The 130,342-nt window shown below is 35.7% G+C and overlaps 3 protein-coding genes and 3 long non-coding RNA genes across 9 annotated transcripts; 1 reads left to right on the top strand and 5 right to left on the bottom strand.

The window, feature by feature from the left end:
- Positions 1-24,354: 24,354 nt before the first annotated feature.
- On the bottom strand, positions 24,355-40,159 carry Dfd (Deformed). 2 transcript variants are annotated; one of them, XM_069053981.1, is made up of 3 exons: positions 38,953-40,159; positions 35,770-35,802; positions 24,355-27,174 (listed from the first exon to the last, which is right to left on the bottom strand). In XM_069053981.1, the coding sequence occupies exons 1-3, from the start codon at positions 39,668-39,670 to the stop codon at positions 26,552-26,554; spliced, it is 1,374 nt and encodes a 457-aa protein (XP_068910082.1). In that variant the 5' UTR covers positions 39,671-40,159; the 3' UTR covers positions 24,355-26,551. The 2 variants fall into 2 exon arrangements, with proteins under 2 accessions (XP_068910082.1, XP_068910083.1); XM_069053982.1 differs by lacking the exon at positions 35,770-35,802.
- LOC138135282 (uncharacterized) lies at positions 38,208-52,479 on the top strand. Its single transcript, XR_011160914.1, has 3 exons — positions 38,208-38,585; positions 51,818-51,964; positions 52,087-52,479. It is a non-coding gene; the product is annotated as an uncharacterized lncRNA (long non-coding RNA).
- Positions 52,480-57,768: 5,289 nt separating this feature from the next.
- Positions 57,769-71,910, bottom strand: LOC138135179 (uncharacterized). 2 transcript variants are annotated; one of them, XR_011160892.1, is made up of 7 exons: positions 71,777-71,910; positions 71,602-71,717; positions 64,409-64,735; positions 61,558-61,735; positions 58,224-58,301; positions 57,937-58,083; positions 57,769-57,880 (listed from the first exon to the last, which is right to left on the bottom strand). It is a non-coding gene; the product is annotated as an uncharacterized lncRNA (long non-coding RNA). The 2 variants fall into 2 exon arrangements; XR_011160893.1 differs by having other exon boundaries at positions 71,818-71,910.
- Positions 71,911-75,224: 3,314 nt separating this feature from the next.
- On the bottom strand, positions 75,225-106,847 carry LOC138134838 (homeotic protein Sex combs reduced-like). 2 transcript variants are annotated; one of them, XM_069053382.1, is made up of 3 exons: positions 105,845-106,847; positions 76,480-76,692; positions 75,225-76,112 (listed from the first exon to the last, which is right to left on the bottom strand). In XM_069053382.1, exons 1-3 carry the CDS (start codon positions 106,527-106,529, stop codon positions 75,997-75,999), a joined length of 1,014 nt encoding a protein of 337 aa, XP_068909483.1. In that variant the 5' UTR covers positions 106,530-106,847; the 3' UTR covers positions 75,225-75,996. The 2 variants fall into 2 exon arrangements, with proteins under 2 accessions (XP_068909483.1, XP_068909484.1); XM_069053383.1 differs by having other exon boundaries at positions 76,360-76,692; positions 105,845-106,846.
- A 5,385-nt stretch (positions 106,848-112,232) lies between these two features.
- LOC138135683 (uncharacterized) lies at positions 112,233-114,337 on the bottom strand. Its single transcript, XR_011161058.1, has 2 exons — positions 114,212-114,337; positions 112,233-112,609 (listed from the first exon to the last, which is right to left on the bottom strand). It is a non-coding gene; the product is annotated as an uncharacterized lncRNA (long non-coding RNA).
- Positions 114,338-114,584: 247 nt separating this feature from the next.
- On the bottom strand, positions 114,585-115,535 carry LOC138135772 (homeobox protein Hox-A7-like). The gene is made up of 2 exons (XM_069054635.1): positions 115,056-115,535; positions 114,585-115,003 (listed from the first exon to the last, which is right to left on the bottom strand). Exons 1-2 carry the CDS (start codon positions 115,468-115,470, stop codon positions 114,654-114,656), a joined length of 765 nt encoding a protein of 254 aa, XP_068910736.1. The 5' UTR covers positions 115,471-115,535; the 3' UTR covers positions 114,585-114,653.
- Positions 115,536-130,342: the final 14,807 nt, after the last annotated feature.

Here is a 130,342-nt window from a genome sequence, read left to right as displayed (position 1 = left end):
AGGTACGATAGTGGAGGCAGACACCTGCTGTCAAAGCTGAAAGCTCATTTTTCTGTGTCGACGTTCACGTGTTGCCTTTTTACATCGGAATAGGCCGACTGGCCAATTTATAAATGTACAAGAGCTAGTTTTTCGTTGTTTTTTTTCCTCGTCGCTCCTTCTCTTTTTCTTTCGACCGCCTCGAACACAAAGAATTTATAATTGCGCTATTTATTCGGCGTCGGTTGCGTTTATCATCTCCGTGCATACAGTATTCAAGGGTTGTGGTGTCCCCAAACAATTTCGCCCCAAACATGTTGCGCACATTGTGCCGTAGCATGCGCAAAAGTAATGATTAAAATAATGCTTCAAAAAGACTTTAATTAAATTTATACGTCGCAGCGATAAGCTTCTTTGGAATTTTATCGGCAGGATTTGCATCGTGGGATGCGACAAGAAGCCTTGTCTTGCAATTGCATCCCGTGGCATAAATAATTTCTTTGTTCGGTTGAAATTTGGATTTTTGGACCAAAAATAGGCACATCCGTGATCTACCCTGTAGATCCGGGCTTTTGTAGATTTTTTTAAATCAGAAGCTCGTCTCTACAGGTATCTTACGGATGGAAGACCTCTCGGCTGTTCTCAAACAAACCAAAAATCAGACAAAAAAAATACAAAACACTCAAAAATCTGTCTTCCAATTCATGACTTATTTTTGTACATTTTTTGCAATGGGATAAAAGTCTCGGTAAGTTTTTTCTTCTGTTAAATTCTTTCTCTGTTTCGTTATGACGACATTACATTACTTTGGACAACTTCAAAATAAATCTAAAAGTATTGAACCTGATCTCAAGTCTCTGTTTATGTCACATTATTAAGCAAATTTAGTAATTTTATTTTCTTTTTAGGTAAATTTAATGGAAGACTTTTTCACAAACCGGAGAGACCCAAGGGACATCTGGTGGAAATGCTCCAAAATATTTTTCGGCTTCCCTAACAGTAAAACACATCTTTACCTTTCAATTTAGGTAGAGCTGCGATTTACCGACGGATGTGAATTTCTGGGGGAGTGCGGTAGTACGCACGATTAATTTACTCTTTTTACAGTTACTTTAAAATTAAAGTGTTTTTACGTTACTTTAATTTAGTGTAAAAAAACACATTTACATGTATTATTTTTCCGATGAATGTTTTTTTTTTAATTTTTATTGACTAATAAATATGTAATCATAATAGGGAAAATACAATCTGTTGGGTTGGCAGCTCTGTGATCAAAAAGTTTGAGATTTGTTATTTCATAAAAATCTGGAAAAGTGCAAAGTAAAACATTTGTCAGCCGAAAAGTCTAATACAATAATGTTGTACGGTAGGTATTTTACAGCGCTCCAATTAATCAGGCACTCGTGAAACCTTGTTCTCGCGCTGTAAAATACCCCTACCTCTAAATAACTATTATAAATGAGCAAATGAAAAATTTGTCATTGTTAATAATTTTTTGTATAATTTAATAATTATACTCAGTTGGTACCTGAACTAGTTTTATGACCACTTTTCGAACGTGTCAAATGCGATTTAGATGAGGTATTTCATATGGTTACGATCTCGTTGGAATTTAGAATTTTTTTTTTCGAAAGAAAAATTATTTTGAATTAAAATCTTCTAAAAATGATACTGAGAATAATTTTGAGAAGTAAGTGGAGTAAGTATCGATGATCTGTCCCGTAAAATGACACATCAGATCGATTAGATATTTGTTTTTGTTCAATTGTCAAAATATTATTGACTATTTTGCACTGGATAGCAAGAGTGAGTTGATAATAAAAATTAAAAAAAGTGCCTTCTTGATTAATTTCTTTCTGAATTGATTTATTTTTCAAAAGTTATTTTAATTGAAATTAATAGTTATTTATGCAACAAGTGCAGTAACAGTTCAGTCCTGTGCGTCGTGTGTGAAAAATACAATAAACACTCACTTTTTGCACGATCGTAGACAGACTGTTGACAGGTGCGTGCAATAAAGACTTTATTGCACTAGTGCAATTAAGAGGCACTTTTTTCACTAAAAACAATGCAATGAACACTCATTTTTTGGACAATCGTAGAAAAAAGTACTTTTTGTAACTTAAAAAAATATAGGTATTGGGTCTAGATCAGTGTTTTCTGATGGTCACAATATTGTTGAAAAATATTATTTTAAAGTAAACTACTCAGGAAACATTAATTTATTCTTCTTTGTTAATTTAATTATTTTTCAAAATGTAGGAAATTCATTATTACTTGTTTTAGGTTTGTTTTTGAACACTGCTCATTGGGTATTTTTGCAAAATTGAAAATGTTCACATGGTGCAGATCAGGATTTTCTGGTGGCCAGACCGTCGTTACACTCTAACTCCAACAACCTTCACTAAATCTAGATATTTTAAAAAGGACCATTTTTCTTGCCAATTTTTTGTCAGAATTTTTTATTTTTTTATTTGAGGAGTATCCACACCAAGTACAGAGCAAAGAGTGGAAAATTAAATATACATAGGTATGTATCTATAAACCTACACTAGAACCTGATGAATCAAATTTCAAAATTTCATTATTTTGCTGCTTAAAAAATAAAGGTTTTATACGCATAGAACATATTTTTTTCCAAAGAAAGGAGTATTTGGACCAACTCTCCAGAAGGATATTGTTCACAAGTTGACATACCTACTAAGACATATTTTTTCACCATTTTTGTTAAAATATAATAAGAATAATCTTTCAGTGAATTATTTCTACACAAAGATACAATTTTTTCTTATTAAGAGAATGAAACATTTTTTTTGTTCGACAATGTCAGAATTTGAGAATTTTCTCCTATGTGAACGGATTTTGATAAATGTCACAACTTGTCAAAACGAAACGTCAAGCTAATTTTAAAGGTTTTAAGCGATTTGGAGCCTTTAAGGGGCTCGTCGAACAAAAAAACGTTGTATTCAACTCGTTCGTGTGTAAATTGGGCCTTTTTTGGCACTCGTGGGCCTTTAAAACTCTCGTTTCACTCGCGTTTCAAAATGGCCCACTCGTGCCAAAAAAGGTCCAATTTACACACAAACTCGTCAAATAAACTACTATTTTGTTCTGCAAAAAATAATACAATGGTGTTTATCTTGTTTTTTCTTTTTAGTATAATTGTTTCAATGTCAAATTATATAGCGTCTTTTTTTTTGGACTTTGATATACATATTTTGTCATTTATAATTTAAGACAATAAATAAATAATGACTTCGATAGTTTTTTCTTAGATCTACTGGGGCTGCCGAAAATGAATTATTCAATTTGCAACTTCGAATTTTATCACGAAATTGGTAAGTATTAAGTTACGAGTATTTGAAAAAGGAGAAAACTTATATAAAAATTTTCCAGTAGATTTATTTTCCAACTGCAAAAGGACCTGGCCTCCACAATCCTGAAATCGAAATTAGAAGAGAACTGGATGCCTCATTCCAACATTTTTGAATTCATTTTTTAACAAATGAAATATGAAGAAAGCGCCACCACAATGGCAACTTCACCGCAACACAAAATACACCTGCCCACTCTTCGCCAACAATTTCTTCGCTTGTAATTTTTCCACTGTGTCACATTTCAGTCCGATTTTCCTCCCCGACGCACTCGAATAGGAAATAGGCCAACAAATTCCGAAACGTAATCAACGGTCGCTAATGGCCTCCCTAGAAACGCAATCTAGCGGTGCGTGAGTTCATCAGATAAGAGTCGGCATGTCTTTGAAGCACGCCCACATCGCGCCCCCGCTCTTATCAACCATTATCTCGCATCTGATATTTACATACTCGTGCACGAAAAACAGGATTTGCCGCCGACAGACAACAGGACCAATCACAATCCGGACCGTTGCTCAACTGGAAAACGCAAAAACGCGATGGCGGACATTTCCTCACAGTATAATTTATTTCCACGTGACGTCTGTGAAATTAAACATTATTATGTATTGAGTTAATATTTCAACTTTCGAGATAAGGATCTAGATTTTATGTGTAAAGGTAGTTTGTCATGTGGCCACTTGTAAACAGCCGTCTCGATAATTTATCGCCGGGTTTGTTCTACCAACGACTGCTTAATAAATTATACAGAATTTGCAAAACTTGTTATTTAAAAAAAAATCAATTTACTTTCGTCCGTTTTTGTTTGGTTTCTGTTTCCGCTGCAAAATTTTCGAAAATATCTCAGTTTTTCCCAATAATAATAATAAATTAAATGTTTTGTGCAATTTTGATGACAATTGAGCATCAAGAGGTCCTTGAGCGGTGCGACATCTGGTACCTGTGTCTGAAAGCGTTGCAACCACCTGAAAACACTAGATGGCGCTCGATGCTAAAACGCTAAAGCTCCACAAATCGGGTTGTTCAGGTGGACGAATACAAGAGGGCAGTAAGAGATTTCGCAGACCTAGAAAAATGTAAATTCAAAATCGAATTTTATAATCACTGTTTCAATTAGAATTGCTCAACGAAATGACTATAATTTTTGTGATAATATTTTTTTTTTAGCTTTCGGGACATTTCAAGCCCATCAACTTACTGACATGTGTCTCGATGTTAAAGATGTAAATTTCTTGTAACGGTATCGACCTTAAGTACCCCCTCAGTGTCCGAAGTTTACATTTGCAACGGTTAATCTTGTTTGTTGATAATTATCATAAAAAATGTGCCGTTATGATACTGCATGCATGCTAATAACGGTCTTTATTGTGCAGTTGTTTTAAATTCAGATTTTTAATAACGGCGATTTGAAATCAGCCGGATTCTTCATTAGCATCGTAAATTTCTAGAGCAGCAAGCAAGACTACATGAAGAAATAAATTTGACAAAGTTTCTTCTAGTTTTAAAATATGTAAAAAAAAAATTTAATGTCAAAAAACTAATTACAATTTATAAAGGAAATGTATACTTATTGAATAGTTAACAGGAAAAATAGTCCTGAAGAACTACATTATGTTTCTTAGCTTTGGTGATTTGAACGTCGAATCTTGAAACTTCTCGTGAGTGGAGCAAAATAAGAAAAAATGGAAGCATGCATTTTGAAGAAAAAAGAGTTTGAGAAGTTTGTTCAAATCTTCAGAAATAATCGTGCTTTAAACAAACCGATCTAGAAGAGGATCATTTTCAAGCTTTAGAATCATTGAACATTTACTCTGGATCATCACAACATATTTCAATTCATAAATCTCTCAATACTCTGTTTCTTTTGAAGAAAGTAGAATTTAATAAAATTTGGTTTTAACTATAATTCAAATTATATTTTGCTGCAGACACGGTGTTTCTCAAATTACAGTAATTTTAAAAGCTTTACAACATTCTTTTTTCGCTGCAGGGGTTATCACGCAAAGCTTTTAAACAACTTGATTAAAATTTCATGGAGGTTTCATGCTACCTGCTTAAGACAGCTTATGGAAATCATATTGCGATCAGCGATGTGCTGATAACACCAAAAAAATCAGATTAGGACTTGCAAAAAAGCTGAAACGAAATGAAATGAGAACGAAATTAGAAAACCAAAAGAGCTATCGTGTGTTCCAATAAAAACTCACTCGCAGTAAGCCATGACTATAGAGATAGATAGACTGGTCATGTCGATTTTAGGATCATTGGAAGTAGTTCATTTGTTACTTACAAATTTTCATCATATTGTGAATGACAGATAACCTATAAATTTACTTTAGTAGTTCATTTCACATCTGGTACTAAGACATACTTCACTTTTGTCATGGCTTGCTGCGAGTGAGTTTTTTGTGGAACACACGATATAATGGAAATGGAGATTTTAGTTTTCAAGATAGAGAAAAACAGCCTGTGTTGAAGTTTAGAATGTGACTAGCTTGCGAACGAGTATGTGGGGCCATAACGATCATCTTGTGCAAAAAACTGGATTAATTATAATTTTATAAATTCTCGAAAACCATTTAATAATAATCGTTACGTCCTCTTTTCATCTTCTAGGCGCTCTAGAAGAATTTAAACTTGTAATGTTGTAACATCCCGAGGAAAATTGTTATCACATTTGTGTTTTGTAGGGTCGATTAGATTTAAGATTTGAAAATTTAAAAATATCTACAATATCGACCTCTTAAAAGCTTGTTTCTGCTAAGATAAAAAATAAAAAAGTATATTGAGAAGTTCAAATTAACTATGTTGCAATTATCACTGAAAACGATCAGATCGTTGATTAAACAGTAAGTAGGGTATGTCACGTGGTATCACACTCGTGCAGTTGTAAAGTAAAGCGTAGCTCCGCCTGTCCCGTTCTCATCATCTATACGCCGCATGACGATCTATTTCGTTTTTTCGATTTTCCACTGGAATTTTAAAGTTCGATCGTGGTTGATAATCGAGAGGAGAGTCAAGACAGGTCCAAGTAATCGTTGTTGGTCAATCTTTCTCCGATCTAATCCACTCTCTCGAACAGCAAAGAAATTCAATCCCGGTCGAGCGAACCCCACATCTGCGTAGTGTTCGCCTCGTCGTCGATCGGTCCACCTTCAACCTCTTGTGTATCCCATCCCGCCACCGACAGGAGCGCATTTTTACCTGTCTTGAGCTCCGGCTTCACACACATGTCATGGCCCACGCACTTGTCATGCTCCTCGGCATTCTATCTCATATCGACTGTCAGTTAATCACGGTGTGGTCTGCACATAACACGCATTATCAATATTGAAATGAGGCGATCGCAGGTAAGAGTATGTTTGTCGCCTGTCCCGGCAGCTGACACGGCCACCTGGGCGCGAGCTGACACCGCGAGTCGCACCCACGACGGCCTCCTTCTGCTGACTCATGCTTGTTATTAGCACCCGAGGGTTGCAGCGCCGCCGACACAACAATATACTTGTTTATTGGGAGACCTATCGGTGCCGCGTCGTACCCGGGAAAAACGCGGAAATTTATAGCGCACACCGATAATGGATAGCGTCGCCGGAGGGGTTCTTTTCCGACACGCGAAAATTCCCAACCAGAGATGTTTTCTTGTTGCTTTTGTACCGGGATGCTGGAAGCACGCACAAACATGTTTGTGATTACCGGAAGGAGGATGGGTGGGTCCGAAAGGGGCGGTTTATTGTTTATTGTTTAATGGGGTGACTTGATACGGAGGAAGCTGCACGAGTGTTTAAAAGGGAAAAATACTGAAATGTTCAGTCTTGAAGTCCTTTTACTTACTCCAGTTTGGAGAACAGAAGGAGAAAAGTGTCACTAAAATGAGAAAAAAAGAAGGTGGAACAAATGGAATTAAGAAAGAAAAATTACTGTACAAAAGCAACAAATGTTGGTGCTTAAAAGAGGAAAATTTTAGAAAGTGTGAATAGGACATGTTTACATTTGCATTTCTAAAAGGTAAAGAAAAAAGGACAACAAGAAACTGATAAAATGGTTTTGGAGTAGCTATAAAAGAAGAAAAAAAGTAACTATGAAGCTTGCTAAAATATGCTTAAATTTTGGGAATCACAATGATTGAAAGTAGATCAGTTGAAATTTTCTTCAATAAGTTCAATAAAGAAAAAAAAATATATTGAACCGTCGCCGTCGGTAGAATATATTTCGAAATTTTGAAATCCAGAAAAAATAAAAATTCCACTGAAACATTAGGTATAAGAATCTAAATCTATTGAAATCCAAAACAAAGAAGAAGTCGTTATCGAAAGGGATGGAACAGAAGAAGAAAAATGATAATAAAACATGTCAATAAAATTTTCTTAGATTGTGGTGATCAGGTCAGGTCTTGAATTTGAGCTTAGGGAAAAAAAGGAACTTCTTGAAGAAGAAGAACATACGAAATTCAGAAAGAAAATTTAATTTAAGTCATCTGCTTGCAAGTCCAAGAGATGATTCCAAGTTTTCAAATACAAAAAAGAAAAATTTCTCTAAAACATTATAAAAATGTACGTATTCCAATCTTAAAAGAAAGGAATCAGAAGAAAGAAAAGGTTAGCAGTGAGTGAAGGTTTTTCTTTCGTTCACTTCACTTTCGTTCATCGTTTTTCGTTCACTGTCTTTCACTCACTGGTTTTCATTCACTCGTAAATGTTTCCAATTCTTTTTGATAACGTTGTTTTGATTTTTTAGGCGACATTTGGTACGTCGCGGCACTTGGCTCTTCCAGGACATCATCAGGAACATATAACTCTCCATCATCCATTTCCACAATTTCCACAACGTGCACACAACCACTTTATTGACGTTAGCGAACTGTGTTTATTTTGTATTTTATTTTTTCCATAGCATTAGATCCGTCCAAAAATGTGATATATTTTTATTCAAAATTTTGAATACAAAGTTACAGACTCACTTTCTAAGGAGGTATTGAACAAAACCAATACAAAGTACCAAAAAACCGGTGACGTTTTCATGATTTCAATGACAGCAAATTTTTCCAAAATGTTTGAAGGGACTCTTAGTGAAAAAATATGTAAATTAATGTTGCGGTTATTGAATTAAAACGAAATATTTACCTGCTTCATTAAAAAAAATTGAATTTTTTACAGAATCATTCCTGAGTGTTTTGAGAATTTTAGATCGATTAGAAGTAGGTGTTATCGATCGGACGGTAAAACTTGACTCACCCTGTACAGCACTCGAGAGTAAGACCGCTTTCGTTCACTTGAATTACACGCAATTCGCGTGAACGAAAGCTTTGCCTTCCTCACTCTGACTGTAAATAACTATTACACTTCTGGACGGCAAAATCACCAAATTAAGTTTTGCAATCAAAAGAAAGAAAAGGTGTTCTTGAAGAGAACGAACACACGAAATTTAGAAAGAAAATTTTATTTAATTCATTAATGTCTTTGAAAGTCCAAGAAAACAAAAGCAAAATAAGTTCAAGCTTTCAGATAAAAGAAAGAAACATTCTATTGAAATACAATAAAAATCCATTCAAATTAGGAAGTCCAAAACAACAAAGAAGGAACTTAGGAACAACTAAGATTTAAATCCAAAACAAAAATCTGCTTCCTAAATCAGGAGCAAATTTGTTCAAATTTACATGTTGGGAGTGGAAGTGAACAATTGGGATTTAAAAAGAAAAAAATATACCAAAAAGGTTCTGAAGTTTAAACAAAACAAAAAATGACACTTAAGTTTTGAAGTCTAAAACTAAAAATCCTGCTTCTTAAAGGAGAAGAATTTCAAAAGTTGTCAAACAAGAATTTAGCTAATTTAAACACTGCCAAATTATAAAAAAAATCGCTGCAAACAACTTTTAGAATTAAAGGAAAAGAAAAATGGAGATCTTTGTTAAAATTTTGGAGTCCAATTGGAAACGAAGAAGGTTGTAAATAAACGATTTCCTTTTAGATATACATATTTCATTTCTCAAAACATTAATAATGCTTTTCTTATATTCTAATATCTGTTCACGTTGGAATGAACATCAGTGGTGCAAACTGACCTGTTACTATGACAACTCATATGAAAGTTAACGCCAAATGTGTGCGATTTGCACCACTGATGTTCATTCCAACGTGAACAGATATTACACTTCCAAATTCTATAGACTAAAACTTCTAGATGCAGACTTGGAGGCAATCGTTGTATTTCTGGTTGTCTATATTTCACTGTTTATAACAATAATAAGCTGATAAGTATTAAGTACATGTAGATTTTTTTAACATAATTTATAATTGTTGATGTAAATAAAGACGAAACCAATAATATATTGTTGACAATAAAAATTATTAATAGATACAGGGTGATTCACGAGTAATAATGAACCTAACGAAATTTGTGATGCAGCCAACATTACATTTGTACTGATTATACGGATTTAAAAAATATATATTTTAATTTTATACAACATAGTCGACATGCCCGACATTACATTTGTCAAATTTAATAAAAATCCTTATGTGGAATAATCAATAAAATCACAAACAAAAAAATATTGGAGGCATGTATTGTTGGTCACAAATTTTGTTAGGCTCATTAGTCATTAGTCATAGTGTAAAATGTACCTATGTTTAATTATTAGAGTGACGTTTACTTCTTTGTTAACTAAAGACACGAAAATAATGTTAAATGTTTGGGTACGAGACCTGCTTGTGAGCGCTTACCTTAATAGCGAATGCAAAAACGAATCAGTTGCGTACGATACGTGCTAGTGTGCGTCCACCTTAACATCTCATTTCTCAAATGTGCACGTTTCTTGTTCGAGTAACATTTAGAAGAAATATTTTTTGAATTGTGGGTGCGAAAAAACGCCAAGTGTCTTTAATGAAATCTCATTTTCCAATTTTGCTCCCCCGTCTGTAATTGACAGTGCGGCGGCATAAAAATTCGGCGATTAAACCTGGCGAAATGCAGAATATCCAAAGTGCCTAATCATTGAGCTCTTTTAATACCCCCAGTGATCAAGTCTATCTGACAAGTGAAAAGCTGCTGAAGGAGGATGAAAAATGGCAGTAATATTTTATCGAGAGATCAGATGGCGCCCTGCATACGAACTTCGGGATAATGAGACGGGTTGAGTTTGATACCCTTCGTTTCAACGGTATCATGGCACAGCATCGTTACAGGCGGCGACATCGGAGGTCTAACTCGTGAAATTGGAAATTTCAAACGGGAACAATTAGTTTCCGAAGAGCAAACAAGCTTTCGCGGAAAATTCCGGATCGATCGCGGCCATCTGCACTTGCATGAAGATGCACAAAGTCGCCCTCCGAGGGGCGCTAATCCGCCTTGTTTATATGTACCCCTAAATTCCTCCGCAACTATTACGAAACCGTGAACAATTATTTTTAAAGCGAAGCCGGCGCGTTTCGTCAGAGCGTGTAAGAAATTACAAACCATGCGACAAGGCTCGTGGTTTTGTAACAATCACGTATAATTAATTATACTTTAATGATGCTCGTGTTAAACTCAACATGGAAACGAGTAAGACGAATACAGATGACTGAGATAGTCACGGCAAACAACTAATTTATTCTTGCGGTGGCACCATTGATTTTTCCAAAATTCTAATTCTTTACCATTTTATGACCTAGTTACGGACAAACATTCATTCTAATGTCAGAAGACCGCACGACTGCTGTTGCACCTTTTAGCGTCTTGTCAGTAATTTATGATCATCTGCCTAAGAATAGGCTAGGGTTGAGAAATGGTTCTTGTAAAACTCGAAACTATTCGACTTTATAACTGCACTAGTGCAGACCGTTACGGCCAGTTTTTCGCACAATCGCAAAAATGCTTTGTGGCCACCGAGATGAGGACCTCCAGGTAGTCACGACCCAATTTACTACCCCCACGCATTTTTACCAAATTTAAATTTTAATCGACGCTCAAAACAACCAACGCTGCATAACCATCGAGTAAGGTATGTCACGTGGTGTCGCGTGTGTGCATCGGTATAGGCAATCGTGACTCCGCCTATCCACTTCTCATTTTCCACACACTCATCACCCTCTGTTTCTTTTATTTTTGTATTGTTTGTTGTTTTATAAACAACAACCTGGACACGATAATTTGTATCTGTTGGTAAATTGTTAAACTGGCGGAATGCTGTGATGTCAGGGTGGCATTCCCCCGCGCCAATTTAATATCTTTATTTCAGTAATTACAAGGGGTAGCAAAGCATAAATCCCATTAAACGAAGTTCAATAGGTTTGAATTTGAGCGGAAATCAACAGCTAAATTCTGCCTTTCAATTTCCTGTATGTAATGTTCTCAATGTCAATCCGTCTGGCTAGTCACGTCGCCGTCGAAGGTGGCGATGTTATGAAAAACACCCAACTAAAAAATGTATCACCCCTAATTACGCACCCACTCCATTTGTACTTTGTGTCAACAATACTAATTGTGCTCTAATTACCGACAGAGCTGGCGTAGTGTTGTCGATTTTTTTCCACTTTTCAATGAAACATAAAAGTTGATTACTGGCCAAAATACTCCTTGATTAAGTACAAGGAGCGGAACTTGAGAAGGGTGCAGACCGGGAGATTGGCAGGCAATCACCTCAGTAGCTCGAAGGGAGTTAGACCGGACACCCGCTGAATTCTAATTTTCGTCTGGTCGTGCCTCAACTGATATGTCTACGATTGACTGCTCAGATTTGTTCGAGACTGTTCACGTCAAACGGACACATTTGCATAAATAATTTCAGAGGAGTTGGATTGGAGATGGAAGGCGAGCTCATCGCTCGAAGAGCGACACAAAACAATTACAATTGCTTCAACGGGGTCTTGCCCAAGAGAGATATTCACGCCGAAGACAATCGGCGACGCCGGGTTTGAAGTTTGCAGAAGTGGAATCAGTTTTACACCAGTTTTGGTCTTTTCAAAAATGAAACAACCTGATAAGTTGTTAGTGATATTTACTGTTCTCTGATAGATATGAAAAAATATGAAGAATTGGTAAAAACGCGGAGAACTTCGTTCTGTGGAAATGTAAGAAGAAAACATTTTTATTTCTGAATTGAAACCTCAAACGTCTCTATTCCAAAATGTTTTTCAATCGCATCTAGAACAAAATTCCTCACGGTTTTACAACTATCATTTCTAAACAAAAAATTCTTCTTTTATATCTTCTGATTTCTTCTGCTTTGCATTTCTTACACTGTCTTAACAGTATTGTTTTTTTTTAGGTACAAATCGTTCTCTCCAATCTGCAAATTTTTCAAAATATTTATGAGATTGTTACATCCACATTTGAAAAAGTCTCTTTTTCTTTTGCAATTTTTGTATTATCTTTGTAGAGCTCTCCAAGATCAGTCAAAATCTGCGATTTTAATTTTTTTATTCACGTTGAAGATGATCAACAACCCCAGGTTTGAACTTTGCAGCAGTGCAATTATTTTCCCACCAATTCTGCTGTTTTGAGGAATCTCACAAAATAACAATCAGATCTATTGATTTCCATTATTCTCTCGATTTGAAAAAATATGAACTCTTGGTAAAAGCAGGAGAACCTTGTTATGTGCAAATGCAAGATAAAGACATTTTTATTACTGAATTGGAAACGTCAAACTTCTCTATTCCAAAATGTTTTCAAAAATGAATAGATTCTGTTGCATTTAGAGCAAAATTGGGAACTGTTGCTACTAGAAGAAAATTTTGAAATTTATTGATCTGGGACTTGTCTTTCTATGTCTTCTAGAGCATTTCTTACTTCGTATTAAGGAGCAAACTAAATCTACATTTTCCTACATATATCTATTATATTTTTTAATATTGTGATCTCCCGATACCTTTGCCACAAACCCTTCTTTCCTTTTAGCAAATTTTTCAAAGTATTCTTGATGTGTTGGTACCATTTCCACATTTGAAAAAGTCTTCCGAGAAGCTTTCTTTCTCTTGGAACTTTTGCATTACCTATTTGTAGAGCTATTGAAAACGAGAAAGACGTCGTCTAGAGCAAACGTAATATAAAGAAATTTCTATTTCTGAATTGAAGAAAAGCGTCAAATGTCTGTTCCAAAATATTTTCAGTGTTTAACAAATCCTATTGCTTCTAGTTGGTGCCATTTCCACATTTGAAAAAGTGCTCAAAGAAGCTTTCTTCCGATTCCTACTTTTGCATCAGCTACTTACTTGTAGAAGTCTTCAAGATCAGTTAAAAATAATGATAATAATAGTAATAATAAGACTTGTGATTTTTATATTTGAGCGAAGGGAGCATAATTCCCTGTAGCGATTTCTTGCAAGCGGCACGGGTGTCGTCACCCTCCCCCGCGCACCTTCTCACCCCTTACCCTTTCGCTTATCAGCGATTGTGCACCCCCAACGTCCAACTTTTTCGTGTGGCGTTATCAGCAATTACCAGCAGATGTCCGATTCTTTGTTTCTTTTTGGAAAACGGTCCGAAGGACCCTCGCTCCTTTGTCGTGGAGTTCTTTATGCGAAATCCTTCAGGCCCGAAACGGCGATAATCAAAAACACAGTACGTCTTTTATACGAATCTAAATATCGTGTGCAGCGGTGGCACAATACAGGGGCGGCGCAGGGGGGACCTGAAAGGGGCCCAGAGACATGTCTAAAGCTCCACGGTTAGGAGCAGGCTGACATCGGATCATTAATCATGACTCGCAGCCGGCAGTGCTGGCAACAGCATCAACCTAAATACGGATCCGCGGCCCTCGCTTGTCTGCCAGCCTGCCTGTGAGAAAAGTGCACCGTTCCCGATAATCAACAAGGAGTTTTAATTTGTTTGAGTCCGCCGGCCAGATCGATCCCGGAATCCCGGGGGACGCTGTAGGGGCCCCGATCTTCGAAAACGAGCGGAATCGACAAAATTTTGACTCGTTTTTACAAAAATCTCCCAGAAAAAAATTATCTACCAAATTTCTTCCGCACAAATTTTGAAAAATTCTTTGGACATTTTTTTACACTCAGATATACACAGGTATCTCTTAATTAATTGGATTTTCGATCGTTTGTCCTGAGGACAAGAACCACAAAGCGTTTAGTGTCGCTCAAGAATACTTGCAGCAAATTTTTCTTTTACTTTCACAGGTTTGACAAGCAACTTTATATTGCTGCTAGCAACTCGACAAATTCCAGATTTGCAAAAACGGCGATGTCATAAACCACAACTATTTTAATTTTAAAAAATCACAAGAAAGCCTCACTAAACATTTGAAAAATATATTTCTTTCTAAGGTTATGGACATTGTGTTGCCAAAATTTCGAAAATTTTGAGTTTATTAGTGCATCTCCAAATTTAAAAATACAAATTTGATGCAGATGTCGACACTGCAGTTCTGTAAATGTCACATGTTGCAACCACAGAAAATGTTTAGTTCCACCAACTATATAAATATTTTTGGAATATTTTTGAAATGGCTAGTTTATTTTTAATAAAATTTCCTTTATCTATATGTTGATTAATTTTTTCCAAGACACTTCCAAAAATCTTGATTGTCTTTTAAACGAAAATACATATCTAGTTTTATTTGTTGCCTAGTCCAAAAATTTTGCAAAATTTTTTGGAAATTTTTTCCATTGAGATGTTTTAATGGGATTTTGGATCGTTTGTCGTGGGGACATGTTATGCACTTTCGATAACGTTGTGCAAGGTGCACATTATCGGTCGACAATGATTAGAGTTGTTAAGTGGTAAGTGTGGATCATCAGTCGGAGAGTGTTATTAATTATGTTTGGGTATCAGTGTTATCGATGAATGTAGTGATCTGGATGGGTCGAAGGAGTCGAATTTTTTGAGTCGGGGTAAATACGACAGGGTAATCAAGCAAAAGGTTTTTCTATCAATCATTATTAAAACTGTCTGGGTAATCGCGCAATGTTAATTTAATGTAATTACAAGTTAATACACATCTCCATCGTGGCCGCATCTGGCTGGAAAATGGTAATTTAAATTCCGGTCCGAAAATTGCGGAATAAATTCAGCGACATTTACGGACGAGAAATTAATTGAGTTTGATTCGGTCCTGTTTTAGTCGTAATAATCAGTCAATATTAGCGGAGCTGAAGACGTCTTTGACATCCACTATCGGGTTCCGCTACAAATTTTCACTTGTAATGCCGACAGACCATAATCAATCTCTTATATATATTTTTTTGGTGCGGTGACTGTGCACAATTTCGACCTAATAGAATCACTTTCCATTATAATAACTTTGAATAATTGTTTCAATGAAGAGTTGGTCCGGTGATTAATACGGCGAGAGTCGTCTTCGGGGGCCATGCAGATAGATGCGTGTAACGCGAAGCTGTCAGCCATTTTACGGGGCCCGGATTGGATGCCCGGAATCCGAAACCTGACCAAAGAATCCCGCCGACGCGCTCGAATCCTGAAACTGGTCAGGACCAGCGGGGTCTCGCCAAATTGAAAACATGATCTAATCTCTCCCAGATATATCGACCGCATTCATTTGCCGCCGCCGGACGGGTCGCCTCTTTCAAATCGATCCAAGTTTCGAATAAGTGCGGCGGCGGCGATCCGCTCGCTCGACGAACCGCGGGGACGGCTGAACAGATGATGGAGATTTTTCGAACAAAAAAAAATCATATAAAGACATGGCATGGTAACGGAAATTATTTGATAAAGAAAAAAAATTGTCTGCATTATTTAAGAAAAAAAGAAAAAAATACACTTCCTCAATATTTTCCGATAAAAGAACTGATCAGTTTTACAGGAATTATTAAAAATATGAAGGAATTGAAGAAATAAATATTTTTTGTTAATTTTTTGCTTGATTAGTCTTTCTGAAACAAAGTTAAATATGTATTTTAAAAATTTTTGGCAACGTACATCAGTTTAAAAAAATCACAGTTTAAGGAAAATTTTCGAAATACAGTGAAATCGTGTTAATTTTTTTGAAAAAATATGTAAATAAAGCTCCAAGCTTTACAGTTTACGAATAGTTGCTTTAAAGAATTTTTAAAAAATTTTAGATTCAGAAATATGTATTTTACATTTTAAATCAAGCATATAACATAAATAATTTAACGAAGAAAAAATCTTACGCACGTTTTTTAATTGAATTAAATTGAAGAAATAAATAGGTATATTTTATTTAATTAATCATATGTAAAGAACAAAGTTAATATCTTACCACTTTTTGGCACCGGATAACAGTTTAAAGAATTTTTCAATCTTTACGAACAATTTTTGAAATTAATCTAAATTAATCAATCAAATTATTCAATGAAGAAAACATTTGCATACACAATTTCACAATGGATTTCAAACAATACATGATGCTGACAAAAGAAAAGCGTCGTAGGTATACTCAAGAATATTTGGAAAAACATTTCTTTTACTTTCACCGATTTAGCAACTCTAAAGATTCCACATTCCCAAAAACGTCAACGTCGAAGAACACAATATGGCGATTATTTCGATTTAACAAATTTTACAAGAAAGCTTCACTGGACATTAAAAAAATTTACAAGCTTATCGAGGTCGTATTGCCAAAATTTCCAAAATTTTGAGTTCCTTGTTGCAGATGTTGACACTAGAATTGTGCCACATTTTTGTAACCAGACATTTTTTAATATCCTCTAGTTAAATGTTTTCTGAATATTTTTAGGTGAACGTTTTATTCTAATTCCAAAATTATTAATAAAATCTACATTATCTACGCTTTAATTCTTTTTTAAAATTTATTTATATTTGGATTTTTTCAAATTTATTATTTATTTTTACAAAGAAATTACTTTTTTTGTTCGACACTGTCAGAATTTGAGAATTTTCTCCTGTGTGAAAGGATTTTGATAAATTTGACAACTTGTCAAAACGAAACGTCAAGCTAATTTTAAAGATTTTTAGCGATTTGGAGCCTTTAACGGGCTCGTCGAATAAAAAAACGTTGTATTCAACTCGTTCTTGTGTAATTTGGGCTTTTTTTGGCACTCGTGGACCTTTAAAACTCTCGTTTCACTCGAGTTTTAAACTGGTCCACTCATGCCAAAAAAAGCCAAAATTACACACGAACTCGTTAAATAAATAACTATTACTCTCGAATGTAGGAAAAATTAAATTTTATACAATTTTAATAGATCGAAAAAATATGTAAAATTTTCTCTCATGTCACAAATCTTCTTTGCCTTTGTTGTTTCGTAACTGATCGAAATTCCAAAAATGTCCCCACAAAACTCTTAATTTCTTAATTTTTTTTTTTGTGCACTATGTATTAATTATGAATTTCCTCCTGATCCAGTGTGTCGGTTCACATGGCGGTTTCTAATCAATTAAATTTCATGGAAAGGATTCGCTCAGAATTTTTTGTGCGTTGCCTCGTGGAATTCTCGTAATATATTTCTGATCCATCGAACCGGCGTTCGTGCCATGGTCGAATCTATATTCTGTCAGACTCTTTGATATGTCTGCATGCCGACCAATTATGTCTGAGCCGTGTGGGTCGAACCCGCCCGTCTATGCCAGGCTTCACAAAGATGCGCCCGTCACTGGAAAATATTAAATTAACTTTGTTTAATAGGACGAAACTACACCAGGTCTGTGCCGGCGACTCGACCTCGATGAATAAACCGTAATGAGTTGGTCCGCTTGACAAGAATTGGAAAACGTCGAAGAGGAAGATGAGACCTGGAGAATTTTCGTGTTTGGACATGTGAGGTAGAAAGTTGATGGGAAAAAAAAAAGATATTAAAGCGAAGATGGTGTGCTAGAAATAATCGAAATGGTGTTCTTTGTTTGGGGGTTGCGTAGAGCTTTGTGATTTAACGAATTTTTGTCTTATGTAGAACTGGCTGTGGCCACAGAAAAAACAAATATCTAGGAAAAATTCAAGTGAAAAATTTAATTTTTTAATTTACAATAATTATTTCCGCCATCACATTACAGCGTTTAAATAATCGTAAAGCAATCATTACAGCTCTAGATATTATTTTAATTCAATTTAATTACTAGGTTTCGAGTTTTTCATTATACAGTCCTATGTTTCGATTAAATTCAGGAATCGTCAACACTATCTATGATATTTTTTACATTTATTTATAGAAATAATACATACATACTTATTACAATAATATGGTTATAATGTGATACTATTGCGGATTCGGAACCTTGGACGATTTGTCATTCGATTGACATAAAAATGTCATTTAGGTGGAACTAACCTCACTTTCGATTTTTGTAATTTTTATCATACTGACATGCCAAAAATAAACCTTCAAATATCAAATAGTTTCAAACGTCAATCATAATGACAATAAATCGCGGCTTACATTGACATTTTTTGAATTGACATAAATTTGACGTCTAAAATTCCGTGTCCGCAACTGTACATAGCAGGAGAAAAGAAATATTTTGAAGCATTTTAAATAAAAAATATTGTTTTTTTTTATTAAAAAATTAGCATAAATAAGAAAAAGTACAATTTGGAGAAGTTAGTTTTCAAAAAATTGTCGAAAAAAACCATATAAACTCGATTTTATTAAACATGTGTATATGGGAAATGTTGGACAAGAAAATTGCAAGAATATTTTTCAAGGGCATCTGGAGTATGTTGTTTAAAAAAATACCTACCTAAATATCTTTAATTTGAGAATGTTTAACAAGAGATGAAGTTTTTGTAAAGAGACAAACAAATTATGATTTATAAATTAATTAAAAACAAAGCTTTAAAAATATTGTGGTCAAGTTGCCTCGTACTGTCAGATGTCAAACCATAGTTGTCAAATGTCATTTTATCAGTAAAGAAACAATGGTAAGTATGCATTATTTTTTAGCAACAAAGAGTTCATTTCAGAAGTGACCAATGAGAATTTTCGAAGTTTTGTTGGTGTTACATGATGGTTTTTAATTTAAGTTTATATTTTCAGTAAAATCATTATCAAAGTGTGGTTACGAAAGAAATTTGAAAGCATACTAATTAGCTAATTGGCTTTTTTTTGAACGGATGTTAAAATTAAAATAGAGCTAACAAAAGTAGTGAAATCTTGTGGAAAGTGCAATAAACAATAAAATAAAAATTAAACACCTAAGAGATAAGAAATTATTTGGATTTTAATATTTTGTTCCTTATTTGAAATGATGATCAATGTGAGATTATGTATCTAAAAGAAACGTAAAAGCGTAAGAACAAAGAAAAGACATGTGTTTTTAAAAAAGAAAGAAAACACAGCTTACTTCACCACAAATTATTTTGAACCCTTGTACACACTTTTTCAAAGAGAAAGTAGAAAAATATTTGAGAAAATCTGGGAATTATAATAAAAAAGAAAATAAAAATACGGCAGATGTTACGTGTGTTAAGAATGTTTTTAATTTTAGTTTTTATTATATCGGGTGTTCATTTAAATTTCTCCTCAAAATTGGTGTTGAAGAGTGGACGCACTCCTCGTCAGTCTGTACAGTAAAAACATAAAGTGAGGTTAGATTTAAACAGCTGATCTGTGATGCGTTCATAAATTTAATCAACACCCGATAGTTTATTGACACTTTCAATTTGTGAATTAATTACAACAATTCAGAATGATTCTCTTTGAATATGTTGACTAACTGAGCAGACTTAAAAATGTAAACGCGTATAATATACGGTTCAGATCTGGATATCCTGGTGGCCACAATATCCTTGACCTCACAAATCAACCCAAAAACTTCTGTTTAAGTAACCTTTCGGTGCAATTTAATAAAAAAGTTTTAATCGTTTCTATTTTTCTAGCATTTCAGTTTGTTTCATTTCTTTAAGCTCATCACTTGTGCTTAAAAAATCACAGTTTCTTTCTTCTTTCGATTTTATCTGATTTTACCTCCTACTAGATATTCAATTTTATTAATTAAAGAACCATGAACAAAATGATGGCTCATTCTCCCAAATTAAACAAAAAATTCACTCTTCAGTTAGCGAATGTTAGATACATATTTTAAAACAGCGACAGCGCTGTTGCTCTACATTTACATTTAACAATTATCTGCTCCACCATCGACTTTTCTATCAAGAATAAACTATGAAATGGGCTTTTGTCTTGATGATAAATTAGAGTTAGCTATACATTTTTCAGTTATTACTGGTTGCGAGTGCACGAATATTTTATAACTTTAATAGAACCCTCGCCGAGATCTCAATTATTGAAACCTAATCTACTTAGTTTTGTCGTTTTCCTTGCATTAGCCTACCCCGACATTAAACAAATCGAAACCAACCCCAACGTTGAGACTGTTTAATTTGTTGTAAAGTCGCTTCCGTGCCGCCACCGATCCACCTAATGGAATCCAATAAAAATTTGACGAAGTCGTAATGTCTCCAGGAATTTTTGCTAACATTTGAAAATTTAAATGGCGAATCAATCCCCAACTGATGTCTGCCCGACAATGGTAGCCGGCCCTTCCGCTTGCCTGATCTTGGGGTCCCCAGCAGGCCATTTCGGTAGGGCGAACCCTCTTCTCTGCCAATCTAGGGGAACATGCTTCACTGAACTATTTTTACACAACAAGGCTGTAATCTAAAATGGCGGTTCGATGTTCAGAACAAAGACGTTTTTTGTGCGAGCCGATATTTTATTCGAGGCGAAGAAAGAATTCGCCGGGGCGGGACGGGATTAAAAAATTCGGAAGGAGCTGATAAATAACGGATTCGATCTAATTTGGAAAATTTGAAGAGTTGCTGGCACGACGGCTAAACGAAGAATTAAATCTGATTTGAGAATTTTTGAGCGGGCGCAGCGAGAGCCGCAACGGCTCAAAGAAGGATCTCATCGCGATGCAATTGATCATTGAGTGCAATCAGACATTGATATATCGAAAATCTTTCCCTCCGAATAATGAAAGCGGCAGGATCGAGTTCATTACAATTATTTCTGTTGGAGAATTTAAATTTGATAAATTAAGACGTCGGGAATTTATTGTAATTTTTTGCGGGACAAGTAGGTGGAAAGGCGTTGAGTGATGATTTTTTTATTTGTCTCTTTTCGTGTTTTCTTATCGAGACAAATTTTTGACGAGGATCAAACAGACAAATATAAAATTATACCAGGTGAGAAATATTTCGTCCATTTTGGGTTTCGGTCTATGATCGGAGAGTGAATTCTTCCGTCGGATGTTCCACCACACTCATTCTTATACAGCGATAACGATAGAACCAAATTTTGTAACCTTATATTCTTAAATAAATGTTTTACACCTTTTTGGCAACTTACACAATATTGAAGTTTTTCCGAAGTTTAAAACAATTTTTGAAATTAATTTAAATTGTACCTATTTATTAAAAAATATCTTATAAATAACTGCACATTGAGTTTTAAACCATGTACCTATGTATAGGTAAAAGAAAAATTCAAAAAGTAGTAGCGGCATATACAGGGTTGACATAAAAATTTTGATTCGCGATAAAATTATTTTATGAACAATTTTCATTTCCTTTTTTAATTTCACCGGTTTAATAAATGATAATCAACTTCCTTTTGCTACTCGACAAATTACATATGTATTTTCAGAAACGTCGACGTCATAGACCACGCAATACATATTAGGATTATTTTAATTTAAAAAAATACACAAGAAAACTTCAACCAACATTTAAAAAATATAAAAATTTCTTTCCAAGCTAATGGATGTGGTGTTGCCTAAATTTCCAAAATTTTTACTTCGTTGCATTTTCAAATTTAGAAATATCCTGTAGGTAATTTCCACATTTTACAATCACAGAAAATTCCAGTAGCTTTTAGATGAATACTTTATCTAGATCCCAATATTTTTTATAAAAACTCCATTAGCTACATCTTGAATTGTTCTTTAAATTAATGTACATTTGGATTTTTCCAAAATTGTTATTTATTTTTACAATCACTAGATACTATTACTGTAAAAAAATAAAATTCGACACAATTTTAATTTTTTTATTTATCAATTTATAAGAAGATTTAAACAGTAGCAACTAAAACAAAAACAAAACCAAGGAAATATGGAGGGGGGCCAGGAAGAAAATAAGAACAGGGAAGGCAGAACAAGAAGACAAGAAGAGGAAAAGGAGGAGGTATTTGGGACAAGCAAGAAAACAACAAGATCACCTAAAGTAGAGAAGAAGCAGGCAGGGAAATGGAAAAGATACTAGAAAATCTGGAAGAAATCAAAGTTAAAATAAGAGGAAATAAAGGAGCTGCGAAAAGAGAACCAAGCAGTCAAAAGAAAAATAGAACCACTAAGGGACTAAGGGAAGAATTTAAGAATAAAGAAAATAAATCGGAGGAAGATAAAAACATGTCTGAGAGAGTAGCACGGTTGGAAAGGCAAATGGAAAATGAAGAAAGGAGAAGAAGAAACAATAACATAGTTACCTTGCTTTATTTTGCCCTACGGGCTTTTGGATTTTGAAAAAATAACAGTCATAACAGGATGGAGAGGTGAAGAAAAGAGTAGGCAGCAGATCAAAGGGGACAGAAAATGTTATAAAAGAAAACCTAGAGGAAGCTAGAGTGCCTGGATTATTACATTTTAAATTTGAAAATGGATGGAATAAACTGTGAAGTAAAAATTTATTTCCCCCTTTAGTACCTAAATAATCATTCTAGTTTCATCGTATTTCATTTATGTATTCTCATTACTAAGATCATAAGTTGTACTTATATTTCTAGTTTGTTGTTAATTGACCAAATTTGCAAACATATATTTTGTGAAGAAAAAGCACAGAAGACTAGAACAGTTTACATTCTTTTATTTTTTTTTTGGTTCTACGGGTTGGACAATCAACCGCATCTTGCACTTAACAAATTGACAAATTTCATATTTCCAAGACACGGACGTCATAAAACACAATATTATCACAATTGTTGTTAAAAAAATTAACAATGACCAGTAAAAATTTTTATTTCTTGCCAAATCTGACATTTTATTGCCAAATTTCCACAATTATGAGTTTACTACGCATTTCCAAATTGAAAAATACAAATTTGATCCAGATGTGAACACATTTTCGCATCCACACACGATTATTAGTTCCGCTAGCTGTACCGGAAGAGCCGGAGGACCCAGTACCACTCTTAATTTTTTTCCAGAAACGTTACACCATCAACCTCTTGTTAATTTGTGAATTGTGTTTGTTTTTACCATATTAAAAAGGTGATAGCGCCTGCGTCACACACCGTACTTCTCGGTACTGCCCAAAACTAATAACCCTCTTTTTACTTTTCCCGGAATATTAATTTTTATAACGGCAATGTCCCACAAAAAGAACCGGCATCTGTGGTAAATTTGTCGAAGAGAATTTTATGGTTGTCAGGAGAATAACGGCAACACTTGACAAATTTACGCTAAGCGACCGTTCCCTCGGGAATAGTGTGCAAATCCACGAACAATTAGTACTGTGCTCGACCGTGTCTTCGGAATTATCGGGGAGTGACCAGTGACCGCTCGAAAGGGTTGCAACGAAAGCCCAAAGGGGTTGTTAAAGCTGACAGAGAAATTGCGATTTCGTCCAGGTCTGGATTGGGTTTTCTTCAATCACCATTAGAAAATTGATCAGCAAATAGCGGGAGTCACGCACTCGTAATGAAGGAGTTCTCGACTGTTATTCCAGTTAATGAAATTTATTTGAGCGGTTTTTCTGCTCGTCGTGTAATAAATTGTCGGTGAATTATTAAGTGGACAAACAATTTGATGGTTCGGTAATGATTGAGGTCGAGCTCCATCTAGTTTAGTTTGAAGTGGTGTCGATAAATGCGTAGGTACCACCATGTAATATGGTAATTTCAATGACGTTTCAAGGTACGCGCGTAGCGGTATATCATTTGCTCACAGGTGTGTTGAATATTTAAATATGCAAAAATATTGAACCGTGTGACAGACACATAATGAGAAAATAAATTGCATTAACATCTGTGTTAAATAAAAAAATAATTGCCAGCGGAGTGTCTAATCGGGAGTGAGTTATAGTTGTTTGTTGGAATGAGGAAAACACAGATTAATAGAAGTATACATTTTATTTCTAAATAATTATATTTACAACCTATTCTCCTACAGAACTTTATACTTCATAGGATCACACGGGTTTAATAACCTCAAAAATACATGCACAATATGTAAGAACGGAAAGAAAGAAGAATAGCGGGGTACCAACAGATCCACCCTGAGGAACACGTGCTAAAAATAAATGTGCCACAGAATATGTTGTTAAGTCACATGTATTTCAAGTTTATTAAAGGTAAATACGGTAACAACGAAAACAATCCTTAGATTAAATGGCACAAGCCGAGCCTGGAAACGATCGTTTCCAGGTTCGCCGATAGAATTAAGTCTAATTTAATATAAAACCCAAATGTACAATATAATCGTTAAGAGCGAAAGTAAAAAACGTCCAGGTAAATGAGGCATAAAAGTATCAAAGAACTTACAACAATGAGTATTTGGACGCTGACTCGAATCAAATGGAACCCATAAAATCGCAGTCTCGCTATTAACCGGCTGAAGAACATTGTCCAGTCACAGTTCACGTTTACACAGCAAGAAGTGCTTATATTGTCGGCGTTTCGATTCACATTAACATAATTGTACTTCTTATACACGTAGTACAGTCAAGGGGCGGCGGGCCGGGTGGGTGGCTCCCACGAAAATTGCATTTTCTTTGATTCTCGAGTAAAAAAAGAAGCACATTTGGGTGCTTGTTTTAGGCCAAGGAAGAAGACCGAGTCCATTGAAAAGAATCCTTGTGAGGAGACATTTCAAAACTATACAGATTTTCAAAAAAAGTATTTATTGAGTAAAAATTTTTTCGTTGTCTTGGTATTGAGTCTGACAGGCAATGACGGAGAACATTTTTAGGGATTTTATTTAAATCAAAAATAATTTTGAACTGCTCTGTATATTCTTCCGAACTGCACGTAATTTTTCCAATTTTTTTTTAAATGTATTTACAAATTTAAACAAGCAAAAGGTTGTAAATAAAAAGAACTGGTTTGATCAGACATTAGACATATTTTAAAACAGCAAAAAGTTTAAATTTTCAACAAGTGCCAAAATCAAAGAAATTCCTTTTCGAGAGGATTTCCCTTGCCATTCAACGTGGAAACGCTGCAAGCATTCGGGGCACTCTTCCAGATTCCGCAATATTATCAGAAATTTTTGTATTATAAAACAAAAATGTTATGTAATTATGTTATTAATATAAATTTACCTTAACAAGTGCCAAAATTTTGTTTATGTTTCAAAATGTTAAAATATAAGATTATTTATCTTTGTTCACTCTGTACCACCCTCATCTTGTTCCTCCGTCTGACAATAAATGACACAATTACAAAGTTTTGTTTAAATCAAAAATAATTTAGAACTGCTCTGTATATTGTTCCACGAAATGCACGTTATTTTCCCAAAATTAAAAAAAAATATACCTACTTATAAATTCAAACATACGAAACATTCTAAATAAAAAGAACCCTTCTAGTCAGAGATTTTAAAACAGTAACAGTAAAAATTTCAAAGTGAAAAAAATTCGATTTAAAAAATTTTAAATTTGATTATTGATTCTAGAAACAAAAAGAAGTGCTGTGGCTCATACACCGTATATTCTGCAAAGTTTCTTCATCATCGGTTTGCTCTGTAGGATATTATTCCGCAAACTGCACATTATTTTTCCAAAATTTTTGAAAAATATACTGCTTACTAATTCAAATAAACAATGCGTTCTAAATAAAAAGAAAAGGAACTACGAGAAATGCAGTTGCTCACTGTATACATTTTGCAAAATTTCTCCATCATCCTCTTTTTATGCAGTCTAATAATATGGCATAAAAAAAATTCTGGGTTTTGATTAGGTAAATCAAAAATAACTTAGAACTGCTCTGTATACTGTTCTCCAAAATGCCACCTTATATTTTAAGAATTTGTCAAAGATGTACTTTCAAATTTAAACAAACAAAAAGTTCTAGATATTTCCAAACAGAAAAATTCAATTTTTTTTTATAAATTAAAAGTGAAATCAATTTTAGATTATCTCCTGTCACAAGAATTCTTGTCAAGGACGTTAATATTTTTGAAATGATGACAGTGCAAAATATGTATTTTCTTTTACAAATGAAATCGGTTAAAAATTTTGTAGGGAAAACTTGAAAGCGTGGTTTGAAATGAGCTTGAGAATGAGAAAAGAAAAAAAAATGTGTGGAAGCCACCCCTTCACCTGCTGCAAATTACAGGGCCGTGAGTCCGTAGTCCGACTTGATGGCCGTCTGATTGGGGTTCTGGCCCGGCCCGCATCCCGGGGAGGCGGCCAAGGGGGTGAGCGAGGGCCCCATGGCGCCTATGTGCATCGGGTCCGCGTGCATCATCCCGGGGTGGTGAAGAGTGGAGGGCGGCATGGGGTGCGCGTGGGAATGTCCCGCGATTGTCGAAGAAATCTGGTGTCCGGACAGCGACATGTCCAGCATGTTCTCTCCCAAGCCGTCCATTTCCCTCCCCGAGTTGTTGTTTTTCCGTTTGTCATTGTTGTTGGCCGGAGTGCTGTTTTGTGTTTTCCCCCGAACTTTGCCCCCCGACTTGGCCGTGGTCGTCGTCACCCCGGCGGGATTCGTTTTCCTCCTGACGTTCTTCGTGTTGGGCAATTTGTTATCCTTCTTCCACTTCATCCGCCGGTTCTGGAACCAGATTTTGATCTGGCGCTCGGACAGGACCAACGTGTGGGCTATTTCGATTCTTCGGCGACGGGTCAGGTAGCGGTTGTAGTGGAACTCCTTCTCCAGCTCGAGGATCTGGTGGCGGGTGTAGGCGGTCCGCTGCCTCTTCGGTTCCATGCCAGGGGCGAACGTTCCGTTTGCTGAAACCGAATTGATTTATGTATTAGTTATCATTAAAAACGCATTATCGAATGGGAAATGGCGGATGTCGTCTTATACATTTTATATAAGCGCCGGATAAAACATTATGTTACTCCTTCGTGCATGCAACTTTTCAAATATTTACTCTACAATTAATATTCAAATGATGGTGGGTGGACTACGTTCCCACAACATTAACTCGGACAACTTTGCTCACAAATTTTATAAATTACACGCCCAAAACAATCCCACGACTTTATTAAACGTTCTTGACTTCAAAAAATCCCACAGAATAAATAGTCACCAGAAAAAAGACAAAAATCAAAACAAAAGCTTTAATACGAAAACGCTGATATGGTTCTCGAGTGAGAAGAAATTTCCACCAGAAAAAACATCAATCAATGAATCAAACTAACTAAATTGTTAACATGCTAGAGCAGAAATGCAACTGACAAGCTTTCTGTGGAAAATCAACGACTTGGAAAACTTCCACCTAAGCGGGAAAAGTTATGACAACAGACAACAGCCTTCTGGGATTCTGATGCTGAAGTCACTTTCTTATCCTAGCTCTCCGAGATTGTTTATTCCCAAAATTAAAAGTATCTTCGTGGTGGTAATTTTCCACCAGTGATCGAGTTTATTTAGTGACTCGAAGCAAAAGAAAATATTTTTTCTGGGATTATCAAAAGAATGACTGAATCTGTTGGTAACAATGAAATTTGGCAAATTTGAAATTTACCATGAAAGGTTTATTTTTGTAATAGCATAAACGTAAATGACATAACCAAAAATGTTTTCAATGTCGTCTCAAGTTAAAAAATCCTGCCAGTGCCAATTAGGAGACAAAAAACACCAGTACATATTTTCAATTGTTTCATTGCCAACAGACTCAGTCATTGTTGATCACGCCGTATATTTAAAGCTGTACATACTTATTCTGTTTTAAGTCATTATACTGAGAAATAAAATGTTCTTTATAATCTGTTTTTTTTTTTTTAATCAAAGAACCATCAACACCGCAATTTACACCCAAAATAGAGCTGGCAACATTGTGCACTTTTGACCTAGGGTAAAAAAATATCATAATATAAAAACTGAGGTTATGTAGAGATATTAGTAGCACGTTAATAAAGTCAATGACAACAATAACAACACGTTCAAATTTTAAATGCGAGTTTGCGTACTTTCAAGGATATTAAAAATGACAGGCGTTGGGCTGGTATAGCCAATAGTAATTTAGTAAAATTTTATTATAACATTTCTATGGCTTTATATTTTTTCTGTTACCATTTAAATAATTTCACGAAGTAATAAATAAAGTCTTTCAACTATCTCACGTTGTCAAATTTATTTAACAATTCTGAAAGTCTTGGTAGCCTGTGTACACTCTCGAACCCCTTTGGTAAACATTTTTTGATTATTTTCTTGCATTCAAAATTAATTTGTAACTCAAGGGAGGACAAAGGATTTTTTTCTACATCAACATTTTGTACATCAGAGAGAGTAAATAATGATGATAAACAACCCACAACAATAAATGGTGAAATTTACAATTCTTTCATTATCCCACACTACAAGTTATTTTTTATTGCAAGATTGTATCGAGTGTTCATTTAAATTGCTCCTCAAAGTGGTCGTTGAAGAGTTGATTGTGAACGCACCACTCATCGTCAGTCTGCAGAGCAAAAACGCAAACAACCCTTGAAACAACGCAAAAAGTGAGGTTAGATTTAAACAGCTGATCCGAAATCTGTAGTCTGTGGTGCGTTCACAATCGACTCTTCAACGCCTACTTTTACGAAAATTTAAATGAAACTCGATATTTGTATTTATGTTTTTCAATTTACCAAAAAAGAGGTGTAAATAAATACATATCAATAAGCAAATTTCTCTGGCTCGGCATTTTCTCTATTATTAATTTAAATTTCAGTCTTACTATAAGAAATAGAATTTTTTTCCATTACTTAAATATTTTTAAGTTTCTTAATAAGACTTGGTCCTGCTGCAGAAAGAATTTGTTCCCAAAATTCGTAATTACACATTTGGTAAATATTTTTTGAATATTTTTCAAGTGAACATTTTATCTAGGTGTCAAAATTATGTCTTTAAATAAATTTAAAACGAATTATTCATATGTACCTGGAATTTCTCTAATTCATTTTTTTTTTATGCGAAAAACATTTATTAAAATTTAACATAAAATAACATTTTTAATTTACAATGCGAAAATTTCCGATAATAATGAGAAATCTGGAAAAGTGCCCCGAATGCTTGCAGCGTTTCCACGTTGAATTAATTAATTCATTATTATTTTTACCAATAAACTCTGCTTTTGCTGACTAATGTAGGTATTATAATTGTTTATTTTATTAGAAGATTTAAACTTTGTTAAAAAGTGGCAAGTTGAAAAAATAATGTATCCAGAACTTATTTATTTACACTGGAAATTATAAAAATTACTTCCATAACTAAATTTTAAAAGAATTAAACGAATAAAACTTTGAAATTAAAATTATCACCTTATTTCCCCATTTAATAAATAATAATTCCAGTGTCATTATGTTTTTTAATAAACACTCATTACTAAGATGTGTTTGTATTTCCCGTCTGTTGTATTATTTCAATTTAAAAAATTCTTCTCAATCTATGCGGAAGTATGTAATTTACTTTTTAAATTTACGTATCGTTAATTAATGAAGGAATTGGAAAATTATTTTAGTTATTTAATAAATTCAACAATTCTTTTATTGTTTTGTTTCGTTTAAATGACGTTTCATCCTTGAAATTGAAATTAAAAAAAAATCAATAGTGGAAACTATACCTATAGGCCGGTTTTTTTTACAAAAAAATACAGAAAAAGACCAAACTGTATATTAAAAATCATTGACATTTGGTCCAGTTTTATCTCAATTTCACCCTAGATCATTATTGAGGTTATGTTGCATATGTTTATGAGTGCGAGATACGTGTTTAATTTAAATTTAAATTGTCAAATGTGACAATCAGTGACAATTTCAAAAGTCAATGTTTCAAACATGATTTATAAATATAAAATTCACTGTTTCGAATTTTCTGCCAACTTGACGACACTTTGACAATTGATTATAAAAATAACAGACGTAAGTCTAGTCACTTTGTGATACTACTAGTGATCAAATTATTTGGACAAATTTTAAAAGCAAACCATTACCTGATAATATGTATAATATGGCAAAAATTAATTTAAAAAGATCCTTTCAGAAATAGCGAGCAATTAGGTCTTTTTAAGGTTTGAATAAAAACACGCCAACAAAATTGATTAGTTTAGTTTGATGGATGAATGAAAAATATTGTTGGTTGCTGAGTGACATAATGTTAATACACCATTAGTAAAACATTAGAGTTAGCATTACCAGTAAGTTTTTTTTGTCCAATTGTCTATTAGTTTTCGTCTACGGAATTAAAAACTTTGTACCAACAGAAGCTAAAACAACAAAACAAAAGTAGCACGAGATTTGTCTGTTATGTTATTGTTATGTTGATTTTCGAGAATGTTGTTCTAAATGTTGTTGGCACCGAGTGCTGAAAGCTCCATTGTGAAACATAATACCATATAAAAGCAACTGAAGAAATAAATTTGAATGCAACGAGAACACCACAAACGAAATAAAAATCTCTTCTTACTGTAAAACCTTTAGACTCGATGAACTTTGCAAGTGCCACTTTTGTACAAATCTCAAGGAAAGTGTTAAATCTGCAAGTCATGCCTCAACTTGTGCAACACCATTGTAATCCCATTTAAATTTGCCACTTGCAAAGTAAAATCTTCGGGTACGCCTCCCGCACCAACAATAAATTATTGCAAAATTGTGCAACGGAGAGATTAGCGTGTTGTAACGTGATATTCAGTGTTGTCTCAATAATAGAAGAATATTTTTGAAGAGAATGCAACACAACTAAAAAAATAATTCGATTTGGCTAGATAATTGGGATTTTTTTGGCCGACCTCACGTGAAGACATGTTTTTGGAGCGGCAAAAAATCGACTAACAAAGAACCGATCGTGTTTGTTTTGGTGTGGAGTCTTCGAAAGCACTCCGCAGAAGATTTTACCACTTTTGTGGTGTAGAAAGAGCAGGAAAGACCATGGTACAGTTCACCCAGCACCAACCATAAGTTATTCTATTAGCGGCATTGAGCAAAACAAACTGGGCAGATTAATCCGTCGATATTTGTGTCTCTGTAGCATCCACACCCATCGCGTTACAAGAACCGACCCATTCAAATCCCCTGAATGCGTTCCTAATTAGACGGATCCGAAGCAAGACGTTCGAATTTGTAGCGACGATAAACAATTTAATTTTTGGCCGTCGGTAAATCGTACAAAGCGATCCGGCATTCTCATGCCCAAACGATGATTATGCACATTATTGACATAAACAACAATTGCAGCGGCGGTCTGGGCCCCGGCAAGGTCAGGTTCAAGATTTGGTGTGGTCCAGGACGAAAAGAAAGTAATTAAATTCCAGGAAGGAGGTCGTGTTTTGATGGGATGGGATTAATCTGGAACAGATCAGAGGGACAGAGGTCTCGACTAACAGTTTAATAAAGTGTGTGGATTGTCCTTGAAGGAATTGCTTAACTGGCCGAGATTGCCACACAAATCTGACTCGGTTTTTGTGGAGCTTTTTAGACCAGACTCATTTTTTTATCTGGTAATAATTGAATGTCTCAGTTTCACTATCACTGGGTAAGCTGGGTAAGCAATTACCGTTTTTCTAGTGTCCAGTGACTGGCAAGTCTCAAACCGCAACTATTTGAAAAATGCTCGGTAAACATTTTTTGTCCGAAAACTGGTCGAGTACTGTCAGATCGATTCGTTTTTTATTTATCGGAGAAGAATTTGATTTTTACAACTCTGCAGATCAGGAGCTACATAATCTGCAAGCTAAATTATTCTGTCTGGCGCCGATCTCGCTCTACTGAACGATCAATATGGCGCACTGGATAAAATATGCACGAATGAATCTTGAATTCGGTTTTGGTCTTCGCAAACTCGACATTTTATTTCCATCGGTTCCACCCGAATTCGATTGGACTATATCTGGAGCACGAGCTGGCCACACCACGACTGTCTGCTCGTAGGAACGATTGAAAATCCAAAAATACACTGTTTATTGATTCTCTATAGGGGAAAATTTTATGTGATTGTTAAAGCAAAAGCGAATATCATTCTGTGGTAGCGCTAGAATTACAATTATGTTGATGAGCTCCGCTACCTGTTGCTCATGTAAAAAAATGTTATTACAGTAATTGAAGTATTTTTACCATAGATGATCAATCAGTTTGTAGAGGAAAAAATAGCGGTGTGCTTTCAGAAAAATTGTTTGTTTCGCCTTGACAATGACATTTATATAATAATTGCACGATCCGCATTACTAATTTTATTATTACAACGTTTCTTGGAATGAATTTTTTTTTTCTTAACTTAAGTTAATTCGATCCGAAGAAAGAACTTAAGTCATCTTAAATCTGTATTTGTTAGATTGCTAACAACTTAAAAGTGCTCCAAAATTCTATTAAATAAGAATAAAATAATAAATCTTCACGTTGAGTGATCAGTTCTTAGTTTGAATAAGAAGAGAAGGAAAAAGAATTTTTAATTGTCTTGAATCTGGGCGGGACTAGTGAGATCTTTTACAGTTTCAAAAGTGAGATATTTAAAAATAGGAATTAAGCAAACAACGTTCATCTTCGACAATTATTTTTTACGCCAAAAAAATAGTTAAAGAAAGAAATTTTAGCTGTCTTGAATTTTCATTAGATTATCAAGGACAATACACAAAAAAAAGTCTAAAACCTATAAAATAATAAAGGAATGAATTTTCAATTTTCGATGATCGATTTTTATTCAAAATAAAACAGTTAAAGAATCTTTGTCTTAGATTGTTAAAATCTTGAATAGTTTCAGAAATGTTCAGTGTAATAATTAAATTCTTTTTTATTTTTATTTTGAAAACAATATTAAAAAGAGAATTTTACATAGAATTTGCATTAGGCAATTAAGAACTTGTACAGCTCAAAAAGGTCTGAATTTAAAAGTACATTAAGAGCAAAAATGAAGTTTTATGTGCTGAGGCTGCTGAACAAAGTGAGGCAGACAAACCATCCAAAGCACAAAACCATTTTTGCTCCGAATAACATAATATACCATTTTTTTCTTCAAACGTTCATAAGAAGTTACTAAAGAAATGTTAAGAAACCAGGAATTATTTTAAGGTAGAAGATTGGGTAGATTGATAAATTAATATATGTAGCTCGTTTTGGAAAGCCTATGACTAGTATCGTGTGTTCCAATAAAAACTCACTCGCAGTAAGCCATGACTATAGAGATAGATAGACTGGTCATGTCGATTTTAGGATCACTGGAAGTAGTTCATTTGTTACTTACAAATTTTCATCATATTGTGAGTGACAGATAACCTATAAATTTACTTTAGTAGTTCATTTCACATCTGGTACTAAGACATACTTCACTTTTGTCATGGCTTGCTGCGAGTGAGTTTTTTGTGGAACACACGATAGATACAAACAACACTGTGAACAAAATCCGATTTTTTTAAAATAATTAATCGTCTGTCAACCCGTTTTAATTTGGATAGATTTTGTAAGTATGTTGTGCAATTTAGTACAAGAATTTTATAAAATTTGAGTTAGGAATTTCAAATGATTTAGGATTTAGCTATCTATTTTACTTTATCTGCCTCTCGTCAGCGGAGATAATAACTTATATCTGCCGCTCGTCAGATGCCATGGCAATATAGTGACACTTTAGCATTATCAATCCAGCAGTCAGTATGTCATATTTTATTGACGTTTGAAGAAAAAACCATTTTCAAGTAGGAAGTCTTTAATTTAAATGATTTATTTTTTACTTGGAATGTCAATGTTAGAAAAAATTTTACTTACTTTGGATTTACATCAAATTATTCGTATTAAGAACTTTTTCAAGTGTTCAAAAAGTTGTAGATTTTAAAATAAAAATTAATTAATAAATGCTCACTTTTAATAATCACAATTATTCTAAATAAAATCCATAATTAAAAGAGTGATTATCAAGATCTTGGATCTTTAACAGATTTAAAAGTACTCAAAAAGGTCTGAATTCCATACAAAAACAACAAATTAATAAATCTTCGCTTTTGATGATATTTTTTTCTGAATAACTAACATAAAGCGAGAATTTTTACTTATCTTGGGTTTCAATTAATTTATTATGAATTTGTACAGCTCAAAAGTGTGTGGCCGGTCTAGAACATTTTGAAATTCCCAAGTAAATTATGAAAATTTTAGAAAACGTTTGAGGTTATGTCTCGGTGCGTGTGAATCATGAGCAATTTAACCTGGAAAATAATAAATAGAAATACTTTGCGGCGTCTCTGTAAGTACTTTATTGTAATATTTGAATATTTTTAACAACTACCAACGCACTTTTCCATGGGAACTTTCAAAAATCTCTAAATTCAACTTGACGGCTGAAAATTTCCCTAAGATCACCAAGGTAAAAATATAAAAAAAAATTTACTTATTTTGAATCTGCATCAGATTATTAAGAACTTTTTCAAAAGTGTTTAAAAAGCTCTAAAATCTTTAACATAAAAATTAATTAATTAATTTTCACCTTCAATAATCACTTCTAAATAAAATACTTCATTAAAAGCGTGAATTTATACTTTGCTTGGATTTTCGTCGGATTATCAAGATCTTGTACAGTTTTAAAAGAATTCAAATAGGTCTGAATTCCATACAAAAATTATAAATTAATAAATTTTCGTTTGTGGGATTTTTTTTTTTGAATAACGAAAATAAAGCGAGAATTTGTGCTTATTTTGGACTTCCATTCCGTTATTATGAATTTGTACAGTTTCAAAGAGCTCAAAAGATCTAATTTTTTTTTCTTCCATAATCACTTTTTACTTGGAAATAAATCAAAGAGAGAAATCTTATTTGTGCTGGATTTGCATTAGACTATTGTGGAAAACATAAATTTTTCTTCAAAATACTTGTAACGATTAGATAAAAAATCATCTTTTAGGACAAAGACAATTCTATATTGTTTAGAATGCAGTTACAAGAAGGATCGAGACAGGATGAATCAGCAGTTTTAGCTATTTATAGGTATAGAAACCTAGTGGTCTATAGAGTCTACGCCAATATTTATTACAAAACACAAAATAAATTCTTTTTAGTCTCAGGTTTCTCTTAAAGATTTTTACAGTATTATTTTCAGCCTAATTTATTACTCTCATGTCTAGAGACTAGCATCTTGCAATTTTTCTACTTGTCCAAAAAACAGTTTTCGAATTTCGCTAGTGAGCCACGATTTTAAGCAACTTTCCACGCTACAAGTGACTTGCATTAAGGACGACTGTGCAAATAACGTGAGGACATTACTACTAGTTATAGCCAAAACAACACGTTTCCTTACAACTATAATAGGACACCAGTGAATCAATGTCAAAATATTGCACAACTTCTGATCCAGATAGCAATTTGTCTGTTGCGAAATTTTGACATAAACCCACCGGTCACTGGAATGTTGAAAGAAAAACTTACTGCCATTTGCTGATAATTCATTCGTATTCGAAACTGGAAAGATGAAAATAAAGATTATTACACGAGAGCAAAAGAGCAGGATGTAGTATTATAGTGTGATGTAATAAATTTTGACAAAAACTGATCCGATCCCGATTGATAAATGCGTAATAAGGATGTACCAAATGGAGCGGTGGCACGTGCAATGTAGGATGGAAGACTTACAAATTACTTCTTAAGTTGGGGCAATTTAATGTTATGGCTGGCCATAAATTCTAGACGAATGTGTTGCTCCTGTCTGAAATGCGATCCTTGTAAATGTGGACGAGACGACAGCACTTTTATTAAAGGTTTTAACACGTCCACAACGAGACTCATTAAAATTATCTTGATCTGTGCATTTTTATGAACTCATTATAATGCACCGCTGATTGTGCAACGTGGCAACAAGCCGACTGCAACCGCGCATTTTTCCAAACAAACGATAAAAATCATTCGAGGTGTTTCAAAAATGCAATCTAATTTGGACAATGAAGCGATCACTGCTAATTTGTGTATTTTGTGATTGTCCCCGAGCTAAATGTTTTATTTGGACGGGAGGAGCTAAAGCTGATGCATTTAAAATGTTTTGGCCGCTGCAGTTAAAACTGCATTAGAGTTAATATGCAGGTCGGGGTTGTAATTGTGGCGATGTGAATTAGACAAATGATGGGGTGTGTTGCCAGCAATGAAAATAAATTTTATTCAACGAATTACTACGAATTGGAAGAAATTGAATAATTTGGCCGCGACGAAAGAATTTTATTGACGAGATAAAAAAATTAATTGTAGTATTACTAATAACTATAATCAAGTTGTTTGCACGGTGGTATTTTATTTAAACAAAAAGTTAAACAATGCTGTTTATTTATCGCATAATAATTACGATTTTATCCGGCTGGGTAGAATGAAATTGTTTTCGAATGACAAACAAGAAGAATAAACACAAACTCTCGTTTACCAATCGACGGAATGAGACGTTTTATAATGTGAAGAGTAGGTATTCCTTGTGAATTATTAAATTTATTATTGACTAAAAAATTATGTCTGGATTATGCTCTGAGTCACCGTGTTGATCGGCCCTCCCCTAAATGAATAATCAACGGTGCAGGGAATTTTGGGAATTGTACACAATCACTTAACCGTGAAGTTTTATTAATGACTCATATTTGAATAAGTTTGCCATTTTGGATTTTTTACGAGATGCAATAAAATCGTCAATGGACAAATTCCCAGTAAAAAGGCAACAGCAACGGTTTTGCCATTTTTTACAGAACGGTTCTTCAAATTGAATTACAAATGTTTGTGGTATGGTTTTGAGAAATGGCGAATAAGTCAAAACCGATCGTTTTCAAGAAGTTTCTTTGATACTTGACGAACAAATTTGGGGAATTTTGTTAAGCTTCATGTTTTTTAAATTTTAGATGAACGGTTGAACGGTCAAGTTAAAGAAAGAAAAGAAGAAATTTTTGGAAAAAATCGTCAAGGAAGCTGAACGATTTCAACAAATGTTTTTCACACTACATTTACCTACTAAAATTGAACATTTTTCAGCAAATGGTTTTCACGGTATTTTTAGCGACGCACTGCAAGTGTACACCTCTAAACTTCCACGTTTCTTCGTTTCCTGTTTTCTGTATCATTTTCTATTTCCTTTTTAATTGAAATTTCACAGTAATTTAATTTTTTACACACTTTCCCTGCTTTGATTTTACATTTTTAATAACTAATTTAACAAAAGTTTTAATTTATGTCTAAAATGTACTGAATCCTTAAGGGCCGGTTGCACCATCGCCAGTTAAAGTTAACTGTAGGTTAATATGCTTCGTTACTTTGGTTACCTATTGTTTATTTTTTTCGTATATTTTAAACTGTAGTTAAATTTAACTCACGTTGGTGCAACCGGCACTATATAAAATAAATTTGGTAAATAAGATTTGTGTTTTAGAATCTAACTCAGGTAATGATTTTTCAAAGAAATTATTACTGCTGCATCTTATTAAATATTATTCTTATTTTATAATAAAAACAAACAGGACAAGTTAAAGGCTGGAAAGTGTAAACTAGGTATTATTCTCTGCAAAACTAAAGAAAAATATAAATATATAAGTATAAAAAAACAAAACAGATTATAAATACCTAACTATGTATTATAAAAATATATCAGAATATTTTTGCACAGATGTTTAAAAGTTCCCTTTTTTTGGAAACTTTGTCCTGACACTCTAGGTTTTGTTTTCCTTTTTAAAAAATGTGTAGATATTTTTTATGGGGTGGGTTATTAATTTTTTATTTTAATTTCATTTTTTGAAGTTTTTCTTTCTATGTTGATTTTTGAGCAAATCTCTTTCGATCAAAAATGAGGCAGTCTATTTTAATTGATTTCTATGTGAAAAAAAAAACAAAAGAAAGAACAAAACCAAACAAAAATTGCTTTAAACAGCGAGGTTATGTCTTAGTCGTGTGTTCGGTGTTTTACTCGGTGTTTTAAATAAAACATTGTTTGTCAAAATCGTGATAATTTTTGACCGACGTCGAAATGATGAAGGAAATAACGGTTTTTTAAAAGTCGCAGAAGTTATCAGTTTTTGAAATTTTTTAAAAGTGATTTGGATTATAATTTTTTTAATTTGTCGTTTGTGTGGACGGTTCTGGTGGGTAAGCTGGCCGGTCAAGAGGAGTCAAAACAGGCAATTTATCAGGAATCATCAATCCGACGGGATGGAAGTTGGTCCATGGGAAGATGCGACCGCAATAAGTTATTCGTCCCAGACTCTTGTCCCGACACAAAGCCTTAAGTACATCCAATTTATTATCTTTTATTTGTGAACGACCGTCGATTTGTAACTCTACGTTTGTGGTCCCAAAGACACGAGTTGTTTACATCGATACATTATTGTCTATTGTTGGGAGTGCCGTTTAGTACCTTTTAGTGAGAATTAAAATAAACCACGTCGATATTGAAGTGTAAATGCGTTTGTCGGCTGTTGGAGACAAATGGCAGTCGATTTGTTTGCCCGACCTCCGCAATTTCCGCCATTCTAAAGGAGAAAAGAGGATCTCGAATGTGCGCTTTTATAAATCATCCGTCACGAGATTAGCAGAAGGTCTTCGAGCGACTTACGTCTGTGTCTAGATTTTGAGCGATCTAGTAGAGCTACTTACAAGCTCCTGCAACGTGGACCTTCCGCATCCAGGGGTAGATCTGTCTGTCTCCCGTCTCCTCGTCGTCGTCGTCTTCGTCGTTGTTCGTCGAGCTCCCTTGTCCGTCGTCCCCGTCGTCGGGCTCGTCGGAGCCATTGTCCTCGAGCCTGAGCCCCAACTCCTGCAGGTGCTGTCCTGCGGGTGAGGCCCTCGAGTCCTGCCCGTGTCCGACAGACGCGGGACTGCACACACTAGATTTCACATCACTGTTTTGCGAGTTCGGGGTAATGTCAGCTAAGTTTTGTAGAATATTCGAGGAACTAGTGACCGGCGATTGCGAGCTCTGCAGGTTGCCGCAGGAGACGAGCGACTGCTGGTCGTCGTGCAAGATGGGTGGCCGAATTTGGTGGTGTATGGGTGGGCCATGATGCGAGTGTATCTGGGGGTGGTAATAATTACCGTAGGTGCCGTAGCCGCCGTTGGGCAGCGGCACGGTCGACGAGCCGTACGAGGGCTGGTGGTGGTTGTGGTAGCCCCCGTACTGGAGGTGGTGCTGCTGCTGCGAGATGTGGTGGTTGCCGAAGAAGTCGCCCGTGGGGGACGGGATGTAGCTGTTCTGGCTGTACTCCTCGCTCGGCGGGAACTTGGGGTCCACCACCACGCCGGCGATGTGCTGGGGCTGCTGGTACGTCGACGGCAGGGCCGCTCCAGGGTTCATCAAAAACGAGCTCATGATCATTAATTTTTCCTCACTTCTCGGCAAAAGCTCGGCCAGATAGCGGCCGAGAGTTGTTCGGTGGGGGGTTTACTACGCACTAGGTTATCGCATAGAGGCTCTTTTTTATGTTCCCCTACTACACCAAAGCTCCGCTGGTCGCCTCGACGCTCCGCCCACGGAACCCAATTAACTGGCCACGTGACGTCGATCTACCAATCGCGCGCCTTGACGTCACCGACCATGATGGATGACGCTACTCGGCCGCCGGGTGGGGGTCACATGCACGCGGTCGGATTCAACATCGCACCGCGATCACTCTTTATTCCCGGCACTGCTTAATTAAAACGCATCACTGTTATTATCTCTTAAACTCTTCTCCACCCTTCTCTCGATCACTGGAATTGTCACTGTTCTTGACTCGCAACTCGATCTGCAGCGCACACGACCATTCTGCCTCCCAGCCGCGGCTGAACTGGAGGTTGGTGAAAAGCTCCAACTTCCAAGTATACTCCTCCCACTTCGCTGCCTACTTCTACACGTCGCCGCTTATCAAACCTTTCTCTTGCGCAGTTCCCTCTCGTCCTCATGGGAGTAAAAGAGAACGAGAAGGAGTCTTCAGCGCCGTCATCATGTGCGCCTCTTGGGAACTTCGATGTTTTCGGAAATATCGCCCCGATACTCCACAATGATTCGCTGGAAATACACTTTTTTACAACAAACTCATAATTTGCCATCACATGATCAAAATGTCTAATTAGTACAAGAAAAATGCATTTGGACGAGGGGAAAAACGGGAACCGACGCCTCCTAATGCCAACTTCTTTATCTATCATTAATAATCCTCTGACAGGACGAAAATGTGTGCTTATTGTATTTGTATTTTCATTTTATCAAATGTGACGGAATACCGGCGAGGCGACTATTTTTAAACTGCTAATTCCGTCGGCAGCGTTACGCAACAAGACGATACTCCACCTCACAAGACTCTTTCCGTCACATTTTTACAAAATTTTGTCTCCAACAAATTTCTAGACAATTCTCACGATTTCAGCAAGCTCCCCATCACCTTTTGTAGTAACGGTGAAGCTCTCTGGAGACTATTGCCTCGTTCTCATGTCAAAAATGACTGTTCGTCGTCGGCGTTTCAAAGGAATTGCCAGTCTGTCTCGAATCCTCCAGGCATTTGAGAAATTTTCTAATTTCGTATATATCGGCACCGGAGAACCCTTTATGGTCCTCACCTGATGACTGTTGCACCGGAGTGACTTGCTGAATCTCGAGAGACTCATAACATGTTCCGCTGGCGTTTATCGCAACGTCCTGAAAAATAATGTCAAACAAATAATAAGAATTGTGGAAGCGTCCCCGATCCATCACGATGGGACAAAAGCGGTGTTTTCGTGATAGTCACAATATTGATTCGGTCGTGAAATCGCAGTATCGATTCCTGATCGTCAGGATCCATTAACGTGTTTTGTCGGGAGCGTCTTCGGAGTTAATGTTTCGTAATGTCGTCCGGAAGCAACGGAAAAAGTGAGAGCCCCAAATGCACATATTATTTATAATAGCAGGAAAGAAAACATGTCATGTCTGGAAACGTCGCCAAATGTAAACGAAGAGCAGACGGAAGCACGTCCCACGAACGAAGACCTAAAATATTCAACAGCACATCGCAAAAGTGTTCAAAAACAGAGCTATCCTAAGAATCAGACATCATTTATCAAGTATGTCGTGTGGTCCGGTGACTCCCACCATATTGAATATCGGCCACCACTGACATTTACAAATGAATAATAATTGTGTCCTTTTACTTTCAACAATGGCTCTGATGCGGCTTTATGCATCTACTAAGCACTGTCACTCGGTAGGCCGTTCGTGACTTACGATCTAATACAGACCGATTCGATCTATATTCCATCAGCAAACGTTGCTTGCCAGGTTTAGGATCACAACACATCCGTTGGTAGCCGGCTCTGTCAATACAAGAAATCTGATTGCGGTAAACAGCTGATTCGTGCATTGTGTCGATCAGACATGAGGTTGAAGTTGATCTGGTATCGACGAGATTTGAAAAACGCGATATACACAGTTCAACAAGATGGAGCGTCCGCGCACACTGTTTACGAATTTGCGATTAAAGGTGAAATAGATTTTTTCAATCAATTTAATTCATTCCAATTTGATAGAGAAAATAAAAATTTCTAGACAAACAAATTCTGGAATGTGATGTTTTAAGAAAAAACGAAAGAAAACAAAAAACTGTGGCGAATTTTAATTGTTTTCTAAAATTAATTTGTAGATACTTCTAGTACACATTTACATTATTTGTATGACGTCGCATGGACATATACTATACCTAGGTAGGTACTATACTACTATGTATGTATACTATAGGTACTACCTACAGTAGATAAACGTTTTATTTTAATGTAAAAAATGCAATAAAATCAACAGAAAAAAGAAATGAACAAAAGAGGAGTCGAAGATAAAAAAGAACAAGAATTTAGAAACCATAAAAATCATTGAAATGTTATCAAAAATGAATTGAGAAATATTTAAAGTCCTCTTTATTCGGTTTTGTGTTTTTTTTAACGAATAGGTAAAGATGAGAATGCTGAAAGAAGAAAGAATGTAATATTAGAATATGTATTTCTGTTTCTTATTTTCACTTTTGTAATATTTTTTAGAGCATTTAAAATACCTAATTACCTACATATTTTAAAAACTCGTCTCCCATTTCTTGTTATAAAATACATAAACATTTTAAATATAAAATTAGAAATATTTGTTCAAGAGAAAATAATGACAAAAAGATGGTTGGAGAAAATTGACAGTGACGTATTAAAAAATGAAATAAAAAAACCAACTGCAAGATGAACACACACTTATTTTCCAAATGAAACTTTAACTTATTTAAGGCCCGGTTTCTGGAACGGTCCGATAACTTAACGGCCGGTTAAATCAAGCGTTGCTATAGAAACGCTAGAAAGTGACCAATCACATTACATGATTTTTGTATTTATCGGAGAGTTAACTAACTGGCCAAATAAAATGTTTCCAGAAACCGAGCCTAAATAAATCTAAATAATTATGTGTTTCGGATAACTACCGCCTGTGATAAAATTATTAATTTTCTAATTAACCTTTTTAGTAAAAACTAAGTAAAAGAAAATTTTTGCTTGTAATTTTTTCAGTCTGTTAAAATACTTGAAAAGTAAGGAAAAGAATAAATTCGCCAAGACATGTTTTTTTCAAATTCAATTTTAATTTAGATAATGTGTATTTTTTAAAACTAAAGAAAAAAGAAACAATAAAAAAGTACAAAGTAGAAATATGAAAAAAAAAAACAAAAATCCAAGTTAAATCGAAATAAAATAGGTTATAAAGTTCAGAAGAGGAGAAATAAAGTGAAAGCTTTGGAGGTGGGAAAGCTGCAGGCGACTAAATGAAAGAAGGGTTGATTGTGAAATCTTGATAAGAGAAAAGTTGGTAAAGTCCCTATTAATGCTGGGGCAGAGAATTATTTGAAAGGAGATTAAAGAAAATATGAATGAATTAATGTAGAGATGTGAAAGAATAAAATGGGAAAAAAAATGAAATTCAACAGAAAGGAGAAAAAAATAGTCATATAGGTACCTAACATTCACCAAAACAAAATTGATAGATTTAAGTCAGAGTTATTACAAGTTACTCATGTTTATTTTTACTCGTCTGATTTTATTGTTAATTAAATCATTAATTTAAACGAAACCATCATAGAGTACTAAGAAAAGAACTATTGTTTGCTAAAGAAATAATTCACACAATGGCGTTTGACATCTATTGCTTGACAACCAGCGAAGCTACGCCATACGTTAAAGCAAACAAAAGCTATCACCAGTCTAGGCGACTACAATTATTTTTGAAAGCTCTTTGCATTCTACGGGGTATGTATACTATCCATTTACTAAACTCCCGCACTGTCAAAGTGTTTGCAAGTTGCCGCACTGTCGTTCTGAGACTAGTAATTTTTACTTTAGCGTTGGCGCAAAAAATTAAAATTCTTTCATTCAAAGTATTACTTACACGAAATGGGTGAACAAGAAGAAGATATGAAACGTAAAACAATACTGTTAACGGCCAGAGAGAAGCAGGGTATTGTTAATTATTGTTTGGAAAGAAGAGAATTAACTCCATTAACATAACCCAACTTTTCTTGTTGACGTTTTTATAACTAGATTTTGTGTACGGAGAGTAAATGATTGTCTGATCCAGATTGCTATGAAAACTTGTCAAATTTTTAATATGCCGCTTAAACTGAGACAAGTTTCAACTGTATTTTGCTTCGAGTAACGTTAAATACTATTAATATCAACACCATCACCAGGGGAATAGTAATCCTCCCATCATACTGCTACATAGAGTACCTACAACGTGTTTCACGTAACTTTCCAACCCTAACGAACTTTAAATACAAAAAAAAATTACGGTCGCGAGCAAAAATTCTGGCCGTCAATGTCATTCAAAATTTGGTTAGATTGTCGCAAATTAAAAAATTATCCCTGCCTGATTATGCCCATGTCAACAAAGTGTCAAAAAAATGAGAAAAAAATGACAACTAATGTCATCCAACATGATGATAGGTTATGATTTTTACGACCGTTTTACAATGGAGCATTTTCCATTGCGTCAAAGCATGATTTTTGCGACCAGTTTTTTTGCTGGCGACAGTAAGTTTAAGACTATAAATTAAATTGTCAATTTGACAGTCATTAAGGTCAGGGGCTTCCAAAAATATAATAATTAAATTGTATTTTTGGGATCTAGCATTTTGTGACTACTGAATATTGAGTTCGGTGTAGATATCGGAAAGTTACGTGAAACACCTTGTATATTCAATATGTAATTGGTACGAGACCAAATCCTAACGGATCAATATTGAGAACACCTTGTCCTTTGACCCCATCTTTTTTTCCTACATGAATAACTGTGTTTTTCAGGAGAAATATGTAGGTCTTGCAGGTTTTTCAATCAAATCTTAAATTTATTTAAGAACATACACAACACAGATTGTAGAGATAAACCGGCTGCAGATATTTATGGGTCCACCCTTTTTCTCAAATCGTCGACAATTTCATCAGATACTGGTGGCCATCCTGATGATTTACCCTTGTACTGGTTGTTAAAAACCTGTTCAGTTGTTCTCAATTCATCCAATGTGAGTTAACAAAGAATCATGGTGAATGTTGTCCAGATATTTTGCCTGTAATTCATTTTTACCAACAGATCCATTCATCATTAAGAAACCTTCCAGTTCGAAAGAAAGAAACAATGAACGTGTTCCGTGCAATAGAATAAACCATCTTCAAGAAAATAAAGCTAAAATAAAACACAAAACATTAAAACCTAACCTCACAAATGTTGCCAGGCTGTTTACCTCTAAAAACGGACGTATTTGTAATTTGCATTGAAAGATATAGATTTTTGGTATTTATTAACTGATTAAACAAAAACAAAACGTCAATGTGAAAACTGACAGTTAATTATTAAGAATTAAATTGAGCATCAAAAAGGCGACACCATATTTTTTTTTTCCAAAGCTGGCTTGACCCGACAATCATTTATAGACACACTCTCTGTAGTTGCAGAGAATTATTATAAAACGTATGTAAAGAAAACTACGTAGGGGTGGATTAATAAAAAGAAATATGAAATTTAGTTGAACGCTGAAGAAGATTTTCTCAAAGTAGAAGAAAAAATAAAGAAATAATTTCTAAAAATAAAAAAGCAATTGCGACACATGGTGGTCATCATTGTTAAATTTTTTATCGATCTTTCTATTGTTGCTTCAACGCTAATTTTTTTTGCGCCAGTACACATCTTCATCTTAATTTACATTTACGCCTGTTCTTGCAAAACACCATAAAAACTCCATCCTTCTCGATGACACACTTCAATTCTTCATTACCTACTGTTGTGTAACATGATTAATTAGCAACGACGCCAATTCAGGTATTACCATCACATCCATACACTCAGACAATCAATTTAAATATTATTACATGGTAACATTTTTTCTTTTATGAACAGAAAACTGGAACCAATTTATTCTCTCTTTATTTTTAGTCGTTGCAACGGACAAAACAAGCCGAACGACGTTCTTTGTTCGAAAATAGTTCGCTTAAATCCCTTCAAATCACGGAGACCATTATGGCCAACTAGAGTCAATGCAGTAAATGGCAACGGTCATTATTTATCCAGTCTGGACCGTCTCTCAATAGGCAGATTCTGTCTCGACCTTCACCCACTAATTACAAACTAACCCATTTCGGTGTGTTTTCCACCCAGGAAATTTTTGTCGAGGCGAGCGTGACCCATGAGCGACGTACATTGTTGCATTTTTCTAGATGCAAATGCGTTTCTAATATCTCTCGACTGTACGGAATGACAGTGATCAATCGGCGATCATACAAGTCGTATTCATGGAGTTTATTTTTATTGTCCAGACAAGACAAGAAGGATGTCGGTGAGGTATCCGTGTTTGTTCATGTACCTTAGTATATGCAAATGAAAGTTTCTCGTCGAATTAAAGAATCGATAATTAGTTGCGAATCGAATAAATACTGATCAGGGGGGATCTCCCGGATTATTTATAATCATTAGGACGATCATATTGAGAGTGATGGTCCGCTTGACACTCTGATTTATTGTCTTGAGTGTCTTGAGAGAGAAAAAGCAAAATGGGTGCACCTGTTAGGATTGTTTAATTTTCAATCGCGGCTCGAACTAATCCGGTAATTGGGTCGACCATGATGGTCGCAGAAAAAGTCCCACACAGGTAATTGCAGGTGGGTATAATTTATGGCGATCGTAAACTCCGGCCAGTAATCAGTCGGGGCACAGAAGGGTTATAAACTATTCGTGTGATTTATTATCTTATTAGTTCCGGGTTGGAGTCTTGCAAATTCGTCGAAATGCCATGCAAAAACGCAATTTTCCGACTCCATACAACTTCTTAATTTTCTTATCAATCATAATCAAGTCGGTGGAGCGAATTCCTCAGTTAAATTGCTCGACGAAAGTTCGCCGGAGAATTTTATCTCCAGGAAGAGAGTTTCCGTTTGATAAGCAAACATCTCATTTAGGCCAGATCGGCTTGTGTGATTGATTGGTTTTTGGACGGCTGCATTCCCACGAAATATGCTCCGAAAAATCAGTTGCTTATGCAACCGAGACAACAAATGACGAGTGCGTGATTGATGTCTCGATCGCTACAATGCAATCATTGCACCGCACCTGTTTGCAGGATTTGGGACAATATGTGCCACTTTATTAATTTGGTAATGGAAGTTTGACGAGGGAAGAGCAACTTAACAGGAATTTTCAATTTGGAGGCGAGCATGGGAGCGGCTGTTCCATATAATAACGCGTCGCCATTAAATTAAAATTTCAATAACGCCGCATAAATTTATATAACCCTCAAGGTAAACATATTTTTCTTGATGGCGTAAACAGTGGATTTTTGCGGGAGCCGCGAGCTTTCGACGCCCGACAGGAGACCGACGAATTTCGATCGACCAGTCATCCTTACTAAGCTCGAATCTGATTGCATTTCCGTGTTTTGACGTTTATTTCAATTCAATTAGTGGGGCGCTACTTAAATTGTAATTAATTAACTGGGCCACTTCTGACCGGTTATCTGTTGACTTGGATCTGAAATTTCCGATTATCTCATTTTTTGTGGTGGATTTTAGGCGATGTGGCCGAATAACCTGGATACTGGATCAAAACATCGATAATATAATTAACCTACAGATATCAAGTTTAATTTGGAAATGGGGTGAGGATGATTGACACGTCTAAGTGGTGTTTAAATTAAGTTCGAATCAGACATTTATAAAGTAGCGACTACATTTCTCCCTTTACTAATACATCTCTTTCGTCTCCACCTAGATTCAAAAATGAATTCGCTCCACTTCGTAATTAAGGGCTCTGGAAATGTCTTCCATAAACTCCTATACACGACGGAAAAATTCATACATACTTCGAATTGCAGTTGGAGGCAAATGTTTTTATATTTCCCTTTTTATTTGTTATTATTCATTCGTCTGAATAAAATTTTTTCCCGTTCTTCGGTCGTATACAGAATGAATGTAATACCCGATCGATGAAATGGTGAGACAGAGAAAGACTGTATATAATGTAGAGATTAGGCAGAAGAGAATAAGAAAGAAGTAATCGAAAAGAAAAAGGAAAAATATTGTTGGGCAAAAAGTTTATTGAAAGAAAATCTTATATTGAAGTAAACAAATAAAGAAAACAAACCGTGATAAGAGTACAGAAGTAAAAAAGAAACTAAAGAAATACATATTTAATAGATTATTTCCTTCATGTGTTTAGCAACCAATTGCGTGACAAATATTGACCAATCAAAACGAGAAAACAAAAAATAACCCGATAAAATTTCTCTAAAATGCAAACTGTGCAATAATCTGATAAAAAATGTCGGTACCTGATTTTTTTTTAAATTATTTTGAAGAAAAAGGATTGGAAATAATGCGTTTGGTTTCATTCTATTCAGGAAATAATCAGCCGTATACCCCTCGTGCAAAATTTTAATATCGGCATTTTTTTTGCTAATGAACTCAAACATCCATAAATTATTCGGTCAGAAGACCAATTATTATCAAATAAAAGCCCTCGACTTCGTCTCGTGCTCTTATTTGCTAATAATTGATCTTCTGACTTCATTTATGGATGTTTTCGTTCATTAGCAAAAAAATTTCCGATAAAAAATTTTGCACTTGGGATATAATAAGTGATAATATATTTTTTTTATCACACTTGCAGGAGAGGATAGAAGTAAAGTGCAATAACTTTCTGTTTCTGGTAATTTCTGGAATATGTGTTCAATAAGAAAAATGATGGATAAGATTTTGAAAGAAGATAACACGAGATGTAGGAACAAATAGATATGTAGGATAAAAGAAAAAGAGGTTTAAAAATGAATTTATCAGAAGAACAAGAAGAAGAATGATGGTGAATAGATCCATGTATGTCGTCTGTGTGTAGAAGTAGACCTAAAGCGTAATCAAAATAATTAAAACAGAATAAAAAGTAAGTTTCTAATATTTAGAATGTCTGGAAATAAAAATAAAGTAAATAAACAAAAATGAAAATATAAAAGAAAATTTAGAAAGATGAAGAGAGAGTAAAGTAGGCGGCTTATCGATTAGAGGAGAATTTTAGTCGTGGAAAAAGGAAAATCAAGAAAAATAATAGAAATCACATCACTAAAAAAATAATAAAAAGAATGGATTAGAAAAATCAAGCTGCACAGAAAAAAAAATGCTGCACGTTATTGGAATGTGGATAATAAAATAGATTAAGAAAAAAGAGAAAGAACAAAAAAAAAAGAAGTGACAGAATCTATTCGAGAAAAAGGAAATACATTATTGAAGTAAATAAAACAAAAAGAAATAAAAGAGATTTTTAAAATGGAGAAATAAAGCTTGAGAAAGTGAGAAACAAATATGTATAACAAACTGAAAATACAAATACATATTCCTAAGATTCTATATCTACAGTGTGTACTGCTTAAGATGATGTAAAAAGGAGTTAAGAGTTGCAGTGCGACACACTGTATATGAAAATAAAAGTGATAATTATTCTGGAGACATGAAAATAAATGGGAAAGAACGTAGAGCAGTTAATACATGGTAATAAAGAATGACAAAACATAAAAATGGTAGACGTGGGAATAGAATGAAGAAAAAAGTACAAATTAAATCTCTCTAGTAAATAATTAATAAAAAGCGTAAATGAATAAATCTATTAGGTCAGATCGAGAGATCCAGAACCAGGACAATATAAAAATCTAATAGGTATATCAGAGTACATAATACAGAGTATCGCAAAATTAACGTATTCCAAGTCGGGGGTCTTGTAGGGAAAAATCGCAGGAATCTCGAAAAAATAAAACAAAAAATATAAGGGGGGTCTTTACAAAGATATATGGGTCTGAAGGTTCAAACTTTTCATCATCTTTTCTTCAAATAAAAAATATAAATGGTCGACATTCATTTTGAAATATAGTGAGGATGATTATGTAAAATATTAAAATATAAATGAAAAGACGTTTCTTGAAAAAACAGCTTTATCTCGAAAAAATAAAAGTTTTATTTTTCCAATTTTTGTTCAAAAGGGAAGTATAACATAGCTAGAATGTTAATCAGGTACTTTTGAACAAATATTGGCAACTTTGATATTTTTTTCAGTGACAGCAATTTTTTTTTTTACATTTTTACTTGGTCAACAGGATGTCCCCTACTAAGCCCCGAACTCGGAATACCATAATTTTAAGACAATTAATATGAAAAAAAAAAGAATGAAGCACAGTTAAGAGGAAGCAGAGAAAGCAAACTTGCAAAAGCAAGACAAATATCTTTACAAAGAGCATATAATAAAGAGTTTATAAGAATTTACAAGAGCAGCTTTGAGTTTTTAACATCTGGAGGACAAGTTTGGTTTGAATTTAATTGTTTAAATATCCAATCGCGAAGATTTGTGGAAAAATAAATGAATCTATTGCAAAGAAAAATCCGCACTTTTTATCAGATACTTTCCAATTTTATATAAAAATTTCCTTCTGTAATTAACACTAGGAGAATATTTAAACGACAACAACACTTCAATAATTATTTACAGTAAGAGTAAGGAAGGCAAAGCTTTCGTTCACGCGAATTGCGATGCAATTCAAGTGAACGAAAGAGGCCTTACTCTCGAGTGCTGTATTTGGTTTTGTTCGATACCTCCTTAAAAAGTGAGAGCTAGATTCACAAAACTCAAATAATTTGCAAATCGCCAAATACAATGTTTCAACAATATCAGTTGTCATGGTTTTGAATTTGCAATGTCTTACCGGGTTTCGTGAATGATCCCCTTAGTCTCTAACCTTGTATTCAACATTTTAAATAAAAATAAATCACATTTTTGGATGGATCTGCTGCTATGGAAAAAAATAAAATACAAAATAAATAAAGTTCTGTAACGTCAATAAAGTGGTTGTGTGCACCTTGTGGAAATTGTGGAAATGGAAGAGTTCCTGGTGATGTCCTGGAAGAGGCAAGTGCCGAGAGGTACCAAATGGTGCCTAAAAAATCAAAATCAGAAAGAATTGGAAAAATTTACGAGTGAATGAAAACCAGTGAGTGAAAGACAGTGAGCGGAAACCGATGAACGAAAGTGAACTGTACGAAAGAGAAACCTTCACCGACTGGTAACAATGGACACAGACTCGCTTTCTGGGAGGTATCGAATAAAATATTTTGAAAAATATATAGAGCTTTCAAAAATAATCAAGTTCAAGTAGTCTGGTATGTACTTGCTTTTGTTTCCGTTAATGTATGACGTAGCTTCAAACAATAAATGTCAAATGTCATTTATTTGTCGAATAAGCAGCGGAGTGAATTGTTTCTTTTGCAACAGTTTATTTTTAAACAATTATATATTTCCAAAATTTGTAAATATGTATTTACGCAATTGTTTTCGAACGTCTTTTAACATTTTTAATCATAATCTCCGTAGTACCTACTATAATTTCTTAAACTTTTAAAAAAGGATCATGCAATATTTCAAAACCTCTCTATTTCATAACAACAAACATACCTACATATTTTTACCTTTTACTCTTTTACTTTACTTTAATTGTTTTCTGTTTAAATACCTATGTATATTTTTGGTGGGTAATTTCGTCGTGATCGCATTAATTCGCAAGTATCTGTGCATAAAACGTCCCTGATCCCGTCTGAGTTCCCGACAAATGTATTCGTAAGCTGGCGGTGTTCTCCCTTCGCAACCCTCCTTTCGAATTCCTGAAGCACCCTTCGAATTTTAGAAATACACATTTTGACATTTCGATTCATATTTCATGCAACCCAGACACAAATAAAACACGGAGTCGTTGCACGGGTGGTGAGTGAGTCGTGACGTCATCGATTTCAGCCCGGTGTACAATGATGAATTTATCCTTCTTGTGACAACCGAGCCGTCATCACGCCCAGTCATTTTACTATAATGTCACTTTACACTCCAGCTCCCGGTGGTCAAGTCCATTACCAGGAATTTATCGTGGCGTCCTCAAAGTGTTCCACTTGTCATCCGCCATTAACACGGAGTTAATTGTTTCAGGTGGGATCGATTATTCTCCGTGTGCCGGATTAAAACAATAACGCGCAGACATCAGACATTTAAAATAAAGAAAGAGAGAGAGCGGGGAAGGAGGAACTGTCAGGGCGAAGTAGGACTCGGCTCGAGGGCAGAACGTAATCTTGAAGGGTAGATATAGAAAGACTCTTTCCGAACGTTCGTTTCTTATATACAATATTTTTTCTCTGGGAAAACTTTGTTGTTTGAAGCTGTGCGCTGCTAAGCGATCATTAATCATGGGTAAGTTTCAGAGTGAGTGACGTGTCGGAACAGTCCGCGGCCCCCTCGACTCAAAGAACTCCGGGGAGCTTTCAGAAAATTGCAACATCTCGGATACGAGGAGCTGATCCGGCGATGAACTCTCAAATAAAGGATTCTTCTATTTGATGACGCAGCACAACATTTGCAGAATGGGGGATTTGTTTTAGCTTAATTAAATCCACTGATCAAATTGACGTTCACCTATACCAACACCAAATCCACTTTTTTTCTACCTGGAACACAATTTACACTTCGTGCTTTCGCCGCAGAAAGTGAAAAAAGGATAGTTCACGCGAAAGCATACATTACGACTCGTATGAAGACGTGGCGGCAGGATTTTAAAATTCTGCACAATAAATCTTGTCGAGAGTGTGTGTTCAGAACCTTTTTTTCCTTTATTATCACGTGAAAAAATTTTTTTGAGGTGTCTTGTGTTGTGATTTTCTAGATTCAAGTCATTAGTGCAGTTTATCATCTGATCAGTTATCTAGTGCTGAAATTGATTTACGGTTTAAGAACTAGTCAAGGATTTTTAAATTTTCTTACTCTGTTGGTCACCTTCGGTGTGATTAATTTCTTTTTCACGACCGAGAGTAAAAGTCAGTTTCTGAGATGCAAAAGTCATGACAGAAATAACAAGTTGTTTACGAGGTAAATAATTTTTGAAAAAATTCCCAACAGAGTATTCGTTATGACTCAAATAATGATTGAACCTTTTAAGAATTTTACGTGTTTATTAGGGTTATAATTTCAAAATTGATACCCCACCATTTGCTGCTTCCGGTTTTTCTCTACAAAAGTCTTCGACGTCCATCTTTTGCCATAAACCAACTTATCTATTTTTAAATAAACTACGTAGAATTGAAAAGCTATTTTTTTTTGGGATCAAATCAGAAGTTTGCAAAAGAGAGATTAATCTAAAAACTATTTTATTCATTTTTATCCTAAAGGTCCTGAGATTTTTAATCTTTCAGATGGATTTCAAGCAGTTACTACTACTACAGATAAAATGATAACATATGGAGTTCTACACGATACCATTTCGCAACCCATGTTAATTTCAATTTGTGACATATAGCTAGAGATGGTGGATTTTCTTATGGGCTATGAATCATATCTGCGTAAACGACGAGTATCGGTCTCAAGTAGGGGCTACAAACCGACCGGAAAACATCATCATTCGTTACGTTAGTTTCGTCTCTCTCTCTGTAAAGTAGTCTCCGCCTTCGCGCAGATATTTTCAAGGTCGCAGCCCATGAGAAACTCCAACACAGTTCAACCACGCTTTTTCTAGCCTTTTTATTCTATTTCGAGGTTTAATTTGTACCACTAGATATACATACCTATGTGATTTATTATTTATCAACGAAATATTTCAAAATTTCTCCTACAAATTGTTTTTTTTTTTTGTAAGATTATAATACATCACAAAGGAGTTTTGATTGTCTTCCACCAGTAAGACTCGGAAAAAAACTAGATAATTCCTATTTATTAGAAATAATGAAGTTAATAAAATTTATCATTAGGATTTTCACAAAATTTTTCTTTTATCCTATAGGTAATCGAATTTTTTTTTTTGTAAATAATTATTGTGTTGACTTTGGATAATTTGTTGTTTTGGTGAAAAATGCATAAAATCAAGTTTCAAGAAATGGAAACAATTTGTTTTTAATTCACCAAAATACAGTTTACAACATTTTAATTTTTAATTTAACAAAACTGTCCATTTTTACGTTTTTAGAATAATGAAACTGTCAGGAAGTCAAACAAATTTTTGTGGAATTTAATTAATCTCCAATAGAATTATAAAAATTAAAGTTTTCTTTTGACAAGAAATTGTCACTCGTTGCAAAACACTTCTGACAGTTATAAATCAGATACCTAGTTTAAGATAATTTTATAATGCGATACAATTTAATTTTTTATTTCCTTAATAACCCGTATTAATTATCCTTTCAAACCCAAACACTTGAAACGTCCATTTAAATAAGGTCAAAACTGACTAATTACAAAATGATTTCCGAGTCTATTAAAATCACAATCTTGGTGTCTCACTCCTCGGATATTTGTCCTCAAGCACAACACTTATTAGATAATAGCGCAACCAGTGCAACATTCGTAATTTGTAGCTAGATTAAAGCCTCGACCATTAATCATAACTTGTTTGGTGTTAATTTTTGAATCCTTTATGATCGATTCTAGTGGTCCTACTGTGACCATTCAAATTATCGTCCGGTAAGAATATTTCCTTAAAACTCCACCACCCATCCTCTTCCATCTTTTTTATTAATTAAGTGCATTAAAGACTCACTCGGTCGGATCTACGGTGGTAAGGGTTCGGAGATAAGCAGGCAGCGGTAAGTATTCTACCAGGACGCAAGATTAATGATACGCGGCCTAAGATTCAAAAGTGACATGAAAATCTCAGCCTCTGCTGGTCCCAACTGCATCTTTACAAGCTTTTGTCGAGGTGAGCTCCCAGAAGAGGAGGTAAACGGTGGTCGGAATTCTGCGATTGAATGCGACTGCCCCCGGCATGCAAAAATAACGTCTAATTGGACCCGAATCTGGCATTATTGCGTCTCGTTAGCGACACGTCTCTCTAACAACGACTTAAGTTAAGTAATTACTTGGTTAGTGACAGATGTGTGTCGAGAGACGGCAAATTACCACAACTGACGTAATCGGAACGAGCCGAATCTTTGACATGCGTCCAATCAACCGGATTAATTGTTAATTAGTTTTTTATCGTTTGATTTAATTAATTTCGGAGGGACTGGTAACACTTGTTGGATGACAGCGGTGTTACAGGTTCAACAAAATATGTCGTCTGGAAGTGGTGGGTGGTCCACAACTCACACAATAAAAATAGGAAATTGGAAAATATTTCTACATTTATTTTACAGATTAAATCAGTTTTATCGATTCAAACAATTTCAAGGAACAGATTATTTTACCATTGAAAACTTTTATCGAGTGCATAAATCATAATTATTTATCATCCACTAAATAAATAAAATTGTTTAAGTCATTGTTGGTCTAAATCAGTGTGCAAACAGATTGATTGTTGTAATTTCTGATTTTGTATTTCAATTTTTTCTGGCGAATAAAACAAACAAAACAGGTCGTAAAATATGTTTAATTAAGTAAATATGGAAAGTAATAAACTTATTGTAGACAAAAGTTCTTGGTTATTAGCTAGTTCCAGAATTGTTGGTAGTAAAGTTATGCAACCAACAATACACATGCCGACCTAAGGGTATAGTTAATTTTTTAATGCTGTAGAAAAAGTCAGGCAGCCAAATATACACTTTCAATAGTTCACTAGATTCCTATTTCAATTTTGTAAATTACTTCAATCCATGGTGCCATATGCCACAATAAATGCATTAATGTCAATTCGTGTCACTGTCAATTAGGTATTAATTTAAAGTCTAGATTAGGGAACTTAAGGTTAGGGATACGGTTAAACTAAAGAAGACCAGATGTGGGAATTGGATGTGCGTATTGAGGTGACCGTGGAACCACTGATTATACACCTTGGAGAGTCTGATGACGATTCGGATTAACCGGAAGAATTCGAAGATGAGAGTTGATTTTTTAAATCCATAATATGTCTGATTTATCGTTAATTATTGTTTCTATTTACTAACTTACTGCTTTTTTATTCATGAATTCTAAATTAAACACATTATTAAACACGTTTTCTCATTTCAATTAAATTTTTTTATCGACTGTCAAAACCTTGTCAGACTGACGGAGATTTTGACAAACAGAATTTTTAGCGGCATCGTGGATTCATATCAATTATAAATGAATTTAAGGTATCTAGGCAGCCTTGATGACTGTATATTGGGTTGCCTGACTTTTTCTACAGCATTAAAAAATGAACTATAGTAAGAAAGGAGCATAGAATCCTGTATCAAAGTTTGTTTAAAAACTGTACTCATGGTTTATGTAATTTGTATATCTTTTATTGTTTTGTAATGTCCCAATGTTTTTTTATCACGAATATTATGTGATTCAAGGTGTTGATTGCTTTCATGCAAATTAAATTTTAGATAGAATTTGAGTAAAAATTGATAATTTTTGGTGGTGTTGGTCTTACACAGATCCTGAGTGAGAGTGTTGCATCACTTTTTACTTTTACTTTTACTTACTTTTTCCGATAAAATAAAGCAAAATGCAAATCGTTTGAAGGTATCTAACAAAAGATTACGCTTAAGTACATCAGAAGACATTTTGATTTTTCATTTCGTGGTGTGCTACAAGACCGTCCGCTGTGCATTTCTAATTTTTTACATTACTCAAACGTTACAAAATAATTGATCTGTAATTTGCAAATTTTAGAGTAAATAAAACTCAATTCTCGCTTTACATTCCATAAAAATATTCTTATCTATGATCGTATAAAAAGTAGGCACTTTTTCACTAAAAATCGTTGTCAAAGTTGACGTTTAGTGAACTGACGGAATCGTGCCATAAAACTTTTACTGCACGCTTTTATATCACAGAACTGTCAGAATACAACAATACAATTTGTTGGAAACATTGTTTAAAAGTAGGTTGCTAAACGACGTGGTTCTCAAACGACTTTGGTTATTCATAAAATATTGAATCAATAATAATTATTTTATACAAATTTATGTTGAAACCGATGCGATGATCTCACGATCGTAGATAAAATGTTGTGTAAAAAGTTCCCTTGTTGCACTCACATCCTTTAAAATACTCCCTCCTACCTCGATATTATTTTAAACCCGTTCGTGCAATAAAGGGTAACTTTTTACATTTTTATCTTAAATAACTATGAAAGTTCTCGTTTCAAACCATCTACTTTTATAAGTGAATAATTTTTAGTGACAAAAAATCTTTCACTAAATCAACTAAAATTGTTACTCATTATTAGCAAATATGTATGACTAGTTAACTAAGTTAACATTTTAAGTGGTTTAGTTAGTTTCCTTTTTAAATTATTTCAGTAAAGTTGTGAGAGAAATTGCAACGTAGTTGTGGTAAAAATTTAATAAAACTGTTTACATAATTAGTACATATTTTTCTTACTTATTACACAACTAAAATCTACAAAATGCGAAAAAGAAAACATTGTTTTTGTAACAAATCTGATTAATCAACAGCGTAATTAAATATTTCCGTACAAGATATTGTTTAAGCCCATAATTTCCAATTTAAATAAACCACAGTTACAAAATCACAACAACGCTGCTAGACACTTAACAATCCGTTATTGGTCTAAATTTCGTCTGGACAAAGAAGAATAACTTCCTACAACGAAAATAGTCCAATAGACTTGATTTACATCGTTTTTATTATGTAATAGCTCTTAAAACCTAACACTTATTTTTTATTAGTCACGTTGCAATGTATGCACCACACAAACCTCTCTAGAACCGAATTTGTCGCCTGATTTCAAACAAATTCGGATCTACAGGGTAGATGTAGAGCATTAACGTGAAGCGACGTTATTTTTTTAATCTTTAGACCCCACCTGAAACAAACAAATCATTTTTACAATCACATAAAAATTAGAACATTCTTTGAACTATAACCTATTCGTAAAACTATCGAGTTGTCGTTTCTCCCTATTTTTTTAATCGACATATAGAAAACAAAAAAACTGCATCAAGCTTATGACGTTGTGGATATTTGCTCACATTTTCTCTCGAAGAGGTCCGAATTCCCAGTTGCCTTCACGCTCTCCATACTTGTGACCTCTTTCGTACATTCAGGCGTTGGCGCAGATCGATTTCCCAATTTGAGAACCTAAAAGTATTGAACTGACTTAGTACAAAAATAAACATCCATTTTTGGGCAATTACTTAAGTCACACTGTAAAAATAGCTTAATTGGACAATTTGGACAGTCACTTGAGCCAATGGTGACACATTTACGACTGTTTGGTGACATTTAAATACTTACTTCCTCATTTAAATTTGGTAGATTTGTAACAAATTATCCCTCCCATCCTGTAAACAATAACACTGGAATTAATCTTCATTAGTAAATTCTTAGGCAACGAAATAATTAAGATTTACCAGACTCGCTTAATTACAAATTTTAGTAGTAATTAAAATTGCGTTAAATGATTAGTAAACTACAAACTTACACTTGGTGTTAATTGCTTCAGCCGTCCTGGGCAACACCTCGGCGACCATCAATTCCGGTCCGAAAGAGTCCAATAAAACTGCAACAATACCTTTGTAATTAAAAGCCGTCCAAGTGATGAATTAACATTTAAAATGTTCGTGTGTGACTGTGAAATCAATTCGTGTTTGACTCATTAATCATTCTACACACATCCATTACCTAATTACACTGGAATTAGTTGCGGACTGTTTAATTCTTTTAGTGGAGTTTTATGCTTCGTTTATTGAATAAAACTAGTAAAGTGAACCGTAAAAAGTGTCGATCGACACGAATTCATCCCGACGAGGTCGCAAAAACTCTTCGAAAAAGTTGGACGATGACATCAGTTGACAATGTTGACATGCGGACTGTGTATGCAGACGTTGACAGCATGTTAGGATGGCTGGCACCAATGTACGTACGTCTGTCCTTTTTTAATGGCACGAGGGAGCGACGGAGGGGTGAGGTCACGAAAAATTTAACTAGACCTGGGGGTTGTGCTTTAATTAAAGTAAAATGGGCAGTGTGGGGGGGGAGTTGGGGCAAATGGGCCAGAAACGGATTGAAAAATGAACATTTTTTTATTGGGTCTGGTCCAAGAGGTTGTTTTGTAAATTTTTTCTCTTAAACTTTTCTAAACAGATGCAACGTAAAATAATTAAATATGGAGTTCCTCAAGGTTCTATGTCGGGACCAATATTATTTTCATTTTTCTTCTCATTTTATCAAAATTTTGGCAAAATTGGTGCTTGATGAAATTGTGAACTGCTTTAATAATAACAGATTTTTTAAAAACCCATTTGAATTTTGTAAAGATTTATCTACTCAGAAACCTGTTTTTGCGTTTCGCACAAGAAATTAATTTGTAATATCTTGTAATTAGTAGTTTCACATCTGGAAAATTGGCGCTCCTCAAGAGTCTATTTTGGGACCAATATTGTTCTCAGTCATATGCACAAGCAAAGACCAGAGTGCAAATAAGATATTAAGCAAAATAAAATTGTATCGGTTGGTCTTGAGAACTAACAATTTTGACATAAAAGTTGTTCACGTCGTGCAATTTTGAAAATTGTCAAATAAATCTGCAATGGTAAAAAAAATCACATGCACGCTTATGAAATGTCATACAACTGTCAACTCTACCTCACCCACACAGTTGCCACATAAATTTTCGTACATAGTTGCCATACTTATCCAATCATTTTGAATCACCCAATAGCATCCTTTAATGGAAATTTTTTGCTGTAACAAAATTATTTTGGGCATTTTGACTTTTCTTTTGACGGAAATGAAAATAATTTTTCCACACTTGATAAATAATTTACTTTCAACATCGGCTATTAAAGAATGAATGCATTCTTGTTGGATATTCAACGAAAGAATGATAATCAATTCCACATCCAATGATAGAAAATACTAAAACCCACGGCTGTCGCCCAGTCCATCACTCGTAGGTATTTACATTATATCACCGCCAGATCGCCAATCGGATGCGTTTGTAAACAATAAGCCGCGCATCGCGTAGCAACCGCTGAACAAGGCACAATTTTAATTGTCAAATATTAAGTCAAATTAAATTTAATTTTCAAAGATTGTTTTTTCTTGGTATAGTCGTGGAGAAAGTATAGTCTTCAACTAGGGTATAATGGTTATTATTCAATCGGACGATTCCACCACTCGCCTACGGCTCGTGTTAGAAGAATGTACTATCTTACGAATATTAAAATATTAAATCTGGCAATACGATGGCAAGAGAATGTCGAACAGACACTGACAGAAAAAAAAAGTTGCATCACTGAATCAGTTAATTGTCCAACATGAAAAGAAAAAATCATAGCCAACTCTGTTCCAAAAAGATCGTGAACGGCTTACACACTATTTCTTATTATGATTTAAAAGTTCGCTTTTTATGAATTAATTAAAGTCAAACAACAGCAGATGAAGAATATTTTTGAATACTTAAGTCAGTTTATTGTTCTCTAGCCGGGTGAGTGATTTTTAAACTTCGAAGGTGACGTGAGTTGAAGATTTGCAATTTTGAGTAAAATATAAACAGACACTTTCTATACAAAATTTCTTAATAAAAATTGAAAAAAAAATTACGAAGCAATTTTCTTATACATTTTTTTATGACAATTGAATAGCTGCAGACGTTTCGAATGTTCAAGGTCATTTAAAATGGCTCTAAATATATCTACCAATTGAAAAAAAAAAGTTTGTTAACAGTGTCCTACTTCATGAAAGTTTACCTTTTCTGGGTAAGAATTAAATTTGAGAAAATTTTCAAAAAATATGTTTCTAGGAAACAAAGATATTTAAAAAATGAAATATCCGTTTTATCCCCATGATGAAACATTTTGATTGTTAGGAAGTTAAATTTTCAATTTAGGACCATTCAAAAAAAAATTATTTAACAGTTTGTTAAAAAAGAAACTAGGGTAGGTATATAGAAAAATGAAAAGAACTAGATGATAGTATAAATAATGTTTCTATGTTGACTGCAGAGAAAAGTGTGGTGTGTTTTTTTAAATTTCACCTCAAAGTACGCAGGCGATTCTGAACGCACCACGGATTACAGATCACCGATCAGCTAGATATATGATCAGCTGTTTAAATCTAACCTCACTTTTTCTGTTGTTTGCGTTTTTACTCTGCAGACTGACGAGTGGTGCGTTCACAATCGACTTTTCAACGCCTACTTGAGGTGAAATTAAAAAAAAACACCCGATATAATTCGGAGTAGGTATCTATTTTGTGATATTTTTTTAAATCTGAATTAAGGCAAATTTTCGAAATAAAAATTGCGACTAATACAATTTGCAATTTATACATTTCTTATTCTTCTGGTTTAAAAATAAAATATTTATTTTGTACCCATGACGGGTTGGGTTACGTGTTAAATTATCAATTTTGGATCATCCAAAAAAAAACCTAACAAAAGTCGAAAAGAAACCAAAATATGTAGAAAACGAGAAGACCATTCTGGTGTAGAAATAAAACTTCTACAGAGAAAATTATAGCTTTGAGTGTCTATTTCGAGAATTTTTTTATTCTAAAGATGCCAAAATTTTTGAGCCTCAAATAAACTTGATGCTGAAAGAAAAATAAAATTTTCTTTTATTTACAAGATGGTCATCTAAAACTGTCTCATTCCGGAGAAGCTGAGGTTTAACAGAATTTTCCAAAATTTGTGAAAAGCCTATTTACAGAAACTCAATCTAAGAGTGAAAATATCTCTCTCTCTCTCTCTCTCATTCTTCTTTTTATCATACCGTCTGAAATTTTCATACACATTTTAATTAATTTGTTCTTACCCTTGACACTCTCTCATCTTTCCTTTTTGTCGTTGTCCCAAAAACTCTCCCATCAAATTCCAATGTCCGTTCTTCACCTCGTTTCTCCGCCAAATTCCTCTCCTCCGCCATCAAATTGCCCAAGATTTGTGTTAATTGAGCGATTATCTCCCATTCCCACTCATCCGCGCCTCATTTCCTGTAAATAATTCTAAATAAACGTCTGAACGGCCATTCACAACTTCACATCGACGACAGAAATCAACTTTTCACATCTGTTGGTGGTGAATAACGCGATTAGAATATATAAGAGACATTTGTCTTCATATAAAGACATCAATCCCATACTCCGATGCAAATGCCACTCACCGACTTTTTATTTTATTCTGAACGAGACGCAACGGCCAAATTACCATAAGACTTGACGGCGAAGAAGTCGAGGGAAAATTTGTAACGGGTGCGTTGTCATAACTCCGATATCGTGTCAGGCGGGGTTTAATGGCCCATCAATTGTCAAGGTCGGTTGGAAAATTCTCGTGGAAAATCGGACGCATCACGTTGTTGTCGCGACGTCGTTACTGTTAATTTCCTTTGTGTAACGATTTTCCTAGCGAGGCCGAGGAAAAATAAGGTCAGGCGGTATCGAAACGGCGATCTGAAGGCAAATGAACCCTTTACTAAATTAAATCCGACTGATAGGGGATGGACTTGGAACGGCGAGAGTGGAGGATTCAATTCGGAAAGTTTGAGTGGCGTCGCTTTCCAGAAAAAATGGGATGAGGACAAGGGAATTGTCGGGACAATGGGGACAAGTTATAATCTTTGTTCTGTCCGTTTATTGTTGTAGTTTTGGAGAGACGGAAACTAAAGAAAACGTTTGATAAAAAACCAAGATACGAACAAAAAAATTCTTCACTAATTAGTGACTGTTTACGGCGTGTTAATTAATCACTTTAATTAACGTTATTTAAATGTGAGATTAAATCTATTTCTCATTTTATACGAGTTGAAATAATTAATGGATTAAATTTGTTTTAATTTTTTTATAATATCATGTGGAAGAATTTTTCGGTGAAAAATATTGCGCAAGATCAGAATTTTTCAAAAAAATTATGTAACGAGTTCAAAATTGTCACAATTTTGGGGAGAAAAAGCTTGTGGAGTAGAAGTGGGAACTCCGGATCTCGTCGTGGAGGAGAATTTCTTTTTCAGGACCAAAATCTAATTTTCCAAAATTATTGTTTAAAAGTCAGATTTCGACAACGCAAAACGTAGAATGCAAATGAAGTCTTTACTGTATTCGCAAAACGCGTCTTTTAAAATTGAATTTAAAATTTTTGGGTGTTCAAAAAAAATTGACAATTTGACAATACCCCTCATACGCAATGAGCAATGACACACTTATCAACAGAGAATAAATTTCATATTAGGAACAATTTAAGTGTAAGAGTTTTAGTCATTGGATGTATATTTGGAGAGATTTTTTAAATTCTACAGAACTAGATTTTGGTAAAATTTTTCAAAAAACAGTGATAAGGTTAAAAATTGAACGAAAAGCCTTAAATGTTAGAATTCCAAATATTGCTCACAAGAATAATTTAGTTTTGGTACAAGTCAAATTTTGAAAAATTTTCGAAAATATTTTAAGGCTTAAAAACATAATTTTGACTAAATGAACAAAATGGTTTAAGAATTAAATATTTATCTTATTGGTAAGATTGATTGTGGTGATTTGTAAGTTTGCTTGGATTTTCTGTCATCCAAAAAAAAACTCAAATTTGGAAAAAAACTGCAAAAAATAATAAATGGAACTATAGAAAGGTGGCGTTGAAGAAATGACATTTGTACATTATTTGCAGAGGAATTTCGTGAATCGAGTGTTAATTTTGAGCAGTCTTTTTGTTTCAGAGAGGAAAGATTTTTGAAAAATTTTCCAAAAAATGTATTAATCAAAAAGCAATTAAGAAATTTTCTGGTTCAAGAATGACAAATTTCGCACTCGCTCTTTATTTTAAGTATGTAATTTTTGATTTCACTATATGTAATACTAGATCAAAAAAATAGTTCCTAACTCCAGATCTAGTTTTCAAAAAAAATTGTTGCCAAAACTTATTCAAATGAACTATTTGACTCAGAAGCGCCTAAGTATTAAGAATAAAACAATTTTTTCCCAAAATTAATTAAAGTAATGGTTCATAAATGTCTCTAAGGGTCTTAACAATTTAGGCTAACAAGCGGTTCGCAAATTATTGACTTTCATGATTGACCCTCACATCGACATTACCCCGGAGTCCTGGTTAACTCGTTAATGATAAACCACCACTCCGTTCTCCTTACGAGAAGGGATCATTAGCTTAATTTAATTGAAATTAGATATCCAATAGTTTGCAAGTCTTGCGAACTTGGGCCAAAGAAAAATCTTACGGCGGAATTAACCCGTCAGAAGAACTTTCAGCCAAATTTTAAGAGTCATTTTGTGTTCTGGATTATTAAAACTTACCCCCAAAGAAAACCAGTTCGCCATTTTAGTTCATTTTAAAATGAAAATACTAATATTAAAATCGTAAAATTTAGAGCACCAGCAGACATTTTATGTTTTCTTAATATGATTTTTAAATGTTGTTTTAATAAATTTATTGAGTCATCAAGTGAATTAGTAGAGTTGTTGGATGCTAGTGTTAATAACGACCTCGCGACAATTAAAAAAATGTCAAATTTTTTGTAAAAACCCCCGAATTGCTGCGGTTATTTTAATAAAATTGTCCCTTTTCTCGGAGGTCGCGTCACGTCCTTTGACGGGGCGAAGGGACGCGGGGCAGACGTCCTCGCCGCCGCCAAACACCGTCGACAATAATAAAAATGAATGTCATACCTGTGTGGGCCGGCGGGGGCGGGCAGGAGCGGCGTTAATTAACGTTAATCATCACTCTCATCAATGGTGCACTTTTTTAGCAATCGCGCATCTTGTTGACAGAGGACGATGCCTAGGCTGTGACAGCAGAGGGTTGTGACACAGACGGGATGCATGATGGGTGGGGATTCAGCGTTTCAGCCCCTGATGCTCGATCGATCGCCTCTCACGCCCAGTTTTCCCGCGCACTACTGGATGTTGCGCGCTCCAACGTTTAACAAACGCTATGGCCCGCTCCTCCGAGTTCTCTAATCTGAAGGGTCCTTGGAGGATCTCGCTTCCCCTATCCTGAAATTTTACATGGGTTCAGCGATATTCGCACGATTGCTTCTTTTTATCCCCCCCGAAGCATCTCACGACTAAACTAACAAAAATATTTTTTACACAACCAAATCTAAGCAAAATCTATCGTGAACGTTTTAGCAAGGAAATAGATGCACACGATTCTAGTCTAGACACGTATAACAAATTTCAGTCTAATTCCCTCTTAATTTGCAGACTTTTCTCTTATAATTTTAATCTAGGCGATAGTTTCATATCTACCGGATGGATTATAAAAATGGAGTTCATCAAGACTCTATTTTGGGACCAATATTATTCTCAGTTATATGAATAATTTTCATAATTAAAATTAATTCGACCACTGTTCTTTCATAACATTTTTCACTACGGTTTTGAAAAACAGTGAAAATAAAAAAAATAAGCAAAATAAAATAATACAAAAATTTTTTACATAATAAAAATTTTATAAATTAAACTAAATTTGCACAATACTGAACGGTAAGGAAATAGATGCACACGACTCTAGTGCAGACAGATTTCACAGCCTAATTCCCACTTAATTAATATTAAAATAGTTACAATTTCAACTAAAAAAATATCATTCCAGAGTGCTTCAAAATAAATTTTTGTTATGAGTGATTAAAAAAAATCAATCGTAAAATTCTTACTAAAAGCGTAATTTGTTTGGATCACTCTTTGAGCGATTTATCGTTGAAACAAGTGTACTTTGATTCGAAATAAAAACTTCTTGACAATGGGGCGACTTTATCGCGCCATAAAACGCGGCTAAAACAAACTTTGATAAAAGTCGGGATTAATGTCGAAATAAAATTTAAAAGGCGACAATCGGTGTATATTTACAAGTGCGTTATTATCGAGCATATAACCGCTTTGGCCGTTTTATTGTGCAACGAATAACACTGGAATTGGCTGCTTCGCACCCTGATCATCGATTAGCCACAACACAAACATGCGATATCTTACGGTTCACGATAGTGATTCAGCAAAGGCGCAATATCTCGAATTCCTCTCAGGTCAAGCAAAGATGTTCTAAAACCAGTTTGGACCGTCTGGTAGACTTCCCGTTCGGTACCACCGCCATCAGAGTGACCTCCAGAACCGATCGAACCCACCCCAGGAAGTAACTGAAACGAGATCGGTGGTAAAAGGGCAACATTCGACCAGGTAGTGGTCGCTATTATTTGTGAAATTTATGGGGCAGTAAAACGAACGTTGCCAAGGCCGGCAGTAAAACTCCACCGACACCTGGACGGCGTGTTCAGCCGACGGAGTAGTTGTTGTGGCTACGGTAAAAATGTGGTACCCGTTTTCACTTTCGACGATTTGATTTTTCGGCCGGTACAACTGTGACTAATCGGAACGAGCAAATGTGAAATGTCATTTTCCTGACCTATCCAAACTGTTGTGGTGCATTGTTGCACGGTAATAGAATACAGATAGTGCATGGCATGACACAGCGCAATACCGGCCCCGACCTGTCCCAACAGACGTTAAGATTAATGACATTGTGTATTCTGAATTGCTGTACTATACCGTCTTCAGGCAAATAGTACCGTGGAAATCGATCAAAGTCATCGGCCGAGTCGCAAGTGGGTTATTGGTGCGGCGCTAAAAGCGACGATCAGACGGTGCAGTACCACTTGGAGTGGTTCCAAATTGCTGGAAAACTAGAACGGCGGTTGTGTTCGATTCTGATCGGTGGTGGTTTTGTAAGAATAAATCTTGTAGGATTGATATGTCAATTTTTGCGGCAGAAGTACGTACATCCAGGCGCCTAATTACATCTAATTGAAATTAATTGCGAACTGTAAAGCAATCTTCAATTAAGAAGAATTAAAAATATTTCATTCTGTAAAAAGAGTCAAGAGTGTCAATTACTGAATGGTGATGTGATAATTTCGAAATGTCAAACGTAACTGTTTTTTTTTTTAATGAAAAAATGAGGAATTTTCCAGATTTGAAGTAAAAAATACTACATACATATATTATTACATGAGCAAGGAAAGAAGTTTTTTATCCACGAAAATGAAGGTTGTTGCATGTAATCATTTAATTGGATAAAAACCTTTACTTGCGAGTACAGGGTGTCTCAAAATTCGCGCATTTCGAATTAAGAGCATTGTAGGGGATCACTTCAGTAGTCCAAATATAGAAATAAAAAAAAAATGGGGACTCCCCCCACAAAGATACATTGGTCTGAAGGTGCACTCTTCGAACTGCGTTTTCTTCAAATACAGGCTGAAAAGTTCAGTGTTTATTGTTATTTATGGTGTAGATGATTGTGGAAAATAATAATGTAAAACAATTTTTTGAAGAAAAACTTTACTTTGGAGTAAAAAAAAAAATAAATTTTTGTAATTTTTCTTAAAAATGGAACGGCAACGTAGTATTTTGTCACAGTGGATATGAAGGCTGCTATGTATTGAACAAAATTAAAGTGCTTATATCTTCTTCAGGAAGAGCGAATTTTTTTTTCTAAGTATTTTTCGAGCTCCACTGGGTCCTTCCATACCACGCTCTGAATTCGGAATTCCCAAATTTTGAGACAGTCTGTATAATACTGTACTTTACGTACGATCAAATATACAAAAACAAATTCTTAGCTCAATATTTTAAATTTCAATGTTCCCTATGTTACAATGGCTGTGTTCTTGTATTTGGTTTGATTGCTGCAGTTACTGCAATTTGTAATTTTGATTGGCCCAATTTTATCCAATGGGAACCAATAAGAGCTCTCTTTTAATTTGTCGGTGGATAAAATGACAATTTAGAGTAGAGCTTTCACACCAATAAAGTTGCTTTCATCTGATGATCGTAGATAAAAAAAAATATTTTTCAAGTGTACCGAGAATTAAATTTTCATAAACACATCCACGCTGATTTTGAAAATCTATTCAGTAATAATTTTTTACTTTGTAACTAGAATTCTTTAACACATTATAGAAATGAGATTTATTCTGTTTTCGTAGTAGATTTGTATTGTCTCTTTAATTTTAAGTTACATATTAGTTAAATGGTGATACTGTGTCTTGAAAATATGTTGACGAAAGTTCCAAAATTCTTTAGAAACGAACTAATTATTGCATAAGTCAGCAAAATGAATAAACATCTGGTCAGCGAAATCATGATGCTTTGTAATTTTTTGACAAGTCTGAATGTAGTAATACATAAGACTACATTTTTATTCAATTTTTTTTTCTAAAATTGTGATTGGTACTTGCTGTAAATATTTCAAAGTTAGAGTGAGAATAAAAATTACGAAAATCTGCTCATAAGCTCTTAAATAATTTTTTCGACTTCCCTAACTGTAAAAACACCTTTACCTTTCAATTTAGGTTAAAGTAGCTGCGATTTACCGACGGATGTTGTAAATTTCTGGGGGAGTGCGGTAGCACGCACGGTTAATTTACTCTTTTACAGTTACTTTCAAATTAAAGTGTTCATACGTTACTTTAATTTAGTGTGAAAAAACACATTTACCTGCATGCAGTATTTTTCCGAATTCCGATACCTAAATGATTTTTTTAATTTTTATTGACTAATGAATAATCATAATCATAATAGGGAAAATACAACCTATCGGTTTGGTAGCTCTGTATGTCAAAAAGTTTGACATTTTACTTTCACAAAAATCTGCAAAAGTGCAAAATAAAACATTTGGTCAGTCGAAAAGTCGCACGGTAGGAATTTTACATCACTCCAACTAATCAAGCACTCGGCTTCGCCTCGTGCCTGAAACCTAGTTTCACGCTGTGAAACGCCCCTGTAAATGTAAATAACTATTTAGAAACTGTACTCTAGTGTTGTATTGTTGCACAGTATGGTAATAAATGTTGAAAAAAAAAATTCAAGTAAACACAACAATCTGAGATGTTGATCGCGCACATAACAGATTTTCTAAAATGAAAAAATTGAAGTAAAAGCTTTACAATACATTTACAAAGCCAAAAGTTGAAAGTGTCTTACTCATTCAAAAACATTTTTTTGAAAAAAATAACAGAAAAATAGAGAAAATAGAGACATTGTTTATTTTTTGGCAAAACTTGAAGTATGTATCTTAACCATATAATTTTTTTGGAACTAAATATGAGACAGAAATGAAGAAAATCATTTAGCAATCTAAATTGTGAATTTTTTAAAAAACTAGATGTCAGAAGCTTAACAATTATTTAATAAAGTGTTAATTTAGAACCATCTTAATCATACAAAATATTTATTTTATTGGAATTAATAAAAGACCGCAATGGAGAAAGTGAAAATCCAAAATTGTCTGTTTTGACAAACTAAATGCTGAAAGCTTCACGATTCATTATAAACCGAAAACTTGAAAGTATTTTTGTTTTGAAAATAAATAAAAGGCAAAACTGGAAAAAATACGATGATTTGAAAATGCAAAATTGTTTATTTTTGGTAAAACAAATGCTAAAAACTTAACGATTCTTTTATAAAGCAAATACGTAGGTTCTTGGAAGTATGTATGTACTCGTACATATAAAATATTCTACTATACTAATTGTATAAAATATTTTTTGAAATAAACAACAAACGAGTGCTCAAAACTTGACAATTTTTCTATCAAGATAAATTAACACAAAATGTTCTTGCTTTGTGAATAAATAAGAGAGACGATGGAGAAAATGTATGAATATTTTTGGCAAAATAAATGATGAAAACTTCATAATTATTTTATTTCATTATTTTACAGACCTACGGTACTTAATAGGTAAAAATATTTTTAAAAAATTTCAAGCAAACGGAATAATCTGAGGAAATATTTTGATGTGCATTCTGAGTGCACATAACAGAATTTTGTTTTTGGAATAAATGGGTAACAAAAATGGAGAAAATCGGGGGGTTGGAAATTCCAAAATAGTGTCGTTTTGGCAAAACAAATGATGAAAACTTCATAATAATTATTTCATAAAGTGAATACATACTTGGAAGAAGAAGAATAGTACGGTTGGCTTCAAAAAAAAACGGGAACTGTCAGAAAAAGTTCTGTCAGATAGTTTGAAACGGCCTTTTAGAATTTAGGTTAAAAAACTACACTTGTGTGTCAGAAATACTACTGTCAAACAGACACAAATTGACAAATTAAATATTTTCCAATTCACATTAGGTCAAATTTCATTTCCCGTTTTTTTTTGAAGCCAACTATACATATTATGTTATTAGGAGCAAAAATTAAGTTTTATGTGCTGAGGTGCTGAGCCAAAGCACATAAAACCATTTTTGCTGCGAATAACTAATAATATACTATTTTTTCTTCAAACATTCATAACAAATTAGGCTTATTTAAGAAGTGTTAAGATGTTAAGGAATTATGTATTTCAAAGTAGAAGATTGGGTAGACTGATAAATTAATGTAGCTCGTTTTGGAAAGCGTTACTATGACTAGTATAAACAACGTTGTGAACAAAATCCGAATTTTGTTTTTATAACGATTCGTCTGTCAACCAGTTTTAATTTGGATAGATTTTGTAACAATGTTTTGCAATTATGTACAAGTTTCTTGATTATATCTTATTCGTTCACTTCAGCTTTCAATATCTCAGATTCAGAAACGAATTTGTTAAAATTTGAGTTAGGAATTTCAAATGATTTAGATAGTTTATTTTATTTGCCGCTCGTCAGCGGAGATAATAACTTTATCTGCCGCTCGTCAGCTCCGCAGATGCCAGATGGCAATTAAGTGACACTTTAGCATTATCAATCCAGCAGTATAAGGTCATATTTTACTGACGTTTGAAGAAAAAATGGTTTTTTGAAATAAAAAAGAATTCGGGGCTGCAAAATTATTTATTTTTTAGCCAACCATTGCTAAAAACGATTCTTTTTATGCTGAAAACTTGTATATCGCTTGATCTCGCGAAATATAATTTTGTGAATCACCATGTAAGTACATACAATTGAAACAAAACCTTGAATTTTTTTAACTAGAAGCGACACCATTCGATGTAAACCTTTACCTAAGTGATCTAGACAAACAACATGCCGGTGCCAAATGTTACAACATTTGTAAACACAATCAAACCTTACAGAGTGCCCAATTTAGAAAATAGGCCACTAAAACAGCACCAGACACACTTTTTGATAATTCCTCTGGATCCCTCAAATTTTAACGTATGGTTACTTACGCGTTTTTATTGCCCCACCGCGTATACTTTCTTTGCAAACCTCCTCCGATCTTAATGAAATCTCACTCACACACAATCCCACAAACCGGTTAACCTTTCGTCTTTATTTATCGTTTTATTTATTTCCACAATATCGAAAGAACCGAGTGCCCAAACAACGCCCATAATTTTCGCGCCCAAGGTCAAACTTACTGCACTGATTGGTCGACCCTTTGACCTTGCTCCAGGACCACAATCGCAACGTCCTTTCGGGAGAAAAAGGCGCCGGCGGCGATCGTTTCCTGCGCCTCCAAATCGGACCGGATCAGATCGGGTCGGTAAATTGGCAGAAATAGAAAAGTCTCGTTGGTGATGCCAAGGATGTCACCGCTGCTGTTTTCGCGTTACTCCCACAAAACCAGAATAAAACTGACCTCACAGTCGAGGCATTTGGCAATACGATTAATTTAGAGTATTTGTCGCCACCCACAATTGTTGCTTTGCGATTAATTGCTGCGCCGAAAATAACCAAACTGGCAGGGCAACAACCGCGACTGCTGATCCGGAGTGGTCTTCGTTCTTCCTTTTTTTAATTGGGAATTATTTAACGGATATGCTAATTTTTCGTATTGATTAAAATGGCAAATCGGGCATGCGCCCTTCTCTCTTTGCGCGCGGGTTTCACACATAAACATTGCTTAGATGGCGCCAATCGATTTACAAAATTCGCTTTACCAAAAACTCCAATTTTGACTCTTCCCCACGTCGGGGTCGCCGTCCACCGGTCCTCCGCTCCACCGGTCTCCCTCTTCGTCCTAATTAAAATTTCCCAACACACCACCATATGGTTTCTGGAATTAATTAACCCATCAGTGACGACACCAATGTCGAGACAATCGCAGATCCTGACCAATCAATTGCGGAAAAATCGCGTCGTGCGACGCCTCTTACCGGTGCATCTACTTCTGCATCTAGATCGAAGAAGTAGATGGAGCGTGGTCCCAGGACCGACACGACACTTCCACTTTTCACTGCGTTTCAGTACCAACTGTCGCGTCTCAGTTCCCTGGTAGCTGCTGCCGGCCCGAAAGCCATTAACATAAATTATTATTGGAGACAGTTAATATTGGGTCATAAACCTTGCCGGGTTCTAGGGGTGGCAACGCGGCCCTTGCCAGATTAATTCGCATCATCCAGACCGGGCTAGGTTTTATTTTTTTTTGGTCCTCGAGATCTCGCGGAAGCGGAGGGGCTGGTGTTCGACGGCCATTATAAAAAAGGCGGTGATGATTTTGATTCCCTTGACAGCTTCTGGACCGGGATCATTTTACTGACAGCTGCACGAGGGTCCAGTGACGTCACGGATGCCGCGCTCCGACCGTTCTTTTCTAGACGAAGAATGTGGGCAGGTAGACGGGTTTTTTCGAAAATGGCACGGTTTTTAAACTTTCTCGTCCGAGCTCCAGACTCGATCAAAAATTCTAGCCCAGTATGTGATAATTTATGGTAACAAAGAGTGCACGATTTATTGCTGTTGTGAAGGCAATTTGTTACCATTTCAATAAATAATTGCCATAGTTTCTCCAATGCTATTTTATTTTCAGGTGAACTACGAGAATTACTGTTACAACCTTGACTCACATACAATGCACGACAGAAAAAATTGTTGCATTCTTGACAGATTCTTCAAGAAAAAAGAATCAGTAGGTTCAAACATACTGAAAACAGTAGATATCGATGCGTTTTGTCAATCTCGATACTGTCATCAAGATTGCAACTAAAATCAATTGTAGCAAATCGATCATAATGAACGAAACATTTTGATTATTTTGAAAATCAGTTCAAAAAGAATTCTCAAAAGATAAAATCTTATTTTTTTTTCATTTCAGGCTTGTGTCGATGCTAAAGATAAAATTATTTGTTGAAGTTCGGAAAATACTGTTTCGAAAATTTTTCGAAAAGAAATACTTAATTATGATATTGTGCTTTTATTTTTGACAATTAATTTTGACTAATGAAAATAAAATTAACTATTACAAGGATAAATAAAAAGAATAAAGGAAAATTTTATAGTTTTTACAACAAAAGTAATACAGTAGGTATAAAAAATAAAAAGTAAAGTAATTTGTATATTAACAATATAAAAAATTAAAAAAGAAATAGAAACTCAAAAGTGACACTGAACTGCATTCACGTTGTTTTGACATAATGGGAAGCTGTCTGTTGAATTAGGTTATGTTTTTCTAAGTTTGAGGTTATAAATAGCGTCAATGTCTAGTTCTAGTGCATTGTTGTCAGATTTACTAGTTTGCGATTGGGAATACTCGGACATCGCGGGAAATTCAGCAACATACTTATTATGTTCATTTTGATAGATCAGCATGTCACTTTAGTGACGGAAATCAGACAGTGTGTCCAACGTTAAAAAATAAATCATGGCCTCCCATTATGCCAGAACAATATGTGTTTAGATGTTCATTACATTATTTTGCATTGTGTACTTGAGAAATAAGCATTTTTAAGAGATTTTTTAAAATGGGATAATACGGAAAAAGCTTCCATTTCGAGTAAAATATTTTTTATCTTGTAGATTCTCATATTACAGTTGGTTGCAAAAAAACGGGAAAAGGATATTTTCCTAATTTTCCTAAATTTGGTTTAGTTCATTTGTCAATTAATTGTCTACTTGACAATACCTGTCAAATAGTTTTTAAAAATGTCATTGAATTTTGACCATAATTCTAACCTATCTCTCGTAAGAAGATTTCACACTATGAAAAAATCGTAAAAATGCGTCAATTTTATTTTGACACTTCCCGTTTTTTTTGCAACCAACTGTACATTTTAATCATATCAAATGAACTATTTTTAAACGCTGTTCAAAAATCAAAAAACTATTGTGGTGCAAATAACACACATTTTTCATGACATTTCCTATTACTTATCACAGTGACGGATAAGTCATTTGCACCACAATGGTTTTTTGATTTTTGAACAGCGTTTAGCTTTATAATTTTTTTTCAAAATCTTACATTTGGCGCCAGTAACAGCAGGCTTGCGCTTGAATACATATTTGATAAACAGAAAAAAGTAAGTGAAAGTAACATTTTGAGCAAAATGGAACTGCAAAGACGTCATAATGGAAATGAATTAAATTCACAATTTGTTTAGAAATACAAAAATGTATTGTATATTAAAAAAATCACAAGTTGAAAACGTTTTTGATGAAGTGAACTCACTTGAAAATTTTCAAGATGTGCAGAGTGTCAAACTTTTGAAAATGAAGAAAGATAAAAAATCTACAAAACAAAACTCTTCATTCAAGAATACCTCACTATAGAGAACACATCAAAATCAAATGAAAGGTTCGCGGTTACACTTTAACAAAATTATTTAAAAATAAGTGACATCTTGAATGTAAATTGTCAACTTCCAGTCAAACATTCTGTACGGATATTTTACTCTTCTTGCAATCCAGCACATCAACGTTTTCGTAAAACTTCAACAACCTAAAACCACACTTAATTTACTTTAAATTACTCAAATCATTATTTCCATATTTTCAAACCACAGATTTCTTCTCGACTTTCACTATATAAACAATTGAATCTGACAAGCCTGCCATCTTTTGTCGCATTTTCGAAAATCGTTACTCAGCAGAAACCTGTAGCGATTCTAACGAAACCATCTGCGCTAACCTGCAAGAACTACAATGTTTACAAAACTGTCAGCGCAATCGATTCCTGAAACCCCAAAATGTTTAAATTAATTCTGCAACGAGACAAACAACGCCAGTTTATCATTTTCGACACTTTGTGTTAACAGTTTTACAAATCTGTTTACTAGGACTGCGGTGTAGGAATCTGTACGGTGCTGCACAGAAGAAACATTTTCAGGTGTTAGAAACATTCAGTTTTCAGCAGAAGAAAAAAGATCACTTCAGAATTGTTTTTGTTTGTCGTTTGGAAAAACGTGTTGCATGCAGAAGTAGAGTTGTACTTATACATTCAGAATTGAGTACCTGGGAGCATGTTTTTTGTATGCAAAATCAGCATATACATGTATGTTAATCTGGAAAGAAATCGCAAGACAAGACGAGCGAAGATTGACACAGAAGAGTTTATTTTGATGTTTGACCACCAAGCGTCCGATGCATTCTCCACTTGAATGGTAAAGATTTGCATTTACAAATCTGGCATGAATAGGATTTATGCTCTTTTGTGACAAGACAATAATTTTTTATTCGACGAGAAACAACGACCTGAATTTCGCGTTGGAAAAATATTTTTAGTATCCGACGCATCTGTCATAATATTTACAGTTATTAAGATGTGAAGAACGGGTGAGGAAAACATCACTTTTAATAATTGTTTATTCAGAGTGGACAATTACAACAGTAAATATTAGGATCTCGCACAATCTAAATTGTACATCTTTCACACACACAAAGTACAAATACATAAATAAACTAAAAAAGAATGAAACAATGTTGAGCTAAAATGTACACAATATAATACAACTTTACACTTATCCTCGATACGGTCGAGTTGATTTGCAATCGTGAACCGAACCTTTTGCGGTGAAGAAGTTGAGGAACGCTATACATAAGTGTTTACATATTATATACAAGTAAGTCTAGACCATTCATACGTTACATAACTTAAGAATAATTTATTTCAAGTGACGGTATTTACAAAAAGTGAAGTTTTTGCTCATGCTGTATATGTACACTAAGACCTATGCTAGTTTAATCACACTTTCATTAAAAACTATGCTTGAGTGAGCAGTGTCTTTTCACAGAGATACAAAATTCTAGACATATCTTACAATCCATCCTCCAAGAACAAGAACCGAAAAAGAAACAGAACAAAACTCAACGTCCTCAAAAGAATAAAATTTAACAATATTGCACGTCTAGTCCGACATAAGTACAAGCCTAGTAAGAATCCGCCGCCGCCGCCGCCGCCACCAATACCGCCGAACGTCTATTGGCACAATCGCGAATGAGAACCCGTCGATCGTCGCGACGCTTCATCCTGTGAACCGTCGCGGCGTCGCAGGCCGGAGACCGCCCCTGGATCCGATGGGGCCCTACGAAGGGCCGCAGTCTCCGTTATAGGAGGCCCAGGGCTAGCTGTACGGACTGCCGCAAGCGTAAAGACCGCGCTGCATGGGACCCATCCCGCCCATCCCCATGGCTTGGTGGAATGCGTAGCCTTCGTCCTGGAGGGACGCCAGGTGGAAATCTGTAACAAAGCAGCGTGAATGACTACTGCCTCTGCACCCACAACAAGTATGGAGATGGACCAGACCAACAGATAGCAAGATATATCTACGACTGCTCGAACTACTACTCTAGTGCGGTGCTAGCGCGGGACACGCCCCGCACGCACCACATAATACACGGTCCCTGTATAGTTCCGAATTTGTCCGATTGAAAAACAAAGGAAGAGAAGGAGACAGAAGAAACGAAAAATAAATTAAACAAAATACCTATAAAATGGAATCACAAGTAAACATCCTAAGTGGCGAGGTGGGCAAATTGGCTAGGATGTAAGTCAAATTGGTAGGGGTGTCCGTAAGGGGACATGTGATAAGGAACGATATTCATACTGGCCATCTTATGTTCTTTTTTCCACTTCATCCGCCGATTCTGAAACCAGATCTTTATCTGTCTTTCGGTCAGGCACAAGGCGTGTGCTATCTCTATTCGTCGCCTCCTCGTCAGGTACCGATTGAAGTGGAATTCTTTTTCTAATTCTAACGTCTGATAACGAGTGTACGAGGTCCTCTGTCTTTTCGTCTCGCCGTTGGCGTTCACAGTACCTGAAAAAACAATACATAAGTACCACCAAAACTAAGAGTACAACTACGATAGGACCGCGAGTGACGTCATCGCGACATTGCTGGTTGCCTAGTCGCACCACGACCGGTACTTCTGCCGCCGTCGGTTTATTTTAAGACCGATATTAATACTACTCGAGTACCGTCTGCTCACTCGCAAGGGTTAATCCCACCATTTCCACCATAATATAATTTAATTTAGATTTTTATATTTAGAATGGAGGAAGAGCACAATGCGATCGCACTGTTGTCAAAATTGAATCGTCACTCCTCCTACCCTCGTGACTTGTTAACCTTTTATGTCTGATCGCATAAACAAACGACAGTGTGAACTGACGTCTCGCTCAGCTGATGATGAACATGTTTATTTAAAAAAGTCTTCCGACGAGATAATATTTTTATCACGACTCTCACACTATTTCGCTTCACCTTTCCAAATGGTTTGTCAACAGCGATAATTCATCATCGACAATGCGAAGGTTTTCGTTATCGTCGTTGGTACTTGGTGGCGATTTTCGATTTGATGTGGTTTTGCCACAATTTCTTACACAATCGCCGTGTCCACGCTTTAGATAAAACATCGATTCTGGAAATGCAAAAAATCCACAACTCAGATAATCCGAATAAACAATCCCGCCGTCTCGTGCAGTCTGAATGCGAGAAGTTTAAAATAAATAATGATTTCATGACGCGCAACTTTATCGAAAATGATTTCATGATCTATTTAAAGAACCGCGCAAGGAATTTTTCAAAAGCGTAAGATAATTCCGCAGATGCGCTTATCAATCACGAAATTTTTGGAAACTGAATTGAATTTTTGTCGGCTTGTAAAGTCTGATTGGCTTCAAAGATGCAAATTGACCGGAATGGAACGACTTTAGCTCGATTAATTAGGAATCGCAAATTGGTATAAACTCTGGCAGTCAAATAAATCCTACATGTTGGCAAACACGGTAAATTTTATAACAAATCCATTGCCAATTATACGCAATGTTGAGAATAAAGAAATCAGAATAGTCGAACTGTTCTCACCCGATTTGTCACCAATTGAGTTTGTGTGGGCAAAAGTTGTAGTCGCAAGATCCGGTCTACTCCTTGAGGCCTCCGAAATACTGTTAGGACAATTAGCATCCAAAATGGTGACCCATTGGTATAAATGAATGGACAATTTTTTGCCTACATAATAAACCACTAATCGTATTGAAATCAGTCCCATTGAAGACACTGCAAAGTGTTACGACACAAATCGTTGTTTCTCTATAACTGGCAAAAATTACACAATGTCTTCCGGACAATACCACGTAGGTTAGAGGCAAATTGCACTGAATAATGATAATTCAAGTTTATGTTTTGAATTAATGGTTTTCAGATAATAGTACCAAACTAGAAGATTTACGATCGCCTTTCAATTTCCCGATGGTGACAATAGATTTGGCAAATTTTTTTTTGGCGAGTCAAAGTGATAATCTGGCGCAATTTGCCATGGCTCATCTGCGCATCGACATGTCGCCAGTGTACGATTTTAATGAATGAAATTGAAGTTAAACAAGCGTGAAAAGCTCTTACGGTTTGCTGTACTAAAACATTATTATGTTGATTTAATTAACCGGTCGGATTCAATCGAAATTAGCTCGTACAAATGGAGTTTTTTTCCATCTATCAAATTATTCACATTTTCGACGTTCGGGAGATGTAGCGCGGGGCCGATCGGCGAGAGGCGGCACAAGCGACCGCAGGGCCGGAACGAATAAAAAAATGATGTGCGCCTCTCTGGATGAAGACGTCCTCCGCTGTAATTTTGTCGGTCGGTCGTAAATCGCCGCCACCCACATGCTCGAGTATTTTAGTTATAAGGTGCAAACCCAATTATAACTCGAATAACATAACGGCGCAATCTTCAAACCGACATCGAAATGATATACAAACATTTCGCAAGTCGTGGACATGGCCAAGTGACATCGGGAGTCGTAACTCACATCTAGGATGGGTGTTTTGTAGCGAGGCTTTCTCAAGGAAGCCGCCACTACCGCTACTGAATAAATCAGGAGTTGGCCGAGAGCCAGTGATAGAGTGTTCATTCGTAGGTGTTTTGGGAAAGCTCCATCACTCTGCGATACAAGAGTGTCATCATTTTTAAACAATCATTACCCACTAGAAACACATCGATTTCATTACAGACACTCTCGCTTTCGGAATGTTTCTCTCCAGTTGACTGACACGGGAGCGCTCTGCATCTGTCAGATGGGATACTGTCGCGGGTTCAGATGTTACTGCAGCCTTAATTTCGAAATGATTACTCGTCGGTAATAAATTATTTTCTTACCAAAATTCTCTACGTTACCTACTCACAATATGTTCACCGATGTCCTACATAGGAGTCGGTTAATGGAATGCTATTGCCAAATAAATATAATCAAAATTAATGGCCTTAATGACGTCAAAATAATGCGTGACAGTTTGATGTGTTAATTGAAGCAAATTTTCTGGGTTAGTTGTTGGGTGGGATTTTTTTTTAGTATTGGACAATTTGACATTTGGGAGATGTAGCTGTGGTGCGGTTTTCATGTAAGCGGCGGGACCGTCCTCCGTTGAAACATGTTCGATGCGTGATGTAAATCAGCGACGGTTGTTCCTGATAGTGGTAAAAATTAGATGTCGACAACTGTACCTAATACATAATTATAAAAACTTTAATAAAATATGACGACAAAAATTAAAAAATTAATTGCACTTGCCATTCTTCGATTTAGATTGATCAAAAGTGTACAAATTAAATTGTAGATATTTTGACATTTGTGAGTGTGGCAGTACCGACGGATATCGTTTATTGTGGTACGGCATCAAAGCGTTGTGAGAAAATTAAATGAAAGGATTATATTATCATAATTTCCTTTAAAATTTTGTTCTTGTTTAAATTTTTATTTTTCATGTGTTATATTACAATCTATTTTGATTGAAATAAATACTACTATTATCATAACATTTTAGTTTTATAATACAAAAATTTCCGATAATAATGCGGAATCTGGAAAAGTGCCCCGAATGCTTGCAGCATTTCCACGTTGAAGGGCAAGGGAAATTCTCTCGAAAAGAAGTTTCTTTGATTTTCAATTGCCTGATTCCGCAATAAGTCGGTTTCCGCTGACATTAATGAAATCGATGGGTTCTTTATTGCACCAAGGGCCTAAGGTTTCAAAGGCTCAACCTCGAAAGAATTAATTTGGTGTTTTGAACATTTCGGACAATTGAAACATTTGTTTTTGGAAATTTTTGAGTTTCTAAAGTTTTTAATTCGGAATCATTGTGATAAAGTCAAATTTTTAATATTCTGATGTGGAAGATGAGGTCTTGGAAACAAAATTAATACATAATGTTTAAAACGTAATAAAAACGTAACTTAAATTTACAAGTTTTGACAATTTTGCTTTATGTAAAGTACCGCGTTTTACATTCCTGCGAAAGTCTTGTATTGTACGGTCGATGGACAAATAAAACTGGGACACTTAAAATTTAAGCTATGTAAATCAGACTATTGAATTATCAATAGGTATATTTCTCAGTGTCTCTATAATATGTCATACCAAAGTTAACCTATTTGTGATAAAGCCGTAATTAAACGATGGAAATTTGTAAATTTTGAATTTATGTGATTGTCATTTTTGTCCTAGTTTTATATGTCCATCCACTGTACATCAGTACATCACTGTCAGAATTTCAGAATTTCCTCTTGTGTGAACGGATTTCGATAAATGTCACAACTTGTCAAAACGAAACATCAAGTTAATTTTAAAGATTTTAGGCGATTTGGAGGTTTTAAAGGGCTCGTCGAATGAAAAAACGTTGTATTCAACTCGTTCTTGTGTAAATTGGGGTTTTTTTGGCACTCGTGGGCGTTTAAAACGCACGCTTGTTACATTCGCGTTTTAAATTGGCCCACTCATGCCAAAAAAGCCCAATTTACACACGAACTTGCTAAATAAATTACTAGGAAATTTTGCAAAATAAAAAAATGGTTCTTTAAAATCTGCAATTTCAATTTCAAGAGTTCAAAAGTTTAGTTCTAAGAAAAATTCAAAGTGGGTACTTCTTTCCGCAAGTTCCTTGTTTCGCCATGTTTCTCGCTGTTTTCCTTTGAGTTTTCATCCTTCTGTTATCTTTTTCTGTACATTTTAGTACCTACTAGTTGTTCTAAATATTCCAAAGTCAATCAATCTTCTTCGTTATTGTCGTCATCTTCACCCTCTTATTTCTATTATATCATATTTTTCAGTTTCGTCTTTGTTAGATATTTTTTCTAAAAATCCCTATTCAATTCTGGTAAGCATCAGTACCAGTGCAATGAAAAGTGCAAAGTGAAATTTTTAAGCAGTGAAGAGTACTAGTAGGTACTGTTCACGTTTCTCTTCTAATGCTTAAAAAATCACATTTAAAATCTAAAGAAATTCAAAAGTACTGCTTGGAGTACTGCGTTTTATCATTTTTTCCATGTCTCTCTCCGCTTGACTGTATTTTTTGTTTGTTTATTTTTTAAGCACTGGTTCATTATATTCGTTTAATTTTATTATCTGTTTTATTTTTCCACTCATTCTAGTACTACCAGAATTCTTCAGTATTCGGTCTCCTTTTCCTTTTAATTCTTTCGCTTCTTCCAAGTTTTTCACCGATCCTTCTTTCTTGTCATCATCATTATTATCTCATGTTTCTGATTTTGCATTTGCAGATTATTTTCTTGAAATTCCCGTTCAATTCTCCTAAGCAGTACCACATTTTTTCCAAATCAGCAAGTCTAAATAAAGCACACTTAAAATAAATAAAAGGTATAAATTGTCTTAAGCATTAGAGAATAGGAATCAACCTACTACAACCTATAAAATCTTTAAAGTAGGGTAGGTACTGTTTTATTTGGAGTACTGCTCTGTATCATTTTTCTCCACGATTTCCTCCGGTTGTCTATACCTGCTTATCTTTAAAGCACCACTTTCACTGTAGGTATCTCTTTTTGTTCTATTATCTCTTGTAGTACCACCCTTTTCTAATTCAGCCCTTCAGTACTCAGTTTTCTATTATTTTGTTTCTCTCTAGTCTCCATTCTGCGCGTTTTTAACCTCGCTCCTCTTTCCTTTATCCTTCATTTGTTATTAATTTCCACCTTGGAGTACTTTCATTTCCTGACTTACTCTAAAGTACTTGCATCAGTCTTCACCCAGACCATTCTTTCCTTACGGTGTCCATTTGGATAATTTTTTTAGATGTGTTCACATAAGCAGTACCACGATGCAGTACCCTTTCAAGTCTCGTCCTGCCGAAAAAAAACCTTCACACATTTTTAGTGGGGCGAGATTAGTCGTTTCGATTTTTTGTGGGTCGCGTGATCGCTCCGACCATCTTCGTAATAGAGTTGTTGTGATGTTTCTAATGGATTAAAAATTGATTGAAATAATTTCCGTCTCTTCACCTGACGGTACTAAATAGTCGAGTCGACGGCAATGACGGCACAAAAAAGAATCAGTAAGGAAGGATTAAATCGGCGAGTGTCGGAGAGGTGAAAAACGATATAAAAGCACGTGGTGTGGCAGCTAGGCAGTATTTTTGGCGTGGTGTCAGTGTGACACGGTCCAACATTTGTGTGCGTTGTAAATCGTGGTATTCAAAAAAGCGAAAAGCACGATCTATTTACGATAAATTTCGAGTTCGAGCCAGAGCCAGAAGAAATGATCGTAGCTCCTGTCCACAACCCATAAAATAAATTAGAATGCAATAAGTCAACGCATATTTGTAGGCAATATTATCAATTTCACGGCTGTAAATCCGTTTAATTTAAAATTTTAGTATAAAGAAAACAAGAGAGCTCGCAATAAATCTTCAGAATGATTCTATGGACTCGGAGTGATTCTGGGTAAACATAAAACAGCACCGAAGAAAACTTAATGAAAACGTCCATGAAATTAGCACTTTCGAGTATACAGTGGGAGTCAAAATAAATCGAATCTCCCGTGGAATCGAGTCGGGACTCTTCGAGGTGCACTAATCGCCGTCCAATAAATAATTTTTCACCCACATGCCCCTCAGAAAAACGGAGGCCGTCAGCTCCTGCGGCGACGTCTTTGCCTCGTAATTTATGCCCCGCGTTCAGTATTTATACATCTGTTCTGAGCGCTTTCATAATTCATAGTTAACAGGTGAACGGGCAAAAATTGGGTCATCTCAAAAATCCGCTTTTTAATTAGGCGGGGCCTATTAATAGCGCCGTGCGGGCCGCCGGCGCAGGAACTGCCATGGTACCGGGGCGAATCGACAATGCCCCTTCGAAAATTTCCAACCTTACGGTGCGTACTGTGTAAGTAGATTTTAATCGATTAAAATTATTCGCCATTATTTGCTGGCGAGGTGCGAGGATTAATTCATTTTTTATGTTTGCACGACGCTCACACCTACTGAGTGTTCGATGTGAGGAATAAAATATATAAAAGGTGAATTTCACCCTTCCTACGCCACATACGGGAATAAAATCTTTTTTTATCGTGTGGGTGTAGATAAATAGCCGAGTGAATCTCACGGATAATAACCGTTGAAATAAATCAATGTGGAGAATGTTAATATATGACGGCGTTGAATTAGAACACCTGATAAATCGGCAGGATGCGCGACGCTTTGTTCAGCCTTTTCCGCTCCTAGTTGTCCTCTACGCTAATTATCCTGTGCTGCGACGGAATACGATCCCGGACGACGACAAACTATATTCCACGAGAGAAATTATCCCGACAAATACTCCACGTGCATACAAAATTTTCCCCACAACTTTTTTTTCCATTTCACATTCTTCTCTTTTCTTTATACTTCCTTTTTTTATATTCTATATTTTCGAAACCCTTCGCAACCCTATTACAAACTTGGAACAACTTATTCCCAATCACATGAACATTTATTCTTACGTTATTTCTTTATCTTTCATAGTTTGTTTCATTTTCCTATTTTCATGTTTTTTTTTTCATTCTCACTTTCATTCATTACGTGTCAAAGCTGTCACAATTTAAACATAACTGTTCATTCGCTCCTTTCATCACACCAAAAATGAGTTTTGAATTTTTTTCAAAATGACCTGCAGCAAGTACCTATGTAAAAAATGTCTTCAACAAGTTAGAACATGTTTTTTTTTTTAATTTATTCTAAATTTTAGGTAATCACAAGCGGACGAAAAGGAATTCTTTTTCGGACGCTGACCGTGGCGGGATTTGTTGGTCTTTTTAATCCTAAGTTAGCAACAAAACGAAAAAATTATGTAAACAAGTAATTGTAATGCAAATACATAGTAAATTTCTAGTTTTATTGGGAAAGTGATAACAAATATTATAAAGAAAATTATTAATATGTATTAATAAAATTATCTATTTGAAAAAGATAGATCCAAAATAAATTTGTAATTTTTCCAATGATGTCTTTTGCTTTGGTAGTTTTTGCGGTCGCCTAAAAAAAATTAATTGACCTCTGCGCTGCCAAAAAATGCCTTTTGTCCTCGCCTGTTTCAAGCCTCGGCTGCGCCTCGGCCAGAAAATTCCGACTCGAAGAAAAAAGATGCACTTTTTGGCTTTGATACAAAAATTACTATTTTTGAAAAGCTCATCTCTCAGTTTTTTTAAATCTCCCAAATGATCTTTCTTCTTTCCTCACTTTTTTCTGTTATTAAAATTACTTCTTTATTGCTATAAATATCCTTTCTACTTTGTTTTCAGCATTTATTTTCTCTGCAGAACCTTTTATTTTTTTATTACAAAAACCCCAATCCCATGCTTTTTTCTTACTTTTTTAAATTTTTCATTGAGATATATTTTTGCCATTCCCATCTTTTCAGTAAAATTTTTCTCTTCATCACAATTTTTTTTAAATCAGACCGCACGTCTCGATTTTATCTGAAGAGAGTTAAATGACCACAAATCTCCCGCTAGTTGATTAGTGAGGTCACCAACAATAGCCTCACGCAGATCTCTAGTCCCGATCAAGTTCATAGGTATCTTTGTCTTGTCAACAGAGTCCAGGTCCGTTTCAGAAATATTTCTCTGGGTTTTGAGAGCTATTAAAGACTTGAAAATAATCCGGGAACACCTCCTGGCAGCACAATGAATAATGCAGCAGCCTATAAATAAATTAGAATCTGTGTTCCAAAATCTCTGACAAAAATTTCGACACGACTTCCGACGATATTATAATAATAAATTACTAAATCCACCCCTGAATTACTGACTCGATCGATTTGCACACGTTGTGGAAACCACCCCCACGACACGTCTCGCACCCCAAAATATCACACTATTTTTTGTCGATTCTTATCAGTTTTTTCACATTTCATAATTAACTCGACATGTTTAAACCGGACTGGGCGACTGATAAGGACATAAAAATATTAATTATTGTTAATTATTGCAGTCATTTGTGTAATTGTCCTCATGAATATGCAAAATAATTCATCTAATTAGTAATCAAATTGGAAAATTCGCGTGGGGTGGTACCTCGTCGGTACCAGCCGAACCGCTGTTTTTAATTAATTCGGCGGCATATGGTACTCCAGACAATGCCCGCTTGCTCTGTCTAGTGTGACAGTTGACGGGCGGCATCACGAAAAATTTGTAAAGTACTTAAGCGGCTTTATCCCACCCCGCACAAAAAATTCTGATGCCAATCAGCGTCAGATATTTGAGTCGAGAGCAGAGAATGAGTCGCGACAGCGTCTGGAGCTATCCTAGAGAAGGAAACATGGGGAATATGTCAGATGTTGTTATTTTCCCGGAAAGGCAAAAGTGACATGAATACCACTAAGTTAGGGGAAGGACTCGTTTAAATCGCTCCTCGATAATCCTCGTCCCACTCAACTTGTCGCGAACAATGAGCCGCAGAAATAAATACGAATTAAAATATTGTCATTAAGTTTTGTCACATTATCAGATCCATAATAAGAAATTAATGAAACTGATACGGTCTGTTTGAGAGGAATTAAACTCGCGTTCCTCCTTCCCTGCGCAAACTAGGATTGCAAACGCCACTCGTAAACACTCAATTTAAAATTCGCGGCTCACATAAACTTTCCGATTGGTCGCGCCCGGGCTCACGTGACGCGTCGGGGCGGGTTTTCGCTCGATTCGAAACTCGTATCGCTGAGATTGGTCGCGATCGGTCACGTGACAAGATTGGAGTGATTTGAATCTCGCGGGTGAGTCACATGAGAGCACGAGTGATTGATAGGGGCTGCTCATGCAAATTATTCACGGCTCATATTTCTACCGATACAAAAGGAGGTGTCGACATAATTTGTGATTATGCCAGTGGTTAATGAGTTGTAATTATAAGAGGTAAGTAGGAACTAATTAAAATTGTTGAGAGAAGTTGTAAATTAGGATAATTAGTTGAGGGATTAGCATAAAAAGAGTGATTTCAGTCGGCGTAAAGTGGATCGAGTGAGGCTATCGGAGTTTTGAGTGAAACGGGGGTTGTGCCGGGGCGATAAATTACCCAGTCTGGGTCATTTTAAGTCGTGACGGTAAATAAGTTTAAATTTGTAGGGAGTCCATCATTTTGAAAGTATTATCCTCGGCCATTACCTACGAGCAATCCTTTTACCTAAAACACAATTGCTCTGTCTCAATGGAAATAACAAGACATTATTTATCATAATAGCTATGGGTCATAAATTAAAGGTAACACGACTGATGTCAGGACATTTAGCCGCGCTCTTTTGCAAGGGTTTAACCTTGTTTCCTATGCAAATTTCTCTCTTGTAACTCCTTTAGTCAAATTTCTTCAAGGTCCCTCGAAGATGCTGCTAAATATAGAGACTACTTGAAAGTAAAATTCACGTTTTTGAATTGGGAATCGGCACGTTTTGCCGAATATTCAATAGAGGAAGTCGGGCACCTTGAACGGCTCTCTCAAACGCCGGACCTGTCTTGCATAATGGATGGAGGGACAATAAGGCGCACCGAAAGCGAAAATGGAGTTGGTGAGACTGTCGGCGGACCTTAACGCTGATGGCTAATTTTTTCGGATCGTTTATCACCAAGTAAAGGAGAACAGTTAAAGCGTCAAAAAATATTTCTGTTGCTTTTCTTCGATGCTACCTGCGTCACAGATTAACTTGAATAGTTCCACAGATTAATTTCAATTTCAAGGATGTTTGCCTACACAGGAAAAATGTCTCCGACAAGATCTTCAATCATACGCCCAGGTGAAATAAATAATAGTGAATCATGCTTGAAAGAAAACAGAAATTTCTGTGGCAAAATCTTCAAAAAAATTTAAAAAATAGTCGAAGGAGAAACAGAAGTCGTTAATCTCATTTCTTATTTGTGGACACTTTTGTTATCTCGTGAATAATTGTCCACTTTAATTCAACAAATGCGGCAAATAATTTTGCGACAAAAAAGGTCCTTTGGAGCCGTTCATTTCTTTACAGTTTTCTTTATTCTTTCTTTTCATTCTCATCAAAATATTTTCTACCGTTTCTCAAAAATGTTTCCCAAATCATTAAAAAATGTACATGCAACATTAGGTAAGTGTTGTTTGAGGAAATTTGATTTTTTGTAACAGCATCTTCAAAATTTGAAACAATATTTCATTTCATTTTTTCCCACATCTGTGTATTACATCCTTTGAAATTATTATGTACCAAGTTATTATATAAAAAAAAATATATGAAAAAAGGAGAGAGATCAAAGCATTTCACTTTCATTTATCTGGTTCCTTCAGTTGAATCTATCTATTAGAAAAAAATATTTCAATATCTTTTCTTTATTATAAATTTGTGCACTGTATCTTAGAGTTTCTTAAAATTTGTTTATAATTTGTACATTGTTTATAGAACTCCCAACTGCATCTTTCAATTACATTATTTTATAAAAACATAAAACTAAAATGTTTTGTCTTATTTTTAATTTAAAAAAAATATAGGTAATATAATAAATATAATAAATACGTTCTATATTTTGTACCTAAAATAATTCCTATGATAATTTCCTTTTTTGGCCTTTATGTTTTTATAACATCAGAAAATATCGTGTTTTCCTCTTTTTAATCAGACTTATAGTTATTTGTGTATCAAGGTCAAAAAGTGCATCTTTTTCTTCCGAGACTTAGTTTTCTGGCCGAGGCGCAGCCGAGGCTAGAAAACAGGCAAGGACAAAAGGCACTTTTTGGCAGAGAGCTGCACGTTAAAGTTTTTAGGCGACCGCACGAACTACAAAGCAAAAGACAAATTTATTTTGTATCTACCTTTTTCAATTAGATAAATTTTTTAATTCGTATTAACAATGATTTTTTATAGTAGGTATTTGGTAGGAATTTGCCAACAAAACTACAAATTTACTATCTGCAATACAATTACTCATTTACATAATTTATGGTGACAGAACAATTATCGGTTTTGTCGGTTTCGTTGATAACTTACTAAACAGATCAACAGATGGCTTCACGGTCACCGTTCGAAAAAGTGCGTCCGAAAAATAGTTACGTTTCGTCCGCTTGTGAATACGTAAAATCACCGTTTTCATTAAGGGTGTCTAAAATTTTTTTTTGATATTTTTGATAAAAAAATGACTGGGATTAAGTGCTTGTAAGTTATATACATTGCCCTTAAGGGATTATTTTATTTTCTTAAAATTAGAAAGAAATCTGTTCTCATCACAATAAAATGTTGGAATTTAGAATTCTAAAATTGTGCCATTTGTTATAACTGTAATAGTATTTTTGTGAAAATTTCCATTTTTGTCCTTATTAGTAGATAGCAGAGTAATGAGAATAAATTTCAGGTGCGGGGTCACCTTTAATTCCCACATCCTTTCTCCAGCCTCCGCTTGCATTCAAAGGCTTGTAAGGATCTCAAGGATGTTTACCTACACGAGCGCAAGTATGCCGTCAGGACCTTGACGTCGGGCTGGCCGCACCAACATTTCTTCTTGTAGATGGTCGCCGTAGCTACCGCAATTAATAATTCCCCAAAAACACCATAAATTAATCGGTGTTAATTTTTCTCAGATAAATCACCGTTCTGTTGAAAATCCCAATATTTCACCGTCTTGACAGTTATGTAAAAATAAATACCGCAATAGCGCACAGCCTCCGGTACGATCTAAAACGTAAACCAACCTGTTATTTGTTATGTCAGATGCATAAATTACGAACGAATCGTCGACACCTCGGTGGAAATCGAGGAAAACATCGGAATCGACCTGAGCAAAAGTGATTTACAAGCGCGAAATGTGTCGTTATCTCGGGTCGATAAGGTGGCTACCAGAAGCAATCTGCGGAGTGCACGGTCGTTAAGAGGCGCCGTCTAAACCTCCCTGCAAAATCGAGTTATTGTGTGTCTAATCCTGCAAATGTGCTTGTAATTTGCGTTACGCGGCCGCTGGATCGCGCCGATCTATCGACATTGACCGCTGCCGGTTATCTAAAAGGCGATAAATAATTCGGATGCAATTTTGTGTTTTATTTCGGGCCGACGGGCCATTAGGGATGCCGCGGATGCTTCTCGAATATTTCCACAACAATAATTCCGTACGTCTGCGACGAGATTTATGTCCTCTTGTCGCATAATTAGAAATTGATTAATTTTTATGTTTAGCAAAGCGAACGGCGGGGCCGACATGGAAACGAGCTCTCCGCAAAGTCAGGTATTAGAAAACGCTTTTTATAAGAGACTCGAGCCTATCGTATCCAGTTATTTATAATCTGGAATATTTAACTACAACTGTTTGTAATTTACGAGGTCACACCAAGATTTATGGCACTGGATTCTTATACGTTTCGGATTAAAACAGTCTTGAATTTTTAAATATCCAAACAACAGGTATGTGAATAAATTATCGCCGCATTCGCTTCGAGTGCACGCTCGCGCTCCATCAAGATCCACACCGGTCGACGCTGCTCGACCACGCTCGACAACCGTTTCCTCGATTTGTCCCATCGATCGCCGCGATTTGCGTGCCGCCCCCACATCCATCACCCAGATCTCCACAACTGAATGAATAACGAGCAATTTTTGCACTGTCCTACCCTGACAACTTAAAATATGTCCGCCTTGATTTATTTAATAACTCCCGGATTTATACCTCACTTAGGGCACAAGTCACGGTAACCTACTGTCTGACAACATTCTTATTATTAGCAGCATTACCAAACAGTTCTAAATTTGTTGGACGATAAGACCGGCGAATTGGTCCGACCGACTGTTTACTTGGATTTTTATGAAATTGAATAAACACACTTATCTAATTGTTGCCGCAAGTCCATTAATATCTGTCGGTTGATAAGTGATGTAAAAGCGAAAAAGTCGCCATTGTTGTGTTAATGTAAATTCGAAGCTGTGAGAATTTCGAGAGGTGACGTCAAGACTGAATTTTGAGACGATAAAGTGTTTCGACCTCAACAGCGGGGTCATCAGAGTTGTGTGACAAGTGACTGACAGGCGGCTTCGCACGTGGGCGGCGAATCGTCGAGTCCGGTCCTGTTTTCCGCCTTGGATGGCACGTGTGACGCGATCCGGGATCCGGGGGTGGATGGCAAATGGCAATTTAAAAAAGAATTCCATTTTTGAGGATGGTATGGGTTAATGCAATGTTTGTATAGTGTTTGGATCGAATAAGAAATGCTCTGATAATTTTTCTATCCATTTATAACTGTCTGTCTATTTCCTCTTGATGTGTCCTCCCTTTCCCCCAGCTCGAGCGATGATCGCGCCGGGAGGGTGAATCGTTAAAAGCTTGATAATTTTGAATATCTGAATATCGTAAATCAAACGCGGGCCGCAGCCACATTAATTAATTTCAAAACAACTAAATAAGTATGTATTATTTTTTTACTAATACTTTTAAACTGTCCGTGACAAGACGCAAATTACAATATCCGAGAAATTCAATTTGTTGGGACGATTTTTTCACATCTTTGGGGAACTGTGACGCGCAAGTTTTTCGCTTAATTGGACTAACTGTGTTCAATAAAAATATGAAAATTCGTCGCGATAGGAAAAAACGTGTGACGTCACGTTATTGATGGCCTATTTGCGAGCCATAATGTCAGACTAGTATTTCAACAAGCATTTTCTTTTATCACTGATTAATTGAAGTAATTATTTCAGGCTTAAGTAGACCATAAAAGATATGAGCGGAAAGTGTAAACTCATAACAGGATAAAGCTATTTATGTAGCGGATTTACACATTCAAATACATTTTTTAATACGCGATTTGCAAAGCTGTTTTAATAACTTGATCTATCGAAAATTGTTATTTCTGTATCAAGACTAAAAAGTGCATCTTCCTGGCCGAGGCGCAGCCGAGGCATTTTTGGGTCGAGGTTCACATTAATTTTTTTAGGCGACGGCACGAACCACAAAGCAAAAGACATCACTGGAAAAATGACAAATTATTTGTATTTTCCTTTTCCAAATCTCTAAATAATTTTATTAATATCTACATATTAACAATTTTTTTAATAGTTCTATTTGTTATCAGCTTGTCAACAAAACTAGCAATTTACTATTTGCAATAAAATAATTGCTTATTTACATAACTTATGGTGACAGGACAATTATGGGTTTTGTCGGTTACAACTACTAAACAGACCAACAGATGGCGCCACGGTCAGAGTCCGAAAAAGTGTGTCCGAAAAACAATCACTTTTCGTCCGCTTGTGAGTACGTAAAATTACTGTTTCGGTGCCTAAAAATTTGATTTTTAAAACATTTTCTTTTTGAGAGACTAGTTCGAGATTAAACCACTGTGTTCGCTCTGCAGAATTAATATACATAAATAGAGAAAGCCATTTAATTATTGTAAAGTTTTGCACCTCAACAATACAATGCTCGTTCTCATCAGGCAACGTTATGGAATGTTTCTCAGATCGCTTCTCTTGTAATTAAACATGACTAAGGATTGATACAAGATTTTTGATAAAATGTGAAAGGAATGTGGAAAATGACGCTCGATGTAAGTTTGTGACGAGTTCTAACACGAATTATCTAGTTGAAAGCAAATATTTCTTCTTTAGTGTTATTGTTATTAAAAAAATCAAAATGTTATTGACAGTTTGCTGTTAAATATTTTCTTACAATGTTTCTCATTATAGATCTGTAAACTATTAAACCTGTGCTTTTGAAATTCATTTTACATCATATTCTACAAGTTGACTATTTTTCTATTTCAAGAATGTGATGCTTGCTCTGACTAGACAAAACTGCTTTAATTACTCAATTAAATATTCATCCAAAAGAGATGAGTGAAACACTGCAATTTAATCCTTGATCAGCACCATTCATTTTTGATAGAAAAAGTTTGTGATGAGTCTATTAATAAACAGTCACTCGTTAGTGTTTCTTTCTTTTTTTAATTCTTATCAGCCCAAAATTCAAATAAAAATCTCATTAAAAAAATTGTCCCATTTCCAATTACCAAAAATAATTAGAAAACGAATGCGAATTATTCCATTTTTGTAAATAACTGTTTGACAGACCGCTCGGGAAGTTTGTGATGAGATTTGACAAAGTAAAATTGTGAAGTGAATGGTGTATGAATTAAAAATATCAACGAAAGGCTACGTTTCATTATTTTTTCTTCTCTTATACTTCATGAAAAAAACCAAGGTATAAAGTACAACTTTGATTAGATAAGACCAGACAACCTTTATTACTTAATTCGTAGTTTCAAGGAGTTTAAAGTTCATTTTTAATTTTATATGGAAATTTTCGTATTGCAACAATATAAAGCTCGCTCTCACTAGACAAAAATAGCCTCAGTTGTTCAGTCATTTTGCAACTAATTACATTTGACAAACAATTGAAAGAAGTTTAAACGAAATAAAATGACAGTCGACGGAGCGTTCGGAGAGTTTGTGATGAGATGTGACAATCATTTTCTAATTGAGAAGTTGACGAATTAAAAAGAAACGCTACTTTTTGTTATTTTCTTTGGGTTAAATGCATTTGAGAAACCATTGAAATAAATGAAAATACATATTCTTCGACGAAGCGTTCGGAGAGTTTGTGATGAAATGTGAGAACGATTTTCTAATTGAGACGAATTAAAAATGCAAAGCTACTTTTTGTTGTCTCCTCTTGCTCCGAAACTACATACATATTTGGAAAAATCTCATTGACAATTTTTACAAGCAAGCTATAAGGTACGAATGTGATTAGATGAGACCAGATAACCTCTGTTATTGAATTTGTGGTGTCAAAGTTCACGTTTAGTTGGTCGATTCTTTTGAAAGTGGGACGATTAAAACACACTTAAGCGATTCAGTCCTAGACCGCCACAATAATCTTCGGCTCAGGAAGTTTGTGATGAGATGTGACAAGGTGACACAAATTATCTAATAGAACGCACGTCCCGCGTGTTCGATTCGCACACACGGAACACATCGTTGTTTTCCTCAAGGAAAAAATGAATATGACGCAACGCTTGTTTCGATAAATGCATCGACTTCCTGCATAATTAAACGAACAAAATCACATGACATTAAAAACCCTTTAACAAGTCGTTAGCGGGGCACAAGTCTCGAACAATAATAATTTACGAAATCCTGATGCGTCCAAGTCGCGAAAAATTTCCGGCTTGTATATCTGCCTCCATTGTTTCGCTTCCTTCAGGACTGAATTTGATTAATTATGTACGGTAGACGTCACGATCTGAAAGACCTATCCGTAAAATATTCGAGGCGAACGTCACTCGAACATTCGCCACCGAGATTTTAACGTCGCCACTATTTAATTCTTAGATGCGAGCTGGTGAAACAATGCACCTCGACGTCTGCAACAAATAATAAATCATCTATTTATGAAATCTTCTGTAATAGTTTTTGTATTGAATAAAAAGCGGCGTACAATGCTCAGTCTTTCGCTAAGCATGGTCTCGTTAGAGGCTCATAGTTCGTATTTCCCGCTGCTTTTATCCGCTTTGTTTCAACTCTTTGAGTGATTGATGGTGCGTTCTGTGTCGGCGGCCCGGTAGGTCCACCGATGGACATTCGGGCTTCGATTAACGCGTCCCAAGATTTCACAGGTTGCAACAATAAATGTGATGTATGGACCTCATGCGTATTCTTGTTTGTCGAGATGTTAACAGTTCTTCAGATAATTAATTCGAGTCGCGGATAACGCGCCGACAAAGCCGCCCAAAACGAAGACTTTTGCGCAACCCCGAATACCCAGATTGTCCACTTAGCCGACTGCATTTTTATTGTATGACCCGCACAGGAAAAATTAAACACTCGGGGAAATAGAATCAATTAGGGAAAGATTTATTACCCCTAAAATAAGTCATTAACCTGGAACCGTCCCTCTAGTCACGCGACGGCTCCAACAATTTCCAAAATTAATTTGGACCTTTTTGGGTTCAAGAAACCGCGACTGCGATTTATTTCGGTTTTTCGAAAAACTACTGCGCGGATTTAACTCTTGGCACTCGAAGCATATTTGTTTTGATTTACGCACAGATAAATAAATCTTTTATGGTCTATTGAAGTTCATGAACGTTACGTTACGTTACAAAGAGTCCACACAGGAGTCTAAGTGCTGGGACAGGTGTTTGGATTTTAAAATGGCACAGATCACGCGATATGCTATTCTAAACAATTCGATTAAACCAGCCATTTTCATTAGCGTTATCGATTCACTCTCCTCCAAATTGCTTTGATAATTGTTTACCCGATTACAAAGTTTCGTCGATACAAAATAATTAATCTGAACAACTTTTTCCAAAACCATCAACTGGACGGGCCTAGGTGTGAATTTGTCCGAATTAAAATTAGATTAACTGGTATTGTTCTAGATTTACATTTAATTTCTTAATTGAAAATACCACATTTTAATTTGCATTTAAATTTGCTAAGCGAAGCTTTGACTGTCCTGTGTTTTAAATTATGAAAAGCATATTACGACACAAGTGGGTTGGATTTTTATAAACAATAAAATAAATCAATTATTGACACAGATTGCCTAGACACGGGCGCAAACAAATCGCCTAGACGATAATCCAATTTTGAACATTTTTTCTTATTTGTGTGGGGTCCAAGTTGGCGCTGAAATTTTTCAACATTTTTTCTACATTTACAATTTTTACATAAACGCAACGTACCGCAATTAATTAAACTGTCACAATTTTAAATACCGACTGGATTTGATTTTGTTTGTTGCGCTTGCGGATCACGACAGCCGCTACCTTTACGCACATAAATGTTTGATGTTAGGGTAGATTTACGCGATTGCGCGAGGACATAGACGCAACACACCATCACAACGAAATGATTTCAGCTTTAAGTGGCGACTAGTTTTGAATTTTTTTTGTTGGCGGATCGTGGGGTACGAGGGATCCTTTGCCCTGTTCGTCGGCGTATTCGTGTGATTGATAGACTTGTCGGGTTAATCTCCTGTTTCTGTGCGTGTGGGTCTCGGTAGTTCCTGCCGGTGTATGTGATCGGTGCGATAATTTGTTTTGCTTCGGTTGCCGATTGATAGATGGGATTATAATTTTTAATTGGGACAGTTTAATCGTCCCCAGCTCGGAGTACCAAACGCGCCGAACTAGTACCATTAGACGGTGGTACTTTGCGTCAGATGCGGATGCGACACGGCACTTAGCGCTATGACAACAAGGTGAGGATAAATGAAACGGCAATTAATTTCAATTGTACCATGCCCGCTACAAAAGAATTCTCGCGGATGGTAAAGGTGGTTTTATGGGAGCGATTACGGTGGTGATAATGGGCAACGGTTTAATAGCGATTTCGGGTCAGCGATGACAAAATAGAAATCAAAGATTCTACTCGGTGACGAAAAAAATTCAAATAATCTACACCTGGCTGGGTGTTTTTATTGGAAGTTTTCGCGTCGAAGGCGTTCATACAACACCGATAAGAAATTAATTCTCTAACTGAACGCTTTGTCATCGAGAATTAAAGATTAGAACCGATTAATTATTTCAATGAAGGTGGCACAGCATTGAGCCCGGATTTATTTATCATTACGGGCATTTTTATCAAGTAATGACAATTCCTTTGAAAGCATAATTTTTTATATTATCGTTTATTTTGCTGTACGCCCACTTTGTACAAGACATCCACAATACTAGATTCAATAATGAAATTATGAAGTATTGAAGTTTCGTTTCCCGGCGGTCACCCATCCAAACACGGCACCACACTCCTTACTGCTTAACTTCACTGATCAAATGATGACCCCGCTTTCATCGTAGTGGGGCCACCGTATAATTATAAAATAAAAATTCCAAAAAAATTATATTATTTATAATTAAACAAATTAAACTAACTAGAGCAATTAATAATTTTGCTAACGATTATGATATTTTTAATTGTTCGTTATGTAAATTACAATCGATGTTATTATCCGTTAACGATGTAACCTCTTGAGGGTATCGCTCTCATTGGTGTTTGGAAGTGTTGAAAGAACTTGGATAAATGTATGTTAATAAAAGTTCTTGTTTTATCTGATGTTCAGATGCATGTTTTTTTTTTTGTTAAATTGCTTATGAAGGATGACCTTTTTGGCAAATAGATTCTTATTATTCTTGTAATTAACTGTATAGAATAAAACATATTTTTTTACAACTGGAAGAAGGTTTCACTTAGAGGAGATTTGTTCTAAGAATGACAGAAAATAACCTAATCGCCATTAGATTTAAGAAATATTCTAGAGTCGCAATGCATCAAATGGTAGAAAGAAGCTCTAACAAAATAAGATGAAGGTACTTCTAAAAAATACCTCACCGTGAAATTTATAGATTTGATTTAGATCTGAATTGCGACAATGGGAATTTCCAGCATACTCTGATCTAGTCAATATGAAGCAATCTAGAAGTGTAGGGATAATGCAAAAATCTTTTTGCAGTTAACGGCGTTCTGAAAGTGAGAAACATTTGCACCATGCCAAGCTACACTTTTACTGCACAATTTTTGGAAGCTTCAGAAGTAAAATTGTCACAACATCCTCCTCACTGTACCGACTTGACACCTTGCGATTCTTCCTAGCCCTTAAATTAAAAAAGATAATACTTGATTTGTGATTTTCTAGTACTGATCAAAATTCTGAATGTTTCAAAATTCTTGTTATTAGTAGGTACCCCAAAAACAGTGTTTTTTTACTTTTGTTGACTAGTTCCATCAAATGAATGATGAATAATCCTGAATCCTGAATAATGGAAAACAAAAATATTTTACAAATAACATTTGTTTGACTAGATTATAGAAACTTTTAGTGTAATCTGGGTATTAACGCATGCACAGAATTAAATAGACTGTGAATGAAATGTTCATTCTTTCGTACATTGACAGTTATCATTTCGTTGCAATAACTGTCAGCGTTAGTTTCCTACAATTTTTCTTAAACAAGTGTTGCGTAGTAGCTGTCCAATTAGAGTGATTTTAAAAATTATATCCTTGCAAATCTGCAACAAAAGGCTTCGTTCGCCTTGTACCAACGAAGTACTTTCTCAACGAACTGTATACAACTAATACAAAGAAATTAATTTGTTTCATTTAACGACGCTTCATGTGAAGGATGATCAAATTCTACTGACACAAAGTGATAACCGAGTCATCTACATAATCATAAGAAGTACCTCAGGTACTAGGATGACTAGTATTAGCAACATCTTCCTCGATGGAAATTTTTTGCTTCTAAGTACCCCTTATTGTAAAAGGTGTTCAAAAAGAAACAACGCGTGCAATGGTACATTGGGTGGTACCTCCAAAACAGTCTTCAATGTGACAAAAGCATTTGAACTTGAGTCTAAAAATGAATCGCCACACGAAGGTTCTTTCCTTCTCAAAATTTGAAGCCGTTGCAACTATTCTTTAATAATAATCAATGTAATGTGAATGAAATGTTCATTCTTTCGTACAATGACAGCTATCATTTCTTTGCAATGACTGTCAGCGTTAGTTTTCTACAATTTTTTTAAATAAGTGTTGCGTGATAGATATCCATTTAAAGTGATTTTAAAAATTATCTCTTTGAAAATCTGCATGAAAAGGCTTCGTTCGCATTTTACCAACGCAGTACTTTCCCAAGGAACTGTTTATAACAACGAAATTAACTTGTTTCATTTAACGACGCTTCACGTGATGGCTTCACGTGATGGACGATCAAATTCTACTGACTAAAGAATGGTACAAAATGATAACCGAGTCATCTACATAATCATAAGAAGTACCTTGGGTACTAAATTGACTAGTATTAACATCTTGTTCGATAATTTAGGAGTCAAAATAATTTTTTGCTTCTAAGTACCCCTTATTTTAACAGATGTTCAAAAGCAACAATGCGTGGAATGGTACATTAGGTGGTACCTCCAAAATAGTCTTCAATGTGATAAAAGCATTTGAACTTGAATCTAAAAATGAATCGCCACACGAAGCTGTAGGTTCTTTTCTTCTCAAAATTTGAACCCGTTGCAACTATTCTTTAATAATGATCAATGTAATACGAATGCAGAAGGGTACATAGCAATGTACCCTGTGAATGAAATGTTCAATAACTGTCAGCGTTAGTTTTCTACAATTTTTTAAATAAGTGATTTTAAAAATTCTCGCCTTGAAAATCTGCATCAAAAGGCTTCGTTCGCCTTTTACCAAGGAAGTACTTTCCCAAGGAACTGTATAAAACAACGAAATTAACATTTAACGACGCTTCACGTGAAGGACGATCAAATTCTACTGACTAAAGAATGGTACAAAATGATAACCGAGTCATCTACATAATCATAAGAAGTACCCTGGGTGCTACAATGACTAGTATTAACAACATCTTGCTCGATAATTTAGGCGTCAAAGTAATTTTGCTGCTACCCCTTATTTTAACAGATGTTCAAAAGCAACAATGCGTGGAATGGTACATTGGGTGGTACCTCCAAAATAATTTTCAATGTCACAAAAGCATTTGAACCTGAATCTAAAAATGAATCGCCACAGTTAGGTAATTTTGAAGTGTAGCGAAGAAGATATGGGTTCTTTCCTTCTCAAAATTTGAACCCGTTGCAACTATTATTTAGATAAATCGGTGCAAAGCGAATGCAGAGAGGTACATAGCAATGTACCTCTCAAAAGTTTCGTTTCTTATTAGTTACACATTTGTAGGTTTCAGTAGCAAAATTATTGGATAATTGGTTATCTCTTTAAATCAAAATGTCATTACTGTAGCATTGAACAAGGAATTTATGTTTCTAAAAAATTCCATTTTATTGTGAGTCACTGTGTACATTTTACAATGTCTTATTTTTATCTAATGAGACTGAAGTGCCTTCAAACACATAATTCCTTCATTCACTATTTAGAGCTTAGAGATATTTTGAAGATACGTTTTTTTGTGAAACACTGTGTATATCTTGTAAAGAAAAATGTGGTCCCCAAATCGCTAATTTCTTTACCACAGCTCGAATAAAGAATGTTACGAAAGAAAATATTCTTAATTAACTGTGTATTTTTTTACAGTTCAAACATCTTTAATGAGACAGCTAATACTACAAGGGGATGCGCCAAAAAATCGTGATCTTTATGTCATTTTTTTACATATTTCATTCGGGTAACTGTGTATATTTTTTAACAAACAAAACTTCATCTTTTATCACATGAAATTACAGTCCTGATCTGGCACTTTCCGATTTCTTCTTGCTCTCCAGATTAAAATTGAATCGGTCGCAAAAATGCATAATCTTACTTCAGAAAGAACGAAATTGTTTTGTCGACTACACTGAACAAATTAATTTGAAAAGCAATTTTTTTTTCACGGTAAGCTTCGTTCATTTTTGATTTGTAACCGTTTTTGGCACATTTAATTGTGGAAATGTGTCAGATTCCCTAATAAGGGAGCCACGATCGTTACACTAATAAGAATTGTATAGAGATATGTCGGTAAAATTTGTATCCCTCGTGCCCGAGCCGACCATATTATACCATGCACCACCCACGCCACTCGCACGGCAATAAATTGTTTTATATAAATCGCCGTAACGTAAATGTACCGCACCTAATTTACAACAGACTTTCATGTGAGAAACCGAACAAATATGTAAGTGTTGAAGTGTGTTTGCATACTTTGGGAAATTTATTATAAGAGCGGTCTTTCTGCATCCGCAGTCACTTTCTCGAGCTATTTAGACAAACTCGCGCCTGAAAATCCCTCTAAAAATTCCCAAATTAACTATTTATGAGCCGAATCGATCCTATCCCTGTTAACGAGACTATAATAGAAGGTTATGTCGAAAGTGTACAAATTTTCTCACTTTTTCGACACCCAACGGGCTGTCATTACTTGTCTATTAAAGTCACGGTTCCGCATTATCTACATGTACTATCGATATTTTACAACCAGACCGTTCACTCTTCCAATTTCCATTTTTAACAACACGTTACGTCACCAAAACCATCTGTTGTGGCTCCCCTCGCGACATTTACAACCCCTAACGAACGGTAAGCGCTGGATAATCATTTATAAATTTTCGACTTGTTATGTGGCTCCCATTGGATTAATGACGGTTTAATACGATTAATTAATGTCACGGGGCACTAATCGAAAATTATGGACGGAAAAGACGCTACGAGATTTAGCGGAAGCGATAAATCTGCTGGTCGGGTTGGACACAAAAAGACGGGAGGAGGGCGGAAGCAAATGACAGATCCGAAATGGTTGTCAGAGATGTCATAGTCGGTACCATGAAAAAAATTATCAAGTCTCAGGGAAATACTTGTCGTTTACATTTCTGGACAGCTTCGAGAACTCCAGCTTTTCTTAGAATTAATACAAAAATGCAAGTTCAGGTTCTATCGCACTGATCAAAATACTCAAATTATTATTATGTATAAATATTATTAAGTTTTAGTATAATGGGAGGCCATGATTTATTTTTTAACGTTGGACATACTGTTCGATTTCCGTCACGAAAGTGCCTACATGATGTCTGAGTATTCTTTTTTTGCAAATTAGTAAAACTGATAACAATGCACTAGACATTGACGCTGTTTATAACCTCAAACTTAGAAAAACATAACCTAATTCAACAGACAGCTTTACTACCAAATTAAATGTAAAATTTACATGCCCTTCCGTTATACCAAAATTGACGTGAATGCGTTTTATGTCTTAAGTGTTTCGTAAAAATCGATTTCATTATGAGCAACTGTGTATATCGTGTAAGAGTTTAAATAGCATTAAATAAATTTAAATATTTATAACGAGATCTCAAGATCTTCAATTATATTTACAGCTCTTTTATTATGGTATGAAGCAATATATGTATTTTATCGTGGCTCACTGTGTATATTTTGTAACAATCATGTACCTACAATTTAAACATATTTAATAAAGTAAATATATTGGCTTAAATACTTAGTTTCTTCATAACAGAATGGAACAACGAACGTTAAGAAAGTAAACATTTTTAGTCATTAATTATCTTGTGAGGTGTTTCTAAAAAAATTCATTTTATTGTGGGCATCTGTGTATATGTATTTTGAAAAATATCTGTACAGTTTAAAAATTATTAATGAATTACTAATGTGTCCAAGTATAATTTGCTTGCTACAGAATGGAACCAGAAATCTTTTACACTGAGTTTCTAAAAAAATCGATTTTATTCTGGGCATCTGTGTATATTTTACAATTTCTTATTTTTGTTTAATAAGACAGAAGTTATTCCGAATATTTAATATATCGTTTGTCTTAAATTTATAATTTTTCAAATTTAAAAAAACAAAATAAAATATTGTGGATCACTGCTTATGTTTTGTCACAATGATGTAAAATGCATTCACGTTGTGTTGGCACAATGGGAGGCCATGGAAATTTTGCATTTAAATCAGTAGTAAAGCCGTCTGTTGAATTAGGTTGTCTTTATCTAAGTTTGAGGTTATAAATAGCGTCAATGTCTAGTGCATTTTTGTCAGTTTTACTAAGTTCACCGTGTACATTTTGTAACAACATAGGTATAAGTATACATTTTAAACATATAGACTGAAATATATTATGTGACAAATAATGTACAGTTCAGACACATTTAATGAGACAGTAGCATTGCATTTCCAAACGCAACAGTGAAATTTGTCAGCGAATTATTATGTCCATTTTATTTATTTGTTAAATATTGATTAAATTATATGTTTTAGTTGGACAATTGTGAATACAATACAAAATGCAATAAATACAAAAATACACAAAAATTAGCTCTTTAGATTCTACAATTTTTGTAAAGAGATATTTATGACATATGGGTAAATAGGAGTTTTTTACATCTCTGAGTAGATAAATTGACGTTTAAGAAAAACATTGTAGAGTAAGATTTTTTGCTTTTCAAGTGCTGAGAATTATGTAGTATTTTTTTCTGAAATAATTTTGATCCAAGAATAAAAATAATGATCATTTCTAGATTACACTTCCTTTGGAAGATCGACAAAAGTTTCAAGATGTTATATATTTTTTTAAATGAACCTGGATTAATTTTATAAAATGTCTTCCTCAGCAAAATTTTTCACACACAACAACTTTCCATATCTGGCAATTAATCCGAAAATTGTATGCAACCTACCACTTAACACGCACAGATAACTCATGCGTTAGATTTTGATGAAAGTCTAGCAATTTATCTGAAAGCTCGCCACGTTTGAAATCAGATTCATTAATCTCCACCCAATTAAACGCAAAAACTGGTCGTCGCCAATTAAAAATCGGGCGATAGTTTCGCATCGAATTTTGGAGTTTTCCGAGAGGCGATAAATCTAGTAAAGAAAGGACCGGAAACGAGTCCGAAACGGCGTAATTGTAGACGTTTTAAAATTGAAAAGGCATTAAGATGCATCTGGAACAAAACACATGTTCGCCGCCAGAGAATACACCCGAGTGGCGCAATCCCGAAGACTCCCGGGATATTTATGGCCCTGGGGTCACAAGCCATTGCTCCTGCCCGCATTATTACCCAACAGGGTTTATATTCGATTGTGCAGACGCTCGCAAAATATATACACCTGTTGAAGTCACGGTGTTGCTTCACCATCGATATAAAACCAAGTCGGGAGATAAAAGCCCTTCAGCTGGAAGCGGCGGGAACGAATGTGGGAATTTTCGGCCCGACGATTAAATCCCGACCAACGGAAAATACACAATCGAAATTATTACTCCGGATGCGCGGATTTAACGCGTCCGGATTATTTATTTTTCTAATTAGCACCACTTAAGAACGCTTCCACCGGGTGTGATTGCTATTAATTACCAAGTGTGATTAGTTAAAGTCCGCTTAATTTCTATTTGCATATAATTACGCAGGTAAGCGCACATAAATAAAATTCATTTGGACGCCACTAGAAAAAGTCGTAAATAATGCGGTGGAGAATTAATTATTATTATTTATTGGGCAACGATTGGAAAATGTGACGAAACTTTAATAACACACCAAACAAATTTTATGTACACTGCGTGATAAAAAAGAGTGAAACTGAAATTTGTAATTTTCAAAAATATCGCTTTCACTGGTTTTATCTGATTTGGCCTGATTTTGTTGTACCGGGTGGTCCACTTTCAAAGGAATGGTTTCTTAATGACTTTTGGCACAGGTAAATGGTCACTAATCGTAGGATGGCAGGAAAGCAAGGACGAAGACGGAAAATTTGAATAGATGACAAATGACTCCGACCATTTTAACCCCCTTCTGTGTTTGTCTACCTTACAATTTTTTTTTTATATTTAATAAAAAATTCATTGTGTGGCGTTTCACAGGAAATGGCTTTAGATAATTCGAAAAGAATGTAGATACTAAAAACTTATGCATTTTTCTTTAAGCGGAAATGAATTCGGAAAGTTCCAGATTTATTTTTTAATTTTTTGATTTCAATTAATTTGTCAAGAGAAAAAACAAAAGTCTTCTTATTTGTATTAGACAGATAATTTATCTTATACCTAGTGTACAAATATCGAGAGAGCTCTTTTGATTTCGCTTAGATTAAATTTTAAAAATTGTCGAAATAAAAAATTGTTTCTAACAAATGTAAAAGTGACAAAGTTTTTCTCAAAATGATCAAGAGCGAGGACAGAAATCTAAACAAATGACAAATGATTCTCAAACCATTCCAACCCTCTTTTATGTCTGCACAACCCTAAAAAATATTCTTTTCATTATTAAAAAAATAGAATTGTGAGTAGCTGCGCGGCAAATGATTTGCAAGTAGAAAATCGATGTTTTAAAAGCTTTAAAGTGTATCTCTAAAGCGGCAAAAGAGTCTTCTTTTTAAGTTTCTCTGGCGGAACTATTTTTTGTAAATAATTTTCAAAAGCTATTGAGTTAGAATTGCAAAGGAGAAAAAAAGCAGAAATTTCAGAGATTTATCTTTTGCCTAGGTAATGGACAAATATGAGAGAACTTTCATAAAATATAATTTTAAAAAATGTTTACTAGTTATTACATACTTTTAATTTTATGCCTCGCGAAAGGACAATCTTGTACGATTTTGTTCTTTACACTTTTCTAGATGTTTGTCAGAGCTTCTTTGTGCTTTCATTTTCACCAAAAATATTTTAAATGGTGTAATTTATTTTTTCTTTAAAATTTGTTGTTGCTGATCATCATTTATTACGATTGGTAAAAGTCTGCCAAAAATGCATAGAAAATATGAAATTAAACAGTTTAAAAATTAATTCCATGAAATTAAATGAAAGTTCACTCTCTTCTTAATTTCCCTGAATCATTTCCGTTGTCCATTTTGGACACAAATAATTTGCAATAAAATTCCAAGCTCAAGAGTCGTTTTTTAATTTAGTTCTATTGCAATAACACGTCTTAGGTACAGATTCAGAACTTGACAAATGCTAGTTGGGCAAAGTTTTCTTTGTGCTTTTGCATGCAAACCCCCCTCATTTATTCCACATCCGCCGACTTGCACAAAATAAAAAAATTAAAGTCAACGATTTGAACAATTATTTTAATCACCACGTAACGCGGTGCTAATGGGCTTTTTCTATTTATAGACAAATTCAATTAGAAGGGTGGTTTTTGTCGTCGCGCACTTACGCTAATCTTCACCTGCACAAATAATTCAAAAAGTAGTTAAAATCTCGCCGAAGAGGTGGAATAAAATGGCAAAAAATTCTTGTCGTCGAAGGGGGATTGGTGCGAATGCTGTTGGGGCATTTCGCCACCGAATCCGTCAAAAAATGTGATGGAAATTGAATGAACGCGACCGATTGGTCCGTTTAATCGAACCATTACGATAGATAAATCGGTGTAAGAAGAGTGCAATGCATGCCCACATCTTAATTAGTTTGTTGCAGTCTGGCAATTTAGCCGCCCATTTGTTTACCGACAGCAGAGATCGCGATTACATCGTGGCCGTAATCAATCGGGGATGTACAGAAATGGCGTGGAAAATTTTTTGATTGCGATTATGATCGAATCGAACCGCCACGCCCGAGTCGCGCCGCCTCCAATTAAAAATGGGATCAGCTCGAGATAGGGTCCCGGGGGAAGGTTTGTGGAGCGGTCGGGCGACGAAATCGTTGATTACCTGAGACGTTGCGGTTCGTAGGAAAGCAACATCCCTTTGTTCGGGGCGGTTTAAAGCGAGGCGGTTTAAGGAGTTATGATGTGTGTATTACCGTATGAAATTTACACCCCATTTCAATTTATCACACAATAGGTAGGTTTACTTTGGGGAAGATTTATGGAAGAGCGGGGCAGTTTTTTTTCGAACGGCGATAATAGGCGGGCATCGAGGGCTAATTTATCGAGTGCACGAGAATAAGACGAGACGCATAATGCAATTGTTATCTGTAAATGCAGTCGTAATTATAGATTGCTGAATGGTGGGATTGTTTTCGTTTTGTTGAGCCGTTGGAGGTAAGTGTCAAGTTTTGCAGGGGCGGTGAACATTTTTTACCGTCGAGACCCATGCCCCGGGAGTCTCGAGTGTGTTATTATCTCATTGGCGAACCATCATTCGTAATTGGATGGATGCGTTTACATCTAAATCAGCAAAAGCGGATCCACAAGTGGTTCTTGAGAGATTGCCGTAAGATGGTCGGATTATCAATATTTAAGCCGCAAGTGGCGGCCGCTTGATTTATCGCCCCTACCGACACCCCATGATTTACACGAGCGCACTTACTTTGTCCGAGATGAACCCTCTTCATCCAGGGGTAGATCTGCGGCGGGTTGCTCGAGCTGCCGCTCTTTGAGTTGTTGTTGTTGGCGGTCTTCTCGTTGCTCGAAGTGGAGCTGGTGCTGGAGGCCGGCGAGGACAAGTTCTGCGAGGCGGTGGAGGAGCCGGTGGCGGCCTTCCCCGGCGGCGAGGTGCTGACCGAGAGGGGCGACGTGAGGCCCGAGCTCTTGGTGGCGGTGCTGGTGCTCTGCGCGGTCGAGAGCGGCGGCGTGCTCCTGGTGGGCGCTCCGTTGGTGCTGAGGTCCTGCGGCGAGGCCACCCCCGTGGAGGAGGTCGAGTCGGCGTACTTGCAGCTGGCCGAGGGGTTGAGCATGCCGGGGCTCTGCGCGCCGGGGCTGGCGTGGTGCAGGTGGGTGGTGCCGCCTTGGAGGCGCTGCGGCTGCAGCTGGGTGTAGTCGCCCATGGTGGGCTGGAGGCCGTGGCCGGGCGCGGGGGTCGCGTACGGGTGCTGCGGGTATTGCGGGGCCACCTGGGGCGGCGAGTAGCAGGCCGGCGGGTAGGTGGAGGCGGCCGCGTTCGGGTTGTAGTAGTCGCCCCCGGGGCTGGAGGCCTGGTGGGGCTGCTCGGCCCCGGCGCGGGCTTGCTGGCCGTAGCACTGGGCCAAGGAGTTGACGAACTGGTACGAACTCATCTTCGATCAAGTGCTATTACATCATAGGCTTGGGGCACTGTCTTAGTCTGGGCACTGGGCACAACACTGGCACGTGGCCTGGAACTGTCCGACTGGGCTCAAGTACCACCGAATGACATCGCGCCCGAGGAACTACATCGACGACGCTCAAGAACTACCATCGACCGTCACACGTGGAGGTTTATGTGATAGTGATGGACGTCGCGTCGAGACGGTTGCGTAGCGGCGCCACGACTGCCCAATACCGCACTTTGATTGGGTTTAGTATGCGAGAATGCGATCCTCGCGGGGCGAGGACTCCAACAGGACCGAGACACTACTCGCGATGTCTGCGGGAAAAACAGAGATGGACCAAATGGGGGGGAGACTTCCACGCCGGCATGCACACTCCACACGGAGCGGCGTGCTGGAGCTGCGGCGGCGCACGCGCGGGGTGGAGTTTCGGAGGGGCGAGGGGCGGGACCCGGACTTTCAAATTGATAATTTGTGAATTGTTTAAGATTTGACGCTCAGCTGAGCAGTGTGTGTTTCCCGTATTCCGGTAGCAGGAACGTAATGAATCATTCCAACTTATTTATTAGGGAGATGCGGCTCGGTCGTTCGTCCCTCTCAGGTGGAGCGCCGCGGGGGGCGAGGGACGGACCACACATATTTTTTTTTTGGGGTTTTCATCGCGGTCGACTCGTTAAATTCACCTCGACGGAGGAGTTACACCAATTAAACCACGATAAGGACCCGGTTGCTGATGGATCCGATTTGAATAAAACAGCTCCTGGATCGCCTTATCACGCTCTTCCACCGTTCCTTCGATCGCCTCGTCGATGCCAAATTAAACGCTTTTTTCTTTTTTTTAAAACGATCAGTTCAAAGACACGTAAGTACAGGACCTCGCATGCCACCCAAAGAAACTTCTTCCGAAAGCTTCGCTCGCAACTAACAAAAAAACACTAGATTGATATTTTAAATTATTTAAAAGTTCATTTTTAAAATATTCATGTTTAAGGTCAAACTTGAAACAGAGCGAATACTCGTTACCATTAAAAAATTTATTCAAATGTGGACACGACAATCTATTTTCTTACTTTTATTCAGCCCGATACAAGAATTACATTTTAAAAAATCTATCGCATTTTCTTTACTTAGCAACATTTTTCCTGTTTTTACACTTTTCTCCCTATTTCTTACAAGTTCATGTCTCTTCAAAATTTAATTGACAAGCCGTTGTGGCACTTAAGTAACAACTTTCAAATGATACATCGACTAACGTACCTATAGTCGAATTATTTGACTCCGTCCGAAGTATCGAACGTTCAAAAAAAAAATAGTGGTCAAGCTCTATTAGGTAAGTGGTTTTTTAGTTGATACACTTTGACTTTCCATCAGATACATAACCTCGCTTAGATTCTTTTGTCGGTTATTTCAAAAAATATTTGCTTTTGCAAAAAAAAAATTTCATGACGCTAGCTTATTCGCTGAATAAATGACGTCTGAAATTTATACTTTGACAGCTGATGAAGCTATACCATAGGTTAACAGAAAGAAAAGCAAGCGCCAAGACACTTGAGCACAAATTTTTTGAACGCTATGTACTATAGCATATATTTTACCACTGGTGTTCTCACTAAAAGCACTCGTGGGGTTCTAAAACGTAGAAAAACACCACATCTGACCCGACCAAATACATAATTCTTAATTTTTCTTTACGTTAACTGTCATATTTTTATTTTTTGAAAATGAAGAGTGCTCCAAAATTAAGTACATATAAATAACTTTCGTCCTGTTACTGCATATCAAAAAAATTATATGAAAAAATTCTAAAGCTCTGGAAAGTACAGATTTACATTAAAAAAACAATCAGTTCTGCCGGTATGGTGAGTAGGTACATTTTATTTTTTTTAAATTTATATAAAACTAGAAGAAAATGGTAAAAATAGTATCCAGGTACAGTTGGTTGCAAAAAAAACGGAAAACGGAAATTTTTCTAAAGTAAATTTGGTTTTGTCCATTTGTCAATTAATTGTCTACTTGACAATACCCATCAAATAATTTCTAAAAATGTCATTGAATTTTGACGCTTATTCTAACCTATCTCTCGTAAGAAGGTTTCACACTATGAAAAAAATGTAAAAATGTATCAATTTTATTCTGAGTGTTCCCTTTTTTTTGCAACCAACTGTACTAGAAATCTAAAGCAGCATTTATATCGTTACCTTTACTTACATAGGTATATCTTTTTAATATATTTTAAAAACGAGTTAAAAAGACTAGATTTTACATCCTACTTACTTCTCTACTGCTACCAAAGATTTTGCAGTATACTTTTGAGAAATAGTATTGTCCTTAACAAGACCCTTGAGGAGCACCACCGATCGTCAATGAAATATGGGAACCTAATTACTCTTAGCTTTGCAATAACTTCTTTCTTCCTCTTTAGACTTAAATCTTTTCTTCCAGTTTACTCATTTTGGAGGAAGTGACAGTTGGGCAAGATTTGTCAATTATGAGAGGAACTCAGAGTGTGTCAAGAGAATTTTTTGTTGCAGAACAAACTATTAAAGGTGTAACAGCAGATTGCAACAATTTGTTGTGAGAGAGTTGTCAGATTAGATGTGAGATAATTAAATTAGAAGATAAATGTTAGCAATCAATTCTCAATTAATAATATCGAGAGTGGCATTATGTGTGCGAGTTTTAAAGATGTCTGAAGTTTCCTGTTGGAAATTTTACACGTTTTTATGGCAATTAAGTAAGTAGCGAAATAAAAGATAAATTATGTCGAAGTAGCCACCGGCTATCCAGTTCCAACGAGAACAGTGACAGCACCTGCCACAAGAAAAAAATCTAATTGCAGCAATTTGAAATGATCATTAGGCAGTTTAATAATGACAACAATCCGTCCCACCGTGGAACATATTGGGGCCATTTCTAATAAAATTAGTTGGGACAAAGCAGTGTCACAGTAATTATTGATTGCATTGTGCACCAGTTCCAAACCGCCAATCAGATTATGATGTCTGGTCGAAAAAATCATAATCATATCAATTTGCGTCTCGCTTTCCGTCATCACTATCCTTAGGACACGAATTCTTCTTTTATATAAAAATGTAATGACACACGTACGCGCGCATCTGTTTTTGTGGCTACATTTTTGCACACATTTAACTAATGGATACTTAATGAAGGTTCCGTTGAATGGCATTTTATGCAACCTGAGGACAAAAACTAACCATGGCAATAATTACAAGCCAGACGACAATATTTAAAAGCGAATTTTGGTCGACTTGCGGCTTGCCTTAATGCCACCGAGACAAAAATTCGCCCCTTGCATATTTTCTTCTTGTCTTTGATCCATCGACCTTGAGTCTTCTTGCGCCAGGCAACGGGAGATGCCGCTGCGCGAGGCGCCAAATTCGAATCTTGTTGATCGGTTCACCGAGTAGTGCGGCTGGACAAAATCAATTAATCATTGTGGAAACTCTTCGAGTTCTGGTATAAATCAAAATATTTAGAAGCGCAGCAAATAAACTCTTTCATCACATAAACCCTTGATAATTTCACGTGCTTAATCATCCATTTCTTAAAATAGCTCTCGGGTTATTCATTCATCTCTGGAAATAACAAACCGGTGGATTTCTTTTGTTGTTGTGTGGAATTAGCGCCGTTTAGGAAGTAATTAATTCGAGAATAATCAGCCCCGATTAATTACAATAAAATTTGAGTTAGCGCGAAGGTGAGATTTGTGTTTGGAACCGCCACATATATTACTCACGCAATTACGTGATTCATAATGTTTATAATTTATTCTAATGACAAGAGAGATGCATAACTGCGAGCGGCATATTCGATGCAATTCATGGGTTTGTCGGTAAATCCGGTATTTATATGGCGAAATAAACCACAATCCATTAATAAACACTAATTAAGGCTGAAAATTGGTCGAAGGATTCTTTTTACTGATGGCATTAGTCGACGGACGTTTGCTAATTGGGGCATTATCAGGTGCAATTTGCAAAAAATTTCAATCGGCTCTTATTTGCAAATCTCGATCATAAATCAGTCGGGAGTGAACTCTTCAAGGATCCGTTTGCAGAATTATTCGCATATCTGGACAAAACATGGCCAAGACCAGTGTATTTGGAATTTTGCAAAAAGTCGAAGAGGAAAATTTTGGTGTGAAAAATGAAGCCTTGAAAAGAAAAAAATACCAAGGTAGACTGAGATCTAAAAATAAAAAAAAACTGCTCCAGCGTTTAGATTTTTGTTTCTTTTGCAAAATCTTCGGGATATTTTCCTCCGGCGCTTTTTTAAATTAGAAACAAGTGAATTTGAAAATTTATATTTTTTTTGTGCAGAGTCAACCAAGGAGAACGAGCACTGAGACGAGACCAAATAGCTCGACGAAGCGCAAAATAATCCATAAACAAAAGACAAAAAAATTTTCACTTTAATAGTAGGATATTAAGAATGCATTTATCAAACCTGTCCAATTATATTTTTTAACATCACCTTTCATTCCTTTGAGAAACTCTTAAACAATCGCGATTCATAATATGACCTTGGATTTCCACCTGTGTACAAAGTCTTCATTTTTTTTAGATTCTATTCAAAATAATTATAAACTAAAATTTGATCAAATTGAATTTGATGATACAAATATTGCCCGACAGATTTAGAAAGGCAAAAGATCTGAGATATTTTGAAAAGCAAATGACACGTGGGATATTTGGCATGATTATTTCCTGGTTGAATTGGCTTCCAAAAAATATTTGCGTATTTTTAAATATGTAGATAGTTGCAAATAAGAGAATTAAAAAAAATATATTTTTGTCAAAGCTCTTTATGCTTTAGACCAGCGAAAGCTGAGAGGCACAAAAGTGTTGAGGCGCAGTGCAGACATTTTTAAAGACAAACAGCACGTGGAATATTTGACATGATTATTTTCCTGGTTGAACTGGCTTCCAAAAAATATTTGTGTATTTTTGGACATTTTTAAATAGTTAGTTGGAAACAAGAGAATTTTTTCAAAAATAATTTTAGTCAAAGCTCTGTGGTTTACACCAGCGAAAGCTGTCATCTGTCGAATTATACAGTTTGGAATTTTTTGAGAGGCACAAAAGTGTTGAGGCGCAGTAGAGACATTTTTAAAGGTAAATGGCACGTGGGATATTTGACATGATCATTTCCTGGTTGAACTCAATACTCGTGTATCCTTGGAGATTTTTAAAAAAATATTTAATTGCTAGTATTTTGGAGCTTGGGAGCTGCGAAAGCTCTCGCTGGGTGTCATTTCGCGTGATTTGGTTATTCAGATTCCATTCTGGATAGGAAATTAGCGACCCACCCCTCCCGGCCATTGGGCACCGCGTGCCTTCACCCTTGTCCCGTCATCGCACTATTTGCTGGGAAAGAGTAAGTTTGAAAATGGCAGATCCATCTTGCGTTTGACAGGGTGGCCGGGTAATCCATCAGCGCTTGGTCCCAACTCTCTCCCTTCGCCCCGAGCTTTGTCCGACCCGCGACCCTCCTGTCAGGGTTAGTGGAACACGTCACTGAACCTATTATGTACCAATACACACCCCAATGCTGCATATTCACGGCCCGCTCCGCACATCTGGTCTAATGGAAGTGCGCTGTTTCCAATATCGGGACAACTTCCAGAATTTGAGGAGTTTGTCGGGAGTGGGACAGGTGGAGACACTACACTTATCTAGATCGTCCTTTATTGGAGACTATTACATTTGTAAATATGTTCGACATGCGATCGAGTCATTGTGGACACTTGAAATATCACCGAATTCTTTTATCATAAATTGTTATTACCGTATTAGCTTTATTAAAACAATATGGAGGGTCACGCGGTGGTGGTGCTGATGTTGTTTGATGCGGAATCATACAGCGGAAACCAGAAGGAAGATAAATATTCCATTACGGCTCACATGATATATCGAACGGTGGACAATACAAACCATTAAGATAGTTCAATAACGATGATTAAGCTACCTCTCCCCCATGAAAGATCGGCCATTATCAGTCCATCACAGATCTGTTTCTTATCATGAAGGGCCACTTTGGTTCTGCAACTGGAAGAAAAATAAACATGTCAATGTCTCGCATGAATGGAAACAGTCCCGACGACTCAAGAGTCCGCTTAAAAATTTCTTCAACTTCATAATAATAATAATAATACGAATGAAACTCTTACAAAACAAATCGCAAATTTATTAAATCAAATTATTTGAAACCATTAAAAAAAATAAATCTTTGAGATTTATGGTTCTTAAGGTGCGCTCTCACCACCTCACACCGTATGCATCGTACAGTTCACTTGTTTCTAACATATATGTACAGAGTGGAAATTACATCTTTAGCGCTTCTCAACTTGCATATTCTTCAACAATAAAAAATAAATAAAAAATAGTGTCGCGATTTTTTGACATTTTATACTCGTATGCAAAATTTGTATTTATGTATGTACCGCTTGTGCGCTTATAACTGAAGAATCACCGAATAGATTTTGACAGGATTCTCACTGGTAGTTAAAGTGTTTCGCCGTCGTGTTTCCAGATCATTATCTCACCTGAGTTTTTAGATACTGACCCACTTTGACAGTCTTGGAACCTCAGCAAAATTTCCCAACAAACAAATTGGACACAAGACTCGAAGCAGTCTTTTAAAAATTAAATTACCTAATATTGAGATCGACTCTGTTGTGACTAAACAAGGATGTGATCATTTCGAATGTTTTTTTTCCAGGATATTGACCGTACAATATGAACTGGTAAGCGCTGACCTCTCACATAATATTTCTTGCAAAGGAATCGTGCAAGTAGATTTTTTCTTAGAAAACATTTTGGAAAACTTTTTGGCTGTTGATTTTTTTTTATCTAAGAGAACGTGTTTCGTGTGTCGGAACCGTTGAAACAAATATTTAAAAATCCCGTCCCGCTACTCTCTCGCGCATATTTTATTAAAATTAATTATCTCTTGAAGATAAATGATTTGTTTGGCTACACCATCCACTACCAGAAAAATAACTCCGTCTAATAATAATTTTAACGAAACAATTGACCTTTGCGTCCGCCATCCAACACCTGCCCGTGTTTCTTAATGAGGTTAGCACCGTTAAAAGAAAAAAAGAAGTCGCGAATGTTCACCTCAAAGGTCCAGTTTTCACTGCCGTTCAACTGTCAGACGTTATTGATGATCTTCGTCGGACGAACGATTAAATGTAAGGGTAGACATGCCTGTGCCGTATCTGATCACTCACATTCTAACCTATTTTTGTTTGTTGTTTTTTTATTGTTTACATTCCTCGCGTATCACCATATATGCAGAAAAAACTGACACGTTGTTATTAACGACCGTGCACTTTTAACCCCAACGCAAATGTGCTAATTACGGCACTGGGGTGATAAAAACCGGACGTGGAGAACGCGTGCGGGGAAAAGTGACAGTTTAAATAGTTTTCAAGCGAAACGGCCAGCGAGACCGCCACATCTCATCACATCGATTTTTCTTGGGAACGAGGAAAAGCGCGAGTGTGTGCCTACAAAACGATCGATAATCATCGGACAAGACAAGAAAATCGCCGGGAGATAAATAATTACTGAATAAATTTGTGTTGGGGTCATCACGCGAAACACTGATCTAATCTAGCGTTACTAACAAGTGTCTGTACATACCGTGCAGCAAACGTCATAATCTCGCACTCGCATCGACTTGCATAAATAATACAACACCAAAAAACAAAGAAAATGTACGATGCACCGCTCCGTTTATCTCATTAGATCAGCCATCTTTGATGCTCGAGATGCGCATGCTTACCTGAGGTGCAGCTGCAACGGTCCCGACTTTCTCTTCGGGGACTGGGGGTTGTGACAAAATGTCAAAATCTGAATGGAAAAATTCCGGCTCTTTGGTCTCGCCGCCTACACTCAAAGGGGTGTGATTGTCAAAATATTTGTCCCTGGAGAGTCGTAATTGACGAAAGAGGTATTTACAAGTGGCACTTTATTCACTCTACATAAGAATATAAAAATCTAGTAATCTCTCTTATCTTACAATAAACTCGTGACTGGACTAATCTATTTACAGTTTTGATTTGGCTCGCGGCTCGACTGGCGTCTAGGGCGACTCCGGGGGCCCTGGAAGGTTCCGGATCTGGGTGAGCGGTTTGGCGACGTCGTCGAACACGTTTCTGTTCGCATCGTTCATTGAAGTCTCTGTGTAATGAGCGAGAAAATTCTGTGCGGTTAGATTCTGCTCTTGTGCGTTCATCTTGGAGTCCTTCTTCGCCTTCATCCTCCGGTTCTGGAACCAGATCTTGATTTGACGCTCGGTCAGATGCAAAGAATGGGCGATCTCGACGCGGCGACGTCTCGTCAAGTACTTGTTGAAGTGGAACTCCTTCTCCAGTTCTAGAGTCTGGTAGCGGGTGTAGGTCTGGCGGGTTCTTTTGCCGCCGACTTGGTCACCTAAAGCACGACACATCATTTCGGAACCTTGTATAAGATATAAGAGTCGTACCGTTAGTTTTCATCCAAGGGTAGAAACTGTCGGCGGGGGCGCTGCCGGGCGCTTGGAAATCGTCTTCGACGGGCTGCACGTTCGCGCTGTACTCCTGGCTCTTCTTCGCCAAGGGTTTGGTCAAAAGCGCCCTCAACGCCGGCGAATCGTCCTCGACTTTGGCCTCATTAGCGACACTCTTGTACGGTCCTTGCTGACAGGTGTCGAAGAGATTGAGTTGTTGCGTGAAGTCAGCCGCGATGGAATTGTCAAAATGTATTTGATTGATCGAGAACCTGCAGCTCTCGTAAGTTTGTTCTTCTTTGATCGGGTAGGCGGCTTGATTGGGTGGATTGTGTTCTTGCGGATAAAGCTGAGTCCTGTAGTCCTGGTACAGGTGGGTACCGGCCCAGTAGTCGGGGGTGTAGACGTCCATCACTGACACTCACTCGGCAAAACTTCAATTGCGACTAAACTCCATGTCCGACCTTGCCACGGTCCAGGCACGTTCGGGTAAATGTTAACATTGTCAAGTATTCCCCCAAAAGTCGGGAGGGGTTGCGACCCCCTAAGGTTTGTCGCCGGCTCTTTTATTCCGACAGCTGCCCTGCCAGCGCACCCACCCCCGACCGTCGCCGCTTTTTCATCTTATTTATTGTATCGACAGAATGTGATTCGTCCTGATTGACTTCTTCAGTTTTAATAACGGGCAGGTAATAAAAAAATGGGCCAGACCGGGCCTTCCGAGAACATCGAACAATTCATTATACGGTTTTACAGCTTTCTGTAACAAATCCGTGAGCAACGGACTATCTATCGATGATTTACTGCGATTACAGGACCGTACCGAGCTGTGGGAAAGGGATAGTCATCCAAATCTTAGACGACTGTTTTTATTTTACTTCCAATTTAACGCATACTTGCGGTAATGCGACGACTATTTAAAAATTTCACAGGTTGACTCACAGTCTAAGGGCGACTTTTCCCCTATGCAGACCTTGCAACAATAGAGATGCGTGTGTGTATCGAACATAATGAGATTCAGTAGTCGATAACTGAACAGGAACCAATCACTATCGGTTTCTGCCGTCTATTGTTCATGTTCACTTTGCCGGGGGGTGGTTTACCGTCACCGTTTTAATATATTCTCCCATTGAATGGCATTTTTGGCCATATTACTTTTATTGCGATACACCTATCAAAGCGACACATTTAATAACTTCACTCTACAAATCTGCTATTTTTTCACTCCGCTGATCCCGTTTCGAGTGGTTGAATTCTTCAGGGGAAAATATTTGTTGCCCATTATGATGTTGTGGCAGAATTTGCTTAATAGTGGGCTCATTAAACGACCCTCGCGATTTATAGCGCCCTACTCGACGTTCAAATTATGACACGAACGATCGCAGTGAAGATGTCAAATTTGAAGATTTGGAAATCAAGAATCTGGAGAAATATTTATTTCACTTTTAATACCACTGACGCTCCAAATCTATAAATAATTATTTTACAAGAAAAACAATGTTTAATTTGGTGAAACGATCTTGCGGAAAATAACCTTCAAATTCAATCCAAGTTATTTGACCACATATGGTACTTATTTGTACCTTGTGGAGGCGAAATGAAAATGCCAAATTTCGAGTTTCGAATATCCTTAAAGATGAAGAATATCTATAAATCGTCTAATTTGTAATACCACTGTATTTATGACACAAAATTAATCCTAAGACAGATGCTCCAAATCACTTCAAATTTTTTCAACGATTTTATATTTGGAGAAAATTCTTTTCCGTAAAATATTGTAATAAAATTTAGTTAGGATGAATTTAAATTTTTGCGCATTTACTGAGTAGCCTTCAAATCCAATGAATAATTTATTTTACAATTGTGCGAATCACAACTCCAAATCTGTATTAATTTTTTTAAATAAAAATTGTGCTGTATTTGGAGAAACGTGAAATCAGTTAGAAAATTGACTACAATTATAACAATGAAAGATAAAGTTGGAGGAAGCAAAGATCTTTGTAAAAATTGGCAAATCAAATTATTCAATCTTGACGCTCCAAATCTTCACGGTATATTATAATGTTTGTGGAAATGTTTAGATTAGGAGAAATTTAATTATTTGGAGAAACGTGAAGTCAACAAGGAAATCAACAGTGCAAGATAAAATTGAAGTGAAGAAAGCTTCTTTTAAAAATTAATAAATCAAATTAATCAATGTTGACGCTCCAAATCTTCATATTTTATGATTTTTGTAAGAATTGTCAGATTTGGGGAAATTTGATTATATGTATGAAAGCGAGTAAAAGGCAGAGAAAAAAATTGCTTTCATTTCAGAAATGAAAGCACTCTGGAAAAAACATTGACTTTGTGTCAAGCAATCAAATCAAATGACTCCAACTGGACGCTCCAAATCTCAATTTAACTTCAATTAAAATTGTTTTTATCAGAACAAGCTTATTTTTTCTAGGATTAACATGATTCGTCCTCTCATTTAAAAATATTTTTACTCTGACCCTCCAAATCTCTGTATGATTTTTGGAATTAAAGCGATATCGATATTTTCCTCAAGTTTTCGTTTTCAGTGTTAGCCAGCTCTGAATGTGAAACCGAAGAGAACAAACATTTCTGCAAACATTCATGTCGGCAATAAAAGTGCAAGTATCTGTTGATTGAGATTTATGAAGTGCATTCTGGAGAAAGTTTTACTACACCCTTGTCAAACGGTACAACGTCCAATTTCTTGTATCTGAAGAATTTTACAGTTAAATTGTCCGAGAAAAGGGTTCTGGGTGAAAAGTAGGTACAGTTGTTGTCATAATAATCTGGACCAGGGATAATGTGATTTGTTTAATTGATGGTGGTGCGGTGCAATAACATAAGTAAATATGTAGTTTAATAAAATGATGATTTGAGTCGTGTGTAATTTATTATAAATAGAGTATCGCATAATACATCATGTACCCAAGTGGCCGGTGTTAGTGTGAGTTATGAATGTATGCGTACAGTTGCTGTATATGATTAGGGCAAAGTCATTAATAACGATTCGGTCAAGAAAATTATATATTTTATCCACAAACTGTCATGACGTCATTATTCATGATATTCCATCAATCTACTCACAATAATATTAATTAATTTTATACGTCGGCTCGGTTTAAATATCAATTTGGAGATGATCTGACCTAAAACCGTCGACCATTTGCACACATGGCTCCGGTGCAAATTATTATCACGAGATAATTAGATGGAAGTGAGTCGGGAGAGTTTCCAGCATTAAATGATTTCTTATGCTTCCGACGCACTTTTTAAACGAGTCGTTTATTCCCGCAATGAAAACGAATTAGATTTATATCCAGCCCACGCTCGATGGAAATACTTACAATACTCTATTCCATCCCCATGACGCCCGACTCAAGAACTGGAATGACACATACGCCCACGCCCGTTTCGCCATACCCGAACCGACCAATTTTTCCCATCACGAGATAAAGATTTAATTTCTGCAAGTCCAATCGGGTTTATAGTCGCGACGCCGTGGCGAGCGAGCGGCACGCTCGCTCACTCTCGATTGTAACAAGATCTAGTGCGTTTTTCGAACGGGGTAAGTCCGGGTTTATTGGGGTGTCTTGGCCCCAAATTAACTTTCCGTTTCGAGAAACGGCGACACTCGTAAATCAAAATATTCACGGGGAGTTGTAAAAGGTGTCCCGTTAGGTCCGGGGGTGGTTTTCATGATAATTCGGAGAGAGCGAAGCCTGTGATGATCGATTGGGTGGATCAGCGTCGGATCGGTTTTAAAACAATTGTGTCGTGTGCAATCTATTAACACCGGAATGATCGCTAAATGTTGCGCACAGAGTTTCACCCAACAACATGGATGATTGACAGGGAGGGCCGGCACGATGATTAACGAGATGTTTCACAAAATGACGGTTTCTGAACTGAACTTTCCTCCCTCACGGGGAAAATATCGCTGTGTAAACATGCACTTCGAGCTATTTTATTTTAATCAATACCCTCAAGGATTGTTAAGTTGTCGGGATCGGAGGCGGCGAAATTTCAACCCCGATCAAGTCGAGCCGAAAGGCGCTGGCGGGAAAATCTGACGACGAGAGGGAAACAACGGACGGGGAGAAATTTCAATAATTTTATTTGCTAACATAGGAAGTAAAATATTTGAAAAATTTTCAAAAGTTCCAGAGCCCTTGTGGCAACAAAACTGGACAAAAAGTATTTTCTTTCAAGGTTTTTCAAGCTAATGTGACATTCCTAAAGTGAGAATTGAGTGGTTGTGATTACAATAATTATTTGCTAACATAGGGACTAAAATTTTTGAAAAATTTTCAAAAGTTCCAAGCTCTTGTGTCAACAAAACTGGAAAAAAGTATTTTCTTTGAAGGTTTTTCAAGTTGTGAAATTCCTAAAGTGATAATTAAGTGGTTGCGATTTTTTGGAAGAATTTGTCCACACTAGAGAGGGTACAATTTTGCAATTTTTTGAAAAATTATTTATTGACTGACAACAAGGGAGACGGAACAGGTGCAAGAATTAGATGTCTATTTCATCTATTAAGCAAGCTATGATTTATTGAAAATCTTATATTGAGCAGTGCTCTATGCTTGGGGGGTTAATGTTTTGAAAATTTTGAAAAAAATGTTTTTATCTAAAACATTGAAAAAAATATAACGGTACGAGAATCACATTTCTGTCTACACCAGTTATCTTCAATTCAATCTTTACATCGAGGAATTTGTCTTAAGTTTGAGGATTTAGTATGATTTTTTTTTTGAAAAATTGTGAACTTGTAACACATCTTCAAGGTGAAAAAAAATTGTAACATTGCAACAGTTAGATCACTATTTCATGTGTAAACCAAATTACCATGACTTGAATATTTTGTTTTGAAAGATTCGTTTATCAGGAAAGAGCCAGATTTGTCAAAATTTTTGGAAAATGTTTTTTGACTTAAATATGAAAAAAATTCAACGGTACAAGCTTTAGTTCATTATTTCACTCACAAACCAAGCTATAACAATTGGACATGTTTTACAAAATTTATTTATTGTATTTTGACAAGGCTAACTAGTGTGATAAAATTTTTGATTTTTTTTACGTCTCAAAGATGCAAGAAATGAGAAAATCCAAGATGAGGACTCTATCTTATCCGCAATAGAAGTTGTAGTAATTTACACCAATGATTCGGAAGTGCTTAATAAAGATAAAAAGCCAGATAACTTAAAAAAATATATTAAAGAAGTTTTGGTATGTTTTTTGTTTTTATTGCCCAAAAATCAGATTTTTAATTCCCATCTTCATTTCGCTGCTAAAACCATTTTTACGTTGGAGGATTTGTGTTCCCCAGATCTGGGTCCAGTAGAATTTGTTTGGTCTGGACCACACGCAATTGTGTTTTAAAGCCTTAAACGAAACATTAATTTCAGTCGATCCTTGAATTTGATGAAGTCATCGATGGACAAGTGATAACAATAATGGTATGACAGGTTTACGATGTCAAATGTTCAGGAATCTGATCTCGTCAGTAAAAATATAGTTCAAGCGATTAATCATAGCGGTACCGTTGGTACGACCATGTAGCCTCGAACAAAACACGTCACGCTTAATTGATAGGTACACCTTGTTAATTTTTGAGATAATGTGCATGAAAAAGTACCAACGACGTACCACTTGGTTTAGAGGAAGAGTCTTGCGCTACCGATCTTCGCGCTACCGTATTTTGGCAGTACCAAGTATCATTGTTCGGTGGTACCGACTCGTGGGAAGGCAAAATGTGCCGATCATTTCGTCCGGGAGTCGTTGACTGTTGTGCTCCCGTTGGTCGGCGTCTAATCCTCCGATTCTTGCAAGTAATCCTCTGAATTTCAACTAACACCGGCGGCCATACCAGCTGTCACTCATGTCACTTGCCTAACTAACCCTGTCATTGATGGCCAGTCAAGCCGCCATGGCTTGTGATGAGTGTGCGAATATGAGTAATGAAGCAAAGACGAGCCGCCGGTTCTCTTGACCCCCAAGATTTGGCAAGATAACAACGAGATCTTGTGAGACAAAAAAAATTAACCGGCTGAAGTGAGAGTTTTGGTGTTTGGTACGTTTCAAGTTTCCTTCTGAGAACTTGAGGGGCGGGCAAGAAAAATCCAATCTGCACCCTTAATGCGATTGCCGTTGCACGAATCTTGACTTGGAGACTGTGCAGGACACTTGATTGAAATCATTTTTATGATATTGAATGTGATGGTTTCGTTGTCGCCGGATTTTTGTATTTTCTTAGTAATGTATGTTGGGATTCTGTGTTGTGAAAAAATTTGTCGGGGGTGGATTTCCATAAGGCCGTCGATAATTGATCTAAAAGTGGTTAGGCGCGCGTCTACAACTCCACGGTATGCGCTCCACCGTTCGTCTACTCTTCTTTTCACAATTTGGCATTTGTACGAAATATAATCCATCAACGTCAACAGTCGGGTTGTTTTCTCTCAGCCGCCCTGTCGGATCGCCCTCGCACCTCACCCCTGCATCCCTCGACAATCCGACAATAACCTACTGGTATGGATGGACGATTTTTGTCATTTATTATTGGCTGTGCGGATTGATTTTTCCAGTGTGTGAAATGTAGTATGATGTGTTAATTCGGGCCACAAAGAGAGGACGAGCCTGTTTCAAAGACAAACAACGCAGGATCGTATCGACACCGGTGACGTTTTCACCCTTTCAGCCAGGAAAATGGCGTTTTTTGCCTTTTGATTGGAACTGATCGATTTGTTGTCTTGTCGGGTGTCACAGGAGCAAGGACTGCACGGGCGCAGCCGAAGGATTTCACAACATTTCGAACGGAATTTTCGAAAATATTTTTATTTGGCCTCGTCTGCAACAAAAACCGGATAAATATTTCGTTTTAGTCCTTTTCTCAAATTATCATATTTCCTGTTCTGATTGCCATAAAGAACTCGTTATTGCCTTGTATCGATCTTGATCTTATTAAAAACAAATTCAAGTATTTTCAAAATTTTAACATCTTCCAGAAGGTAATCAAAATAACCTAACATTTACAATTAAGTAAAACACGCTATAAAAATGAATAAAAATAAAGATTTACATTAATTTTGTATAATCGCAATTTTTCATATCTAAGAAAATAAAGTTTTCAAAAAATTTTGCTAAATGTTGGCACTTTCAGAATAAGCCCGATTCTTCAGTACAAACAATTCAGGCAATTCTAACACATTTTTAATGAGATAAATGTCTAACTAACATCTAACATCGTCTTATTTCTGTCTGTTTTCAGACAATGCATTTTTCAAAATTTTTTGAAAATTTAAAATTTTCGGGCACCTACAAATTTCTGAAAATAAGTTATCAAAAATCTTGATTTGATTTGTAAATAAGATAAACAACTTTCAAAGTTATTTCTTCAACCAAAACGGACATTTTAAATAAATGCAAATTTTTGGAAAATTTATTAGATTGGCTATTTTTCGGGTAAACGATTTTTTCTTCAAATGTCCGTAAAATATGACATTGCACTGCCGCATTGATAATGCTAAAGTGTCACTTCATTGTCATGGCATCTAACAAGCTGACCAGCGTCCGTGAAGTTATTATCTCCGCTGAGGGCGTCCGTGAAGTTATTATCTCCGTTGATGAGCGGCTGTAAAGTAAACTAGCTAAATCATTTGAAAATCCTACCTGGTTTCTTAACATGTCTTAAATAATTTGTTATGAAGGTTTGAAGAAAAAATAGTATATGTTATTCGGCAGCCAATCTACCAGCCGCAGCACATAAAACTTCATTTTTGCTCCTCATAACATAATATACTCTTAAATGTACAAATTAGTTAGAAAGTTAATTGTAGACTCTCTTGTTTTTCAATTTTAAGACATTACAATTTTCTCCCAAAAGATTTACCCTTCAAGACAAGAATTTTGTTCAATAAAAAAATAAGTTTTACAAAAAAGTAAAACCGAAATTTTCCTCTCAATAAACACGGATTTGTAAGTAAAACAGAGATGTGACTATTGCGTAGTCGTATTCCTCTCATCGTTAACCGGAGAAACTATTTAAAAAATTATAACCATAATACAAATCCTTCAACGGAAAACAGTAAAACCACATGATTATATGTGTCATTTAAAGAATCATAACTTGCTTTGTAAATGTTGAAATACATTTTACACTGATTTTACTCGCTAAAATGCATTCTTAAAGTAAACATTTTTTCCCATAAATGTATCAGATGTTATTGGTTATAGATGTGATATGCAGTTGCTTCAGAATTATTTGTTTAAGACACTCATTTCTTTCATATTTGGGACATTAAAATAGTTATTTGCAGATCAGGGCCACAAAGTGCATCTTTTTCGCCCGAATCTCAGTTTTCTGGCCGAGGCGCAGCCGAGGTTTCAAAACAGGCGAAGACAATAGGCACTTTTTGGCAGAGGTGCACATTAAATTTTTTAAGCGACCGCACAAACTACAAAGCAAAAGATATCATTGGAAAAATTACAAATTTATTTTGTATGTATCTTTTTCAAATAGATAAATTTATTAATACATATTATACATTTTTTTATAGTATTTGTTATCTGCTTGCCAACAAAACTTGAAATTTAGCTACTACTTGCGATACAAATTTGTCGGTTTCGTTGCTAATTTACTAAATAAATCGCTACGGTCAGCGTCCGAAAAAGAGTTACTTTTCGCCCGCTTGTGAGAACGTAAAATTATCATTTTTTTAAATAAAATGTCCTATTGTTATAACTCGTTTTATGAGTGAAATAAAGATTTGAATGTTGTATCGTTGTATTCTTTTCATCCTTACTTACACCAAAAAAAATTCTAAAAATATTGCCAAACTCTCTCAAAATACAATCTTCAAAGCATGATAATTCGCTTTACAAATGAAAAATAATGACCTGATTCTTGCGACACTATATTTTTTTACATTCAAAATCTCCTCTTGAATTCTGCCATGTCTTAATTTTTGAAAAAAATTCGTCGAACTTTGTCCTTTTAAGGTAAAGTAAATTTTTTAAAATAAAATGTCCAATCGTTTTAAGCTCGTTCTATGAGTAAAATAAGGATCTGAATCTTGTGCTTACGCATTCTGTCCATTTCTAATCCAAAATATTTGTTCCAAAAGTTTCGTTTCCTTTTGTCACAAAATGACTTTTTCAAAATATAATATTCAAAAAATGATAATTTGGTTTACAAATAAATTAATGGTCTGATCCTCGCGACATTATAATTTTACTTGAAGAGCTCATCTCAAATTCTCCCATTGTTTGGATTTTTTTTTAAATTCAAATCAAAGCATTTGTTTAAAAATAAAATATCCAATCGTTAAACTCGCTTTGTGTTGTAAAGCACAATTGTGTGTGGTCCGGTAAAAAAAATCCAGCGACCCTAGATCTGGCAAGTAGTCGCGATCGATTCTCGGGCGCCGCGACCAAATTAATTAAAGAGGGTTCAGCTCCGGTCGGAATCGGTGTATAGTTAGCCGTTCAAACGGATGAACATAAATTTGAATGCATGAGTCGCATCATAGAACGGCACATCCATCATTTCAGAGGCGAGACGGTGAGTCCACATCTTGTGTGTGTTTTTGGTGGTTGTTGCATGTGGAAGAAGGACGTTGCTATCCGTTTGTCACAATTCTAATTTTCCCGTCGAGCCGGTGTATCAGATCTTAAAGAACGGCAGAACAGCACGGACCGGTGTCACGGATCATAAATGCTCACTTATGTTTCTATTAAAACTACCGACGTGCCATTAACACGGCAACGGTAGAGGTATCTGCCAACGATATCATGGGAGATGGGATTCCGCCGCTTCCCTCAAAGGACCCCGTGCCAAATCAAATAATGCGCACAATGCGAACTATTTATTCAAGGGTTTATTTTGGGATTGTGGAGGAAGAGGAGTTTTTTGGGGGAGACCCAGACGTGCCGGATAAAGAATCCGCAAGACTCGAGACCGTAAATAGGGGGAATAAAGGATAATATAATTTTTGGTGCGGGGACGCTAATGAATAAAGTTGGCCAAAACAAAAACTTGCAGTAATTCCATTCGGATGTAGATGGTTGGTTGGTAGCATTGTGGGCCCGCATCAGCGGTAAGCGGAAAGAAATTCAATTGATCTTGTCCAGCGATGTCGGGTGATCCATCTTCGTCAGAAGCGTCGGGACGGGCGCCAGCGTCGAGCGTCGAAACGGTGCCTCTATTGAGACGTTATGAATTTATTACCATAAGTTTGATGAGGAAAGTAAATATTTGCCCCGACTCCACAATTATGACGTCCTCAACGGCAGAAACACCGAAACAACGAGCCACTCGTCGAACGTTCAAATGACAGGAAAGAAATTCGGGAACGAGCGGGCGAGAGGAAGGAGCGAACCCTGAGTGATGTCCCGCCAGCAGGATTCGATCGGAACGACGACTTTTAATTAGTTTCAGTTCAGTTAGTGCATTCTCGAGCCCGCAAAAACTGGCGCTGGTCAGAAATTGTCAGTCGACCGTGCCACTTACAACCACCGCAAATGTTTGTGATGAATCGTGTAATGACAACTTATACTCGACGAACCAATTGCGAAATTATCCCTCTGGCAAAATCCTACCACGGGGGCTCACAGAACGTTTCATGCAATTTTATTAATAACTGTCACCGATCATTAAAAAAAATCACCCAGGTAAAACAAGAAAGATCTTGTTTTTCTACTATGACACAACCTGGGTCTTCGACAGTAGAAACTTTGACGGTTTTGGGACCTCAGAAGAAACATTATTAAAACAGCCGTCTCATACTCCAGATCTAGCACCTCGTGAGTTCTCATTGTTTTCAAATTAAATGACAAACTGCATGGTCTGCCATTTTCGTGGACCTTTCAAGCCAAAAGTTTTGAAAATCTGGTATGGTCGCTCAGAAAAATTAGAATTTTTCTTTCCATAGAATATAGAAGTGTTTTGAATGGTGAATGCTTTCAAAAAAAATTCTTCACAAATAAAGCTTGTTTCATTAGATTGCAGAAACTTTTGGAATTAATCTACAGAAGAATTTTGTAGCTTTGACGATGAAGCATCTTTAGCAAGAATTATCAGCAACTGGTACAAAAAGAATATAGATTTGAGAAGGTTTCAATTGTGCGATAGTTTTGTACCACGATAACCTATATTCCCAACTGTGCAATTTTTCACGTTGTGAAGACCGTAGAACGTAAATTATCAGAACATCCACCTTACAGTCCTGGCCTAACACCACGTAAGTCTTTAGTTCTTATCAAGTTACCGAAATGTTTGAAAATCGTATTTAGGCACTCAGAAAAGTAGAATTTTTCTTTCCATAGAATGTAGAAGTGTCTTGACCTGAATGGTCAATGCATTCAAAAACAAAAACATTCTTTTGATGCAATTTATGCATCAATGCAACTGCAGAATTACATGGACTATAACCCTAATGCTCGTTATGTAATTTAGTTGTAATTATTGTCACGGTTAGTTCTCTAAGCGTGCATGGTGAACATTAATTTCAGGAGGAAATTGTAGATATTTGATTTATTACGATTCTCTCATTCAGAAACTATAAATCGAAAAGATTCGTGATGGTAATGAAGTACTTTCTGAAGAAACTGTTGAAACTTTCATTTGGTGTCGATTTACGGGAAAGAAGATCAAATTCTGTTGTTGATAAAGGGTAGAAGATAATAACAGAGTCTTCTACAGTATCATAAGAAGTACCTTGAGTACTACAACAAGGATTGCTACTAACAATACCTTGCTCGTGTACCTGACTATCAGGAAGCTTTTGGTTTGGGACTGCTCTCTGATTTGACAGATGCTCAAAAGTAACTCGTCGAATGGTACTAACGAAGGTACTTCTAAAGCATTCTACAACGAAATAAAATGTGAGGAGATCTGAATAGTTACGTTTAAAATTGAATCTAAAAAGAATCGCGACAAGAAGTGTCTTCCATAGATTCTAGCCTAATCAAAATTAAATGTAAATCTAGAAGCGGAAAGAAGAAGCTGTCGACAGTGTCTTAAAATTGAAAAGTTATGTACCATGACCAGATTGGTCTTTTGTTGCGCGACTTCTTACAGAACTGGAAAATAAACTTCTTGCAGTATCCACCTTACATGCCTGAACTGAAACCTCCTGATTTCTTTTGTTCGTCATACCAAAAGACAAGACAAGTGGAGGTTTTATTTTCATGACTAGTCTAAATGGAGAATATTTGGAAAACAAAACGATTTTCCTTTTAAGCTTTCAAGGTAATCTATGTACCTATAGTCCATTCAAAAATCAAAAAACCACCAACGTCGCATTTTCCTCGATAATTACTATCGGCAACGCTGTCTAGTGTAAAATTTGGTGAGAATTGAAAAAATGAGGTTAAGTATTTTTTAAGTGTTTTGTTTTTCTGGGCATGTTTAAGCAAAAATAATAAAAATTAATAAATAACTGAATCGTACTGAGCAATAATAAAACAATTTGAACGAAATTCCAAGCAATTGAATTTTATTTTGAATCAAATGTCATAATTTATAGTTACAAACATTGCAAAAAAAAATAACTACCTAGGGTTTTTTAAATTTTACCAACCTAAAGCAACAGGTGGTGGTTTTTTGATTTTTGAATGGATTTTATTTGTACTGGCTCCAAATAATATTTTAAGAACTAGATTCTATTCTTATTATTTTTGTCAATATATTTAATGAGATTTGAGTAAATTTGTCACGGTCATGGAAGCTTTTGTGGTGTTTTCAAAATAAAAAAAATTGTCAAATTACATAAATAAAAAAAGAATACATACAGCATGTCCAAAAATTCTGGAAACACCCCGATAAAATAGAAACGTATGATTTTCGAGAAAAATGCAAAAACCGGTGAACTAGCGTTTTCAAAAAGCTTACTGTTGATGGTATCTGTTTGCTGTTTTTGATGAACTTGAAAGAGTTATGATGTCATCAGAGGTTTTTTTAAATGGCGTCGCATTTTTATTACCGTTTTTAATAAATCTTTTAATTGTCTACCCGACGGTCAAAAAATTTTTCAATTTACATAAGAAATTTCCTGAAAACACCTAATTTTTTTAAATAACATAATAACTTTTTCAAGGTCATTGAAAAGATCGAGCAGACACTATCAGCAGAAAGCTTTTTTAAAACACTAATTGACCTGTCTAGATTTTTTTCAAAAATTATGCGTTTGGTTTTCATTTGGGTGTTTCCAGATTTTTTGGACACACTGTATAATCCTTGGACCGCCGTATTGATAATAATTTATTGATTTAATTTGGAAAAATATTATTTCACAATAAATAAATTCCATTGGAATCGAGTTGGGATTAAGAAATAAAACCAAGCAATAAGAAAGACTGAACAAATATCGTTAACCATGAAAGTGCGCATCATTTTGTAATTATAAAGCTCTTTTAAAACTAAAAGTAACCTGTCGCTAATGTAGTCATTAAGAGCAGTGAGCTTCCAGTTTAAATTTTTTATTCATAAATTAAAAAATAATTACAATGAAATATTCACCGCTCGGGATCTTTAACGACTTTTCATTTTAGCTCGAAGCCGCACAAACCATCTTGTTGATGCAGTTTTTGAAAATTTAAAATACACAAAATGATAAATGTGCCAACACATGTAGGTCACAACTGCGATTTCTTAACGCAAGCAATTCATTCGTAAATGATAGAAATTATGCAAAAGAGGAGTGCTCGGCCCGTCATTAAAACCTTATTTTGCGGTAAAAAAATCCATAATTGTGTCAAAGTAGGTCGATCACATGGCAAGAAAGTGCCTGATGGGTATTAAATAACTGTTGCAGCAAGATGCCACGAGCCCCCACACCGGCGCCTGGCGAAGGTGTTAAATCTTGAAGAAGTAGGAATTTATGCGTCAGAAAATAAACAAAGGGCACAAAGGGCAAGCGACATTAGTTCGGAATTAAAAGCGTAAGCGGTCTAGAGGGACGAAACAATATGAGAAAGAAAAGCGGAAATGCATGTAATGAGCGTTTTGCGTGTCCGGAAATACATCAATACGTTAGCATGCTGCACAACAGCTTGCAAATTTTTCGAATCGGTTCTGAGATTGCACAATGCACCTCCGGGTCTGGATCCGTGGTCAAATCGGACCGTTTGGCTCTGGCAGAGAAAGGTGGAGCAATTAATGCGCATTAGCGTGGTATTTAAGAGCGTGATTAATAAATCGTTTGCGCGATTTTTACCCAGGTGATAATAATTCATTAGCGGTCAAAGAGTGCAACAGGCGCGTTGTGCATTCCGAAATCGGGAAAAGGACTTTTCTTGGTATCAAATGGTTAATCACGTCGGTCGGGACATCAATCATCCTGGCTTTTTCTTGTTCGGTTTGTATACAGAGATGTGATATTATTTTGATGATAATTAGCAGCTGTTACGGATAGTAATAGTGGTATCTAATTTGAAATGATTAATTACAACGCGCCGATATCATAGCCTACATCTTTTACATCTTGTGCATGCTATTATGATTAATTGTGCATTTTCTGGTCGGGTTTGTGGCGTATTTGGCCGTGTTGGCCAAGCGGACCTGTGTTCTACACCACGAAGAAAAGAAATTGATTTTTTTTTTCGTTCGTTCAAACAAAAACAGACGGTCCGTGACTGTCTACAAATTTCCTGCCTGTTTTAAATGTCTAGCTAAGTTAAACATTGTCATTTAAGTAAATCGTATTTAGATAAGCACCGCTTGATGAATTGGCGGAAATGTGGAATTTATTTTTTTGGTAACAGGGAATTGTTGAATTGTTTTGGTGAAGACAAAGAGGTTTCGGGGGTCTGGGAGTGCCGGGAGAGGTGAGTCATCTCCTAGATTTGTGCTTGGGCGACTAGAAAGAAGAAAATATGATGTAATACCAAAACAAGCTAATAAAGAATTTTGAAAATTGGAAAACAAACTCTTGCTGTTTACATCGTTCAATCATTTTTTCAAAACCCCCAAAGACCTAAAAATTAACCAATTGTTTTTTTAATCTCCCATTTTTTTCTATTTTTATCACACAATTATTCTATACAGACTGTCTTATAAAAAACGGCCTACGCTATAACTTGCTAACGCTATTGATGACCCAAATAAAAAATACAGGAAACAAAATAGCTCTAAAAACACTACAAACCTGAGTGAGCAAATAATTTTTATACCATCTACCTATTTATGGGCAATGGTCAACTTTTATTTTTTAAATGGTAACCTATAATTTTTATTATTGATTCTGTTAGAGTTTCTTTTTCTGATTGTAATG

Source organism: Tenebrio molitor, chromosome 7, assembly GCF_963966145.1.
Source record: "Tenebrio molitor chromosome 7, icTenMoli1.1, whole genome shotgun sequence".
NCBI lineage: Eukaryota > Metazoa > Arthropoda > Insecta > Coleoptera > Tenebrionidae > Tenebrio > Tenebrio molitor.
Note: the sequence above shows the minus strand (reverse complement) of the source record. Positions and strands in the feature narration are given on the sequence as shown.

Bases quoted from the DNA above. Each gene is read 5' to 3' on its own strand.
- Dfd (XM_069053981.1), bottom strand. From the start codon at position 39,670: ATGATCATGAGCTCGTTTTTGATGAACCCTGGAGCGGCCCTGCCGTCG. The intron at 35,803-38,952 runs GTAAGTAGCTCT...TCATCTTTCCAG, and splicing joins GGTCCACGTTGCAGGAGCTT to TTTCGAATACGAATGAATTA. The intron at 27,175-35,769 runs GTAAGTTTTTCT...ATTCGGTTTCAG, and splicing joins TGAATTATCAGCAAATGGCA to CAAACGGAACGTTCGCCCCT.
- LOC138134838 (XM_069053382.1), bottom strand. From the start codon at position 106,529: ATGAGTTCGTACCAGTTCGTCAACTCCTTGGCCCAGTGCTACGGCCAG. The intron at 76,693-105,844 runs GTAAGTGCGCTC...TTGTTTTTTCAG, and splicing joins GAGGGTTCATCTCGGACAAA to GTACTGTGAACGCCAACGGC. The intron at 76,113-76,479 runs GTATGAATATCG...GCTTTGTTACAG, and splicing joins AAAAGAACATAAGATGGCCA to ATTTCCACCTGGCGTCCCTC.
- LOC138135772 (XM_069054635.1), bottom strand. From the start codon at position 115,470: ATGGACGTCTACACCCCCGACTACTGGGCCGGTACCCACCTGTACCAG. The intron at 115,004-115,055 runs GTACGACTCTTA...GTCGTGCTTTAG, and splicing joins CCCTTGGATGAAAACTAACG to GTGACCAAGTCGGCGGCAAA.